General features: G+C 41.1%; 1 protein-coding gene and 1 long non-coding RNA gene across 3 annotated transcripts; one reads left to right on the forward strand and one right to left on the reverse strand.

Annotated features, from left to right (window-relative positions):
• Positions 1–334: 334 nt before the first annotated feature.
• NUDT14 (nudix hydrolase 14) lies at positions 335–59,066 on the reverse strand. Of its 2 annotated transcripts, XM_088058409.1 has the most exons (6): positions 58,813–58,860; positions 31,046–31,089; positions 20,052–20,106; positions 17,082–17,146; positions 12,070–12,307; positions 335–1,577 (listed from the first exon to the last, which is right to left on the reverse strand). In XM_088058409.1, exons 2-6 carry the CDS (start codon positions 31,050–31,052, stop codon positions 1,337–1,339), a joined length of 606 nt encoding a protein of 201 aa, XP_087914535.1. In that variant the 5' UTR covers positions 31,053–31,089; positions 58,813–58,860; the 3' UTR covers positions 335–1,336. The 2 variants fall into 2 exon arrangements, with proteins under 2 accessions (XP_087914535.1, XP_005520126.1); XM_005520069.3 differs by lacking the exon at positions 20,052–20,106 and having other exon boundaries at positions 58,813–59,066.
• LOC148184041 (uncharacterized) lies at positions 58,712–59,882 on the forward strand. Its single transcript, XR_015773024.1, has 3 exons — positions 58,712–58,818; positions 59,360–59,672; positions 59,777–59,882. It is a non-coding gene; the product is annotated as an uncharacterized LOC148184041 (long non-coding RNA).
• Positions 59,883–144,179: the final 84,297 nt, after the last annotated feature.

The raw sequence follows: 144,179 nt of genomic DNA on the forward strand, positions 1-144,179 counted from the left end.
ACCAGCAAGCAGCAATTCTAAAAGCTTTTTTTTTTAAAAAAAAACTTTTTTATTTATACACCTACTGAGATATGCAGTGATTTAAAATCAGCCACTGGACCCCATCAGACACCTCTGCTGCATTTATTTCAGCTGTTAAGTTTGCATATTTGCAGTCCTCTTCTAAACACACTTAGCACCTCAGTACTCCTGGAGGCATGTTGATTAAGTCAGTGAATAACATAACCCAGTGCATAATTAAATTGCCAGACTTGATTCTCTTTCATTCATGCTCTTAACAGTTTCACATGACAAAACAGTTCACATCCAAACTACACTGATAGAACAAGTGCTATATGTTCTAATTAGACCACTTTATTAAATCAAATTGTGTTCCTCAGTACATCTGTGTGGGTTGCACAGGCTTCCATGTAAACTACACAAATCATGATAAAATCACAATAAAGCACTTCCAATCATTAGATTCCAAGAAGTGTTATCTGAGGGGTAAGTCCCATTCCTCCCATTTGGGTGACAAGGAAATTGAGACCACAGAAAACCTCAGAGAAATCACTTGTGTTAGTTACCTCATAGTCAAATTAAAATAATTTGGCCTCTCAGGTCCTGCTCTAGAGGACAAAGTTTGATCTAATTTATCAATATTGCCCATAAAGCAAACAAAGAAGCATGTGTTCCAGCAGAAGCCCCCATCCTTCACCCCTCCATCACCATCACTGCTGCCCAGCATTGTGATGGGAACAAACAGGAGCACATAATCTTACAGCTGCTCCATTGTCACAGTGACACGTTAGCAGAAGGATTTACAGACCTGTTTGCTTATGAAATAAAGGTTTGCAGGTTCAGAAATGCAAACGTCTCCTCTGCACAGGAGCCACACACTGCAGAGAAAGCTGCTCCCTGAATGCTGTGCTGAACTCAGGAACATTGTTAAGGTACCTGGGACTATTAAGGTTTGCTGCTTTCTTCATCAAAAATATCAAAACCAACAATGAATACAATTAACCAGTATGTACAGACATGGTGAGAAGCTCCTGAGGCAGCTCCTGAGAGCTTGGACAGCCTTTCAAAACAGTGCTGTGAAAAAGGAGAACTGGACACATAACCTTTGCACAAAAATCCACATTTACCTCTCCAAGTCAAATCCTGGCCCCAGCGATGCCAGTAAGTATTTTACTAATAATAGAAATTTTGTTTAGATTTTAATTTGGATTTTACTTCCAAATTTATTTAAAGAAATATTTGTCTTGTGAGAAGTTTAGTTGATTGAGGCAGGCAGATTTTCAGCTTTCTGCATGCACAGCACCAGCAGAAAAGCTTTCCTTAAAATCATGGTGCTTTACTTTTTGGGTAGTTTAGGTGCTATGTTGTTGTGGAACCACATGAAGCTGAAGATGACGCCCATTGTCTTCGGGAAAGTCTCATCATAAGCAAACTTCATGGATTCTCCTAAAGGTATTTCCACAACTTCAATCAGCTCTCCTTCTTCAGGCTGGCCACCTCCTCCACTGCTTCTCATCTGGTCGTTTACTTCTGCATAAAACAATGTCTGCCTAGAACCCGTCACACCAACTCCAGACCTGGAAAAAAGCAGAGAGGAAACTGTTTTACATAGAAGGAAAGCAGCAAGGAGCTAGGAATGGAAACCTGGGTCCTTAGAGTGTGAGACAGAAATTGATTGAGACAGAATTACTGAGACAGAAATCAATTCCAACTTTCACACAGAAATAAAAACAGTTTTGAATGCAGTGCCATATAAAATAGATCCATCTTCAAATGTATTCTGGGGAAAATGTGAATTTGGGAGAAAATGAAAAAAGAAAAAAGATTTTATATTGGTGAACTGTTGTTCTACACACACTGATGTCAATAGAAGTCCTTTCAGCTGACCTTAGGGAGAGCTGAACTGCAGGATGACTTACAGAGATGCACAAACAACAGGAAGAAGCTCCCCAGTGTATCTGTGTGCTGTCGTGCTACATTTGTTTGCTTGTTTTTACACAAATATTTAGATTTTTTACTCTTAAGAGGATTATGTCCATTCACAGCTGGAGTCCTCCACTCATGGACTGGATAGGTAAAGAAGGGAAAGGCAATCTGAGACTCGCTCTCTATCCTTCCTGAACTTTAGCCTTGACCCAAATGGACCACTGTAAGCACGCACATGTCCAAAGTAATTCAGTCTCCTTGCTAAATTTGCTTCAGTGGATTTAGTTGAGGATATTTTAGATTATGTAGTCTTTCTTCAGCTAGACCGCTTGCTGTGTATTATACTTCTTATTTCTTAATCCTCTATTTCCTTAGGACTATTTAATTTAGGTATTATTAAATGAGGGATAAGTACATAATCCACTCATTTAGTCCTTCCAAGAAAATATTCACATTGTAATCGCAATTTCTTCATTTCACATGATTACAAGCGACTTTTCACATTAAATCTGGATCCAAAGTTCACTGAAACTATGAATGAGGCATTAGGGCAAGATGAAAAATTAGCTTCCATATTATTAACCATACAGAGGATTCTCAGATTTGTAGCAGTGTTATGATCTTAGAGTGTATATCCAGATTTACCCAACCATTAGTCAACTAAATCTTTCACTTTATCCAGCACACATCACACCCCATAGCAGGAATTAATCATTTGTCTCTCAGTTTTCTGAGAACACTGGCAATTATTTTGTTTGGGGAATTAATAGCGACTACTGAAGTTGGTTTCTAATTGTGGCTATTGAATTTGGTTTCTTACATCAATATACACTTTTTAAAAATACTGAATAGGGAGTGGACCAGTGAATTCTTTTCCTAAAATTGCTTCTGATGCATTCTGTGACTTTGGACAAGATGTGTCACCCCTTCAGGATCATTCCTGTACATCTATGAAAAGAAACTTAACCATCGTTGGCATTTTCAGGAACTCTGAAAGTTGATATTGGACCTCTTTCATTCTGTGCTCATCACTTTATTCCAGTGTTAGGACTGGGGTTTTTGATCCACATTTTAACCAACTGTAAAATCTGCAAGACAAAGAATGCAGTTTGCTGGTCACCACAGGTTCCACAAAAAACACAGGACTGTGTACAATATATTTAATGTCCTGTCACGCCTGACACCTTCCTCTAGGATGCCCCACCTGGAACGAAAATGATCCTAACCTGAGCATTTCCATGTCCACTTGATATTATATAAAAGTTATATACAAAACTAGCAAATTTATATAAGAAGTACTTCTATAAGAACATTCTGGCTTGATTATTTACAGCATAATCTCCTTCTGTAGCACCTGTCACCATTTCCTTATGAAATAGTTACAGCTGTGGAAATAATTCCCTTTCCACACATCTTTTCTATAAAGAAAAGAAAAGCAATTTCCAAGGTGCTACATTGTAAGACTCGGGTTCTGCCACCACAGCTCAATAGCAGGGGGTGATTTCCATATGGTGTAATTTCTTTGTACTTATTCATATGATACTGTCTTGTTATGAACTAAATATATCAAGAGTAGCTTCTACACTTAATATATTTGGAAAGATGAAAGTCCTGGACATCAAGGTCTTTCCTTTGTTATGATGCCCAAAGTTATGGTATTTCTTCACATCTACTGGCATATAATTAACCACAGAAACAAACAAAATTTGTAACAATACATATTCAAAGGAGGACATACTCACATGATCATTCCCTCTTACTTGATTACCTAACTGACTCTGGTGCAACTTTGCCATAAGATATTAGTTACAAAGTAATAAAAACCTCCAAATGAGCTAGAAATAAAATTAAAGAATGCTGGTATAATAATTAATATTCATTACATTCTATTCTACTCTTTCCTCACCAAACCAGCAAAACTGACATTTCTAAGCCTACCTAGAATCCCTTCACTATTTAGATGGTGACTTTGCAGACTGTTGTAGGATGTTATTTATAAACACATTCACTGCTTTAATTTGTTGTCTGATCTCCCTCAAGGGAGTTGGCAGTCCCTCCCAATTTGATGATACTAATCTGGGAGGAGTTGTTGACTCCTTCAAGGGTGGAGAGGACCTGCAGAGAGACCTCAACGAATTAAGAGATGGGCAATCACCAACCATACGGAGTTTAACAAGGGCGAATGCCGGATTCTGTCTTCAACATCCATCCTCACAAGGTGCAGCAGAGGGACAGTCATCTCTTCACTCCTGTGGCCAGCAACAGGACCCAGGGAAACAGCATGAAGCTGAGTCAGGAGAAGTTTAGATGGATATTAGAAAAAAGGTTCTTTGCCCAGAGGGTGTTTGGGCACAGGAACAGCTCCCCAGGACAGCGGTCACAGGCCCAAGCCTGACAGAACTCAAGAAGCCTTTGGACAACGCTCTCAGGCACAGGGTGTGACCCTTGGGGTGTCCTGTGCAGGGTCAGGAGTTGTACTCGATCCTTCTGGGTCCCTTCCAACTCAGTATATTCCATTAATCTCTGATTCTAAAAGACCATTTCAATGGTTTCAGAAAGAAGTTGAAAGATATAGAAATATACTTTAGTTCTTAAAAGAGGCAAATATTGTACCTTTTTCCAATTGGTATTTCATTCTCTAAATGCTGTGGCTTGCACAGCTACCAGTTGATCATTTTTGCATAGATCCATATGGACTGCCCTTTACTAAATTAAATATTCTCCGGTATTGCTTACTGCTGTCTTTCACGACATTTCCAGACTGCTAATGTATCCTGCTTGTCCTTAGAAAATTGCACCAAAATCAATGCTATTCACATTTTGTCTGTCTTAGTACCTTTGGCTTTTATAGAAATCAGAAGTTAGGTTTGTTGCTTTGAAGCTTTTCTGATTGAAGTAATAAAGTGCTTTTCCATATAACCTTGCAAAACATTTACATTTCATATTTCATACATATATTACAGTGATTTTGGGCACTGGAGCAGAGGAGGAAGAGGGCAGAGAAGGAGAAGGTGGGTCTGACTGGTGAATAGGCTACAGAAAATTCTATGTTTGCAGTGTGCTATCAGGTTTACCTGTCACTAGGGATTTCCTCTGCTTTTGCACAATTACTTGCACTTTCTGAGTATGCTGCTTAAGGAATTTTGATGTGCCATTAATCATCTTAATACTCCTCTTTCCGCTACTGTCTTCTTCTAACCCACATCTGTGACATATGCTTTTCCTTATCCCAGTATTTCCCGCTACAAATAAAACACTTTTGCCATGGTGTGAAATGAGTCACCTATTAACAGATTACAGCTATGTTCATTAGCTTTGCATCTGTGGAAATCACAGGGGTCAGCACACCCGGACTGCAAGTGATGAGTTTCAGCCTGGGAAAGCCACCTTCCTGATAAAGGTGCCTTCCTGGGACAAGAGAGGCTTGGCTGGGGGCAGGGTGAGCAGGTCTGAACTCAGCACCAGTCCATGCTGAGACTTCAGGTTTTGGTGTCACTCCAGGGTTTAGCACTGTGCTGCCCAAACCTGGTATGTCATGGCTCACACTGACCCAGACCTACTAAGCCTGGCTTGACCTAGCTGACTGTTCTGGCTGTATTCTCATGTGTCTGCACAGGGCTTGACTTATTTGCAACTGTGGGACAAAGGCAAATGGTCTACACAAAACACAGCTTGGTTTTCCTTGCCTTTTTATCATGAGGATCGGTTTCCTTCAAGGAGTTTATGGTTGTCCCAATTAACAGCTACATGGCTGACAAATACTCCTTGTCAAGTCATTAGGACTTAGGCTCACAAGCCCTGTAATTTCAACAGAGAGATTTTAAACCCCAAAACTCTATTAGCACTAATCTTTCTGCATTGCTTCAGACAGTTAGAAACCTCCATTACCTTTGACAACAGCAAGTCTAGGAATGTAAGCATGTCAAAGTAAGGATACCAAAGTCATATGGTTTTCATCAAAATAGTAACTTCTATATGTTTAACACATCAAAACAAGATTGTGTGCTGCCTTCCCATATTTCATTTTGAATAAAACGCTCAAGGAGTGAGATTAAATCATGCTATGGCTTTTAAAGCCCTGGGCAACACACTTTTAGGCAACGCCACACCAGAGAAGGAGCTTCTGCAGAATGACTGTGAAGCTCTTCTCAGCTCCTGCCCAGGGGTGGGACAGGCTGGCAGAGGCTGTAATTACAGGATTTCCATCTACTTCCTCCTCAGACCAGGGGAAACACAGGAGGGCAGATTGTCACTCCAACCTGGCTTTGAAACACTGCAATAGCAGCTACCAAAAGCCTTTGTTTTAACTCTTCCCTTTTATCAAACGCATGAGGAAATACACAGTACATGAAATCGAGCTCACAAAATGGGACTTTTCACTTCTTCTAAACTCATGAGCATAAAGATACAGTACATACAATTTTTATCAGAAATGGAAACAGTATCTTATGGCTTAAAAAAAAAGGTTTAGTAGTGTCTGAAGCCACAAGTGAGATTGAGTTTGCCTACAGTCAGTGAGTTCTTTCTTCACAATGAGCATGCACACGTGTGCATGTCCACACATTACACTGGTAATCAGGGCAAAATTCAAAGCTTCTGTTTCAGATTAGCTTTGCCTTTTTCTTGTGTCTGGATGCTTGCCTATGCCAACTAATTATCTCATTCGTAATTATCATGTTTGTAAATATTATATTTTTAATTTGAAGAAAAAAGCATGTATGAGAATATAAACAGTATTTTATACTCTACTCCTCTGCTGCAACATGAGGAACAAATAAATTGACTTATCCTTGTGAAGACTTATTACTTTAGATCAGATTTCTGATAGACAGCAATTAAAAGCTAAATTTCTTGTAATGTGTTAATACTTAAAAAATACAAAATCTATAAAAAAATCAACATTCTTATCAACACAGAAATATACCTTTTTTATTATTATTATTTTAATCTCACATAGTTAATGTGCAAATTCCTGAAAGCAATATATTCTTTTATAAGACATAAGCCATCTGGATGCAGAATTTGGGTATAGAGTGAATACATAACTCATGTTTACAAACAAATGTGACACAAATCTCTGTTACTTATGCTTAAATCAAAATCCATTTAGGCATGCAACATGTAAACTGATGATCAGTGACATGCAGCTCCTATTGTCACTTCTTAGGACCTTTGTACAATTCTGACATTATAAGCGGCAGGTGCAGGGAAAAAAGCACAGAAGTAATTAACATAAAATTATATTACATTATGCCATCACCCAACAGGTGTACTAGCAGGTGATCTTTCTAATTATAATGCACTCCAACATTTTCAGGGCTATTATTCCTTCTACATAAAAACCTGTGAATACAAACCATTTTTACCTCATTGCACAGAGGCTAAAAGCCATGGCACAGTAATTGGAACATCCAATATTAATTCTCTGAATGCTCTTCTTGTACACTTTGGGAAAAAAATCAAATGTAGGAAGATTAAAGTAAGTACCTATTTTAATATAGTCAGTCCTTTAAACTAATCCATCTGATTTCTTTGCACTGGGGCTGAGAACCTACAGCTCCTATTGTATTCAGGTCAGAGCCAAGAGTTTTTCACAGCCTCTGGGAGAAAATAAACATGTAATGAAGGGAAAAGGAAGTTGAACCAGAAGCTCTGATTCAACTCTACCCTGATATTCTGAGGTGTTATTGAAGTCCAATTAATTTTATAAATATTCTTCAAGACAACCAACATTTTCAAGAACCAGAATACTTTGCAATAGCAACAACAACATTGGTGACAAAACAAAACTACAACAACTTATTTCCCTGCCCCTGTCTTGTAAGGAAACAAATCTCAAGGCAGATAGCTGGAAGTACTTCAACCTAGGAAACTGACTCACAGCTGAATTTCAGCACATGGGGTTCAATCAGAAAACTGCTGGGATACCATGACAGATAGAAAAATTGTTATATGCGGTTTATGAGTAAGTCCATGGTAAGACGTTCGCTTACAAACTTCTGTATTTGTGAAAAAAACCCTAAACATTAAGGGAAGCTCACAGATTTCTTTTAGAGCTTTTAAAAATTAAATTTAACTGCAACCTTCAACCTTCATTAATCCTCAGTTTATAATTATATGACCACAAGATTACCTTAATTTTGTTATTTTATTATTGAACCAGGTAATTCCTTTACACCCTTCACATCAACCACCTATGTGATTTTTGACTGGTGTCAAACATACAACTGACAAGAACTCAAGACACCAGCAGCCGCCAAAACTTCCTGAAAGTCTCCAAAAGTGAATTAGCTGCTGCCATAATTTAAACCATCCTTTCTGCAATACCAAAATGAAGTTACCGAATGCCAAGCACAAAAGCAGAAATTTGTGCAGCAATGATACTAAACTCACCACACAGGCTGCAAACAATACAGATTCCTTTCAGAATGATTCCTCCTCTGTCTACACAGCAACATGAACCATCTGCATTTCAGTTCACCTCCTGTCTGGCATTTTTCTATAATAGGAACAGATATTTCTGATTTTTGAAGTGTGATTCCTCTGTCCTCCTCCAGTCAAGTTCCTCTAAATATGTTTGTGTTTCTCATTATCTGCCCCCAACCCAGCCTCCTTCACTCACCCACACCATACTGTCCTCCTGCTGCTGGAACAATTTGTTCAAGACTCTTACTCAAATGGTGTAAATTCCCCAACTCCTGGCTTCTTTCCTGATTCCTCATTGACTCCCCAGCTCCTCTGTGGATCATTCAAGGTAATTGATGCCTGAGATCTGCTTAATTCTGACTCCTATGTGCTGAGTATTAAGACACTGGAGCTTTGACAGAGCTTAATAAGGGGGCCTAGTGGGTTACCTGTATGTGTATGAAGTACCTGTGGCAGCACTAGGGTCACACTTTCCAGGTTAGCTGAGAAGCAATAAAAAAAAATAAAAATCCCCCAAAACCACTGCTACAGGCCCTGATAATAATTTAGGAAAATCCCTGCTATCTTCAGATTACCTCCAACCTATACAGTTCCCAGTGCTTGATAACAGAGCAAAGTTGAATACAGTCTAAGTACTTTCCTCATTTTCTTACAGAGAATTCTTCACCACAATGAATGTACTTTCCCCAGGTCCATTTAGTTCTCAGCATATGATTTTTCTCTGCATTGTTCCTTCATCTCTTCTTCCTCTTTTTCCACTCAAGGTTTTCATTTTCAATTTTTCTCCACAGTCTAATTTCTCCCTATGGATTGTCCATGCTCCATCTTTCTTAATCCATTAGGCATAGAACTGTGTTGACCTCCCTAGCCAAAACCATTTCTCCCTTTACATTTGATGTGTCTTTGGCTTTTCACGCCCTTCTGTCAGGTCTAACTCAACTCTTGCTTTTATTCCAGGTATGCAATTTCCTTCTCATGACCATGATTCCAGAAAGGGGTGTCATTAAGAATACAACTCCCTGCTTTCAAAGATCAAAGGCTGTGATAGCACAGAATACAGACAGGAGGTGAATGACAACGCAGAATCATGGAATATTCTGACTTGGAAGGGACCCACAAGTATCATCAGGTTCAGCTCCTAGTTTTGAGATAGGAGAGGCATTGTGGAAGATAAATTATATCAATAACGTAATGCCTCTGCCAAAAAGGCAAACAACAAGCTTCAGTGTATAAAGAATGATCTGTGAGATTAGGGGAGATAATGCTTCCACTCTGTCTAGGAAAGCCCCCACTAAAGTACTGTGCTTCACTTTGGACACTAAATGCTTAAGAAATATGCAGACCAGATGGAGAGAAGGCAGAGGACAGCAGAAGGAATGATCAGATATCTAGAAAACATGATCTGAAGAGAAAGACTAAATCAACTAAAATAGTTTTGCACAGGCAAAAATAAAATAAAGGGAACATGTTTTAACAAATAGATGGAAGGTGCAGAAATACTTCATGTCCACTGGGGACAGAGTAGTAAGTGTCAGTCTTGAAGTAAACAAAGGGAAATTTAGGCAAGACATGAGGGAAAAGTTGCTTGTGGTAGAGACAGATAAGATACTTGAGACAGAATACCAAAACCCTCCAGGAGAGGCCATGGAATGATCAGGTTTGAGAGAAAGTACAGATGTGCATTTATCGCAACTGCTGCCAGTCCAGCTGAGGCTGATCTTTGAGGAGGAGCCATCTAGAGAGAGCCCCCCAAAACTCTGATCTGAGGCACTGGATCAATAAACGATGCATAACTACTATTGCACAGATTGCTGGGATGGGAGGTAAGAGTACAAGTGTAGGATGCATTATAATTGTAATGGCATGCATATGCATTAATGCAATGCTTTACGCCTGTGCTTTGTATTGACAGTCTCAGCATGAACCAGCAGCATAAACCACTTGGAAAAACCTGCTACACTTGGAAAAAGCCCAGGAATTCTTATATGTAGTATAGGCATTACAGAAAAATGCTGTGTCTTACAAGAGACCATAAATGAACTGATTACTTCCTGTCTTTGCATCAAATCGTCAAGGATCAGAAAGATATGCCAATCCTTGGCTGGAGGAAAACAGGACACTCCTAACAGGAATACCAAAACATTTAAAATAAAATCCTAACAATAGATCAAGGGACATCAAACAAAAAAACCTGTAAAATATCATCTTTCAGGCTTCAACCTTTCATATTAATTTAAAAATGTAAAAATTATACAGGCCCTTCTGACTTCAGCATGGATCTCCATGGGCAGAAAGCTGTGTCCACATGGACAATGGAGGATTATGAGCTCTTTGCAAGGGTCTCAACAAAGAAAACCCCAATTGTATAAACTCTTCGCAAGTCAGTGTAATTAAAAAAATTAAAAAGCAACTGAATGAACAACCACCTGTAACATACAAAGACATTTATCAACACCAAAACATAGAGAGTTTTAGGCAGATATAAACCATTAATACTGAGTCAAACTTCTACACTAAATCTACAGCCTTCTACTGGAATTGTATTCTACTTTTCCTCTTTTGCATTTGTATGGACATACATCCATACATATACATATGTATATATCTGCATGCAGCAGCCTGTCAGTGTCACCCAACCTATGAAATTCTATAGACAGCTCTTGCTCATAAATCTGGAAGACACTTTTTCTTTCAGTAGAACAAACCCTTAATCTGGTTTCAATGAGTTGTAAAAGACAGCTCCTGTGATTCACCCCCTCCCCTCAACAGAAGCACTGCCTGTTAATCCAGCAGGAAATAACATTTGCCAGGATTGACAGCTGTGGATTTGTATTCAATTCCCAAATTAAAAACCAATGACAGTGCCTAGTTCAATGGAGATGTCAAGTAAAATAAAGAAAGTAAAAAACCTGCTGCTTTCTCTGTAAAATACAAACATACATACATTTTGGATAACAATACTAAAAGCTGGGAATGAGATATAATAGGATTAAAGCTGTATGCAAAGTTTCTCTTGATGGTTTCTTTTCACCAACAAATCACATTTTTTATTTTTCCACTTACATATTAATTTTTCCCTTTACTCCTAATAAATGTTTTCAAACATGTTAAAAACTATCTCAAAAACTATTTGAAACCCTGCAAAAATACAATGTAACAATTTTCACAGTCAAATCAGAAAAATCTTTGTATATAACATTCATTATTGTCCAGTTTAAAGAACCTTTAATTACAGACCAAATATTATGAAGAGATCTAATGCCACAAGTTCTCTTGCTTCTGCAAAATCATGTTAAAGGTTAATCACAGAGCATCCTGGGCAGTTTCTATTGTTAATCTGAATGATAAGAATCAGAAGAATCAGTGATGCAAAACACTCAGTTTAGTAAAGATGGGCTGTTTTCTAGTGCTGTTACAAACTGCTCTAAAGAGCCCAATGTAACTTTTCTCTGTTCTAATAGTCTTTGGAATATGTCACAATAGTATGACTCTTCCTGGGAATTCAATCCCATAATTATCATATTGATTACATATTTCTAATTCCTTACATTTCTGTAAATACTCCTCTCACTTGCTAAAAATTACACCTTTCTTGTACCTTCAGATGCCCACGTTCCTCCAACACACTGCTGAAACAAGGCAAGAGGGAACAACCAGGCCACTTCAGCAATCTGTGAAACAACGAAATGCAAAGTGTTGTAGCTCACTGCTATTTACCTGTAAGAAGTGATCCTCCTGAGGTCTGCAGTGGAAACACGATAGCCACACTCTTCCAAGATTTCCTCACAAGCGATTTCTTCTAAAGAAAGGCCTGGCTTGTCCACAATGCCAGCACAGAGCTCATAGGTCACTCCAACCACAGCAGGTAAGGGATTCTCCAGGGAAGGGAAGCTCTCCTTGTTCTGATTCTGGAAGACTTCAGGATGATGCCTTTCTACTTCACACATGTAAACAGCTTAAAAAAAACCCAAACGACAAAAGCAAAAGAAACAAGGGGCAGTATGTTAGTCTCTTCATATTAAATATAAAAAAGGGTGGTAGACAAATTTTGCCTGGAAATTAACAACCATGAGCGTACTTGAGAGTAACAAGGAATTCAGCTGTGTTATCTGTTATAAAAATGACACACAAAACTGGAATTTTAAAGAACAAAGGTTCTCTTGCCATGTCCGTGAAATTATTCTTTAAACCCTTATTTGTACTTACATCATCTGAAATGAATTCATGTGCACCTTAAAATAAATAAAAATTGGAAAAGAAAGATAGTTCATCAAGAAATCTAAGTGCCAGAAGTACCATATAGCTTCCATTTGTTGGGCAATGCGGATATTGGGATTTAATTTAAACTATGCAGTTATCTTGCAGGAAAGTTGGGTTGCACATAAAGTACCATGTGCACAATGATGAGTCTTTCAGCCTGTCAGCTCAGCTGTTATTTAGAAAGGGTATGAAAAGCATGTATGTTTGTTTGAAAAAAAAAAAAAATCCTCTTTTGAACATACAGTTCCTTGCACAGATTCCTGTGTGGAGTCTGAAAAAGACTTCTTGAACTAATCTACAAACAGCTGCCACTGTAATGTGCTCCTAAAGAAAGTGCAAATGTCAGATTTTAGTCCTTATTTAAGCAAAATCTCTCACTGATGTCAACAGAAATTTTGCCTGAGTGAGAAGGACTCAGGCAAATTTTGCAGGACTGGATGTCAACACACAAAGAATCCCTACTGACAGACAACTCCAGATCACTGTAACTTTAATATACAGGCACAATTCCACTTGTTTTTTCCTAGAAATTTCCTTATGTCTATCCCTTTGCTTTTCATGAAAGGTTTCCAAAAGAGTGTTATAAACCACCATGAATAAAAATATTTTAAACTTGGAACCAATTTTTTATTCCATTAAAATATTTTACATGCATATTTCACATACACATAACACAGTTTTCAAATTAGTTTCTCTTTTATTTCCCATTCTAAATCTTGCAGAATTTATATATAAGAACTCAGGTTTAATAGACAACTTTTTGTCCTTCCAGGTACTGTAGCTTAGTATTTCTTAAAAAAATGTCTCTAGAGAAATGTTGCTGCTTAACAGTGAAGTAACACAGTGGCTTCTTAAGCACTTGGTCTCTGGGGCAGAGTCTACACCCCAGAAATTTGTGCCTGAGCTCTTTCTGCAATGCTCATTTTCACACCTCAGAAGTGTAGAATAGCAAGATCTGCACTTGAAAGGGAGATGTCCAGATCAGTCCAATATCCAAAATCTAATCTTTCTCCGGAAGTTAAAACTTTCAAAGCTGCTAGTTTTAGGTATATCCAGGTCTTTGAGATTCAAACAGATATGGATCGGAGTTTCCATTTCTTACTTGAGAGACATGACTTAGAGCTCAGTTTTCTTTTTAAAGCACAGCATGAAGCCAGAAAAAAAAAATATTCCCTGCCAGCTCTAAGGGACAGCTCCTTGAAGGGTGTCTATTGTCATTATTCCAAAAACTTCTAAAAGCTAGGGAAATTATCATAAATGACAACCACATCCAAGATTTCTCTGAGACAAGCCAAATCCTCTGAAAGTTTTATTTCGTTTTTAGTACTGACATACCCATATCAGATAATTTAAAAAGGAACAACATATGCATCCCATTAAAGGCTTTGGGCACTAAAACAGGATGCAGGTAAGAGTGTGGGGTACAGAAATATGAAACTGTGACTTAAGAGTGTTAAAAGTCTTCTGTGTCCCTGAAACCTATCCTGTCATTCCATCAGGCACCTGCCATTCTCCTTCTTCCTCAGCACAACTGGGCTCCATGTAGATCAAAACCTACATTCCCAGAAGGACCTAATCCAGCAGTCCTCTTCAGAACAGAGTCCTGTGATATGCCCACACTTCAAGCCCAGGAAAAAGTTTTTCTCTGTAGATAAGGAAGGAGTACCAGCCACTTCTGTAAGAACCCAAATATTAAAGCATTCACCAAGGAGTCTGATTATGAATTTAATATCACCTGGCTTGCAAAGGTTCAAACTAAATTTATCTCTCACAGATATGCAAAGCCTAGAAAGCCAAGCTGCCTGCTAATATCAAGGAAAAGAGAATCTTTCATAACTCTCATGAAGGTGCAAAACTGACTGCACAAGTGATAAAGGACTGTATGGAAAAGCAGTGTGTCACCTACTGGCTAAGGCACACTCTGATTCAGAGGGAAACGTGACCCTCCTCTTCCTCACCACAGGTTGTCATCTTATTGCAAATCCACAAAGAGTTTGGAAAGCAGAAACCAGAAGCCTCAGCACAGTCACCCACAGTCACCCACCCACTTGTCCCATGTCCATTGTTCCCTTGTCTTCTGATGCTTCCTTGGCCAGGAACTGCCAGTGCATCATTGCTGGGCAGCCCCCTCCATCACCAGATGGACATGGCCATGAGCAGCAGCACGGTGAGAATCAACCTGTGCCAGGGGAGCTTCTGGTTGCACATCAGGAAGAATGACAACAAAAGGGCTGTCAGGCTTTGAAAAAGGCTTCCCAAGGAAGTGATGGAATCCGCATCTGGACTAATTACCCTGGAGCCACTCAGCTGTAAGAAAGTTTCCACTCAGAGTGGAAACTCCAGTAGAATTGATGTTCTCACCTTCCTTTCTGTAACATGGGACAAAGGATAGATTGTTCAACCAAACGGAGCAAATAAGATCACTGCTGTTATTAAAAGCAGCCTTTGTAGGTGACACACATAGGGACTTGTTTGCTATCCCAAAACAGAAGAAAACAACAGTAGGGACTAAGGAGCCAGTGGGGTTTGGCCGTCTGGGAAGGTGCTGGCTCCTCTCTAAACTTCTGACTGCACTTGTGTTTTGTACTTCCTGAAACAGAACATGGCTTATGATTCAAATAGTTGATAATGTTTATTTTAAGTCAGTAGAAAAACAAACATCACAATCCATTGAAAGGTCATTATACTTAGAGTGAATAAACTAGAATACATGTTCATAGGTCCCAACCCTAGCAACCTATAATTTTATTATATTTGAAAATGTGTGGTCAATTGCCTACCAAAATAAGCATTGACCAATACCTTTGCAAATTAGTCCTGGGTGAGGAACATATGTGGAGATACGTGTTTATCTTTCTGCTCTCTGCTCCTCCCAAATGTGTGATTTCATGACCATTCAAGATGACCTAAGTCCAGAGCACACTGTTTGCATCACTGGTTGTGTGCTTCTGCCACTCTCAAGTCACCATGAACTCCTTCAGCTCCCTGATCCTCAAAACCTCCTGGCTGCAGCCATTCTGCTGTGGCTGCATAAGGGCTGCTGCTGCCAAACAGAATGGGGTGGGAATGTAGGGCAGGGAGGGATGAGTGCCTTTACAAGCAGCACAGACATCACTGGGAAAGGCTGCTCCTGCCAGCACAGCCCAAGGAAAGGCGAGCACACATGGCACCAGCACAGGGGACGTGCCTGGAGAGCGAGTGGCAGCTGTTCACTCACAGCAACAAGTGATCGCCTTCCTGGTGGGACCCTGGAAGGATCTGGCAATGAGAAAAGCCTCAGCCTTTGTCTTTGCTTTGTGGAACAGGCACCAGGGCAGACAATAACCATGGAATGGAGATATAATTACAAATATAGGGATGTGAATAGTGGCAGGGCATGGTTGTGGTCACTGAACTGCTCTGGGGTGTCTGACTGACTGACTACTGTGCCTAAAGCCAGGTGTCTGAGCAGCTCCAGCCTCTGGAATGGTTTAACTCCAATCATTTGAGGCTGATTTGACACTTTCATGGAGATAATGCAATGAATGTGTATATATATATATATATATATATATATATGCATGCACACATATGAAGGCTTCTCCCTAAGATTGCTTCAAAGAGAGCAAAAGCTATAGGAGCCATTTATTCACTGGCAAATAAAACACAGTGGATTAGTGATGAACAAATAACCAAACACTTTATACAAGTCAATTAGCACTTGTTGAGAAGGATGCACTGTCAGTGTAACACTGCTGCACAGCACTGGAGAGGCTGTGATCACTGTCAGGAAGAAAGGGCAGTGTGACACTACCCTAGAAAGTTTTCTATAAAGTCTACCATGAGCAGTCTTGAAACGGTCTCTTAGCAACAGTCAGTGAAATACCTTATCATTTCTTTCAATTAACATGCAGCGAATACACATTTTGTTTTTAACTTCCAGAAAGTAAATATTGCTTTGAGTTAAAATAACTGATATAAAAACTCAGAAAAAAATGTATATTAACCTAAATTCATAATAACTGGTAAAATTAAGCTGTCCACATACTGATGAAAAAGCATACAGTTCTGAATCTCCCTCATTTTAAATTCCAACTATACAATGCACAATAAGACAGTACAAATAGAAAGAATATTTAAGACAAAATAAAAAGGAAAATACTGTGCTTCTGTACAAGTAGGTCAAGAAGGAACTTCCAATTAAAGTAATTTCTTGCACTATCATTGTAGAGCTGTTTGTAATTTCATCCAAAAGAGGACAATAACCAGCCTAAAAGCAGAATCTAAGACTACCGTGATAATTCATTTCATCTGTAATGGAAATTTCCCTGGTTAGAAATTCTGACTGACTGAAAAGGATGGGCTATCATACAAAGAAACAGAATATAGAACAAAGATTTTATCACCACAGATGCACCAACTTTTAACTGCTAAACCCTTAAAAGCTTGCTTCACTAGAAAGCAAAAGTAAATCTAAAAAAGAGGATTACCTGGGCGGAACTGCTTCACCACAACAAAGCACTGCCGAGAAGTATTAAAGATCAGGATTGACACACTGAGAAGGAAGATAAAAAAACCAAAAGATCAATGCTTTATGAAGAATTAATGCAGAACTATTAAACTTACATCTTGTGAATTTAATTTCAACTACATAAATACAAGTAAGATTTATTACTAAAGCTGCAACACAACAAGGTCTTTGTCCAAAGTCCATCTAGAGGGATAGATAATAGGTCACGTTCCCAAAGCCCTTTTTGCTCAAAATTAGGTCCCTTTTGTCTCCTGGCATGCAAAATAAGCACCAACCAATTCCTTCTTCCCAACAGGAATACCACCACCACTCTCTCTTCCAGTCTAAGAACACTGGTACTAGAAAGCAAAAAATCCTTACAAATAAAAATATTTTTTCCCCTTTATCAGTCTCAAATTAGGATAGTCTAAACTGCAGGCACAGTCTAGTCTCATTCAGAGCCAGTGACTTCTGTATAAGCACAGAGCATCTCCTATCTGTAGCTACTTGCTGAGCTCAGGTTTCAAAACAGACACCATCCAAGTGCAATTCTGTACTAATTTAAACCAGTAGTTTCAACTGCTACATTCAGTGGTTCTTAGGCTGCTTGCAATATGTGTCATGGGCACACCTGACAGGCTGAGTATTTGGACATGCTCTGGATGTGTAGGGTACTGATGCTCTCTGCTTACCTAGTGCACTCTCAGGTTTTACTAGTTTAAGAAAATGCAGACAAAAGTTTTTCTCCTTAGTTGGTAGCTGATTGCCACCTGAAAAAACAAGTGTGTATTTTGCTCATTACCATGGTAGCATTCTCTCATTTGTTCTGCCTCACTGTATGCAATCGAGACGTTAATTCATTATTCTATGAATTCTACAATAGATTAGACTCACAATGGCATATTTGCAGGGCTGAGTCAAACTTTCAACTTTCCTCTTAAAAGAGCTGTATATTTATATTCACTATTTGATTTAATAATGAAGTCTTAAGCTGCCAAAGAAAATGCTATCTGATGATTATTAAAAATAATGTTAATGTTTATTATAATAATATATAAAAACCAAAACAGAAGGGAGAAGTCCAGATGTTAGTATTTATATTCATGCTTGCTATTCTCAAAGACTTGCATATTGATGGCTTCCTGCCCCGGGAGATGCCATTTCCAGGCAATTTTAAAGCAAAGGTTTTAGCCTTCAGAGAGGCCAGAGGAGAACATTCACTCTGTTTACTGGCACTAGGGTTCTTTCTGGAATATCTGGGAGTTTGTGTAGATTGCTGGAAGAAATGAAGTTAAACCACAAGCCATAATACTTTTAAGGTTACTTAAATATTATTCTTTTATCCTTTGACTTTTCTTTCTTTTCATGACTGTTCCTCTCCCCAAAGCAGTACTGTCTGAGGGCAGACACTGCTCTAAATAAAAGGGGAAAAGGAATTACTGCTACTGAACCTTTGTTGTTTTGTCCACGGGCACTGCCTGAAACTGGAGAGAGCAGCAGCCTAAAGCTGCTGATGAAGAGTGGAAGTTTCCTGAAGCAGATGGTTGCCCTTTACCTTTCTTTACATCCACCACCCCAGGCCCAATCTTCCCTTTGGCTTGCCTTCTTCAGCACGTCTCATTAAATAACTCATACCAACTCATTAAAAATGGCTCAGCTATTAGACATTATTTTTTCCTAGGAGTCAATCACTTGAGATTTTTATGGAACAGATGGGAAAATTAAAAACAATCTGTCAGAATTAAGGAACAAGATCAAATTAGCTGGAAAGGAGTAGCAGCAAGTTATTACAATTGTCTGCTTCTCACACCATCTTGAGATGAGAGGGTACAGAAATGGCACAAATCTGTAGAACTTTCTATTTAATTACTTCTAATTTTCTGAGAGACTGACAAACAATTTTGAACAGAAATTTACATTTTTTAACAAACCACAACACACGAGTTCTAATATTTCTTGTCAGAGTTGGAGAGTCATGAAAGAAAAGTTCTGAATTATACCTTCTTAGGAGGGGGGTAACATTGGGAATGCCATTTGCTGTTTCTTTGTTCACAAGAAAGAACATAACATGAAATATTTCCAAAGGTCACCAGGTGTGTAACTTCTGAAAACCCACTGAAGGCTGCATGTAGGACAGTTATTTGAGTATTATACTAAATTAGAGCAAGACAGTTCAACTGAGCTAAGTGGAGGAGCATCACTCCCATTTTCAATGGGTTTCCATATAAAGACCCAAAATATGGGTTCAGATGATTGGTCTGGCCTATAAGGAAAACATTTATCTTCTGCAGTTTTAAACCATCATACAAAGAATTCACTACAAAATTAATTTGAGATTGCTATTTTTACAGATGATACAGGCTACTAAAAAGAACTACTACAAATCCATTAGTAGGTCCCAAAATCTTTCATACTGTGGGGTATTACAGAGGTATTTGGTATATAAAGGCAATTAAATTCCCTTCAAAATATTACAGCCAGACCTATTTTAGGGTATTATATACAGTTTTTAAGTGAGGAGTAAAAAAAAATTAAATAAATTAAAAAAAAAAATAAATGCCCAGCCACATTCCCTACAAGAAGGCAGTAATACTATACAAGAATTTAATCTACAATGGATATCAAAGGTTCTAATGTAGCAACAGGCTTGATGTCTAAGAGGAGCACAAGACCACTTTTCAATTTTATTTTAGAAAAGCAAACAATACCCAGATATAAAAGTATCACAATAAATCCCAAACTTCCATCCATGCCTTAAAACAAGCTGTAACACCTTTGCACTAAGGAAACAATGTCTCAGCTTAGACCTGCTAATCTTTACACTTTGTGTGGCAGATTACTTTTATCATATTCCAGAGGTGTGGATCTCTGCTGGCTGTTCCTCCAGCAGCTGACTCGGAGGGAAATCAGCGGTGTAAAAGGAGAGGTCAGGAATGCAAACACCACTGACCAGCGAAGGGGACTTGGCTCCTCCACACCACATCTGTCGGTGGCTGCATCAGGGACTACAACCAAACAGAAAAAGAACTCACTAAGAGATGACAGGGTGTATATAGTGTCTTCCAGGGCTGGTGAACACCACAGACCTATTTAGCCCTCAGCCCAACCTCGTCCTCAACTTCCCACTGCAGTAGCTCCCACTCACTTTAAACATAAAATAAATCACTACTCTAATTACAGTAGTTTTCCCCAAAGAAAGCATGCATGTAAACAGCTTACTGTGAACGACATTGTTCTTTCTATAAATATGGGAGCAATTAGAGTAGCTTTAAAATATTTTAAGAAAGATATGTACCTAAAATATCACATACAAAGAGCATTTAACCTGTATTTGAGCTGTTACTATACTCAAGTTTGCAGTTGAAGTATGTCTGGTCTTGGCACCTAACATGATGTTTTCTGAAAGGGATCCCAACTATTCAGCCAAGGCTCTCATGTAGCATTTAACCATTAAAACTTAAAAAAAACCCTGAGTAAAATAGGTATTAGGATTCTCTGAAGGATATTTGACTTCCCTAAACTAAGTCAATGTGCAGAAATCAGACAGCTGACCCAAGGACACTGCAAGAGTGCAGAACCTTAATTCCTCCTCCACCTTTAATACTCTTATGAAAAGAGAAAATACCCACCTGAATACAACCTTTACAGCTGAAAACACCTCTGAGAATAGTTTAGAAAATTACTCCATTGTGTGCCATAGAAAACTACTTCCACATCTTCCCTTCCCCCAACATAGTACAGCTCGGTACTTACTGAAATCTCAGTAACTGATGCTTTGTGATATTCCAGCTCAGCAGACATTTAGCTAGAAATACTACAGCTTTACACTCTCAAACCTGAGAAAGGAAGGTGGTGTTTCATGGAGCAATGCAAGACACAGCATTTGACCACAGCAGCTCTGAGGTAGGGGACAGATGAAAACTGACATCCTGTTAAAATGTGCACACACACATATGGACCATGCAAAGATAATTCTTCTGAAATACATCCCAGCAGTTGAGATCAGCAAATGAACTTTACCACTTAAACGTGTACTTCTAGGGCTATAGTTAATCCTCATGCAACTGCTGACACTTACTAATTGCTTTTCATGAGACAACCTTTCAAAATCCTTTAATAAATAAAGATTGATGCAGTCATTCTTTATTCTTAGATGTGGCTTTAATGCTGACTTTACAAATGTGGATTTGTAAAGTTGTACAAATTAAAAATAATTTTAGAAAATCTCCACAGTATAGCAATAGCAAAGACAAGGACAAGACTCCTGTACTTCTGTCAGTGAGCTAAGACCCTCAAGGCTGGAGATGAGAACTTTTAATGACAATATTCTACTAAAAACTAAAATACTAATATATTAGGTAAATGTTGAGGTAACACAGGCAAAGAAATTGACCTTTCTTAAATCCTTTGTAAGAGCAACTCAGGAGCTGCGTGTGTCAAGCATGGGTATGTGTATGAGACACACAAATTGTGATCAGAAATGAATAGTGGAAGATAAAGCACCTAAAAAGCCCCTGACATTAACATTGGAAGCCAGGACTTCTCAGCTATTAACCTCAGTCACTTTCACCTATTTTTAAAGGTTAAAAAGTATCTCAAAATTAGTTTAAAGCCTGTAAGTGCTGCCTACAAACAACAATCTCAGCTCCATGGGGGAGACTTCAGGAACTAATGATGTATGATTTCTCAAAAGCCACAACAAACCAACCAAACCAAACTACCAAAACCCCTCCAATACTATTAATACAGCGCCTGCAGTATTTCAGTTACCATTCTCAAAGAAAAAGGAATGGCAGATTCCAAGAAGACACAAAAACAACATGCAGGAATAAAAGCAAGTAAGTGATTTAATCAGCCCCCTTGACTCTCAACAGATATTTGGTTTTAAAAATCTCTTTGATACAATCAGAAGAAAATAATCAAATGTAGTGTGCAACCACAGAAGTATTTAGAAATGCATTCATCTCTGTTGGAGAGCATGTGAATATAAAACATACATTTCATATTTTTGCCCACATAGCTCATAAAGGAGAAATTGTCAAGATTTACAAATCATACTTGATGAAAAGTTAGTAAGAAATAAATAAATAATTTAGAAGTCCCATAATTATTTTAGCTTTAAAGTATAAATTTGTTTTTCTTCTTGAACTTCTATGAATTTGGCTTTCTTTGGTCATAGAAGGATGACAAATTGATTATTCATAGTTTTCCATGTTAAGCCTATCATTCCATTTAGTCTTTTTAATATACTGTGTTTGAGAAACATCCCAGATCACAAATAAAGTAGGTTCATAAAATGCTGAAGGGGTTGAATGGACCTTAAAGATCCTCTTCTCCCAACCCCCTTTGCCATGGTCATGGACCCCTCCCACCAGTCCAGATTGTTCAAGGTGTCCAACCTGGCTTTAAACACTTCCAGGGCTGGGGAAACCTGTTCCAGTGGCTCATTACCCTCACAGTAAAAATTTTCTTCCTAATATGTAACCTAAATTTCCCCTCTTTGAATCTGTACCTACTACTCCTTGTCCTGTCACTACAGCTCCTATTGGAAAATCTCCCTCTGGCTTCTCTGTGGGCCCCCTTCAAATCCTGCAAGAGGCTGTGAGGTCTCCACACAACCACATTCATGTTTGTGAGCGTGTCCTCTCCTTGTTTGAATCTAAAATGATTGTGCTTTCAATTTGAAAGTGATAATCAAAAACCACCTAAACTTGTTGGAGAGCCAACACTCAAAAGCAATTCTTTGGGAGAAGTCAACTTTCAGCACAGACTACTTCATCTTATTTCAACATCATTTTTGATGTCCATAAGAAAAAATTGTATGTAGCCCCTGTGCCACTTCTGTATGTAAATTAACCATCCATTTCACAACTGGACACATCCTGAAAACCTCTAATACCGTGTCTAAAGCACTGTCCTCTTCCTTTTATCAGCACAGCACCCAGTACCTTAAGCCAGAGGAAACAGCCCCTTCGTTTTCAGAACAGAGATGTAATAAAGCTGTACCCTTTGATTACTCTCCAGTGCAATTCCTTTAGTTTCCCAGAGCTTTCACTATAATGCAGATAGTCCTGAGATTAAATGTGTGTGCTTGCACAATCTTTACTGGTTCATTTAAGTCTTCCTTCAAAGCATTTTGCATCTTTCAAAGGCCAACACGAATCCAATTGGCTGCTTAAAATGTGGCCTATTTTGTCAAGCTATAAGCTCTTGACAAAAACATTCCCCCTTTCATACTAATCACAGATAAAGTGGATTTGGCAATAGATAATTAGAGACATCTAAAAGACTTCTGCATTCTGATGAAATTTGAATGCTTTCCCTGACACAACATAAATATTTAATACTAAATAAGCCCAGAATAAAGTGGTGAGCCACATATGCTTAAGAAAATAAATGTTACTTTGGAGAAAATCAAAAGCAAGATTGGTTTCAGTAAACTGAACTGCAGCAGGAAGTTGTTCATGACACCATAAAGCAGGAAGCTTATGTTTGGTTAATCATCAGACCAGCGTAAAAATGAACTAAGAAGCGGTAACAAACCCATATAAATCCACTTTTAAAACACAATTTTTATCTACTTGTAAAGCAGCAATTTGTATTGCCAACCAGAGAATATGATTAGGACAACTTCATTGGAATAAACAATTCTCTCAGCAACTTATTTTCATAACAAACAAAAAAAAAATAGAAAGAAAATTCAACTGCAAAATAAATGAGACATCAAAGTATGCTGCTCTCAATAACATTCCTCAAGTGTCATATCTTGGCCAGTATCCCAGGATACCCTTAGAAATGACACATTACATCTCAATGGGATTCTTTCAACAAAATATTTTCATAAATAAATTCAGGTTTTATGCTAACTTATTTGATTAAATACAGCTTTATGGGAATTATGTGCAACAGATGTCAGAGCCTGATGGGCTTTTCTTCCAATTCCTAATTATTTGTGAAACTTCCATTTATAAATGCTATCACATAGTAAGGCAAATAAATAATCCACCTAAAAAGACTAAGTATGGCTCAATTCCATTCTGAAATGGCAAAAGTGAAAGATTTAAAACACCATCAGGTTTCAAGGACAGCTCACAAAACAAAAAAGTTCAAGTGCTCTGCACTGAGGTAAGGGAAACCAGCGACTTCATTTATTACCTACCAAAATCCAAGTATGATGTGCATAACACAACCTTTTAGTTATACCTTTTGCCAAGTATAACTGCACAGTCTCAGTACCATCAGTGAGAAACTGGTAGTTGTTCACATTTTCCTCAATTTTCCCATTTCTAGATAAGATTTAAATAATTTCCTCTTTTCCAAAAGATATTTTCAGCTACAATTCTAAAATACAGGCACTCCAATTACAGAACATTTCCTAGCTTTCTTAAGATTATTTTTACCAATCCCAAATGCAGGCCATGATCATGCTACTGTCACTAGACCATGTACAAACTCTTGGCACCCTTCACACAGAACAGGTTTATTTCAAAATCACCTGAAAGCAGAGGGAAGACTCTTTCTGATTTCAGTGATTGTAAGAGAAAAAAAACATATTGATTTATTTTGCATATATTGGAAACACTAAAAAAATTCCCTAGACACTAGTAAACACTAGAAAAAAGTCCCTAAATTTGTAAAAAAAACAAGGTGCTTCTAATCTGGATACCAGAAGCCTGTATTCAGAAATTTATGACCAACCAGCCAAAATTCTTGTGTACCTGCTTAGTTATAAGAATTTTCATGGATTTGATTCTTAAAATTAGGCAAATATTAAACTTCCCATTGAAGCAATGCCTTCAATAAAGATTTTCTTGCCATTTTACTCTGTTTCAGTTATATAGCTCTAGGGTGCTTTCATATCACATGCCTAATAAGATGAAATGAGAATCTGAAAATTTATGATTTCATGTTTCTCTCTGGTAACTTCACGGCATCTCATTTCATGTTTCTCTCATTCCTATGCTTTTATTTAGACTGGATCCCAAGGTAACAACATAGTAACTCATTTTAAAGGACAGTAAATATGCCTGCAGAATTCCTGGCACAAAAGCAGAGAATCTGTCAAGTTTTCACTGTAGAAAACCCCAGAAATGAACAACAAAAAACACAGATTTAAGTGCATTTTATTTGCAAATATCACATGCAAACAAATAGTGTAATTACTTGGGTTGAAGGAAACTAATAGGCTACTGCATTTTTTCCTTCTAATACCAGGAAAATTATCATTACCTTAATAACATCCTTGATAGACAGATATCAAGCCTAGACCTGAGTGTTTTCAATGACAGTGATTATAAAACATGCCTTCCTGGATTATCTTATTGCTTATTGGTAAAAACAGTTTCTTAGTGTTTAATTTTAAAAAATATTTTCCCCACCATACTTCATTTCTCATTCTGTCATTGATCACTATTTTTTTAATAATTAAATGATTCTGGCCTGTTCTGTAATGTTCCTTTACATTTTGTGATAAGTGGTGATTTCTCTCCTCAGTTGTGCAATCCTTTGCATGAACATGCCCAGCCCTCATTCCCTTCTCTCAGCTATTATTTCCCTAAACTTTTCATCACTTTTGTTTGTTGAACTACCTCCAGTTGATTTTAAACAGTGCATTATCTTCCACACTATCTTTGAAGACAATCAAGAAAATTCCACATCATTGACACCCTGGAGGAGACATTACAAAGACAAACAAGGTTTACAGAACAACAGCACATAATTTAAAGTAAAAAGCATATACCACCCAAGACAAACTTTTTTTTTACCTGTAAGGATGTTAAAAAGCTGTATTTTAAAGCTACTGTGATAATTCTTGCACGAAGAATGCATCTGAGTTAAATTTCATGGTGTCTTATAATACACTAAGACATAAACCAGAAAAATACATACAGGATTAAGTTTCCATAAAGCCCAAATGATCTGTCATATGAAATAGGAGAAGGAATTTAATCCACTCCTATAATGTGGTCAGGGCACATGACTTCCACCCTGTCTCCATAGCTGCCTGCTCCAGCCACCGAGCCAGAATAGCAACCGTGGCTCCTGCAGGCCACTGGCCGGCTCTGGTGACCCATCCCTGGCCGGCTCCCGTGGCCAGAGCCGGGATGCAGCCGCCTCCTGGTGCAGCTGTTGGGCCACATTCCTCACTGCCCTGGGCAGCCACTCACCCAGGTAACTGCACAGCACACAGCCTGGGCATCTTCCTCCTTCTGAGTTTGCTCATTTTTAACCTGCCTCGAGAATCCTGCTTGCCCCCAGGACTGGGACCTGCAGCAAAGAACAAGCCGAAGTGGGGACTGCTTTGGTTTCCTTCACCCTGTAAACTCACTCCTGATGGAAAACTACACTTTTCAGTTGTCTCTGTAATAGATAAAAGTGTAAAGTTGTTTCTTCTGAGGAAGCAAATTAGATTAGGAATTAATTTGTTTTAAATGTGAGACAGATTAATCTCTTTACCTGAAAAAAAAAAGAGGCAAATCTTATAAAGCAGGAATATAAGAATAAACTTGTAGTTTTATTAATTAAGAATTTTTTAAGTCAGGAACAGCTGCTGAGTCACTATGACATGTTTTTGAAGGGGTACAGTGCACATGTAGAGTTTCAAGTCTTTTAGTCCAAATGCCTTTTATTCTTCACATGGTATTTTCAGAGTTGAGAGGAACTCACATAACTATTTTGCACACAATTCAGTCTCCTCAAATTTGTTCTCTTTTAAATGCAGTGAACTTTACAGTGAATTTTTCATACTTTCAAATAGAGAGGTAGACATAATTTTGTTCTGTCAACTAGGAAAAGGTACAGTTGTGTCCCTGTTCTCAAGCGTTATTACTCAAAGCACAGAAGGGAGCACATGACTGTACACTGACCTTCATCTGTTCCCAAATTATGCCTTTTAAAAGCCTTGAATCTGTTTAAGGGGAGCTGCTGAAACCTGAAACGAACATGGTCTATTGCTTTATAAAGTAGATGAATGTAGAACTTAAGTATTACATTTCAGGCTCTGTACTAAATATAGCAAAATTAGGATGAGGGAGAATATAACTGTAACCTGAGTCTGGTTTTAGAGAATAATTTTTTGTTACAGGTATTGCTGATTACTCCGTTACATTTAGAATGTTTCCATTTCTAACAGAAAATCACCACAAATTTGCAGAAGGAAAATGCGCTCCTGATAAAGATTTTTATTTTTAAAAGCTGAGTCCTTAAAAAAATTAACAGCTCTTCAGCCCTCAAATCACACCCCCACAAATTGCTAACCAGTTCAGACAGACCCAAGTCTAAAAAAAAATCTTGAAATACACCTTGCATCTCAATTTTCATTGCTTGCACTCTGCTTGATTTTCATCAGGATATGTTTAATAATGACCAAACACATCATCTTGAGTATTAAAGGGAAAATTACACTTAATTAGAAAAGTAAGCAGTGCATAACTGCAGAAAGCATCTTTTGCTGTGTGCCGAACACAACAGGCCAAAATTATGTAACTTTTACAAGCAACACTTCAATAAACTTGTTCAATAATTACAGTGGAGAAGAGGTAATCAAGGATTTTTACTTCATTAATTTTTAGTAAACTTCACTGCTGTTTCTAATGACATAATTAAACCTTCCAAGGAGCTCTGATAATGTTCATCTGCATGTTTCAAAGCAAGATTAACTTAAATCTAACTCCACAGGACAAGAACAATAGTCAGCTCATTATTTTCCAATAGAAAAATGGCTTAGAAATTGACAGATTTCTTCACAAGTTTGCAAATTTTTGACAGTTTTCAGATGGGAACTGTAATACTCATTACCCATTTAACATGCTTGCAAAGTCATAGAAACCTTCAGGATATAAGTGGCTTTTAGAAATCATCTGATCCAATCTCCTGTTAAAAGTCACTCTAAGTTAGGCCTGATTTCACAGAGCCTTGTCCAGTCAAGGTTTGGATTTCTCTAAGAATGGAGATTCCTCAGTTTCTCTGGGCAAAGCATTCCAGGACAAAATTATTGTCCATGGGTGTGTCTGTGTGTCATGGATCTTCCTTCTGTTAGAATTTAAACCTAAATATGATAAGAAATGCTGCTTCTTTTGTCTGTGCTGACATACAGGTGATTTTTGACAGCAGAGGTTCTGAAGGTTTGCCTTAACATTGTTCATTGTGTAATGGGCAATAAATTGTATGTAACTATTTCTGTTTTTAAGTGGCAGGGAGTGATTGGGAATAAACAATTATTTGTTCAACGTAAATTACAGCAGTGCTTTCAGGACTGATGTTTAGTTCTGAATCATCTTGGTCTTAGGAAAGCTCATGAACCACATACTGTAAACTCATGCCCAGATCTGCAATAACTAAAGAGAGAAAATAAAAGGAAAAAAAGGACAACTCATACCAATTCCGCTATTTTAACTTGTGCTAGAGTCACACCACCAGACTGCATATGGTTAAATGATCTGGTCCTACTGCAACGTATAGTGAGGTTTTAAAAGATGATTCACATCTAAGGCAAATGAAGTGACTACTGCAGTTCTTGTGTTTTTGTCTTTCTATAATTTAATCAGCTGTTCATCTGAACAGTTGGAAAGGATACATTTATACCACAATAACTTAATCTCTCCTGGTAAATATTTTCCTGTATCTTCTGATACAAATCTATTAAATATTGGCTTATATTGACCTAATTTGAAATGAGACAGAACACTGGGGTCCCAAAGGAACCCAGCATACAACCTCTTGGTTCACTACCATGCAGCAAGGAAGTCAGTCTTAAGCATGTTTACTCGTGCTGCTGAAAGAGGATGACAAAAAAAGACATGGGTTAGGCATAAGGTTTGCTTTTATATGATTACACAGTTGTTTTTTCAATTCATCATCACTAAATTCATAATACATATAAATTCTTTGTAAATATATAATATATACATGTGTTCTTTACACATCTGGCATTCCAACATGCTCAGTTCAGATAAACAGCCCTATTACAGGCACTTGGAGTATTTAACAGTCCTACAGAACTTCTGTAAGTAGTCACCTATGAATATTTATGAAAAAGTATTAGGAAAAGGGATCTTAATGCTGGAAAGCATCTACAATTTTTTCTAAGCAGACATACACACTAGGAAATCCTGACCAACAGAACATGTGTCCCAGAAACCTCCCTTTTCAATATTTATCCTTCATTAACAGTAATGAACCTGTAAGAGCTCTCTCAGTATGATGTTCTCTATAATCTTCAGGAACTAGTTAACATAACTTTTCCATATAAAAAGCATTACAGCTATTAAAATACAGCAAAATGTAGGGCTTTAAAGTATTATGAGGGATTTTGAATCTGACTAATGTATTGGATAATAACTGCCTTCCTATTCACAAAAAAAAAATAAATTATGTAAACCCATGGATTTCCTATGCAGAAAGTTCACATTACTACCTTTGGTGTCAGAAGTTGCAATGAATTTCCTTGTAAAAGAGTGTTAGACACTGCAGTTCAACAGTAGTCACTAATAAGTTCGGGTGGCAGCTGTTGTACATCTGAAGCTAACAAATGTTATGTGACCAGAGATGACTGGCATGACATGTGGCTGTTGCCTTTTTATAAAGTTATGTTCTCAACTATTTTAAAAATGTCCACAAAAGTCCTTCAGAAATACTGTTCCCAAGAAGTTCATGGAAAACTGATCCTTTAATACTTACCCCACTCAGTTAGTTGCATATATTCACACATTATCACACAGTGATAAACTAAAGTTTAAACAAAAATAAAATAGTCACACAAATTCATCTGGAAGTCATGTTCTCAGCACTGTGACTTGAGGCTGGATTCACTTGCTTGAATGGGCATATATTAAATTTCCAGCAATCAATTATCATTTCAGCCTTTGTATCTGCCATCATAAATTCAGGCACATGCCCATATGGACAGACAAAGTGCAAAGACAGAACTGTCTTCCAGGCAAATTCCAAAAGCAAGTGTGAAGTTCAGTATTGAAATATCACTCCCTTTTCTGTCTTCATTCTCAAGCAGTACAGGCATTTTTAATCTAGCTAATACTTTCCCAGTCTTCCTGAAAATTTTACCTTCATAATCTTTATATAGATAAAAAGTGTTGCTAGAATTTTATATCCCTCCCAGGCACCCACACACATGTAAAAACTCATGTCATAAAAAGACTCATGTAAGGACTGACTTAGATGCTTCCAACAGAGAAGAATTTCCAAAATTCAACTGATTTTAGTTATTTAATGCACATGAAAAACACATCTCTTGATGTGGTTCTGTTTATGTCACAATTATGACCACTAAAATTAGTGTCTTGCTATATTTTTTACATTTAATAGATTAAGAAAAGCTTTTTCTTGGAAAAAGTTGATACCTTGCTTTTTATTTTTATCTTCTAGCAACTGATTTTTCAGTGAACAGATTAAATATTAATACTTTTTTTAATACATATAAATTTATTAGTTTTTAATAACACTGAGAATTGGTCTGTTTTACATACACCTTATTTGGTATAATCTTGTAGGAACTGATCTTTGAAGTCAAGAGTTAATTGCTTTTCTTCCTCGATCAGAGAAATAAGTTTGGAAAGACAGAAGAAACTCCTTCCTTCAGGTAATAAATTCCCACTCAAAAAAGAGGATTTCATACAATCCAAACTTTCAGTTCCATCTTCTATGTAGTCATTAAAATGTACAATAAATTATATAGTAAAACCCTAATATTGGAATAGTCAAACACAGACAAAACTTACTGAAAACATAATAAAACACAAGGAGATTTTTAACTTTCTATTAATTCTACCTTAAACAGTAGAGAACCACCTGCAAGTATTACACAAGAAGTGAGAACTGAATAGGAAATTGGAGGGAAGAGAACATCAGCAACACTTGACCAATAAAAGAGAATACATATGAAATATAACATGAAGACAATGGGAAATAACATGATGTTATTGTTACCTGTCATGTGTCCTCATAAAATCCCAGAACTTCTTAGTGCCATTCTGGGGGAAAAAAAAATTAAAATCAGTCTAACTCCAACTGAAAAACTACTGCAATGAAATTTAACAAAACTTAAGAGGCATTTCTTTGAAAACTTAGTTGGTTTTAATTATGAGGCCAGTATTCTGAATATTGACAGTTAGTATTACAGACACTGAAAACTGTCTTAGGACAGCTCAAAATCTTAGACCCATAATACTATGATGACAGCTAGCATACGTTTATTGCAGTCTTCAGGCCCAGTTTTGGCCACAGCATCAACTTCAGCTGCCCAGTCTAACCATTCATGGTACCAGGAAGCTATAAACAACTATGTTTTAACCAGTAAAATAACCCACAGGTATGTTCTTCCATGTCCAGAAATGTTCTTACCTTGAGAACAGCTCAGCACTTACCTCCTAACTAAACCCATGTGGGATCCAGGAACAAGACATCTTCCACCTAACCCCTTATGAGGACCAAAACAGGAGTTTTATCCACACCTAACATGCGGGGGTCATACTCCACTCCACACTGCTGCTCTTCCTCTGCGCTAGTGGTGGTGCTGCGGGCACTGTCTCACAGCAGGCTTGAAAACACAGCAATCACTCAAGAACTGGGAGACAGAAAATGGCTGATTTTCTCAAGATGGGCCAATTCCTGTCCTCTGCCAGCTTAAAAAGAACAATATCCACTACAGCAGAGCTGACAGTAACCTCTGAAAACAAGTGTTCTTTCACAGTTATAATGAGTGCATATACCTTGCCTACATTTATATTATACCTTCTATAGTTACCTACAGCAATTCATACACGTCAGTTAATGGAGATGCATGTAACTCTTTACTCTGTTTACTGGAAGGGTGATGGTGTTTTTCAGCTCAAATACAACTCCAGAGATTCTACACCCAGGTCAGTTTTAAGTCTGTGTTAGGAATCAGTATGATATCAGAGGAAATTCCCATGGTTGATACCTTTTTCTTATTACCGACGCAAAAACGAGACCTGCTGAAGACCTACCTACCTAAAATATGCTTAATGTGAAAAGCAGCACTTGACTTCTATTATAAAGTATGGTTAAATGGATGATCAAACCCTGAGTAACTGGTTAATGATTTAAAGCAGGTAAATGTGAGCAATGAGAGAAGAATCAAATTCAGTTGGTGGGTAAAGGTGCCAACCAATATAGACAGGCCCTTCAGCTCTATTACAGATGTCATGGCTACCGAGTACACAACAGCTGGTGGGGATTAGATAACAAGCACTCTGGTTCAGAGATTAAGCCCCTGAGCTTTATGAGTTTACCAAGCTTTTTGGAAGAGGGACTGTTTGCTTGCTAGCTGGGTTTTTCTTCATTCCCACAACTCTAATTATAAACAGTTGTTCACCTCAAGAGAAACTCTAATCTGCGCTTCCATTGGTGTCTGCACATACCTTCTGTTAGCACTGACAGGAATCGGACGTGTGCATTACAGGAGGAGCCCTGTCATTGTTCAGATGCAATATAATGTTGAAAGGGAAATAAAGACAGCAAATTCTCAGTGTGAACTGAAATATTAAAGCCATTGCTTCCAAATCTGAATGTATATCCAAGTCATTCCACCTGGTGAGAGACAGAGGAACAACTTTGATAGGACTGTGATATAACACACAGCTGCAACATGGGCTGTGTTGTATGGTAAGATAATCTAAGGTATTAAATGTGCAAGGTCAGCTCAATCTTTCTGTAGGCTTATTTCTACCTGCTCCAGGACAATTTGTTAGCAGACTGCTGAGCAATTTTCCATGTAACACAAATGAACTGGAGAACTTTGTACCAAGGGTAATGTCTTCTGCATGTAACTTCACACTGTTTCTCTAGTCTCAACCTTCTCCTGCCCTCAAATTGTAAGTTGGTGCTACCATCATCCATTCTCCCTTCGCAGTGTTCACTTTGGAGAAGTGCGGGTGTCCAGCTACTGGAGATGTCAAAAAAAGCCTGAATCAAGTTTCTTCTTGCATTAATTTAGGCTGCTAGTCTTGTGATACTGCATTCTAACATACGATCCTACCAAAAATCTTCCTGGCTCTTTCCTCTTACCATCATTTAGCAAATTATAGAACCTGATTGCTTTGGAGCACTTATGAGAGGGTTTCAAATAGCTGAGGAAAATTACACCCTAGAGAATCATCCTCATACAGATGGGATCCATCAGAACTGAGTGACCTCTTTGCAAGGATGAGCTCTATTACCATTAACAGAACCTACCTCACAGACGTGCATATAATTTTTAGCAGAAAGTAAAAGAAGCAACTTAGTACCTAAAAAGAAATTAATAAGAAAATGAAATCTGTATTTTCTATTTTCTAAGCCCAGATGAAGCACTTTTTTCTAGACATGATTTGATTAGTCTAAGACTCAAACTCAAAACCAGCCACGGGCTAGATTAATTTGAGTCAAGACATTGGTTATTATCATATACTCTGACTGGACAATGCTTACTAAGTTATTTTCTGCCTATATTTGAATTAAAAAGTTATTTCATATGATCAAGTTGCACCTGTCCAAATAAATAAATCAATAAACAAGTGAAACATTCCAACATCTTTTTGTTTACAGTGGCAGAAACTCAAATGAGCCTCATTCATACTCTATTGTTGAAGTCAAATGTAATTTGAACCCAACCGAATGGAGCTGAGTTTCTATTGTACCCAATGCATGGCTCTTTCCTAACAGACTGGTAGGAAGGTTGCTAATTATTAATAGCATGTAAACAGTTACCAATGGTTCTTATGCTGCTTTACATACTTTACAGAACATTAATTCCAGACAGCTTCTAACCAACTATATCAAGCTGCATGTAGTATCTCTATCTTATCTTTGAGACAAAAGTATTACTTGCTGAACTGATCAAGATTCATGCTTTTAAAAGCCAAGTGGCTATGATTACTTGTTAAACTGTTCCATTCTATATATCCTGGTCTTTGACAAAGCTCTGCTATCACCACAGTTACAGATAGCTGCAATATTAAAGGTATCAGTGGTCAACATCATTCCTGAAAAAGAGAAGTATCTTTGTGAAACACAAAGGCTCTCCAAACCCCTAACATTTTTCATTTTAATAAGCATGTGTAATAATTGCATTATTAGCAGTAGTCCATTCTCCAATGCCTAGTAAAGAACAATCACATTATCTCTCAATGCAGTGAGAACTGAGTATAACATTGCTAGGAGATCTAAACATTGATGACAGGAAGGAGAAGGGATTATTTTATGACATTTGAGAAAAATTTAAAAAATTATTCATCAAACAGGAGATGTGTCCTGTGATGTTTATAAAGACAAATATGTCAGAACTATTTTACACTAGTTTTAATCAGTTCAGAATAGCACTTCTGATACTGCAGGAATCTTGTGTAACACATAATCGATTTGGTAAATCTTTAATCACAAAGTAATCACACTCTAGTTCTGTGCTCAGTGATCAAGTTCTGTGATGTTGCAACACTCAACTAGTGCATATAGTATGTGTAAATTAATGAAGCTGTATTCCAGGAGAGGCAGCATGTGAGACAATTTCGTTTCACATTACACAGAAGATGGATCACTTACATAAGTACTAGTTGCATAAGAAAGCCATTCCAGGTCAGACGAGATGTCCATCTTGCCTGGCAACCTGTCTCTAAAATTTAAGAACAGAGAAAGCACACAGCAATGCTTCCCCAGAAAACTCTTCCAAGTCTGGCAAAAGGCACTGAAGGGTGGCAAAAGACAAAAAGGCACCCAAATCAAGCACAGTCCTAATTCAACTCTAAAAAGCAAGCACAAATAGCCATTTCTGTACTACCTGAATGTGCAAAGTGTGCCAAAAGACCATACTGTCTGTAAGAGTGACTTGGTAATGGCATTGATAACTTAATCAGAATTAACAGCAGCTCACTCCCAGCTTGACAGTCTGCACAAGGAGACTCAATGCCTTTTGGTTCAAGTGATTCCAGGACAACCAGGCACTTCCAAGTGCTCTCTGCTAGACAGGTGTTGACAGTGGCTCTAAGTTCAGTAGATGTGACTCCTACGTGCACGGATCTGTTTATATCCATACTTGATCTTCACATTCTCTACCCTGCTATCATCCTTGAAATAATTTTCCAAAGACTCTTCCTGCACCAGCTCAGTGCCATAATTACAGGCAGGAGTCTCTTCACATTGTCTGTAAAGGATAAGTTGGACCTGTCTGCAGCCTATCAAAATATCATTCTTTTTGACACATGCCCTCTGGCTAAAATGCCTTAAGAATCACTGTGCCAGGGATATTGCTGTCCTTTGCTTTCCTCTACCACCTGAGGCAATAAAACATCTGAACAACAAGGTCAAATCACTGCCAGAATGCCTAAAGGACAACTCTTGCTTGCTAGAGGAACTTACCTAAGACTTATCCCAGGCAGGCTGATAAAGAAGAGAAAAAGGACTTTCTGTGCTAATGATGTAGAAAGAAACATTCACTGGCACTGACTGTAGGGCCATACTGGGTATGCTCCATATCTGACAGACCCTGGACATGCTCTGACACAGGTCACTGGGAGTTTTCACTCTTCACTTGGGGCAGCTTCAATGCTTTCCACCTCCTTTTCCCTGAGGGCAGTGCCGATGCCACTCTTCTCAGTCTGCCATCTGAGAAGCTCTTGAACCAGCTCTTACATGAGGAAATGTGTCTGCACAGGTACCAATCATCACTGATAGATTGATATCATCCTTTCAAAAAAAAAACCCCAACCCAAACAAACCAAGCCACTCAGTCTGGCTCTGTGTACAGCCCTCCTGAAACTCACAACTTCTCTGCAGATGCAGCTTTTTAAAGCTAGAAGAAATAATTCTTAAACACAATTTTAGAGAGAGGCCTTTCCTCAAGGATCATTCCAAGAATCTCCCCAAAGAATGACATCATTTTTATAAATAATTTAATTGAATTAGAGCTGTGGTTCTCCAGTTATAAGATGATACTGAGTTTCAAGGTGAGGAAGAAAAAGGACAGGGATGCTGTAGTCCATGCCACGCAGCTTATGGTAACCGTGGTACACTGCCACACTAAGGGCTGACACAGCAAAAGTCTGTAAAACCATGAATCACACAGAGATGGTGAATGTGAAAAAAAATATTCACTATTTCTTATAATCTAGAAGCGCTATGTCATATCTGGATACCTGGGAAAAAGGCTGAGGTTTCTGGGCACTGATCTGCCTCATCTCAATGAACCAGCTCTCAAGTCCTGCAGCTGCACAGAGAGGTTTGCCTTGCTTATGCATAAAAGAATTAACTGACAGCTTCTGTAACAGCTACAGACAAACTACATTACATGTATGTTTTAAACACATGCAATTAAAGGCTTATTCTTCTTAGATTTTATTAAAAGTTTTATTTTGAAGAGGAAACTGAAAACATGTTGGTGTAACAAGTGAAAGAACACTCACAAAACCACTCTAAATGCTTCCTTTAACTTCGTGTCATAATTTTTTCACAACATCACACGAGGGTGTATAAAATAAATCCTCCGCACACAGGTTTACAGTAACAGATTTCCTGTAGTTACTCTCTTGGGAGTTTTATTCAACAAAACAAAATTAACATTGGATTGTCACTTATTTAATGCCTCCTTGAAATGAGCTCTGGAAAGACAACACACAAGTGAAAGAGAAATGATCTTTATCCAAAATCTACTTAAATCTCCTATATTATTTGCCTTATACAGGTATTTAATAATTTTAAAAGTGACCAAATTAAAGGCACTACCTTATGTCATCTCCCACATCTATCTACAGAAATCTTCTGCTTGGGCAGAGAAAGTCTAAGTGGCTAAGAACTGTAAAGTTACATCAAAACAACCTCAGTAAAAAGGTTTTGGACCTTGTATTACATAGTTTTGAAGAGAAAGGTAACAGGCCATGCAGGCAGATCACTTACAATGCAGGAGACATATGTACAAAATATGTCCAAAATAAGCAAATTAACATCACACATAGCACTAAAAGAGAAAGAAAATAAATCTGTCCATGACAATGATTAACTTCTTTCTGTTTACATTACAGGAGAGACAACATGAGGTTTGGTGACCCATTGTGAAAGGCACTGAACACACAGAGTGGGAACAGTTCCTGTTCAATGATCTTACAATTCAGTTAGAGCCCAGACAAAAGTCGATGTAAACAAACAGAGGCAGTTAAGAAAAATGACAAATACATTATGATTTAGATAAGCTGCATTCACTAGTGATGAGGGTTAAAATGACAAACAACAGTCATGATCCCCCAGTCTCTACCATCTGGATTGGGTTTAAAGCAGTCACCCAAGAAGTAAATGTTCCATATTTCTGAAAAAATCCAATTAGAGAAGTTGAAGCAATTATAACATAAAAATAACTCTGTCTTCATTGCTCCATTTACTCTGTTTCCACACTCCTAAGACACAAAAGCAGTTAATGTCATTAATGCAAAGGGATAATGAGCATTCTTCATGTAATAAAATAATTATACTATAAGTACAGAAAAACAGATAAGAGAATTAATTGGCAAATAACAGCTTAAACCAGTCAGCTAAGCCAAGCAAGAGTGAGGTCCCTGTTTAATGATTTACATGGACCAAAGCAGTAAAACTCTCTAGAGGAATAATCAAGTTTTTGCTTTAATTTCTGCTCTCAAAAAAATTTTTTTAAAGGTTTGAGGGTCATGCTTTTCTTTCAAAAAGTGTAAAACTTGTTTTTCTGTTGCACATCCAATCTTACACAAATGTATTCACACAGTTTAGTATCAATGTGCAGAGCTATGCCCCTATCTGGAAATTCACTGTGCATTCTCCTGTGGAGGTGTCTACTTGTTGCCCAGACCTTCATAACAAGAGAACACTGAACTTGTCATTTTATTAGATGGGCTTTTGTCAGGTCAATCCACATGAGCAGTGTGCCTGGGGAGTCAAGTAACTGACTCAGGAAGACAAAAATCTGCACCAAGGCAGCCTGCTCCTGCTACCTTTATTTCCTTAAGTGGTCTCAGTTTAATGCTTTTCAGCCATATTCTCCTTTTTATGACCAGTAAAAGCTGCCAAGAGATAAATCTGCAACGAAAGCAACTCAGTAATTCAGAACTTTTTGTTTATAAAACATATGGTCCCACAACAGGAAAGATGTGTGTTAGCTGCTGCTTCTTGAGTCCCAGATCCTGGGTTAAACAGAGTGGACTTCCCCTACAGTAAAGCCATAAAAGTTACGTCCTCATCCCTCTGTAAACGAACCTTTCCCTTCCTTTCTCCACTCACTACTGAAGAAGTGCTGCTATCAGTTGAGGCTTCCTTGTTCCATTTCTTTTTTGGCCTAATGGAACCTCCTGATGTCACATCTGTAGTGGTTTTCAGTGGCAACATATGAGCATTGATAACCTAATGTAAACCATTTCTTGCCAGCTAAATTATTAATGCTTGAACTCTCTGTTCTATAGAATCAATACAAAATATTTTCAGTGCCCACAGTGATGTGCCCACAGAAACCGCACTTCCAGGACAAACCCAGCACTTTATTCTTTTCATTTCACTATCAGAGACAATTAGTCACCAAATTACCTTGCATGGTCTGAACATTTTTCATAGTATTTTCAGTATATGCCACATGCAAAAATTAATATGGATTAAAAAAAACCAAAAAAAAACCCCACCCTCAAAATACAAAGTTTGAATTTTTTTAAAATAAATAAAGCATTGATAGTCATCACAATGCAGTGAGACCTGTATGAAGAACATAAATCAAACTGAGACAGCTAAAGCAAGTTTGGACTCCTCAAGTTTTCCAAATGACAATAAAATACCCATTCAATACCTATTCAATACACTTTAAAAGAATCCTTATGAATATTTTTATTGGATTAATGAGTCAGTGGGGATTTTTGTTTACAGAAGCTAAAGAACTGCCATGCTGTATCTAAAAATCTTCATCCACCAAAAAAAACAAAAAACAGTGCAAATGAACAGTCAAAAATTCAAGGACATTTAATATTCAACTTTTTCATCTAAAAGAAAAACCCTGTCTTGAATAGACTACTTTGCATCTGAAATCTGTTTGAAATAATGACTTATCATAATTTTTTTGTCTACTTGAAAGGTTTGATTTGTAGCAAGCAGCTATGCTGTCTTCTTTTTATGTAATTACAGACTTCATAGAAAGTTCTACATTATCTTTCAAAATGAAAGGAAGTACTTTCAGCTAGCATAAAACCATGCAACTCAGTTTAAAAATATTAAAATCAATGAAATAATTTCAATTTGCATAAGTTGAATGACCTTTTTTTTTCCTTGTGAATGTACACATCAGTATCAGGGAACTGTGTTATGCTGGGCTATCTTACTACATAACTACTAACTCAAATGCAAAGTTGAAGTCGCCCTGTCCTGGGTGCAGTCCCAAAACAGTGTTAAGTCAAACAAAAACCAGGCTGCTCCTTTCCCTATTCCACCTGCACCTTATCCCACCACTGATATTTGTGTGGGCTGGTTCTGGGAACTCACCTAATTAAAAAAAAAATCTTTTTTCTCTAGGAAAAAATAAAACTGATGAAAAAAATATTTAGTAGAATGAAAGTGAAAAATTAATAATGAAATATTATTAATCAACATGAATGCAATACAGATTGCAAGTCTTCAGCAATGACTATTAAACAGAACAGCCTTGGTCCACTCACAACTACTCCATGAGGACAGAGATGTGTCTGACAGGGAGTGTTCTACAGAGAGACACATGCACACAGAAAAGCCTAAATTACCATTTCAGTCCACACCCACTAATCCACTCCATCAGACTGCACACGCTGGAGTAAATGAAGCCTCATCTTCAAAAGCAATTTGCAGAATTACTTGCTGATGTTGAAAAACTACTTCAAAAGAGTTGAAGTGTTATGGAATTTTACTGGGTTTTTTAAACAAGCCACTGTTTAAGCTCAAGAGGAAGGGGGGGAGTGTTTGCTTTTTAAACAAAGCTTGTAGTATTTCATTACTAAACTATCCAGAGTGTTTATTTTAAAAGCATTATGATTACAAATAATGGCATTTTTCAGTTTTTAACTTCCCTATTCAAGTATTTAAGTTGGAAATGACAGAGTTTAGTGCCTTTGTGGAGTATGCAGGCAAAAATGCACAAACTGATGACATTTTAACAGAATTAAAAGTGAACATTCTACTTGAAGCAAAATACTAGTGCTGCTAATTGGCTTTAATTGACAATATTAAAAGTTTCAGAAGAAAGACTGGACTAGTGAAGTCCATGAAGACAAAATATCCTTTACACTAAAGGACACCATGCCAGCCCCAGCTGACACAGCAGTTCTGGACAGGGCAGGATGAAGTTGCTGGGGTCTCATTCAGCTCATTTTAAGGCTTGAACAAGAGACTGGAGTGCTCAGCTCTGTGTGACAGCCAACTCTTTGATGCACGGGCTTCTTATCTGAAATTAGCTGGAAGACATAAAGATACTTCTTGAAGAAACCTTAACATCTACCAGTGGAGACCACACCAAGGATACCTCAAGGGACATAAAACCTAAGGTCAGAGACCGTAATTTTTACAACCCATATCAATTTTCTCTTCAAAGAGAAGGTTATTCTGGTAGGAGTGTGTAATGAAACTGCAAACAGATGGTTATAGCAATAGAGTTTACTGTTCAAAGGTGCAATTTTTTCACACTTTGGGAGGTAAAATAAACAATGGAGAATGCATTAATTTATTCAACTGTTAATGCAATACTGGGCCAAGCCACTTTGTTCATTTTATGTACATCAACTGCCAGAACAATTACAACTAAGATACTGATGTGTAAGTAAACTTTCTCCTATAATCCTCTGGAAGTTTACTTTTCAAGTCACAGTTTGTTTTTTTGTGTGTACTTTTCAACAATGGAGTTGTTTCAGTTTACCTTGGCATTCAGCTATCATTAAGATCGCTTACCTTTGAATGAAATTTGTAAAACACAAGAATTAAGCATCTATAAGTACATTAAATTAAATCAAATCTCCTTTCTCACCTCGTTTTTCTGTTTTTTAATATGCATAATTATCAGGAACAATTGCATGTACAGATCAAACAGCTTTATTCCAAGGCAAATTCACAGCAGTGCACTGAAATCTATACTACAAAGAACATGGACATTAAGAAACACAATATGCACAAAGGTCAAATTTATGACTTTTGACACATCATTCTAGTGCCAAGTCAGCATACAATTTAAGGTTCTAAGATGAGATACAGATGGGGATTTCCTAGTATTAAGTTAAATCCAATTCTGTACAAAGGAACCAATTGCTAACAGGTAGAGTCTTTAGACTTCTCAGTCATTGTATAGAAATGAAAAAATTTAAAGTGAATATTCAACTGTTCTTTTACATAAATTCCTGTTAAATTATTGAATTTTGCTGCATGTATTTCACCATTTTCACTAAACTGTGTTTTCCCTTTGAAGTTTGTAATATTTTCTTATTTTTCAGGGATAAAAGGAATATACACCTTCCATGTTTACAAAATTGCTTTCACTATTTTTTCCAGAACACTATAGGAAAACATAAAACTTGAAACTTTCACTGGATGCAGGTAAAAAAATATACTCCTAATAACAAAAGAAGTTTTAACAGAGATAATATAATTTGGAAACTGCATTCAGCTGATATGACAGCAAAATACTGTAAATAAGTGCTGTACATTCAAACAGATGTATTGCACATCTCACACTTGTACCCATACTTACTGAAAACCTCCCCAGCAAAGGCCTTTTCTCTAATCTTTTACCAATATTTTTCTGTTATTGTTGAAGAAAAAAATCCCACACAATTTGCAATAACTATAATAGGAGGCTGAGAAAACATACGTCCAGGAGGCAGATCTGCTGGCTCCAGCTCAGCATAAAAGCCAGGGAAATACCTCAGCCAAAGGCTGCTGAGAGCTCCTGGGTGTTCTGTGCCTCGGTACTTTTTCTGGAGTTTTCCTTATTTGTATAAATTGTTGCATATTGTTGCAGTTGGAAACAAACAAGCATGGCCTTTGTAGTTCAGTAATAAATTAATCTGGGGAACACAGACATGGGTTCACAGCCCCATTCCCAATTTATAATAATTCATGAATAACTCCAACATATGAGATTTAAAAAAGCACTTTTTAGCATTCAATAACCTTCACCTTTAAGACCTTCACTAGAAAGATGGAAGAATTGAATTTAGACTTTATACTCTGGACCCCTGTAATTTCAGCCAAACACCAGAACCCTCCAGTTGCATCTAAACATCTTTATTGAATAATGTAATTTCTGTTGTGGGACTTAAACTGCAATATTTGTCTAGGATTACAGAATTATTTCTGCTCTACTACCTCATGGTGTGTTAGTGAAATTAAATGAGACTGAGTACTGAAAATTCCTTTGGAAAATGGCACTTAAATTCTAAATTACTAAAGACAACATTTTCCAAACTTCTAAATATTACTGAGACACACATAACTATGAGAAAAGTAAATTTTGTTTAATTTTTTTTGGAGAGACCAAAAGAATTTAAAACATCTCCAGAAAACTTGTTTTCTTCTTTTCTCCACTGGCAGCTGCTTCTTTTGATGAGTTACCAAGATAAAGGGCCTGACTGAAATTTCAGACTAGTGATATTTAATGACAGGCAGGGGCAATAATTCTGTACTCATCATAACATACCTAAATCAATTATGTCTGTCTGTAGTAGCTGTTTCAAGACAGAGTGAAATTCAATATAAAGTACCCATTGCAAGTTTGAGACCCCATGGTTGACGAGAATTCTCACTGAATATTCTTGAGTTCCTTCCTGTACTCATCCTTAAAATAACCTTTCAACCCCTTAGGAAGAGGATTCTCCAAACACTACACACAGGACAAACACTGCTGTGGTCCACATCACATTCCCACAACTCATGATTCCCTGGCCAGTTAGTGGTACAGCACAGCCTCCTGTAGGATCTCTGACTCAGAGAGAGATTCACCCCCTGAATTTGCTGGGATTTAGGGCTCTCACCTCATCTCTGCAGGCACAGCAGGGAGAGAAACAAACACTAGTAGGTAGAAGGAGTAAATGAATCTTAAAATCATCAGTCCCAAGGCAACCACTACGCCTACAAGCATAATTTCTTCTTCTTTGCTACCCTAGGTCATGACCCTCATCCAAGAAAGGAAGGAAAGAAACTGTCCTTTCATCATTAATTTTGCTATGTCATTCAAGAAAACAACACTGACAACACCATAAAACCACAGTTTAAGCTGCCACTGGTGCTTCAGCCAAAAGCTAATCACCACCATCAATTGTCTAATATTTCTCATAACCTCTTTAGTCATTCTAACAATCCACTGCAACTTACATGGGATCTGATTAAAATCTTTTCTGGCTGACAAAGAGCCAGTGGGAAAATAAAACTATCCCTCTTCTACCACAATACTGGGCCACTCCACATTTAAACAGATAATAAATATGCATTCAGAAAACTATGCAGTTGATGAACATTGCTCTAATTTAAAAAAGAAACAACTACTGACTGTGTCACCTGAAGCAAAATGGTGAGAAAAAAAACTCTGTCCATAGACTGCTGTATCATTAAAATTGAATTACAAAAACCCCAAACATCCCAGAAAACAATCCATCATGCATAACTGCCAAGTTACTTTTTTTTACTGGTTTTCCTAATGCACCTGATAATCAATATCACAGATCACAAGTAGGATTTTAAAATATTTTTTAAATATATTTAAGAAAGCTATTCATTTTTATATATAACTTACAGAGGACTAAATACTTCTGATGCAGCATTCAAATCAAATGCAGAAAATACATCTCAATGAACTGTACACCTTGCCTCACACACCAGGCTGGTACCTGGCAACAAAAATCCAGCATTAACAAGCTTGACCAAGGTTAGCAGCACTTGGGACATCCTGAGTCACAACAAAGTTGAGAACAAAGCCAGGTGCAGCACTGCCACATCTCCATGGTGAAGCAGGAGCAGGGGAGGACACATCTTACACATCAAATCTCACAGGAACTCAAGGCTACCACTTCCTCCAAGTATGTTCATAGACAGGGTCCCAGGATTTTGAGCACATCTCCTCAGCACTTCTGAACACTGTGAACATGTTAAAACTATTTCTTGGCTGCTTCTGTTGGCTCCTTCAGTAGAACACCAAGACACTTAAAGCTCTAAGACTTCATTCTGAGCATGCAATGGCATGAACCCAGCATATACAGAAAAGCCTAAATCTTAGACAAAGAATGAAGGTCACAGGTTCACTCCACAGGGTCAGCAGGGCTGGTCTGAGAATGAAAACTTAACATTCACAACTGCTACAGGCAATTACACACCTTCCCTTGCAAGAGCAAGACACACTTTCCCACTAAATGGTATACATAACATAGCACTGCAGAAAGTTGTTTCTTCTCCCTGTCATCCTCTCCCCAAGGCACAACTTGGTTGGGTGTGGTTTATCATCCCACTTAGTGAAGGACTGGAAGGCCTGACACTGCTCTATGCTATGGGCTGCAGAAGAGTGTACAGACAGAGAGGAGGGAAAATACAATGCCAACTGGCATTCATCTTGTTTTTTTTCAGAAATACTTCAAAACCAAATATCCTGACAATTCTTCTGTGTAGTGAAATAGTTTCTTTGGCTTTCTTTAGCCCCTGAGTGTGATTAAATCTCTCACCCCCCCAATGTAATTCTTACACTTAAGTCTTGACATTTATATTATTACTTTAACAAATTAATCTTTCTCAATGGAGTGTCCCATAATGCTCTAGGGAGGCTCCTATGTTCCTGTGAGTCCTGTCAGATTTCTGCCAAGAGGTTTGAACTCCTAGACAGATCAAAGAGAAAGTGATGAGATAAAAAGAAACAGCATTCTCCAGACTGACAGGTCAACCATCTCTCCTTGACAAGAAATAAGGAAGGTTTACAGAAACAATCAGGGAAACATTTGTGTTTCAGATTTGGTGGAACCACCCTGTAAAATACTATAGCAGTAATTTCTGTACTAATGATTAGTGATTGGTTTCACTGAATAGGAGGCCAATACTCACAGAATGATTCGGGCTGGAAGACACCTTCAAGATCATCAATTTCCAGACCCTCTGGCACAGGCTGGGACACCTTCCACCAGACCAGGTTGCTAAAAGCACCATCCAAACTGGCCTTGAATATTTCCAGGGATGGGACATCCACCCACAACTTCCCTGGGCAATCTGTGCTCAGATTGCCTCACCACTCTCACAGCCAAGAGTTAACAGCTAATGTAAATCTATCTTCTTTCAGTTTAATGCTGTTCTCCCTTGTCCTATCACTACATGAAATAATCTCATATTGTTTTTTAATTTATCTGAACAGTACAAATCAGATGAGTTACATACAGATAAAATTTTAGGCTGTACAAACTGCAGTGCTATGGAAATGTCACTCTGAAGAGCAACATAGTTTTCAAAGAGCCAGAAATTGCCTGTGTCCAGTATTTTCAGGTGCCAGAAATGTTACAATGCTGAAAGCAGAGTGCTAAGTGCAGACACACATATGAAATTCTAAGGCAGATTTGCCAAAAGGTTTGATTTTTAGAAGCAAATTTTTCTTCTAATCCTGCTGCTTCAAAAGCTCAACAAGTGGCATAATGATAAAAAAAGCAGGTCTTGAAGCCAAAATGAAACCAAACAAAATCAGCAGTGATAGTTTACTTCAGTAGTTCTGCATAAGAATATATACAAGACCTATACAGCATCAGAGCCTAAATTTGTTTAAAAAATTATTTATAATGTTATCATTAATATACAAATTTACTGTTTTCCCCTATTTTTTCCCCATCTTGACTTCCAGCTCAGTTTGTCAGAATACATAATTTCTGGTTAAAAAGGGCTGAACTCCAATCAGCTTACCTACTAAGTGAAAAAAAAAAGTTACTCAAACTGCTTTTGAATTTGCTCAGACTAAGACTGAACAGAAAGAATGTAATGGATGCCTTGGCCTCATCAATGACAGGAGCTAAAATATAATTTTATTCAGCAAGGTTGGAATTTCACAAAGTTATAAAAATTCATGCCAGGGATCTTAGTATCTGGCCAGACCCACTAACTAGATTAGAGTCTTTTTATGCAGCAACAAAATGCTATATCCATTCTAAATTCACAAATAACCATTATAGCTAATTAAAACATCATCTAAAATGACAAATATCATTGAAAAGAATCCTTAAAACAATAACATCAAGTGACCAATTTCTATGTAGTTGATTGCATAGTTAGTATTCTTACTTCCTATTTAAATGATCTTGTACATAATGAAAAGCTTAGAGATGTCACTCAAATAATGTCATGCTTTTTAATGAAACTTACATTTCAAAACCTCATCATTTGCAGAAAATCCAGTAGTTGCAGTCATCACATATTAGGCTTTTGGTAGCCTACATTTCATAGAATCAGATCTACAGTCAGAATCATGCATAGATGTAGCTGTTTTACTCCAGAAAGAACGTGTGAATTAAAATTGGAACTACAACACTGAATATTTTTGAAATCTGAAGATGGATATTGTGCTTTCTCAGCTTGCTGAGGAATTCTTCTAATCTTTAAAAAGAATTGCTTGTATTTGCTTACTAAATGTGCACCTTGATCATATGCAGCATGAGATCAGAAAAAGTATTTGGTTTTAAAAAATGAGGCTCATCGTTTCAGTGGAAATGCTTTTTTCAATGCCCACTTTTTCATTCACTTTTTTGCATGAGATCTACAACACAACAGTAAAAAACACACTGATTGGGAGGACTGTGGAGGGAACTGACAGTGGGGAGAGGAGGAAAATGAGAGGGCATGTTCTTTTTTCACGAAGAAACATGCAATTACGAGATGATACACGAATGCACTCTGCACACACTGAACACACAGAACAAATATTATGCATTGCAACACAAAGAAAAACAGCTATTTCAGAAACAGATAAGAATTTGAAGCACTAGTTAATTAAAAATACCAGAAAAAGGCATCCCTCAAGACAGACAGAAAATTAAGAAGCACACTAACGACCACCTACCTATTTTTATGCTTTGGTACTTTTCCATCTATACATTATGAAAAAAACCGCAACACTTATGGAAAAAAAACATTTTGCAGATATATAGAGGGTCACAAAAGCTATGAAAGAGAGCAGATGACAAACCATTAAACTTTCACCTTTAGGTAGTTATGATGATCTGATGTCTCTTTTATGATATCGTCCATTTTTTTAATTAAATCTACAATGTGTTTAACAAGCAATTCTTCCATCCATCTTTGATGTTTTTTACTTATAAAGCAATGACAGTTTTCAGTTCAGGCTCCTTAAAGTTCCAGAGAAACCATTTTCCACTCACTTGCTTTGAAAGCCATTAAAACAACTTGATGAAGAACAGCAGCAGGGGGCTAACAGAAACCAAGGCTTAGGAACAGTCTTTAGATTTTTCTCCTAAGACTTTCTCACAAACCCTTCTCACAAAGATCCTCAGGGCTTTTCATCCTCTCCTTTCTCCCCACCCCCTCCCAAAAATCAGTTCAAAGTGACAGATGCAACTAGCTCCAGATTCTGCTCTTTTCCTAATTTCTTTTCTTATATTCTTATATTCTTAATTACTTTTACTTCTCAATTTTGATAGACTCAGCTGAAATCTGATTCCCACAGAGGCAGTCATCATCTTCCCAATGGGAAAAAGTAGTGCACAGAAAGATTCAAGTAACTTGTGAACACCTTCTAATCTGTCATCCATTCTAATAGAGAGCACTCCTAGTGAGAAATGTACCTGTTCCTTAAATACCACATATTACTGGCATTCAGTAAATTGAATTAATTGGTCATTAATTGATTAGTGACTTATACACAGTTCTATGTGTTACTGTGGTATTTCTGAAACTTGCATGACAGTGACCTTGTAACAGTTTCAATACTGGGATATAAAGAACTGTGTAAGCCAACTGTAAATTATCTTTAAAATGGGAATTGCCTATAAGAAATGGTAAATTCCTTGGTTATAGTTTCATGCAAATGCAGAAATCACAGTTTTCTGGAAAACACACCTATTTGGACAGTATTTATGCTAATTAGAATCAGTAGAGTGGATATTTTGTCTCTGTTTTGCTGTGCTCACCACAATATTATTTCTTTGATTATGGCTGACTGAAGGACAAATTTCATTGATAACTAACTTTGTGGAACATCTGTAACTCCCAAGCTGTACCGACTCTTCAGTTGCTGTATTCAAATGATGCCCCTGTGGTCAAGATACCGAACATGGAATGTCTCAAACATGAACAGCTAATTCCATGAAGCAGGGCTAAGGCTACATATTAATCCCAGATTCTATTTACAATCCCTTGTTCTTTTGCAAATGAAAACTACAGTTACAGTACACATGGCTAGGAGCTAACAGGGAGTAAAGAAGGCCAGCCTCATGTCTCCTCAATTTGAGTACAGGAGCAGCACATATGAGGGATTTGAGGTCAGGAAAGACAGATGGTGGGCATTCCCATTACAGCTAAGTCACCTCTTGTCCATAAAACATTGAGCTTTATATTTTCCAGTTGGTGACTCTCACAAGTTTGTGTTTCTACATTATTTTACCAAGCTTGTATTTGTAACTCCAACTGTGAGAACACATTGTGGAATAAATTTCTACATGTCTTGTGAACAAATCTTATTGGTACTTTCTCAAGACATTAACAATTATACTTTCTCCTTGTCTCCCTTCAGCTAAAGTAATACATTATTAAAATGTTAGTGTGAGATGTTTTTAACCAGTTTTTCTTTAAGGAAATTTGGAAAAAATAATCTCATAAGAAATTCAAAGTCAGGAAACTGACATACAGCCCTATAAGCAAACATGCAAAAAGTTTCTGTTGGCTTTCTGACATAACTATACCATAAATATTGGAAAAGGATCCATCAAGAATATAAACTAAGGAAGTCCAAGAAGTAAAAAAACAATACCCTAAGGAACAGGAGCAGTTATGTGTGATTTTCTACAAGCATTCGATCACTTTACAGAATTGAAAAAATGTTAGGGCTGGAAGGACCTCACAAGATCACTCAGTACAAGTCTCTTAACAGTGGCAGGATCAAACATATGTTCTGTGAGTGCTATGTAATACATGCCAGATACAGAATATGCTTCTAAGCATTATCCAGTCAGAGCCTCCATTCCAGGCTGTTCCATCATTCAAACTATTCCACCATTTGTGCAGTCTTATGGCTAAAATAAACACTTTCAAGCCCATATTTGCAACAGCACTCTAAGATTATTAAGCTGGAAATACATGACTTAAGAGTTTATCATGAATGTTCCTTTGGAATAATTTAATTAAAATTATCATTAGAATTACTTCTTTCTATATTTATTTTCAAGAATGTTTACTTCTCCAGAGGGGTAAACATTTATTTTCCCATATTTTCTATTTTCAGAGAAAGAACATCTCTCACCCTCAGGAGTTTAGCCTCATTTCCCTATAATGTATTCATCACCACTCAGCACATCTGTCCCAGCAAATCCCATTTCCTGTTCTATTCATGAGGCCCAGCAACCTGGAGCTTTAGTGATTGCCGCCACACTTTTCCCATGGCCTTCTCACCTCTCACCCCCCCCACGCACCCCGCTCCCATTGTTTATCATCTGTTCTCCCCTGCTGCAAACTGCTGTCAGATGTTCACTTATCCCTAATCTTACTCACTGCCTTTGATATTCTTTCTAATCCAACAACCTGTCAACTGGGGCATCAGCCCATGTCCACACCAGCTGCTCTGTCACAGGCCAAAAGATTCCCTCTCTGCTCCAAGAGGTATTTAAAGGATTTTGACACAGCAACCTCAACGTGAAACAAATAATTAATGCTGTTTTGATCAGTGATCAGGGCTTTAGTGTGACATGAGTTGACCACTAAGAAAAACTGAGCTTTACTTTGTTTAAACTTCAGTAAACTTTAGTGTTACTGTATTAACAAGATTTTGATCAGTGTCTGAAGGACAGTACCAAAAAGCTAAGTTCTTTAACTTTAGTTAAAAATTATGAAGAATAATTAATCTGAGTGCAAGTCAGCGGGGCAGATAACATTCTATGCCTGCTGTGTAAAACATGCTCATTTATGCAGTTTCAACTTGTATAGAGTTTTCAAAGCATGGGAGCTGACCTTTTATGAGTTACAGCTGAAAATACAAATGTATTTTAAATATGTCAGCAGTTGAGATAAAATTATTTAAAATACACTTATTTTCAGGAATAGAGTAGAATAGTTTCATCCCCTATAAAACATCAGACTGTGACATTTTAAAGAATAGTGCCATTTACAGAAAATGTCTAATTACCATGATATTCAGATTTGCTATAAACACTTAAAATTTTACAGTGTTCATCTGCTTTAAAACATATCAAATACACATAATGTCATAGCTGAGACTGTGATTCAGATGACAGATTTTTTGCATGAGGAAAAGTTTCTGCTATTTAAACAAACACGTGAATTTTGATCCAAACTGAAAAACAAATACAGCATTTAGTTGCTGGAAGAACATGAGCACTATTTTGTTTCTCAGATCTAACTGCAATTCCTACAAAAGAGATAGTACCAAACAAGAAAAAAAAAAAAGCCTACTTTGTACCCTACAGTAGTTGTATTTCACACACAAAAGTATAATAAAACTTTAGTGATGATTTTTATAACATGGTTCATTCACTTAAAACTAAACCACTTTTATTCTTAGGGCTTGTCTATACTAGGACATCAAGAAAATTAATCTGAAATAAGTACCTTGATAAACTTGAATTCTGCTACTTAAACTCCATTAAACCCTTGTGTGGACACAGTCATCCAGTTTAGTTTACTGCTCCCTTAGGGCACACACTGGAAAGTTAACATGGATTAAGGTAGGGTATGAATTCAAAGTGCAATTGTACTTTGAAAATGGTTTAACGTAAACAGAACCAGGCTCTTTGTTGTAGAATGAGACATGGAGTTACTCAGGAAAGTCCTGTGCAGACAAGTCCTTGCAGATGAGGCTACTGGAGTGGTATTGCCAGAGCTGATGGTTTTCACCTTCTTCATCTGCAGACCTGGAAACATCTTCCAGGGAAGCTGCAGGCCTAGGTAGCACATTTAGCCTGCTGATAATTGATCTGCTTTTCTTAGTTGCCTCATATGGATGACCTACAAGTATTCCAAGGGCCCTCAGCGAGCTGCGTATCAGAACTTGAGAAGCACGGTTTAAGCTCACTACGACTTTTGTACCTCCTCCTACACTCGGTCTCAACTTCACAGTTACTGCGCACTAACCCAAGTAGTCTGATAGCATTAAATGAGATTTTACTGATCGTTTATGTAAGTGCAGACACATTTCAGCTACAAAAGGTGCTCAACAAGGCCTTATTCTTTCCATTATGTGACACTTGCTGTCACAAGTGTGTTAAATCGTAGTATGACTGACCTAAAAATATGAAGTTTTGTCACTGTCAACTACTTTTCATGCATTTACTTCAAAGCTTACATTCACTTGTCAAAGCATGCTGGATAAAAAATTAAGACTAACAAGAGATAATTTCCCTGAAACAAAAACAAGTACTAGTGTTCAACTACTGCTCTTATTAACTAATGCTTCTCATTTCCCCCTTCAGTAATTCATAAATGTCTTAAACAAAAACAACTTGTACAAATTTTCAGAGTTGAATTCAAAGCATATGGCAGAGCCAGAAGAGAGATGCCTAGATTCCTTAGTTCCTTTTCTTAAATCTGGGTTCTAATTGCTGAGAACACCATTTCTCTCAAAGGAAATTATGTTCCCTCAGTACTTAACTCCCTAATGCTGTCTTTGCAAAAACTTTTCTATATTTTCTTTAACCCATATGAAAGAATTATACTGCACCTCAACTGCACTCACTGTTAACACAGCAGCAGTCAGATCAAAAATCCATCTCATCCAGATCTACCTCTGACAGCAGCCAAGATGCCCAAGGAAGACTCTATTGTTAAAACACTCTCAGACTCCTGCAATTTGCAGCTCAGGGACTCCCCGAGCTGGAAGCAGTATGTTTCCATTTAAGATTAATACTCAACACTGACATAACAGACTTGACAAGCTGAAGAAAATGAGACAAACTTCACAGGGAAAAAATGGCATCTCCTTTCACTGCACTACTGCTTTAAAAAAATGAACTGCAAATACATGTGTTACTTGGTAACATATTTCCTACTACTGGAACCTTTTGAAGATTCAACAGAAGACTTACTTGTTTGAACAGGTAACTTAAAAATCTGTTTACTCCCTCAACAGCATAATTTTTAACTGTCAAAACAGAAAAGAATGTTTCATGTTTATAAAAAAGCAGACGGAAGTTCCAGAGAATATTTCAGGCAGCTGGGCACATTCACGTTGCTATTACCATATACAAAAATTCCTAAATGCAAAATAAGATTGTTAATATTATTGTTACACTGCCCTATTTGCTTTTTCATCTTCAAAGTTTTCATGGCATTAATGATACAGGCCTCACTTCTTTCTCCATGTATACACATATTTTAATCTTGATGACATCTCCAAGATGTCAAATTGTTAATTGATGTTAAAATTGTAAGACACAATGGTTGCTCATGGTCACAAAAGAAAGCAGTAGCAAACTCAGATCAGAAGAAATTCTTCACTGATGAACTGCGCCCTGCTCATGAAGCACATTTTCTACCCACTACAAAGTTCATGAGGTGTTAAAATCTTGAAAATTGCTTTAGAATGGCTGCAAAACTCAAAGATATAATAATTTAATTCCCTTAACAGTGAATGAGAAACATCATACATTAAAATGAACTTGAAGGGAGCATTTTTCATGTTTAACTTTAAAATGAATTATTCTAAGTATTAAATCAATAGAGGAAATGTGATGCTAAGGCATTGACCTATTCTGAAGTGTGGAAGGAATGTGAAGCTCAGAAAAGAGCAAATAGTTCCAATTTACCACTACTGACTGCATGGTTCAGTCGATATGCATGCAGTTTTTGAGGTTTATCCCACCCACATCATTGAAACAGATGCCCATTCACCATTCCACAGATTCAAAACACAAACTCTCTCACATACAAACACTCTGGGAAAATTACTGACAGTTGGTTCTAGTCTGGTGGCAAACTTCTAAAAGTTCCTGGGCAGAACGCACATATATGTTTATACAATGCAAGGAAACAGTGGCAAGAGCTCCCCTGCCAGAACAACTTTCAAAAACAAAGGTATAGGAGTCTGGGCGAGATCCACAAAGGCTTTGATGTGTGAGCTCTGGACAAAAGTTTCTGTAACAGCTCAAGGTATTATTCCCCCAGCTCGATGATTCCCCCCAGCTGATAGATGCTCTGCCTCCCCTTTGAAGGGTGCTGTCCCTAGCAAGAGGTCACCAAAAATAATATGCAAAGGCAATTCACTTATTTCTGTGTAAATCTCAGTGATTTGGCTTAAAGGGCTGATGACAGTGGGTTTGAATTGGAACAACAGAGCAAGAGCTGGAGCAAAGCCACCTTCTTTTGATTCCCAGAGGTTAAGAACCATTAGCACAGGGAAAAACATGCAGTAACTTCTTAAATTGCTACTGCAAGATCCACCATAGCTCTGTTAAAAGCCTGTGTAAGGGTCCAAATCCAGCATGCAGAACCACTGAAATCCCTCCATGCTCAGGTGCTGATTAAGAAGACTTCATTATATCAAAATCCTATTTGGATACTTAATGCTGCTCAAAATCCTAACGACTCTCCTTAACTGCTGCTACTCAAGCGTCGACTTCATGACTTGGAGTCTCAGCAGAGTTCTTAAATTTGGCTTTTTTTTTTTTTTTTGTCCAATATATAGGGTAGTGCCTGCCGAGCATACACAAAAGAGAGCTGAAGATTTACACACAAATGTGTTTCCCAGCAGTGAGCACACTCTCCTGTGATGTGGGAAGCAATATTAATTGAAGTGAGATCTTGCAGCCTGACTCTACCACATCCCAGGGAAATGCCCTAGCCCTTGGGCATTGAGTTAATCTCTCATTAGCCATCCCTCTGGTCTCTTGAATAAATTATTTATGAAAAGCAGAAGAACTTCAATAGGAAAAAGTGAAAAGAGATTTACCATGGAGTTCTTGGTAAAGAAGCCAATTCTTCAGGAGGTGATGTATGTTTAAAAAAAAAAGCCAATTTAGATAACAAGTCAATTTGCACTTTTTGGGGGCAAGTACACATTAAAGCTAGACAGATGCTATCCTCTATGTGAGAAAAATCAATTTTCTTCACTCAGTACCAAGCAGAACCAAAATATATAGGAACACAGGGTTCCTACTGACAAAATGAAGAGAATGTTCCACAGGCTGAGTGAGATACCTTGTCCATCTCTCAACCCCCAGGCTAATCACTTCAAACATGGTTGATTTGATGAAGGGTCCCACCTGGAGCAGGGCTGACAGCTGAAAATCCCAAATAAAGCTGAGGTCCCTTTTGAAGGTCTGTCAAACAGCTATTTTGAAGACTATAATCTTAATCTGTACTTTACCCCTCTATACTGGCCCTCACCAAAATCTGATTGCAGTTTGCTGAATTCCACAACTCCTTGGCTGCACTTCCATTTCTACCTTTACACTACACAAAGACAGAACTAATCATTTAAATGAGTGACTGGTACAGTGATCTGTCCAGCAAGCCAGGCTGTTTTCCACAACTTGGATACCCAACACAAAGCTGCAAGGTGCCTGAATCTGCAAGGTTTGAAACCTGGAAGTCTTTCAGAAGGGTAAACACCTACTTTTATGCTCTACAGGAAAAATTCAGAGCTCATTGATTTCATTTAAAATACAGATGGGCATAAGGAGAGGATGATGAAACACTTCATATGAAAAGCTCTCAGGACCTTCTATGGGAAGAACAGAATCCACCACAGGCATAAATTGCTATAACTTCAGGAACTGCCATGATTTCTTACAATCCTCACTTCAGTGAAAGAGCCAGAAACTGACATTTTTCTCACGGTCTTTCAGAAGAGTATTTCTATATGTAACCAAATACGGTCTAAAGGAAGACTCAAGCTCTTAAAACACAGGGGAACTTGGGACTCAAGCACAAACCTACAAAGACACTGCTGAGGTTCTCTCTACCGTGACAGTAATTGCCTGATTGGATTCTACGTACACACAACTCTGTCCTTGAGTTTGTCCATAGCTCCCAATCTGAGCATCTGTATGTCCAAGGAAAATACTCAGCTGGCCAAAACATTAATGCAATCCTTGGGCCTGCAACTGTAAATGTGTAAAATGCCTCTGAGAGCAGGTAGACAATGATCTGAGCCTGTGGCTCCACTCTTCATCAGGTGTGACCGCAGCCTCCTTCAGATGTGTAACCTGTGTGGGTTTACAAAAGTGTTTCCAGAATCACAGAATATTCTGAGTTGGAAGGGACCCACAAGGATCACTGATCCAGCTCGAGTGAATGGCCCACGCAGGGACTGAGCCTGTGACCTTGGTGTTATTAGCACCGTGCTTTGACCAACTGAGCTAATTTACTCTGCATTTTGTTTAGATTTCAGCCCCCAAATGGATCCTCTTCTGATGTCTTACAGATTTTGAGTGGTCTGTCAGCTGCTAGAACAGTAGTTTACAACTCAGTGGAATGTAGGTTGAATGGATAAAATCAGACTAGCAGGGTACACTAAAATGTAAATAATCTATCTAAATTTATCTTTAAAATAATAAAGTTTATGTTTAAGACCTTGCTGTATTAGATATAGTAGTAGGATTCAAATTATCTCCACACAAGTAGCATAATTTTGATATGAAATGTCTAGAAATCAACGCTGTTGCTTAAGCATTCATGAACGCTTAGAAATAATCAAAATCCTACACTGTATGTAAAAATTCTTTCAATTACCTATTTGTACAGAAAACCAGTAGTTGTGAAAGAAAACAAATGAATAAAAAAACCTCTCACTCTCTGAATGCCCTTTGACAGAAGATATATGTTAAACATCAATGACTATTTTAGGAATATACCTCTTTGAAAATAGGTTTCAAATTCTCAGTCTTCAAGGCCCCAATTATTCTTCATTAATATTATATAAACACCAAAAAATGCATTAATAAATCTTCTTCAGACTACAATGAATTATAGGGGATGTGTCACAGCTTCACAAAATGTACCTGTAAGACCACCCCAAGCCTCCCAATTACAGCATAATGCCACATATTGCATAATTTAAGTATCCATACTAATTTTGGTTTCCACCGTGCAACAAATGCCATTATTCAAGTTTTCCCCATTAGATTATTCTGTTATCCAGAAAGACTTTTTTGTTAGATTTGGGTCAAGTTCAGCAAGCAAGTGCAGGGAATTCATGGAAGGGGGAAATGAATCTTACTTTAAGACACAACAATTAGGAACTGGGAAAAAGACAAGTTTCTTTTCTTTTTCCAGCTAGTGAATTAAAATAGTTGGACAAGGGAAGACCTACTCAGCATAAAAGCGTTAAGATCAAGGGCTAGATTTTGGAAACAATTGTCAGTTTTAGAGGAGTGGTGGAATTTTCAAGAATTCTTAAGCAGAACAGGCATGTAACTCTCTTGGATTTTAGACACTTGAGTGTTTAATGGGGTTTTCAGCAGACCTAAATGCTTTTGAAACAATTAGTCAAATGACTGAAAATATTTAGTATTTCCTCTGGTTAGTAAGTAATTTTTAAATGCAAAATATGTTTCGATAAACATAGGGCCTGTTTCTCAGATCAGGTACACAGTTGTGCTCACACTCAGCTCATGCTCTCAGTAGGTTGGACCCAAGCCAGCCTCTGTACAGATGTCATAGAAACTACATTTTCAAGTTCATTTTAAGACAGTGCTGCAGCCAAGAGAAACAATCTCTGCCCTCAGCAGGCCCCAAACACTCATCCCTAACTACCACATTACCACCTCCCCTCTGCCAGCATAATGAACTGAATCACTGATCTTGTTTAGCTTAAAATTGACTTCTTTTTTTTTGGCTAGATTAGGTTTGACCCTGGTCCAGCTCACTCAGTTGCTGCACAGACACTACTTGTGCAAGGAGTGGAAGTAGCAAGGGCAAGTCTACTTGATTTAGTGGCAATGCTGGTCTCTGTCAATTCACAGCACATAACCAAACATATCCTTATTTCTTCTTTACAATACTCATCACATCTAAGGCACATCTATTCAATTAAATGTAATTTTGCAATACTGTTTCAAACATTTTAATTAAATCCCGTTTTTCATGTAAATAGAGCATGACTCAGAAATGAAAATGAAATTAAGTAGTAAGACCTATCACTTGTAAGTGAAGCCAGCAAAAATTCAGAACATGAAAGAATGTTTTTCAGGTTTACCTCTGATACCTAAAACACATAATTCAGTGTAAAGCTGTCAGCTGTTCATGAATCAAAATGGTTTATTTATCCCAACCAATGAGCAAAGAGCTTTTTTTAGGAAAATCATGTATAAAATATATTTGTTAAAATCTTAAAAAATCAGCTCATCTGCTTTGATGAAACCCATTTGAACCCTTGCTTTTAATTTTCTGTACTTTATCTCACTGTTGGACTCAATACATTCCTCTCCTGCCTTTCCAACTGATGTGTTTAGAAGCAAAGCAAAGAAGGAATGAGAGATGTGTTTTCAACCACGCATTTCTGGGGCTGTCCAAACTCTCCATTTCCCCTTCCACCACTCTGCTTGGGTAAAAGCTCACCCTGGACCAGCCAACAACCAGGACCACGGAAAGCTTCCAAGGAACATGCAAGGCTTTGTGCTGTGAGAAGAAGTGACTTGCCTTTCAAAGCTTGCATTCCTTCCAATGTTGGAGGTACCAGTTCTCAGTGATCTTGTGAAAGGTGATGCATGTTGATATAAACATGATAAGGGACAGGATTTCCTTCCCTGCTTTCCACCTGCAGGCATTGATGCTATTCACAGAATCACAGAATAGACAGGGTGGTCCAAAACCCCTCTCAATGCAGGGTCACCTGGAGCAGGTAACAGAGAAGTCAGTCCAGATGGATCTGGAATGTCTCCAGAGAGGGAGACTCCATGACCTCCCTGGGCAGCCTGCTCCTCAATGTAAAGTTTTTCCTTATGTTAAAGTGAAACTTGTGTTTATGGCTCCTCATCCTGTCACTGGGCATCACTGAAAAGGGTCTGGGACCATCCTCTTGGCACCCACCTTTGAGATGTTTATATGCATTACTGAGAGCTCCTCTCAGTTTCCTCTTCCCTAGACTGAGCAGTACAGCTCCCAGTGTCTGTTCTGAGATGTCCCAGACCCCTAAACATTCGTGAATGAAAGTGACGGCCTGCCGAGGTCTGGTCAACAAAGGGTTCGAGATGTGAACAATCCACACCAAAGCAAGGCCCGCATCGAGAGGTGAACCCAAACACCAGCAGGGAGTGAAAGTGACAGCCCCAGCCCCGCAGCGGGGGCAGGCACAGGGGACACCCATGGCGACAGGCAGCGGCCCCAGGCACCGACCCCACGGTCTGTCGGGCCACCTGTGCTGCCGTCCCCGAGCCCCTCCTCAGGGCGGGCCGAGGGACGCGGCGGGCAGCGCGGCCGCCCCGGGGTGCTGCGGGCGGAGCGGGGCGGGCGGCGCCATGAGGTGGCAGCGGCGCTGCTCCAAAATGGCGCAGGCGGGGGCTGAGGGGCCCCGCGGGGACGGGCACGGCGGGCGGGCCGGCGGCGCCACTCACCTGCCGGTAAGAGAGGCGGAAAGGCCGCAGGTAGAGGGAGGAGGTGCAGGGCTGGACCGCCAGCTCCTCGATGGCCTCCATCCCTGCCGGGGGGGCAGCGGCCGCGGCAGGAGGAGGAGGAGGAGGAAGGGGAGAGGCGCGCGCAGCCGCTGGCGGACGGGCCGGGAGCGGCACCGGAGCTGACGGGACGCGGCTGCGGCGCTCTCCGGCCTCTGCCCTCCTCCCTCTCACCGAAAGCTGAGTTTCACCCCCAAAACCGGGACACAGGAGCCTCGCTGCCTTTATCCACAGAATCACCAATGTTGGAAGAGACCTGTAAGATCATCCGGTTCAGGTGTCCACCTAGCACTGCCCCTGTAACCCTTAAACCGGTAAAGCACGTCGCCCAGTGCCAGATCCAGGCAGCTCTTGAACTGGTGACTCCACCATCTCCATGGCAGCCCGTTGCAATGTCTGACCATTATAACAGTGAAAAAAATGTCTCTACTATCTATTCTGAATCTCCTCTCTCATCTTAAGGCCATTTGTTCTTTTTCTGTCGCTGCAGGAAGGGAAGAGGAGACTGGCCCCCACCCACCTCCGTCATGGAGTAGAATAATTCTCCAGAAACACCTATTTGCAATCCTGTTTTCTCAGGAGCTTGGCGGATTTTGTCAGAGGGTCAGTTATTCCCACACTTTACACCAAAATTTGTGGGGTATGCTGGCACTGAACTGAAGCCCACCCGCCTCCTCCAAAGCCTTGATGAGATGCACGAGCTCCCAGGTTATCCCATTCCTGGGCATCATCAGGCTTTGCAGAATGAGCACCTTGCTGTGGAAAGCACAGTCCCTTCTGCCTGCATGTATGGTGCTTTCATGGTAAGTGGAGATTGGATGAATGGTGTGGAAAATGCAGGTACAAATACCGATTCATGGATAACCTGCAATCCCTCCTTTGATGCATCTCCAACTTTCCTTTTCAGGGTCAGCTTCCAGTAGTGGCCATGCACCCAGTCCACGTAAGAAAAATAAATGCAGATCGGTTAGAATCCCTTGGCTGTTTTCAAGTTATAAAATAGTTATCCCTTCTCCTTTTGTGTCATTATTTTTTAAGCAAAACACTATTAGATTTAGCAATTTCCTGGTTTTTGTAGAAGTTTGATCACAGTTATGCAACATTAGGTTACATTACTCTGAGTGCTTTAATATTCCTAATAATTAATTTCTAATAATTAGGTTCATGAGCAACAGAGCTCACAATTTACGGTGGTTGTTATATCTCTGATTTGTGATAATTTTCCTTGCAGATGTGCCTGTGTACAGCAATTTAGGTGCCACATAAATCAAAATATTTTGTCAATGTATTTGGCCGCACTGAGAAAAATCTGAAGTTTCTTATATCTTTTCATTTTTTTGTCTTCCACTGCATCACTAAGAAAGTTTATTGTCTTGTCATGTGGTAATAAGAATTTCAGCAGTCTATCTAAAAGGAATAGATCCAGCAATTACAAAACTCACTAAGAAGTAAATGAGGCAGCACTTCCATTGCAGAATGCTTACGATCCGTTCTGATAACGCAAGTGGCAAAAAAAATGCTTGGTGGGGCTGAAAAGTGTGGTTTTAAAAGTATGTTTGCAAAGCTATCATAAAAAAATAGGCAAGGATATGTATTTTATTAGCTGACTTCGAAAATATTTGTGTAACTCCGTTTGCATCACTGTATATGTCTACATATTTCTGTTTTTTTCAGAATGATCTCAAGGTCAGTCAGAGCTCCTGGGAACTTAAGCTATATTTTTCTAGTAAGTTATTTCAGTCTTCCAAGTCCAATTTAAGTATAAACACAGTTTCCATGCACAGCAGGTTTACAGTATCTCTGTTTGCTTATGTTAAAAGTTACCGGCTACCCAGGTCGGTTCAGCCAGTCAGATTGCCCTCTTCAATAAACATTCTGACACCACTTTCAGGTTTTGAGTGTGTGTGTGTTTTGGGGAACGTGTCACACTGTGTGATGGATTGCTTATTCCATTCCTAGGCTTAGGTGGGAAACTTTTGGGGTTGTGATGTGTCACAGACCTCATCTCGTTAATGTACCTGGAACAGTTGAGCACAATGTCACAGGAAAATGCATTTTGGGATGCTCTGGTGTTGCAATTGCAATGGAAAGCTGTCGATTCCTTTGTTGGAAAATCTTCTTTGTGAGTATGGCAGCTGAATTGAGGATTTAACAGGCTGAGATTGAGGAGCTGCCTTAGTGTTCCTGTTTTACAGGTGAAATCTGAGCAAGAAAAGAAATAGGAAAAATATGTTCTGTATAGTGGAACTATCATTCAGCACCTGGACCTGATTTTCATTACAGTTCTTTATTAAGGCTTAAATACCCGCTGCAGAAAGTGACATTGCATTTGCTAGTCCAGGAACAATCCCAAGAAGGAAATTTCTCTCAGGTACCATTTATTCAGAGGGACAATAACAAAGGGGAGCAACTTACTTTTGTACGGGTGAGACACACTCCTGCTTTCCTGTTCCCTTTCACTGCTTTTGTGGCTGACTGGCACAGTCACACCAGCCAGGCTCTAAGTGCACTGAATACACAGCAAGGATTAGGAGATCATACCATGCAGAGATGCTGCTCAGCCCATCAGCTCAGAGGTCAGAAGATCTCAGTTCCCATCTCAGTTCCAAAGGACATTGCGTGTTTGCTCAGTAAACTTCCCCAACTACTCCATTGTGTGTTCCTTGATATCCCTGTGTGTTTGCTCCTTTTTAAAGCAGAAATACTAGTGGTGGTATGTGTCCAGAAACTTGGGAAAACAGACATCCAGAATTCCAAGGTGTTAAAGGACTGTGCTCATGCCTATTACCTTCAATGCAATATTTCCAATACTTAAATTTAAGCCCATGATTAACTGCTCGCAGAATCTTTTGGGTTTGATTAGCATTATTCCAGGATCATTTACATTTCTATGATCCTCTCCCTTGTTCATCAGTTCCCAAACTTCTTACATCCTGGATTACTCTTGGCTCTCACAGTTTCTTTACAGGGCGCTATCCAAGTTTATAATTGCACTTCTAATCAAAATAGCTACCTCTGATATCCTTCCACAAACCAAGTGCCTTATGCCATCAAATCTTCCTTGCCAAGTATGACTGTTAACTTGACTTCCAGAAAACCAAGAATGTGTCAGAATGACAGGTTGCCTTTCACTACATTGAATACATTCCTTTTTCTCCCTTAGCAGTGGCTTCTGGATTGTTTCCTTGTTATTTAAAATGAAAACAAAACAAAACCAGATACAAGGTTGTGAATGCTGTCATAGGTGTTTGCTCATGGGTTCTTCAGTCTCCTGGAGCTGCTGATCTCCTGCTGTAAAATAGTAAAATCTAGATGTTTGTCCGTAGGCTGTAATAGCTCTGAGAATGGTTTGTGTAACAGTGTGATAAGCAGCCTAATGAAGAAAAGCAGAAAGTGTGAATAAAAATGTGTTTCTTTCCTGGAAAGGAGAGTACATCGGCAGACAGAAGGAAAAAAAAGAGAAGTGTCCTGTCTGGAGTGAAGAGTCTTAAGGGAAGATTCACTGGGATTTCTTACAAAAAATGAAATGTTAACATTAGTGTTAAAAAGGAGATCTTTCTGCAGAGTTAAGTTCTTTGTTTAACAGACTTCTTGTTCCTTCAAAGCACTGTTTGCTCTTTGTTACTTCGTGAGTAACTTTTATTACCAGCAAAGTACCCAAACATTTTTTTTTGGTTGCTCTTTTAAAAAAATCGCCTTGAGCTTGGAGTTTCTCCGGACACAGTCCCTCCCTTCCCCTACAGCCCCGCAGTCCTCGGGCACGCACTCTGCAGAGGGTCAGGTTGCATCCTCATTAGCAGTTTGTTTTATTGCTGTTTGCTGTGGGACACAACCGGGAATGTTTCCGGCCAAGCTCGGTGCTGCTGCCCTTCCTCTCGCCGTGGCTCTGGGAGCCAAGCACAGCCTCTCACCTCTGCCCAGGCTTACAGCGAGTGGACACCCAGGAATGTCCCTTGCAGTTCTTCCCTCTTCCCAATGGAGCTTTGCAAGGTGCCTGAGCTGTTGGGTTCACTCATGCAGAGTTAGGCAGCACATTTTCCATAGTGATTTCTGTGTGTACATGTCTGCGTGTACTTTTAATCTCTGTAAATCCCTACCAGGCTCACTTTGTTCTTTGACATGCCATGGCGCATGAACAAAAATCATCAGATCCTGAGCCTTTCATCTCCAGAGGACTCCTTAATATATTGCAGAGTATCATTACTTTTGATACTTGGTGAGTACAGTAGCTACTAAGATAATACAAGTATGAAAGCCTCGACAACTAGAGGCATATTGATTTGCAGTTCTCAAATTTCATTTATAAAAAATATTTCTAGCCCTCATGGTTGCAGGGGAAAAAGATGGGAAATGCAAATGATGGAAATGTAAATGATGGAAATGTAAATGATGGAAATGTAAATGATGGCAAACATAATGGTTTGTGAGCTGCTAAACTGAGGTGATGCCACATGTTTGATAGAAAGGCTTTGCTGTTGGGGTGACAGATAACCTGAATCCCCAGCTCTGGGCAGAAGAATGTCCGCAGAGGATGCTGAAGCCAAGAGGCACTGGATCACATCAGCCCCATCCAGCTGGGATACCATCAAAGTTGTTGTCTTCTGCCTAGAAACTTCTCCCAGAACTTCCTCCTCCTCTGCTTCAGCTCCCTGGGACGAGTACAGTTTTTGTTAAGGTCACATAGGGGTATTCGGAGAGTTGAACACCTTTACTGTACAGGCACAGCGAGAAAGATGGATGAAAGTGTCCCAAATGAAATCTATTTTGTAAACTCATGTTGGGAATCCTTATGGTTGGCAGCATGAAACCGTATCCTCTCTTCATGTGGGCCACGCTTGCATCGCCACAGAGATGTTAGTTTTGAGTGCCTTTCTGGGGATCAGATGCATGTTCTTTCTGTAATGAAGTGGCTGTTGTGAAGTTTGCCTTCTAAAGCTTACCCCTTGGGCTCCTGGGGAAAAACAAGCCTGAAGCTGCCAATATCTAACTTTTAATTATTATTCAGTTCTGGGGCATAACCACCCTGGTTACATTCATGAGAGTCAGGAATCGTGCTTATGCAATTCTTTTGGCATTGTAAATAGAGCCCCAGAGAAATTTGTTTTGATTTTAGTAGTAACTTTTCTGAGAGGCGACTTTTATTTTTAATAAATTATTTACATTTCAATTACAAAATATAAAATTAGAGGTATAAAATATAAAATTAAATAACTCACCTGTGTTTAGTTAGAATAGTATTATTTCCCAGAAGATCTGAAATTTACCCATCTGCCTTGTAAAATGAAGGTCTGATAAATAGCTCTTTTTTTTCTGCCTATCATCAGTAAAAGCCTTGAACTAAATATGGTAAGAAAAAAAAATGAAACATATTCAGTATAAATATAGATACGAATATCATGACATGTAAAATTGGTCTCTAAAAATAGTGAAGGAAAAAGGCTCAGCAACATGAATGTGTAACTAATATGTCAAATAGTTCTTAAGTTATTCACAATATAATATGACAAGTTGCAATATGGTATAAAGTAGAGGAGGGGAGGTGAGAACATGGGAAGTAAATTCTCATTTTTAGCTTTTCAGCTGGGGGAAGAACACAGTCTGTGAAAAAATAAGAAACAATATGCATGCAAAATTTAGATACTTTTATATTATATTAATTACTATCCAACAAATGTTGCCTACAGCTAACAGAGTGAAAATGATTAGATGGAAGGCTTTGATTTTTCAATAAACTTCTCTCTAAGGAGGGAAAAAAGAAAATGATAACACCGTGTTGTTTGTATTACAGAACCATATACAACTAATATCTGGATCTCATTATGCTGGGAACTGTTCAAATGCAGGTAGAAAAATGGTGTCTTTCACAAAAAAGCAGCAAAATAATTTGCACAAAAGAACAAAGATGAATGTACAGTAATAAGGAACAGCTGAAGGAGAGCAAAAGATCACAAAGAATCTTCTTTTGTTTGCCACATATGTATGCAATAGAGCTGGAAGGAGAAAAGTATTTTGATTTCTCAGGGAACCTTGATGTTCCAAGAGTTTGAAATTGCCTGTAAAAAAGGACTGGAGCTGGAGTTGTTGGATACTGGAGCTCTGGCCATGGCTGTAGCCATGACCCTGGTATCTCTGAGCTCCCCAGTCACCATGACTGTGCTGTGCCTGGTACTCTGCTCTGGACTGGGGACATTATAAGCCCAAGGGTCCTTAATCTTCAGGCAATTTATCTAGCAAGATTTGTTGAAACTGTGGGAGCTGGAAGCCTTGGTCCTCAGGAGACTACCAGCTGGGCTGCTCAGAAGCTGGGGCTGGCATAGCTCCAGCGGAAGCTTGCCTGTTTTTCAAAGGAATTTAATTGAATACTTGTCTGGATGAAATGTTTCTGTTTGGTAAATTGAGACATTCCAAAATAAAAATATAGTCAGAAAGGGTTTTTTCACCAGATGTAGGGAGCAGGTACATGGTTCTATTTCAACATATTTAAATATAAATATATGTATATGTGTTGTATGTGATAGAAAAGTAGAGAGACACAGCTGGCCATTTTCCTGCCTCCTCTTCATTAGGCATATTATATTATTTTCCTGTCTATTTCTATTTTGCCAGTGCTTAGGAGCCGAGAGCTTTATTGTGCTCATCGGTGTCGGATTGCAGAACAAAACAGCCTAAATCTCTAGTGAGATTCTTGTGGTTGGAAGCAAGCTGGAGAAGAGCTCAGAGGAAGGACAGGGTAAGTGCCCCACAACTTAGTTCAAGGAGTTGTGAAAAACACGTGGTTGAAGGACAGCACAGACAGTGATTCTGGGAGTGCTGTGGCAGTGTGGGATGTGTGCTGGAGACATGGAGCAGCAGGATTTCATTATCAGAGACTTGGAGTCAGGAAGCAATATAAGGGTTGGACTGAGTGAATTGAAATGATTTAGCAAGTAACCTGCAGGTAGTTGAGCTGATTTGTTGTTGAGGGGTAGCTGGAAAGTCAGAATTTGGGTTTTTAAAAGATTGGGTCTGGAAGGGATTGGATCTCCATAAAAATCAGGTTCTGAAAAACAAAATTCAAGGCGTTTTATATGGGACTCTCAAAACTGTTGGCACTGACATTTCCTAACTTATGAAAGTGCCTGACTTTGAAACCTTGACAATTTTTTTTTTTAAATTTTCTACATACTTTTCCATTCTTTAGTTATAGTTCAGAAAAATAATAATAACCACAAAAATCAACCCTTCCTCCTCTTTCCTATTTGTGATCTATCTTGATGGAATTATTATTTTGCATTGTGTTCTTGGAGGCTGCAGAGGAGGTTTACAGAGTATTTCAATTGGAGATGTGGGCATTAGTATGCTCACAGTAAAACTGAGCCCAGGGATATCCAGTCCTAATCTCTGTTGATCTCCCAGAGCAGCCTATTTTCATTTTACTTTTGCAGTGCTCCCTCTCTTAATGCCTCTTCCTTGCCTGCAGCCACTTCATTAGAAAGCCTGCGGAGCAGGAGAGACGGATGTGTTTAATGTTGTTGACAGGTGTCAAGACCAAAGGAAAGGCACTGTTTTTTTGGCTCCCTGCTCGTGTGTGAGGAGTTTGCACCTCAGCTGAACACGATGGACAAGGCATGGGGTGTTAGGGTATGAAGTTGGCTTGTGCTGTGCAGGGGATATCATCATCTGGTGGGGATCTACTCACCACATTGCCTTTCTGCTGAGACTAGATTTGAGATTCTCATAACAAAGCAACCTGTAGGAAGAAACTGCCCTCATTCATCAAGATCAGGAATTATATATTGTTTTAACCAAAGTGCTCCCTAACAAATACTACAGGTTTCTGCTCATATTCTAAAGATATGCAGTCCATGTATGCTAATATATCTGCATGAGAAATTGTCAGGACTTAGAGCCAGTCTTTGGCAGAGACCATAGAACAGGCTCACAAACAGGTGGTTTTCATCACTGGATGCATAATGCTGTGAGTATGTTTTAGCCCCTTGCCTGATGCCCTGATGCTGTAGAGGAGGCAGTTCTCTCTGGACATAACTCGAGATGCATTTGCTGGAGAGGGTAACAAAGTGCTTCCTTCACCGAGGCATCCTCCCTGGTACCTGTGTAAATACCTCTAGGCAAGCAGGTAAAGCAGCAGCACATAATCTGTCATTGCTAAGGACAACATTGCTGCTCTGTGTACACAAGAAAGGAAAATATGTTTAGAATGAGTGTGGATGTTCTGTTTTTCATTCATGTGTGACTGAATTCTAATCTCTTTTAGTGTGCTGTAAATCCAGAATAACACACTGAAGTCAGTGCAGTTCCTGGGGATTTGTGCTACTGTAAATGAGAACAGAATAAAGAATTTTTTTCCTCTTCTGTCTTGTAATGGTGAGAAGAAAAGCTGGATTGTCAGCCTGGCTATGCTTCTTTGCTTTGCTGACTTTGTCATAAAATGGACATCATTTAAACATTATTTTTTTTTTTATATTTAGAATATAGCAGAAGGAGAGCCTTGATGGTTTTTTATTTTACAGAAATATAAACATTAAAGTCATTTTTCTTTTACACGTGACTTAGAAAGCATAATTTACTTTAAAGGACCCTATTATATACTCTGTCCTATATTTGTTTATCTAATTGAATAGAAGAGCATTTACTGCAGTTTCAAAGTTAAGCCAATAAACATTTGTCTTTGTATTGTAGCAGTGATGTTTGACAATTGGGTTGGGCAACACCCATTTTAACTTGGGTTTATTTTATAGTATTGACAAAGCAAAACTCCAAGTACATTTTCACCCCCTTGCTTTCAGTGTTGCCACAAGTTGGGTACTTGGCAAAAGATTCTGAAAGCCTTTCTTACAAACTGCCTGTGTTATTTACATCATCCTTGTTCCCTTCACCATATAAGTCATCTCACAACTTTACATTTTATTTCACATATCCCTGGATATCCTTGATCCTTGGTGTGTGAAAGAAGATGTAGAGATATGAGCAAAGGGATTTTAAATGGACCTACCTTTATATTTCCAGTTAAAATCAAGAGGAAAGCAGCAAACCCCAAACTGAATCCTTTTCTCTTACGTACCATGCTCACACCAAAACATCTGCCCATCCACTCTACCTGCTTCAAATCCAGGAGCACCATGGTTACAGGGGTGTTTAATGCTTGTTTTCACTGTCAGTTAGAAGATGCCACTGGCATATGTAGATATAAAAATACTTAAAGATTGCTGTATTATTTTATTTTTGCTCTTTAAATGACATTCTGGGTTATGCTGCCTGTATCAAATAGCTCCTAGAACATCCCTCCTAATCAGTGCCTTTTGGGAGCAGGATCGGCGGGCTCATTCTGAAGCTGTGCCAGTGCCAGCAGTGCATGGGGACTACAGATGAGAGCTTTGTTACAGAAGCATGAGATCAATTCACCATTCCAGGCCGTGTAGTAAATGCATTCCTGACTGGATGTTACATCATTTTTATGTTCCTGGGACAGCACTGTACTGTGTCTCCTCACTGAAAGAGCCATGTTCATTAGATACAGGAAGTCCTGCTAATCATCCATAACGCAACATTAACAGCTGCTGGTAGATCTTTGTATGCCCACTGATCAGGGGAGACCTCACAGGAGATTTGGTGCTTCTTTGCTGGGATTGTTCTCCTCAGCATGCTTCAGAATCTGAAGTTCTGTAAAAGAAAAAAAAAGAAAGGGTAGTTAATCCTTAAGGTTGTGAGGGAAACTTTTAAAACATGCACCAGATGGAAATCAATGTGGTGGTGTCTGCAGGCAGACATAGGCTGAGAAGCAGTCTGAAGGCTGACACTATTTGGATTAAAGGCAAAAGAGCTGCAAAGCAGTCGCACAATTTAGATATCATCAATACAGTACAGGGGCTCTGCAGTTCTGCAGTGGGCCCTGTCTTGTTTCACATGGTTGATAGCTTTGTTTTTGCCAGTGGCTCAAGATAAACCAAATTTTCTCGCCTGTTGATTTGTGGTCCCTTTCTTTTGTATAGACAACTTCCATTACTTCCGTTAGCATTGTACACAGATAGCTGACTCAGGAATGGAGCTGACCGGAAAAAAAAATAAATTCCAATCTATGAACAATAAATTTATATTTCTCCACTTGTTTTCTGCCCATTTTCTCACAACACAAAAAAAAATAAAAAAAAAGAGAAAATAGCATAACTGATGAATGGTGAGATGTTAGGTTTGAACTGTTTTGATCTAAATGATGGAGTTGATTAGCCTAGTGGCTGCTTTGTGTGTAATAAAGTCTTTAGGAATCTGTCCTGGGTGCCAGCAGTTATTCCTTAGCCCTAGCTTGGGATCTCTGACACCTCTCTGTGGGTGAGATATAGCAGGATTTCTACAGATTATTCTCCAGAACAATCCATTGTTCATGAAGGAGTCCTGCATATCTGGTTCCCATTCAGTTAATGGGACAAACTCTCTGTTGACAGTGTTGCTGGTTTTGGTAGAGAAAATACTAATCCAACATCCTCCTGGTAAGACTAAAATAAATGATAAATCCCAAGGTGGTTTACAGTGTCTGGGAGGAAAAGTGCATAGCAAATCATGTCTTGTGCCCTGGAATCCAAGTGGTTCCCCAATATCACCCATGAACAGGGGATGTGGTTTCAGGGAGCTGGATATTCCATGTGACACAGAGGTGATATGGGCCAAAAGCACATGAAAGCACCTTCATTCCTGGTCCTTCCAACACAGGAAAATGCCTATAAACCATAACAACCTACTCAGGAGTGAGAGCTCTGCCAAATGAATAGCACAGAGCTGGTAGCAGCTGCTGGCTAAAACAGGAAGGCAGCTGGTGTCTATGGATAGTGCCCATGGGGGAAACTGCCCTAAGAGATGGCAAAGGTAAAGCAGGGCAATAATCAAAGAAATGCCCATCCTCTGGGTGGAGGTGTTTGTATGCAGCACCTTGCTACACACCTAAGTGATGGGCAGCTTGAGGTTGTTGATACTCTGCAAGACCATACATGGTACCATTTGCTTTAATAGTAGCAATTAGTGGACCAGTAGAATAAACAATGATTTTATGAAAATGAAGACTGGTCCATTCATGGATAGATCTGGGACAAAGATTGAATCCCATGCTTGTCCTCAGTCAATGTGCCCCTTGAGGTGTTAATTGTTCAGCCAGATATCACTGCAATATCCATACAATAGATCATTTATTTTTGTACATCTACTGCATTGCACAGTACCCTGGGGCTCCAGAGCAGCTCTTTGCTGTCAGTAATGCCTGCTGTATGCTCTAGTTCAGACAGGCAGAAAAGCAGGTCCCAGAATCTGTTCACAAAATTAAAAAACCAAAGAAACCAGTATAATGGTGTACCTCAGTTCTGCCCAATTCACCCTTGCAGGGAAATGCTCTATGCCATTGTAATAGTGAGGATTTACAGTAAGAAGCTGCATTATGGCAAGTTTAAATGAAAATTAAGAACTGTGTTTCCAACAGTGGGCATCACTCACTAGGTGAGCACAAATGCCAAGAGAAACCACCCCATGACTGATAATTAGTATGGTGTTTTTTGGTAATTTATAGACAAGTTGACAGATAACAGCAAGTTTCATCTGCTACAGACTGTGGGCAAGGCACATAGGGATTTGTTTGGTGAGAAGTGCATGGCAGAAAATGCATTGGTTCCAGTCCTCCACCACCTCCTGTCTCTTCTTACCTGGTGTCCCTCCTGTCTTCCCAGCAGCAAGCCTCAAGGGGACAAACTGCAGGGCTGGCACCTTTTGTGCCTGCAGCTCTGTGACAACAGGGCTGCTTCCTTGGTATTCAAGGTGATGTAAGTGAAAGTGGACTTAGGTTTCATGTTTCTGTATCTTCACCCTTCTTTTTGTCCTTCCCTCCCTTGAATTTGGGAGTTCAGTGCTGCTGTGAGAAAAGGGTGAGAGATCTGGCTTTGAAGGAGATGAATCCTAGAATAGAACAGGAGTTTACAGGCTCCAGTTATTTCTACCTGGTCACAGAGAATAAGTTTCTGCTGTTACTGGATGCTATGTCCAGGTAGGACAAGATGCTTGAAGCCCTCAATTGTTATCTGCTGTCAGCCAACAGCATAAAAAATGTAGCACTTGAGTTCTAAATCCTGAGAATTGGCCATGAGGATGCACAATAAATAAGCATTTAAATTTCCTTGCACTAGGAATCTTTAATGATTTTGTGTTTTTCTCCACAAATGTGGAGGCTTGAAATGAATTATTTAGGTGAAAGATGGCTTTTTCTTATGATTATGATTTCTTGTCTTTGTCTATTTAGACACCCGGTACTGTAGGTTAAAGAAACACATCAGGTTTGCTTTGATATCCTTAAACCTGGAAACAATGGATTCATACCAGAGACTGAGACTGTTGTGAAACTGAAGATGAAGTCTTGGCTTTAGCTGCAGAAATAATTTTAACAGGCATCCACATGTGTCTAATAAAATTGGATTTCCACCTTTCCAACTGGAGCTTTAGTCACAGCAGCATATTTTGCAGTTCCCACTCAAGCCCAGCAGTGTGTGATAGTAACGGCACTGTTGCTGGAGCAGGGAAAGTGGAATAGAACAGCTCACACTTCTGAGCCAGCAAACTGAGCAGGAAAGTGTTAAATCTTCTCCAGCAATGCTGTATGGGAGCCTGCCAGTCATCTTTGCCTTTATTTGCAGCTCAAGCAAAGTAGATCCTCCAAATTAGGTCATCTGTTTGCTTCATTCTGAAAGATTTTTATTAAAATTAAAAGTGTTGTCTGTTTCTTCTCCCAGAGGGAAAACAAACATTGGCATCTAAAGTGGTGGAAGACAAACACTTGGTGCTGGGCAACTTGATTAAAGTATATTCCTTGTAATGAGTGGTGCCTCCCTTATCCTGCCATTGTGTTCAGACAAGAAAAAAAAAAAGGAGGGCCTGCCCTTTCCCATTGTACAGTCACATTTTCCAAGTGCAGTGAAAATGGGTTTTATAAAAAGCTCTAAAAAATAAAAAAAAAAAAAAGAAAGAAAGATGAACTAGTTTTTTTAGTAAACCACTGAAGCAACTCTTCAACGAAGGCAACCTTGTGCACTTTGTATGTAGGAAAACTGTTGAAATTGGTGCTCTATCTAACCTACCAGAGAAGGAGAGTAGCAGTAATAAAAATGGTCTGGGATAAATGTTATCTGAGCTTTGCTTAAAAGTTTACTACTAGAATCAAAGCTGATTTTTACTTGGGAAAGGTAATAAAGGAAAAAGTGATTTGCAGCAGAAGACTGTGTTTGTACTGTTATATTTTTATCACTGCCACCACCAATACTAACATCTGCATTTATCTACCAGTGTACATTAACCAGCAGTCCACTAATACATTAACAGACATTATTAGCTGTAATAGCCCAGTTCAGTCAGATGTAGTGAGAGAATCACAGAGTCTCTCCATCATGTTTGCCCTTATCCAGAGTTGCTCATGGGCATTCACCTGTGTGCAAACTGGGCAGAAAAAATGAAAACTGTGCATTGTATGCTTACATTTTGGAAACATTATAAAGAAGCTGTAGTCAGTAGAAATATATACCTATCCTCAAAAATAAAAACCCCAACAAAGAAAACTTGAGACTTAGGCTGAGCCATGTCTTCAGCTATGTTTTGTGGCACTTCTATTTGTTTTAAAGATTCAGCATGGATTTTCCTTGGTGTTTTTGTGTGCTGAGTTTTACTGTACTGGTTCCACCACCAGCAGACTCAGTAAACAAGGATGTGCCCAGGGAAAAACAGACATGGTTAAAAAGATCTGTGTTGCCAGCCAAAATCTGGTGAGGTTAGTTTGGGCTTCTAGCAGCCAAAATAAAACTGTTGTGCAGGGCCAAGAATTTTGAGATAGAGAGGGCTGGAGGAATTCTAAATATGCTACAGAAGTGGAAGCAACAGGACTTGGCAAAATCCTTGGTCAAGGTAGAGAAACAACATGTCTCACTAGCCAAACAAACTAGGGTGGTGTTGAGAGAGTGAGATGGCAAAACCCTTGGGCAGAGAGAGGATATCCAGGAAGGAGTGTTTGAAACTTGCGCCTGGATGGAGATTAAAAGTTAGCTCTAATGAAACACCCATTTGATCGGATACTTGGTTCACTGTAAATATAAATTCTTGACCTAAAATTCTTCTTTAGTATGATCAAGGGATCTGAGCTGACCAAGTAGTTCTGAGATCCAACAAAAACACAGTACTCTTGAAGTATACTTAAATAAATATAATATATATAGCTCCATCCATACTTAAAAATATGTGTGTTAAATAGACATGGTTTTATAATAATAATTATATGGACATGGTTTTATAATAATAGTTGAAATAATAGAGAGAAATATTTCATACTAGAATAGTATTAAACAATTACAGTAAAAATTCTAATTTCCTTGTGCTTAACTTTACTTCTGTATCGACACATTTGCCTTTAGGTTTTCTTCTTTTCCTTCCTAATTTTAGGGGTAATTACATTCCCTGTAGCTGCTTCACTAATAGAAAGAAATTTACCTATGGAGCCTGCATCAGAGAAGCTTAACACATAAATGCTTGTACCTGTTTGGCAAGAGAATTAGCAAAGGATGCTAATTGACACTGAACACCTTGAGGGGGGATATTTTTATAGTTAACCAATTACACACTAATGTGTATTGATTGAGAGGCAGGCAGTGAGCACATCAATTCCTCAGCACAAAGGAAAAATGCACTCAGCCAGCATGGCATGATTTTCTTTGTTTTTAGCACCAAGTCCAATATAAAAGGCAGGTACTTTCAGTTAATTAAAATTACACATTTTATCCAGGAACACATCAATAGATAGGCGTGTAAAAGGTAGAGATGTTATCTCACTCAAAGGGAACATGGGTTTGGTTCACTCTTACTCTTTGAATTTGTGTTTGTGGCTTATTACCATTGTAATCAACAAAATATAAATCTCCTTGCAAGCGCCTGCTTTAGCCTGACAGCTCCAAGGGAGCATTTTACAGCAGGACCCTTCCCTCCAGACCCCTGCACTGCTCAGGGTCTTTTTTAATTCTTGTGTTGGAGCTGTCAGAGCTCACAGATGTAGTGTTGGGGTTAGTCAGCAAAAACCAGCCCCGTGTTGCTCTGCTGGTGTCTGGCATCCAGAGCCTGGGCTGCAGGAGCAGAAGGGATGCACGTGCCCTGCAGGGCCTGGAACCCGCCGAGGGCGGAGACACAGCTCGTGCCAAAATATGCAAAGAATTGAAATGAAGATTCTCCTAACCCCATACAACATGCATTTTCAAAAAAAAAAAATTGCCTAGATCTCTCATCAAAGTAAAATATAATTAGGGATATTACTGCATGCCTTCTTAATTGGAACAGCTTGTGACAGAGAAGTATTTGTGAGGATAACAAAGCGCAGACGTTGTGTGTGCGCGGCTCTGATGGAAACGCTGCCCAGCACATCCGTGTCCATGCAGAGGAGATGAGTGGTGAGGGTCAGTGGGACTGCCCACGTGCCCAGAGTGCTTCATGTGCAGAAAGGTTGGCTCAGAGCTTATGCTGTAAGCACAGTAAGACACTGTTAAGATTCCTCTGGGCTAAGCAGGAGTGTGTCACTCCCTGTGAGCAGTAGGGAGTACTTTAACAAGTCATGTGTGACTGTGACACCTTTTTTCCAGAAGTATGAAGGAATTACCAACCTTGTGCCCTGTCTTGAAGTTACTGTCCCAAATACAAAACCAATGGTGTCAACAAAAGGGCAAACAATTGTGCAGTCAGTTCAGAAAACTATTCCTGTGAAACCCAGCCATGACAGTGAGACAGCAGCAAATGGATGGGAATAATTCCCATAGACAGGGTAGTGGGGAGAGACCATAGATGGGCAGAGTTAGGGAGGGGTTGACACCGGGGAGTGAAAGATGCCTTCATTCTTCTCGTGTGGTTGTCTCTGCACTGCCATGGCCAGAGGGACAATACCCCAAGGGATCGCTCTCCCAGACACTCTGGCCATGGGCCAGGTATTAATTTCTCTGGGTTCCCGTGTGGAAGCAGGAAAAGTGAAGAAAAGTGTTAGAAATGAAAATAAGAATATTAACAATGTTTGCAATGGGGTGTCTTCTTAGGCAGTGTGCTGCTTGCACGCCCCCAGAGTAAATGTGGAAACAAGCTGGTTATTTTCACATGATTAATAAGGTAATTTTTTTTGTTTAATACATTTATTGGTGGAAGGGAAGTCTTAGCTGGAAAGATTTATTTTAATGTGGTGCATTGAGAAGAGCTGTTGCCTGATATTCAATAGTTAAGTTGAAGTATCGGACACTGGAGTAATAAAAACCTACTTGCTTTGATCTTGTAGTTAAAAAATGATTAAAGTATAGAGTTGCATGTGCTGACATTAGACCTCCACCCACAGAGAGATTTAAAACTGTCGGGGGAAAAAGGAAAGTTGAAAGACAGCTTAAATATAATAATTCAGAAATTGAGCTGCTTTGTTATTTCAAAGATGGTCAGAGCAAAGGGGATTTTTCATACCCTATTTGTTATATTAGATCTAAGAACCTTATCCCAGGACATTTCCTCTTGCGTACAACCAAAAAGATGAAAATTGCTAAGAAGAGGTAGCATGGGAGAGACCTATATTTCTATATTTTCAGCTGAACTGAACTCAATGAATTTACAGCCTTGGGGATTCCCTTTTCCTCTCCTGGTACCTCCACCCTGTGCAGAGTGACCTCTGCCCTCCCTTCTCCTGCATGCTGCAATTAGAAAAGATTGCAGAATTCAGAAATACAGTTTGCAGGGATGAAAAGCCTTCTTCTTTTAATTGTATGCATACTGTCATCTCCCAGGCACATGAAATTACCTTGTGGAATTGCAATTATGAACTTATTACTGGTTTAGCTAATTGTTAAAGAATACAGAATTTGGTTTCTGGCCTCTGACATCTAAACTGCTCCAGCAAAGGCACACCCTTACACCCACACACAATCCTGATTTAAGTCAGCAGGAAGCCTCTGGTTTTGCATAAGCATTTTGTAGCCAGTATAGAGACTTACAAAAATGTATTGGCTGATGCTTTCATGATTACATCTCCCCAGCCAGGTTTCTTAATTCTTTTGTAGCAATAGCTTTGCTTATGCAAAGCCAATATTTGATCTTGCAGTGGCCTTGATTATACAGATACTTTTGATTCTCTGGCAAATTACAGACCCTTAGCATTTGGTCAAACATTCTTCAGTAGAAGGACTTTTGTGATAAAAAAACACTGTAGCACTCATTGCAAATGACCCTGGAGATCAGACAGAACATTAGATCAGTGAGCTGAGTTTCACTAAAACTGCTTCATTCATATTAACATGATGATCCTGATCAGAAATTGGAGTGTGGCTGAGGTTAGTGTTGCTGTTCTCTGAGAAGAACCACCCAGAAAATCACACCATGTCATTTCTGAGATATGAGATATGCTAGGACAAGAAGATTCCAAGACAGCTTTCTGGAATCAGCTTCATTCACACAGGATGCAATATTTTTGCTTTTGAATTGCGTGCCGTGTTGGCAATGCCCTGTTGTTCTTCTACTGTATTCTTTACCAGATGTTCATTGCTGAAGGACACACTTCAGAAAACATGTTGGTTTTTGGGATCAGTAAGATTCTTGCATCTCACTGGTTTGATATGCATTGCCCTTCTCAATATCAAAATTTAAATACTGTGTGTCTGGCTGCTGGGGTGGACAAGAAGTTAATTTTGTTCTTCCAAGCAACAAGAATCCAATTGCCACTTGAAGAGGTCCAGGACTCCTGCAGGACAAAATCCTGAGGTACAAGAATTGTCTTTTCAGAAAGCCATTCTCATCATGCCTGTGTGGACAAGGCAACCTTCCAACCAGGTAGAGATTCCTGTGTTGTTTGCTGAAAGGATCATTCCTTTCCTGATCATCCACAAAGCACAGTGAAATCCACAACAAGATATCTCTTCAGGTGAGAAAAATAGTGTTAAACTCTCAGATTCTTCTGTCTGAAGGTTTGTTTCCTGGTTAATTTTGAATTTTCATTGCTCCGTGAGATGGAAGGACAACAACCTGGCATGATGAGGCAGGGCTTGCCTCTTGGAAGTGCAGGTGTGTTCTCCAGAATCTCAGTCCCTTGGGGGCACTGGGGAACTGGTTTGGTATCTTGCTTATCCTTAGGTTAGTCTTAACAACAATTGGAAGCAGAATTTTAAGACCATGATGTAATAGGGGATGTAGTAGCAGTACATTAAATAGATTAGGTATAAATGGGAAGAATAAGAAAGTTCCACAGAAAATCATAGCAAAGTGGATCTCCATGTTGGGCCAACTTCATCTGCACTGACTCTGGCTATAAGGAAATGTCCACTGGGAAATGGGCTCTCTTAGGCAGAGCTGTCAAAGAGAAGCACCCAGTGAGACTTGCAGAGAACAGGACATCATGTACCTTTGGGCTCCTCTGAAAATGGAAAGAATGAGGTGTTTACAGATAATTCCAGACAACAAAGGTTTGTCTTGGGGTTTTACTACAGCATGGTGGAAATGGACATATTTTAAACGGCCACATCCTCTATGCAAAATGCAAATAAATAACGCTTTCATGTTAAAATAGCAAAGAACATCTTGAAGCTTGTATCTGTGGAAATAGACCTTCCAAACTAATAGTAAACGACTATTTATAATCGCTGTTGGGATGCCTGACATCAGATGGTTGTACTACTGACATGAGAACGGTATCTGACAGGTTGGGAAAAACACATGGCAGGAGATGGGAATATTGATTTGTAGGCAAAATTTGGAGGGAGGGGGAGGGAAACAACAGCCAAGAATGTGCTTTACTTTTTAAGAAAGTGACATTCCTACCACCAAAACAAAAACCTGAGAAAGAAAGCACATTCCAAAATGATATCATCACATTCCTTCTATACAGACAAACATGCGGCACTGTAGCTGCTGTTTCCTGCATTTGTGATTTCCCTCAAAGAGTGTTTCAGTAAGAGAAATTTTCAAATAGGAAAAGAAATTCAGTTTCAATGTCCTTAAGAGCCTCTTAGCAAAGTTAGACTGTCTCTCTGAGGCCAAGACTGGCTTAAACAACAGATCTGGGTTGGCTGATACATCAAATTGTAAGTTTGTGATGGAGGTAGAAAGTAGGTTTTCCTGTCTTCAGAAACACTTTTTAGAGAATATCCACATATTCTGGTGGATGCTTTAGGCTGAATAGTAGACCCAACATGAGATTTTAATTTGTCCTGTACAGAAACAGAATCTGCAAATTGCCTTGATTTCCAGGTTTGCAAGTGGGTTGGAATCCTGTGAGGCTTGAGAGGATTTGTGTTAAATTGACTCACTGAATGTAACAAACCACAGTAATACCTGACCAGGGATGTGGTGGTTCTCCATCATCAGGAGACTGGAGCAAGCCATATTTTTTTTAAACCACCAGCAACCACAAATTGAGACCACAGGGTTGAGCAGGAGCTTCTGCAAGAATTTCTTCACCTTGGGTTACTCCAAAGGTCAGGCTGAATGATCATGAGATCATGAGTTGTAAGTGCATGGGCTGCCACAGCCCGAGATCAGCGTGGGCCTTTGCCTGTGCTGTCCCATTTGAGGTGGGGAGAAAGGGACAAGGAGATTCAGGCTCCCATAGTTTACAGGCTGGCAAATGTCTTAGAGCAGCAAAGCAGGCAGTCTCACTGCAGCTGCACGGCAGGAGACTTGCTGTTGATCTGCTCTCTTCTGAGTTCCATTCTGGTTTAACTCAGTGGCTTCCCAAAAAGTAAACCCAAATGTAACTGAAGGGAGAACAAATCCATGATCAATTAAAAAAATAAAAGTCTGAGATTCCTGTGCTTTTTGGAGCACAGACTGCAAAACCATGACTCTATGTATTTTATTGTTCAGTGTGTAATTCTGAATTCTGCTATTATGAATAACACAGAGTATTATTCAGAAACCCTGAATTTCATCATCAACTATGAATTCCTGGGGGATTTCTGTAACTGTTTACCCATACTCCTACCTTCTATCATTAGCATCCTAAAATCAGCATTCACACACGGACACTGTCCTCTTGTGTGATTTATGACAACCTAATCCTTCCCTTTCCATTTCTGCTATCTTTGCCATACAACATCTCTCTCACTGATTTCAAATGCAAGTGTTGAGGGGCAGAGTCTGCCTCTGTAAGTATGAAGAGGTCTTGTTCTCATTCGGGGTTGCAGTACAAACCTGCAATATTATTATAAATAGTATTATAAGAAATAATTTTTATTTTTGAAAGGACAAACATTTGCCCAATCCTTGACTCAGGTCAGTAGCTCAATCCTTATCCCAAATAGGCGCATTTTGCACAAGTGATGCCAAATTACAGTGTCTTCACAAACACCAGGCTCATTGTAAAATCCCTCTTGGCTTCAAGATTACTTTTTTGGGTGATGAAGCACCTATCACAGCAGAAGCCTGATGGTCCAGCAAAGAGAACTGACATGACAAAATTGTGCCCATCGCAGCCTTTTCCAATCCATTCCCCTGGCGATTGCAGTTTCTCTCCAAATGCTATTCTGCTTTTCTAGAGTGTGTGCTGCCCCCAGAATGGCAGCTGCTCCTTCTATCCTTGAAGCACTGAGGGAAAGCTGTGACTGGCATGTAGCTCTTCCTCCCCTCCAAGTAAATGTAGAGGTTATATGGCAGATCCATTTCCTTTGTTATCTTTTTGTTTGAAGAAACAGGGGTTGAGCCTGAGTAGGTCTGCAGAGGCATTCAATTAAACAAAGACATTTTATTTTAGCCTCTGTTTAATGAAGAGGAAACCAATAGGCAATCTTCTCTTCTTCTGGGTGAGGAAGCCATTGACAAGTGCTATATTTAGTTGTGAACTAATGCAACCTGCAAAAGGATTTTATCCAACTTACCAGGAAATGAATCCCCCTCATTTCTAACAGCTTGAACTCCAGAGAATGTGTGCAGCTCACACTACACTGGAAACTCATGTTCCTAAATGCATTTGAGTTTTAAAACAAAGCAAAGAAAAATCCAAATCAAAAGTAGGTGACAAAAGCAGCATTTTTAGGCAAGCAATTCCTCTGTCTTGGTCACAATTTGGGATACACTTGCTGGCACTGGAAGGCAAGGTAACTTTTTTTCTTGTTCCTCTCAGTGCTGATAGCCTAGGGGAAGGGATGTCTGAAGTGGATTGGGTGAGGAACTGTGGGCATGGCAGGGCACTGGAGCTCCAGGGATAAGCATTGGCCTTGGTTATGCCAGACAGCAGTCCTGAGTTACAGGACTTTGATGTATTTATTGCTGCTGATGATGATTCATAAGACACTTGAGAAGACAACTAGTTCCTCATATCCCAAAACAAGTTTCCAAGTCTGGGTAGCTGTAAGCTGAGCTAATTAAAGATAATTTTTTGTATATGACAGGAAAATGCTGATAACATCAAACCCTAATGGAGGGAGACAGAAGAATTTCCCTGAGCTACGTGCTTTGCTGCTGAGAAAGTAGAGCTTGGCAGATGGAGGAAGATGGAACTGATTTCCAATTTAGCCTTCTATTAATGTTTTATGAATTTAAATTTAGCATAGTAATTCACTCTTCTGTAATCTTTGCAGGGCTCCTATTTCCTTTCTATGGACTGTTAAAATGAATTCTGTAAAAATATCTGTGTGTACACATATCAGAAGTCTCTCCTGTCCAAAGGAGGAACAGGAGAGTCTCAGTACAAATTCCACAGCAACTGCCCTTCCTACCATATGAGGTTCAGCATCCTCATTCTGTCAAAACTTCCTCTGCACACTGTGGCTTTGATCCAGGTTTGTCTGGGTCCAGCTTCTCAGGTGTAGATGGGTAAGAGTGAGCAGAGGACACACATTGTTTCTATTCTCTTAATCTCTCTGAGCAATTAGGCTTTGGCAGAGAAGAGGTGAGAGATGCAGTGAGAGTCCTTTCCTCTCCACCCTGCGTGGGCTTGAGCTGCAGGCTGTACAATTTTATCTAGTGCATTCCTATGGCACTTGGGGAGTGCTCTGGCAGCAGGCCATCAAGGCATACTGATGGCATCCCAGGAAATCTCTTTAGAGAAATGGAGGAGAGTAAAATGCATATCCACCCACCCTGGGCACTAGGGACTATCTGAGAGACGGATGCTGATTCATTCTGCCAAAAAAAAACAAAAAAAAAGGTAGATGGAATGCCCAGCATGAATTGCTTTCTGCCTTTCTTTTCATTGATTATAATTTAATCATGCAGTGAGCTGGCTTGGACTCAGCAACCTGAGATTTAGGCAGATGAAACTGAACAAAAAGCATTCTGCTCCATGGACCAAAATGGAAACAAAAAGTTATTTCTCTCAGGGCATGTTTCACCCCATGATTGATAAACGTGTCAGTGTCTCAGGCTTAATCCCTGGGAGCATCCCCATGGCTTTCTTACTGCCAGGCCCTATGCAGGCTGAGGGGCCAGTGGGTGAAGGACCAGCACAAACTGGCAAGTTAATTGGGGTTTTGGTTATACTGGCATGAATCTCTGGTATGAATCTAGAGCAGCTCTCCCAAAGCTAACAGCAGCTGCTCTCTGTGCCACTGACACACGGAAACCAGAGAGCAAAATGCTGTGAATTTGGGAGCTTCAATCAGCAGTTCCAGAAACGATGGAATCCTATGAGGTAGTGCATCAGCTGAAGGCAAGCAGAAGGATTCCCAAAATGTAAGCATGATTATGTAGAAAATCAGTAAGAAAAACAGAATGGGGAGGGAATTTTGCCCAGCGGGGTCTCCCCAGCAGGAAGGGAACCTTTATTTGGAGAAACATGACTTTATTGTGTCGATTGTAGCACTTTTTCTTATCATGTGCTGTTGCACAAAGAGAAAAGAGGCGTCTGCAAGAAGGCCTAATATGCTGATGCTGATTTAAGTGTGACTGGATGTAAAAACACAGTCATTTCAGAGCTAGGGTAGCTACTGCTGGCCATTTAGCACTGCATATCTCAGGGTCTGTCTGCTCTGACCGGCTTCCTGCCACTATCCACCATTATGTATCAGCAGGAAATTACACTTTTATGAGTGATTTACCTTTAAACAAACACTACTACACAAACAATATGGTATTGAATTTGGTGGTTTGCCTTTTAAGTATTACAGTGAAAGACTGTAACAGCTGTCTAAGCTGATAACTACTACCTAGGGTAAGAATAATGTTGACTGAGTTATTAGTCAATTGTTTAACTAAATCTAGCTGCATCTCTCTCTTTTAACTGTGTGGCATTTACAGTTTCTTTAAACAATATAGTCCCTTGAAACATGTAACTGGTTCCTTGGGTGGGAACTTTATGGATAAAGAATTGTTTTGGAAATCAGATCACATTTTTAATTTAAATTTTTGTATTTCTGTGTTTATTCCTTTATTTTTCATAACCAATGCCTGGAGGGAATAGTCTCCAAGAAGTGAAATTCCATGTGGCTTGCTAAATTTAGCAGATGAGTTGCAACCACAACTTGCGGCTAAAGGTGACTAGGCTGCCCAGCTGGATGAATTTTGGCAGAGATGGATTAAGACAACGTAATGAAACCACTGCATATCCACTGCAGTGGCTTCTGTGTGGTTTATCCTAAGATGGGGAATAATTTTATAAGGTGCTGAATGCCTGCAGCCTTCAAGAGGACTCTCAAGCCATTGCGAAATAGGGCACAGCATGTGTGGAGGAGGTTGACCCAAGCAAAATCCTTATTCCCTTTTTGAACAATCAGGGTTAATGTCAAGCCCAGCTGAGACTTCCAGACTTTGAGGCTCCACAGTTTGGACCAGATCCAAGGTCCAGTTAAGTCACCTGGAGATTTTCCACTGACTTCACTATGCTTTGGACTAGGCACTTTGAAAGGCTATTCCCATGAATTCAAATGCCTAAAGTCAAACATGGCTTTACACAATTGAAAATCACCTGCTTTGTATGTTTTCAAAGGCAGTTCCACCACTCCAACAATGTAGAATTGGGTTGAAAGGGTGAAAGTAGAGGTGGATGTGAAGTGACTCTTCAAAAAAAGTCCATGGCAATGGTCCAGCTCTGCCACACTGAAAATGAGAAGTTTTAATGCAGACTTTTTATGGTCATTCCTGAACCAGATTTAAAGGGAAAAAAATCTTGTCGCTATTGCAGAACAAGCACTCTCCTCCTGTTTTATAGATTTGAACAATCCTCACTGCATTCTTTGAAAAGAGAAATACTTCAATGCTTCAAGGCATTCCTTTTGTTGTAGCACTTCTACTACCATTTTAAAGCAAATTTTTTGATACGAGCTCTGGTGATACTCTGGAGTTGGTCTCTACCAACAGCCCATTTTCATCAAGTCACACCTGGAGTCGTTTGCCCATTGCAGGAAGAATCAGTGCTACGCCTCAGAGACAAACTGTGCTCTGCAGCTTTGCACCTGGCAACAGCCTAGATCCAAAGAGCCAGCCTCACCCCTGAATTCATGTACAATCTACAAATAAAGGCAATCTCGTGTCTTTTGTCCCACCATTAGTTTTTTAATAGTACAGTTCCCCTTTGCCTATAAGTGCTTTTTGTAACAAAAATCCCAGCTTTTTAAGTCAAGCTTATATCACTGTCTTTATGCTTTTTGTCTTTCAAACAAGGTTAGTTTTGAAAATTCTTGTACATATGTGCACCAATTATGTGGGTTCTGATGTAAGTGCCCAAAAGTTTAGAGGACTAGGCCCTTCTTTGTGTTATTATATGGATGAAAAGGAAGAAAAGAAAGGTCACAGCGGATTTATAAAGCCTCATGATCTACTTCTATTGCTTATTTTCTGCCCATATCTAAGTTTTTAAAGGATCCTTTCTTCATTAGAGGGCTAATTATTTTGTCTAGTGAGCCAAAGCCTAGATGAATATTGGATTAACAATGCCCACTAACTCTTCCTCAGCAGGTGGAAGTGATCTGCTTGGTGGTGGTGTAAAGGAAGAGTCATGACCTGGAACCAAATGGATATGGAAGGGTACAAAGGAGGATGAGATCAGAAGGAATTTCTATTACTATCTGGGCAGCTCCCTACTGATGTAGCCATCCTTGAAAGAATAATAAACTCTTACACTTGACTTTTCAGGTCCTTGTGTATTTTGGGGCACAAGAGCTATTGGACACAGAGAAAATAAATTATCTATTTTCAAGCTATTTTCCCTTTTTTGTTGTTGCTTTGTTTTGGTTTTTTTTCTGTCCATACCAAACTGGGAAGAACTGCAGGTGATGATGAGTGTGAGGTTCTTAAATGCACGAAAATGGCAGAACAGCCTTGAACACAAATAAAAAGGGGAACTTCTCTGTAAAACAAGTTGTCAAAAGCACTGCCTCTTAATGCAGAACAATAAAATAATCTTTTCAAACAGTTTAATGGCCAGGATGAATGAAAGAATCTGTGTATGCTTTACAAATGACCTGATTACTGCCAGCTCACATGCTTGCTCTGCAGTTGTAGTACATTAGAATTTGAAGTAGGATGTTGTTAGCAACTCTTTGCGTGGGGTGGAATTTGAATCAAAAGCTATAAATGACCTGTGACAGCAAAAATGAAAGTGCAATTGCTTTCTCACATGACCTGTTTCTTTTAGTGTCATTAAACTCAATCAATGATTAACCTTTGGTTTAACAGTGCTTGTCATTTCATAGCAAATCAAGTAGAAAAAATGTTGTCGACCTGAATAATTCCCTAGAAAATGTCTCTGAGGTACATTAATAGTTTGAGAGGTGAGAGGCTGGCCTAAATTTGAAGTGCAAAATCACTGAGTGCAATTGAGGGAATGAGAAACATCTGACTATCCATTTGGCTTGCAGAAATCCTGCATGCAAACCCAGACTATAGGAAGACCTGGTATCTTCTTGCACGGACAGGACAATGTTTGACTCACAAATAACACATAAGAAATAGCATTGAATGATTTCACAGAGCCTTCATCTCACTAAGATTGTTTTTTGCATAATAACTTCATGCAGTAAATATATACAAACAATGTGTTGTAATCCAAGATTGTCTGGATATGGTTGTGTTTTTTTGATCTTCATTGAGATCAAATGAATTATGTTACTTTACACTGAATTAAGTTCTGGTTGGAATGAATTTCCTTTTGGCAACCAATTAGGATGTTTAAAGAATTTACTTTTATTTCTCGATCTCAAAAGTATTTGTGGACAGTTCACATGGATGATGTATTACTGTGCCTAACTGCTATCAGCCAGTATAATTATGTCATTTGCATATGCTAACAAGGTACAATATAGGTATGGTGTTTTCACATGCCTTTTATCCAATTAGCTCATTGTGCCCAGCAGTCTTGTGTTCTGCCCCTCTGTCACCAAATTATTAAGAGTTGTGAATTGAAAATGGTTCCATTCATATGGTGTGTCTGTGCAGGCAGACCTTACTCAGAAGAAACGTGGCTTCTGCTGTTCACAATCCTGATTTATTCATTACACGTGAGGGGAGTGTCTGCAGGGCCCCCAGATAAGCTGGGGAGCTTGATGTGGGAGATGAGAATTGATTGAGAATTTCACAAGAAGTTATGCTCTAAAAAATACAGAATTCCCAGGATGACTTCTTGTGCTCATCAAGCACCTTTCATCTGAAGGCACACAGAATAATTAACCTTTGCTTGCTTTCATTCATTTTGTTCTCAATAAGAAAAGTTGCACACAGTGAGATCTCTTTCCTCTTTTTTCCTATATTCAAGCGTTCCAATGCACTTTGTGTAGCATTTTTAGTTCAATCCCATTGAAGTGGGATTCATTCAGCCGTGCTCATGTGCCTTCATGTGCAGAATCATACCCAGCTACATTTCTTTTAAAAGAGGATTTGTATGCAGATTTGAACCAGGGGGATAAAAATTTTCTACAAATTTCCTTCCTAAAATTTTGGCACAGAATATGTATGATGCACAAAGATCCTGGTGAAATCATCATCCTGTTAATAGTGTTGCAGCACCATAGAAGTGTCATCATGGTCACTGAAGTCAGAGCAGTGTTGGGAAAGTATAAGGGACAAGAAGGTTTAGTTTGTTATCCCCAGTGCTCTTTTCTATCTTATCCATTTATAAATTTGGAATATTAAAAAAAAAAAACTTCAGTGTCAGTTTAGGAACATCTTCTATTTTATTGTCATATGATTAAAACCTCATTGACTCAATGACAGCCTAATTAATGGAAAAATGAAAAGGAGAGAAAAATTGGGGCAACAATTTTCAAGCAGTATGCAGGCAAGAGGGAAATGGGTTAAAAGAATTGTGGAGAATTCTCCTTTTCCCTTCTTTCTCTCCCATCCATGCCACTCCAAGAAAAGCAGCTGGCATCTGTAGCCTGTTGTGCAGATGGGTTGAGAGGAGCACATATTCTACGATGTGTCTGGCACACTTCAAAAGTAGCTGGTGACTGATTGTGTATTTGCCAGCAGCCAGTGATTAGGGAGATTTGCTGTAGCCATGGATGTCTGGCAGCACACGGAGTCCAAGAGACTGAGGGCATAAGGAAACATCACATTAATGTCTCTCAAAGCGCTGGCCACATATGCAGCCACTTGGTAGACACAGCCTGCAGGGTGAGCATGTCCCTTATCCAACTTGTCAGTTTCACAGGAATCCTAAGTTTTCCTTTTTATTCCTAGATGTACGGAATATGCACTGGGATATGTTGTTGTGTGTACACCTTGAGAGAAATGAGCCTTGACCTGAACAACTTGCAGTTTAAATAGGCAGGAGCAGCAAAGGGCTGGAGACAGATTTCCCCATTCCATAGGAAAGGAACTGAAACACGGAGAAATAACATTGTTGGGTGACATGTGGGAGTTGTGACAGGGGTGAGAACTAAATCCCATTATTACAAGCCTTTGCTAAGGGTTTGAGCTTCAAAATTATTTTTTGCCTGTGTGTACAAGGCACGCCTTTGACTTGAAGCCTCCTGACTCTTTCCTCCAGCAAGGCAGGGCTCTGCTAACCTTGAGCACGGTCAGATGCCAGCCTTACCAGGGTTCTGTGGCTCTCCTCAATTTCCACTGTGGCCACCCTGCCATCACCACTCTGCAGCACATCTGGGACACAGTTCTTGCTTTTTGGAGGAGGCCAGCAGCCACTAATCCCTTTCACTGTCTCCTCCCTGCCCACCCAGCCTGGTGTTGGACCAGGAAAGGAAACAAGGCACAGGCAGGCAGATGGCAAATGACACTGAGGGGATGCTGACATGGCTGGAGCAACATTCCTGCAAAGAGCCAGCCACTGGCAGGCAGCTTTGTCACAGACTTTGCCATGCAGGCAGGACATGGCATGGCTCAGGAACTCTCTGGAGCCTCTCACTCATTTTTCTGGAATGGTACCAGCATAAAGCTGCAGCAACACGCTGGTGATTCAGGCCCAGCATGAATGGCAGGGCTGGACTGGTAACTTTGCCGCATGCCAAGAGGGACTGTGCCAGAAAATTCACCGCCAGCAGCATACTTACACCACATTCAGCTTTACAGACACCTTTCCAAAACAAATATATCTGCTTAGAATGAGATTCAGTTCTTTGTGAAGCTGTCAGGCTCTGCTGATTGGGGTTGTTTATGGAAAGTCACCAGCTCTCCAGTGGTGAGTTCTCCAGCATCAAATCCAATCTCTGCATTTCTCATTGCAAAATTAAGAGCCCTCTTCCAGCCTAGACTCAGGATTCAAACTTGTGGTGATCTTCAGGAGAGGCTAAGGCAGAATATCTTCCTCCTTTCACCCCATGATTGGGTGATCATTCTTGTAATAAGACTTATGCACTTCCAGTGCTGTGCTCCTGGTGAACTGGTCTGTTTGTTGGTCACTGAACCCACCTCCAGCCTCAGTTTCCCCATGAGATCATCCCAATGGAACCTCCTGCCCAACCATTTGGCTGTGATAGAAGACCCATGGGCTCTGGCAGGACCTCAGCCATCATCCAGTCACTGAAAACCAAAAAAAACCCTTTATTGTGACCCCCTCTCACGCCTCTTCTGCACTGATACTCTCCCAGATGACCCAGACACTGAAGGAGGATTGGGACACCACTTACAAATGCGTGTCCATGCTCCTCATCCAGAAGTGTCCAGGTGGCAAGGAATGGCTCTCTGCCTCTGCCCAGGGCACAGACAAGGACACTGCTGTGGCAGCACACCCTCCTGAGCAAGAGCCAGAACCAACCTCTTTCAAATACATATATGAACAGAAATTAAACAGGTGACAGAGAACTGGGAGGATCAGGACTGCTGATCGGTGCAGATCACCTTTCTCTGCAGTGGGAACACCTCTGCATTGGACAAAGGGCCTCAATCTTTGGCCAGTCTTTATACATTATTCATTGTTATAAATTGTTATTGTATACCCTGATATTGCAACCTGTGTTGGCTGACACTGGCATGCCCAGTGATTTCATCAGGTATAAGGGCTACCACCAGCCTGAGGCCTGGAAAACTAGGATATTCACCAGGGCCTTTTAGGAGAGAAAGCTTCCCACAGACAAAGCTTGAGCTAGTGTATGAGGAAAGAAGAGGAAATGCAAAGCTGGCATAGCCTCAGCTTGGAAAAACTGACAGTCAGGCAGCAGACAGGGAAAGTATCCTAATTTGGGAGAGCAGAAGGAATAGCTGTGGATTGTTTGGAGTGGGATTGGGAATGTAGCAAGGCCAGTTCCATGGCCATGGTGGGAGCAGGCCCCTGGCTGGGGAAGGACAGGCAGTGCAGGGCCAGGGGCTGCACATGGCCATTGGATGTGGCCTGTGGGGCTTGGTGTCCTGGGAGAGCCACTCTGGTTGATCCAAGCAGTAACACAGAGCGATGCAGTGTGGAGGATTTGCCTCAGATTTGCTTTCTCCCTCTCAGAGTAAACTATTCAACCCTCTGCACTCCAGCCCCTCAGGGGACTTGCCACCCAGTTCGAGAGCAGGCATATTAATAAACCAACAATATCTGTGTCTGCATCTAGATCTAATCTGTGGCTGCTAAGTGAGATTTGCTGCTTCCCACCCCCAGAAGCATCTTGTCAGTAGTTCTGGAGCTCAGTTCTCCACCTGCAGTTAGAACATCCCATAGAGTTGTTTTAATTTAGAGCCCTCCACTGTTCTGTTCACCAGCATTAGGGAAGTCCAGGTGATGTCCATCTCTTCAGGGAAGTGATGCCTTTCCTGCTTTCAGTGTTTGGTTCAGCACATGATTCTGGATAGACAAGTCCTTGCTGGATTTTGTCAGCTGAGCTGCAGCCCTTACCTGCTCCACTGGAAGCTCTCCAATGGCCATTAATTTGGCATCAGTGTTTCCACCTGAGGTTGCAGTCAGGTTTGTCATGGTCTCACAGTCTGATCTCTGCAGAATCTTCCAGAAAGATCTTGATGGCACGCAGGGCTGAGCAAAGTCTCTGCTTCGCCAAGTTGCCTTCCCTCCACCTCTCTTCCTCTGTTTCGTCTGAGCTCCAGCTTCACACAACAGTGTTTAGTACCTTCAAATTCATTATTTAGCTACATTTTGGGCAAAACACTCTAAATATTAATGCAAACAAGGCCTGTTTCTTTTAACTGTTTCCCTCTGCTTGCTGATAGAAACAAGAGGAGAGCTATTCCCTGGGGACAGCCTGCCCATCTGGAGTATTCAGGCTTTTAGGGTCTGCTTTTCATCCTCCTCCCTGGCACTTGCTTCCTGCAGGGCTGGGCTGCACATTCCCAGGTATATGACATTACTGCTAATACTGCACCAAGCTGGCATTCATCAAGCATCTGGGATGAAAGCAGTCTTTAAAAAGGCAGGTAGGGGCCTGTGCCATGGGAAAAATGACCAGGTTTTCTAATCACTCATATGGAGTTATCTGGACACATGGCTACCTTTCATCACTTATGCTGACGCCAAAAAAAAGGGATTATAAAGCCAACATGCCTGTTGAAATGTCTGTGTGTACTAAGCTGTCATGGACTTGTTTTGGGTCAAAATAACACGTGTACTTGATTTCTTTGTTTTTAATTTGTCTTTTTTTTTTTTTTTTTTTAACTGTCCTGATTTTCTTGTGAGAATGTGAATAAAGAAGACAAAACTTACCCACAGAAAATACAAGTAATAGTGCCATTAACCAACATTAATTCTTGAAAGCCATGCATAACCCAAAGCATACTGTAATGGTAGAAGTAAATACAAATATCCAAGTAATTTTTCTCTTAAAAACTAAACACCTCAGTAAATGTGTTTGAGCAACCTGGTCTAGTGGGAGGTGTCCCTGCACATGGCAGGGTGGTTGGAACAAGATGATCCTTAAGGTCCTGTCCAGCCCAAGACCATTCTCTGATTCCATGAGCTACAGCTTCCTTATCACCAGTGGCTGTACCACAAACATAAAACAGGAGAGCAGCTGGACCAGGTCACATCAAGGTCCATCTTGACTGGCATCCAGCTTTGGACTGAAATCATAAACAGATGTCTTGGGAAGAGGAAGAAAGTGGAAAACCTGTAAAATACATTCCCTTTCCAGCATCAGCTGTTCTCAGGTCAGGGTCTCCCTGAGCAGGGTGTAGTTTGTCTATTTAGTAACCTCAGTGCATTTCTCTGCTGTGAACTTGTACAGTCACTGGTTGGACCCTCACAAACTTTTATCATCCACAACATCCTTCAGCAAGCAATTGTGTTTATCTACTCTCTATTGAATGCAAAACTACAACTTCTTGTTTGGAACCCACTTCTTGTTTGGAAGCCAGTTCATGCACAGCAAAAAACAATTGACAGCCCATCTCTATCCAACTTTTCTGTGATGATGTTGAGCAGCCATGCAAATTAACAGCAATGGCATTATTAAGATTTGGCTTTACATCATACATGAAGTTGTGCTGATGTATTGCAGACTAGCAAATGCTCATCTTCTACAGAACTTGCTTGGAAAAGGCACAAACCCCCTAATAGCTAATAAAAGAATGCTTTCAAAAGATTTTGTGGCCTATACAAACAACAGAACAATTTGTACAATCTGTAGGGGTTGGTTTTCCATCCCATGGCAGTAATGGTATAATACTTGGAGAAACTGTGCATAAAGCTCTATGGGTTGGAAAGGAAGTAATTTCCATTAAAATCCCATGAAGAAATAAAAGGATTATGGTGCAGCACTGGACAATGTAGTTCTCAAAAATATGCTGCAAGAGACAGAAAAAAAAGAATATATTCATTTTAAAAATGTCATTGTTCAAAGGTATAAAGTTAGTCCTTCCAGGTTTTCCTGATGGCAGTGGGTGATAGGGCTCTGCTTTGCTCCCCAGTGAGTCAGTGGTGTGTACCACCCCACAGCAGTTATGGCTTTTCATTTATCATTGTTCAGCATTTTGTCCCCATTCTTGTGTGTTTTCTTTCCTCTGCCACTGCCATTTGTGTCATTCCAATGGAGGCAATTTTAAAATGGGATGTCAATAAGCAGCAGCAAAGCACTGAGGCCCTCTGAGGAGGGAGCCAGCACCTCTGGTGTCTCCAAGGAGAGATCTGCAAGGAATGGCAAGGAGGATGCCAAGCCAGATAGTCACTCCAAGCCAGAGCTGGGAGAGTCACTGTGGCAAGGGAGGAACAAGAAAGGGAGGAGAAGGGGAGGGAGCTTGCCACCTTTCCCTGAAGGACTCATGCAAAGTACTGATAATGTGTGTTTTATTCATTCTTTGCCTTTGTTCTCTAACCATCTCTTGAGAGACATTTCAAAGAAAGGGAGATGAGGAATAGACTAAAAGTCTCCTTTTAGACTGAGGAATGCAGGCTCCACCCTTGCTCCCAGCTCCATCCTTTTTGTGCTGCTGCAGCTGGGGAGTCTCCCTTGAGGCTCTAACTTAAACCTGGGCTTGGTCCTAAGCCAAATGGTCCAAGGATCAGGGGAGCCATTTTCTTCCCTGAGCTCAGTGCTGGCCTTTCATTACAGTGCTGGGAGGTCAAAGATCCTTTGGGAAGAGACTCCATCCCTTGCACCACAGGGGAGCTGGAGAGATGTAGGGGTGACAGTGAGCAACCAGGTGAATGTCATCTCCTCGTGTGATGCTGCTGTGCAGAATCTCCTGAACATGCACAGGAGGAGCCACAACCTGGTTTAATTTCTGTGCACAACAGCATGGGGCAACCATGGGAACGCTCTGTCCCATTTTCAAGTCCACACTTCAAAAGAGATGCTGACAGGTTGGAAAGGCATCAGAGAAAGGTACATGAGCAGCCTGAGGTCTGGAAAACTTTATGGTAGGAGACTGAGAACTCAGTGGAATTCTTCTGTTTGAAGGAAGGCTGATGGGTGACTTGCTTGTTGTCTACAAGTATGAGCATGGGGAAAATACAACAGATGTTCCAAGCAGAAAATAAACCCATAATAAAATCTAGTGGTTGGTTGTTGATGCTAGATACATCCAGAACAGAAGGCAAGTAAAAAATTGAAGGTAATTAGCCACTACTTACTAGAGTAAAGTTGGACTCTCAGTTTCTCTTTTAAATCTAGACTGGATGACTTCCTGAAATCTCTTCTGCAACATCTGAAGATGGAGAAGAGCTCATGGGAGATGATTTTGTCAAGGTTATACAGCAGTTCAGATGACCACCATGAAAGCTCCCATGGCAAATCTGATTGTACAGCAGAGTTGACCTTCCATGCCAAGTGTGTTTAGTCCTTACTCCCACAGCTCTTGTGTGACCTTGGGTGCACTGGGAAATCCATAGGGTCCATAGTCACAGTGTGTTTATATACCCCAGAGAGATGAATGGGAGAAATGTTTCCATTCTGGGTAATCAGGATTAAATCTCACTGAGATTACAGACAGCATTCAATGTCAGCGTCTCCAAAACTGAGATAAAGAACAAGTGAAAAAAAACCAGCCCCCTTTTCTTTCACACAATAGATCTGCTATCAACAGTAGCCAATCTGCTAGCAATGATATTGAAATGTATTGCTGTGTTCAGAAAATGTACCGGTTTTGAGTACAGTGGGTGCTCTCACCTAAAACCAGTGATCTGGCCAGCTAGGAGAGGAACTAGAAGTGAGTGTTGGAAAAATGTTGTGTCTGGTCACTTGAGCTTGGGGAGAGCCACTGAGCTACCTGGAGGCTTTGGCAGTGTTTGGATTCGGATCTCCACAAGACTAAATTTTATTTTTTTTAAAAAAATACCTAATGCTTGTGGGTTATCACGTGCATGCCTGGGGATAGAGAAACTCGTTTTTAGGCATTTGTCTTGAAATGGGTCCCGGGTGAGTGTTCACACTCCCATTCTGCAGTGACCTCTGCTGGCAAGGGCAGGAGCCGGGCTCTCCCTCCCACTCTGCAAACGGGTTTTTTTATTAGCACCTTCATCTGGAGGTGTTCAATTACCCTCCGTGTCAGTGCGGGCCAACACGGCTAAGGTGATGGAGCTGTCATACAAAGGTAAAAAAATGCCATGGGGCGTATGAAGGTGGTAGTTAAACAGAGATAGTCAAATCTGATTAACAGCAATGATAGAGGAGTGTCAACATACACCAGTCTCGGTGATTAAAAGAGAAAGTAGCTGGAAATTAGCAATTGTTATAGGTAGCTTAAGGATATTGTTATTTTTTTCACCTTTTGAAACTTCCCTTCAGGCATGTGTCTGCCAGTGAACTCATTGAGATACTTTTCCAGTGTGTAAGGAGTTGCTGTCATTCAGCGACTCATCAAGGATGCCCCTTGCTCTTCTGGAGGGATCTGTGCTTTTAGTGGCAGAGTCTCTGTTGCTGTAAATCACATTAGTGCAATTTACTTCCTTGCTTTCTTACCCTGACAGAGAATCTGGCTCCAAATCTTTACATTACAGCTATCCAAGAGCACCTATGAACACTGGGTTAGTTCTTGGCCCCTGAACAAGTCCCCAGTGTTCACTGTTGCAACTTGCCTTCTAATGGCTGACTTTTTTCTTTTCCTTTTTTTTTTTTTTTTTTCTTTTATGTAACTTATTTTTCTTTCTGTGAACACCATTTGTTTGCCAGTTCAGGCACACTGTGTTTGCACCCCTGTGATGAATAAAGTCATATTCCCATGCAGAATGCAGAGAGGGGCAGTGTTTCTAGGTAATATTCTCTACTCAGTGCAGGTGGAAATGCTCGAGTCCCGGCTGCCTGTCCTGAGCTCTGCCCTCCTGACCGTCACTGTCTAAATATGCACGGCTACTTCTGACTGTGAGCAGCAGCTCGGAGCCAGAGCACGAACACAGCCAAGAGAGCAAAATCAGCTTACAAATTAACATGCAATGTGTAACCTGAGTTTTGGCTGTGTGCTGGGGCTCTCAGAGAGCAGCCAGGGGTGGGTGGCTGAGGAAGAGGATAACAGCAGGGCAGCACAGAGCAGATAGTCCCCAGCCTGCTCCGCCAGCCACCAGTGACTAATCTGAGCCAGGTGCTGCAACTGGTAATGTATAAGGTGTTGATGAAAAATTACCCATTTCCCATCATCTGTCTCTATAATGCTCCAGCTCTTGGAGATATCCTGATCTAGAAGCAAGAGGCTACAAGAGTCTGTCTTCAGAGGGCTTCCCCTCCCTGGGCCAGTTTGTCCCCATCTCCTTGGGGTTGCAGTGGCAAATGGAAGGACATATTCCCTCCCATGCAGGGAAAGAGGCTCATGAATACTTGTGTTCCCTGAGGAAACTGCCCAGGGGCAAGTGCTGTAAGGCAAAGTAAAAGGAGAGGGAAGCTTTATGACTCCAGCATGGCCAGAATGGTTGTAAGCACCAGCAGGCAACTAAGTTCATGTCTGCTGAAATTCTTCTCATGGTGAAGCCCTTCAGGAAAACTCCCTTTTACCCCTCCATGGCAGAACACCCTGCCACCTCCAAGCTGCTCCTTGAGGGCTGCCAGGAAGAAGTGGTGCCTGAGCACCACAATTTCTTCACATGCCCCCTGTTAGACAATTCTCTGAACATTCTGGTCAGGGCCAAACCACCACACCCCCTGTACTGGGAACACACCACCAGCCTGGCAGCACTGCTGCCTTCTACCCCTCCTAGCTGACTCCCAGTATTTTATCTGGATCACTGACAGTCCTGGTTAGTCAATGTGGCTCTTCAGGAGCTTGCAGAAGACTCACAGCTCTTCAAGTCTCTTGCTGTGAACTTCTAGGATTTGATGAACTTTGTTTCAGCCAAGGTGCAGGGGAATCTCATAAATCTCCTCCTGCCCTATTGTATGTTGTTTAGTGCATCTTATCACATTCGACATCTCTAGTTATAGTAATCACTTTAAAAAATGTACTTCTGCGATGTCAGTAATTAATCAAATGCCTTTGTTTCATTAGCCATAATATTACCTTTGGTTTCATGTTCTTAGGTGTTCCTCTTTATAAACCCCTCCTGATGAGTGTCTCCTCCTTAGCTCCCTGTCAGCCCAGATGCTTTAACATTGCTGATAAGGTGTTTAATGGAAAGACTATGAAAATTTCTTTTCTCATATCAGACTGGGATCTAAAAGGGTTGGGATCAGCATCAGGTCTGCTTTGCAGCTGCAAATACTGGCTCTGCTCTTTGATCCCTGTATCTTCTGACTGACTCCACAGAGCTTCCCTGCAGCTCCCAGCTCAGCCCCTGGCCCTGGCCCACCCCTCCTGCAAGGTCTCGTGCTGTCTTGAGAAGAATAGGATCAGTCCCTAGAGGTAAGGTAAACTCCTGACAGTCCACAGAGGAAAAGGTTATGAGTGAAAAGTGTGGATTTTGGTAGAAGTGAAATAAAATGAAAAGGATGTCCAAACCCAGCATTGTAATGGTATTGATTAGAGAGTTATAAAGATGAAGTCACTTCATATGTCCCCTGCTGAGAGCTGGTGTGTGGGGACCTCACCTGTCACAGCAATGTGCACTGAAGCAGTGCACACCAAGCTGACTGGTGAAGCCTGGTTATTCAGTATCTCTAACTTTGAAATTTGTGCCACTGCAGTACACTTCAAGTGGTGCTGTATAACAAGAACTTCATTCTCTTCTCATTTTCTTTTTTTCCTCTGGGATCATTCTTTCTTTTTTTTTTTCTCTCTTTTAGTTTTTAAATCAAGGAAAAAAAAAATAATTCTGGCATACTTCTGGGAGTAAAATAATTGTATAAAGTCACTGGCAAACAATCTTTGCCCAAACACGCATGCAGAAAGTGAGTTCTCACAATTATGGTTAATGCAAAATGAAGTCAGATTATAGAGGCCTCCAGCATGATTTCTAGCATGATAATGATGAGAAGAGATTAGGCTTATCAGAGACAAAGCTTGTGTGCTGAGATTTTTAGTAATTCAAAAACAGGCGCCCTGCTACAATGCACTTAAACTACTTATCTGCAGCATGGTGTTCACAAACGCTGTAGCTTTGCAAAGTGAGGCAAAGGAGGGATTTTCTGCACTGTTTTACACCCCAATACTGCAAAATGCTGAAGTGCAGCATCACCTCCATCTCCAGCACGTGGAGCAGCTCTGTGAGCTCGGCTGGGAAGCGCCGTGTGCCTTGAGGTGCACAGGTGCTGCTCATTACCTGGGTGCTCATGTGGTTTGGTTTTTTTGGTGGGTTTTTGTGTTTTGGTTTTTTGGCTTTTTTTTTTTTTTTAATTTTGGAGTGAGGCCTTATCTGAACCTCCTGCAGCTCTGTGCATCTGCTATGGGAAGGCTGGGAAGTCTCGGAGAGCCTGGTGTGAGCCTGGAGCAAAGCTCGCCCCCTCTTTTGTTTAGTGAGGAACTCCAGCGCAAAACCCAGAGCTGTTATACCCTGGTGGAACACAAAGTCGGCAGAAACTGTTTAAGTGCTGGGCATGGCATGGATCCAAAATTCCTTACATGTCCATATTCCCACTCCATATGGCACTGGTTTGTGATGGGGACTGTCTCAGAAGAAATGAGTCTGAGTGCAGTCTCCTACACCCCTATGGGTCCTGCCAGAGTGCTGGTCAGGCAATGGCAGGCCTGTTTTAGCTCTTTGTCACTGCTTTTCTTTTGCAGCTCCATCAGGACCCTTGACTTCATAGCACCAAATTTCTCAGCTCTGATTGCTGTGTCTGAAAACCCGTGTCCCTTTGCCTTGATCCCAGTGAGGGTGGAAGAGAAAATCCTGTGTTCTGGATAACCCGAATCACACAAGACAGAAGGACAAGAAGAAATGCAGCCTCTGAGCAGCCATCATGTGAATTAGCCCAGCTGGAAAGGAGCCAGGCTGCAGGAAGGGCAGTGCTGAGTCAGGCTGAAGGGTCACCTAGACTGCATCCTGTCTCTGACCAGCCTGTAGTGAATGCTCAGCAAAAGAGCACAGGAGCAGGACAAGTAGAGAGATATTTCCTCCACTTCATCCTTCCACCTTCTGGCAGTCTGGAGTTTTAGGCACTTCCTGATCCAGAGCTGTGTCTTCATCTCTGCAGTCTAGGGGCCTTTGATGGATTTTTCTTTCAAGAACTTTCTAATTGTGTTTGGAATCCATCTATACCTTTGGCCTCCACGACTCCTTTATACTCTTTGGCCTCCATCCTGTGGCACTGGGTGTCACAAAGTGCTTATGTGTTGGGTGTGTTTGCTTTAAAGCTGGCACCTAATCATGTAAAGTCTCCCCAGTCCTCACACTATGGGAAACACATTTTTATCACATTCTCCAGGCCATTCCTGATTTCACACACCTCTCTCATCTGCTGCCCCAGTGGTCTCTTCTCCAGCTGAGCAGTCCCAACCCAGATGATGCTTCTTTATTTTGAAGACTTTCCATGGCTTTGATCATCCCTGTTGATCTCCTGTGAACATTTCTGGCCCTGCTGATTTTCCTGGGCACAGAGAGCAGCCCTGCCTGCAGGGGTACACACCATCAATGTACACAGCAACACAGGGATGAATAGTTTCTGATGCTCAGTTTTGCTTTCTGACTGCTGCTAGACTATGAATTATGTACTTACAAGCACTATCCACACTGATTGCAGAGTCTTTCCTGACAGGAAGTAACTAATATAATGTCCATTACTGTATTGACATTAGAGTGTGTTTTTTGCCCTGTAGGAGTCAGTTTGCATTTCTTATCATGAAATTTTTATTTGCTATTTCATCTTTTGCTGATGTCAGATCACAGTCACTGGTAGAGGGGGATTTTCTGTGACTCTTCACAACCAGCATTAGCTGTTTGACTGTTCAAAGTCAGTATTCACTTTTTAGCAACTGGGAAAGATTAATGCAGGGGTAATAATTAGGGTCTCATCCTTAAGGCAAGTACTGGATAAAACCACCAAGCTTTGGGGTTTGTGCCTATAGGATGCTCTTCACAGGACCAAAGATGTGTTGGACGTCTCAGAAGTAGAGATGACACTAACACCTTATTTCTTTAATTACAGACACCAGTTCTTGCCTCATCCTGCTCCAGGGAGTACAGAGTTGAAATGCCTGATTAGTGAGCTGGGTGTAATGCAGATGCTTTGGGGCTATTCCAGGCACTGGAGTTAATCCAGGCTGTGGGGTACAGCGATGTGCCCAGAGCTATGCAGGCTGCAGATTAGATTCCACTTTGAAATTAAGTTATTGATTGTCTTTATGAAGCTTTAAATATCCCAGGACATTTATGTTTCAAAGGCTTGACTCTTCTGAATCTGGTCTTTGACACTGGCAAAAAATGTGTGGCTTGAATCCCTCAGGTCACTTGTTGGCTCTGTCCATTCCATGAGCTGGGGTTTTCTTTCCTCTATAGAATTTGGCTCTGTAAATCCTAGGGGAGCTGAAGAGGAGCCATTGAGCGACTGCTGCCTTGGGAAAGAGTGAGACTGGGGATGATTTTTGAGGCTTACATTTGATCCTAATTGGCTGTTGCAGGGTGGGAAGAAGCTGGCTGTCCTTGTGACAGATGCTGGGGAGGCACAGCCAGGATAGGTCGTTTCCGATGGGAGCTCACGGCATGAAATAAATAAGGGGAATGTGAGAGTGAAAGACACATTGTGTAAGATGTGCAACTGGCAAGGTGCCAGCATAAATATTCATTGAGTATGTTAATTAGCAACTATTGCTGTTACTCATTAACTAATTTATTCAACAAATAGCATTCAGGCCACTCTAGAACACTGCATACTGTTACTGCTAAAAGGGGTATCAGTTTCCCTGGCTGTCACCTGGAGACATTGATACTCCCCCATCTTTGCAAGTACTTTGATGTGTGGAGAGGAAAACTGCTGCAGGGGGCAGATGCAGCACAGTGTGTCACTTATGGAGTAGGAGAAGTCCAGTCCCATTCCCAGCAACCTGCTAAGAGATTTAATTCATTCATTCAACCTCAACTGGAGAAGAATGGCAAATCCACATCAAGACTTCTGTTTGGACAGCAGCAATAGCATGTAGGTAGGAGAGAGTCTGCAAAGAAATGGATGGGCTCCTCTGTGAACTGATTTTTTTTTAAAAAAGAACAATTAAAGGTGTCTTAAAGAGTCAGATTTGGTTGTTTCCACCAAATATGGTAGGTCCTGCCTGTCAAAACTACTGCTGACAGCAAAGAATTGCAGAAGAGTTTGGCTTTACTGAGTAGCTGGATGATAAAACAGAAATGGAATTCAGTGTTGGAAAGTGCAAAGTAATGCACTGCAGAGAAAAACCATCTGAATATTACATAGGTAATGAGGACTTCTAATATACTAATTGCCAATCAGGAAAGGGAAACTGAGGTCACTGGGGACAGTCCTGTGAGATTATCAGACCACCACTGAGTGCTCAGTAGTGATCAGAAAGGCAAATGGGATGTTGGTATTTGCAGGAAAGAGCATACAGGAAGAAAAATAAAATATATTATTAAGCCATTACTACAATCCAGGTACATTCAAATAGTCTGGTCCCCTCATTTCAAAAGCACAGAGCAGAACTATATTGCATCTGTAACTGTGACAGAATATGGTGTGATATTTATGGAGAAATAACTTCGATGCAAAGACTGAACAAGTAGAAAGGAATCTACCTTATGGGAAGTGACGATGAAAGGCAACATCTGAGAAAAAAATGTTTTCCATCCCAAGTGGCGCAGAAAAAGTAAATAAAGACAGCTGTTCTTACAATAGAAGAACTGAGACACATGCAAAGAAATGATCAAGCAGCAAACTCAAATAAGAAGTACTGCTTCATATCACATCTAATGGGTTGGTGGAACTCCTTGCCCAGGGTGTTACGGAGGCCAAGACTATAACTGGTTTCAGAAAAGGAACAGAAACATTCATGATGAAAAATTCCTTTAGAGTGTACTAATGCAGAAGTTGAGGGAGCTGTTGATTGCCAGAAGTTGTGAGGAGGCCATGCCCACAGGAGGATTACTGCATCGTGCCCTGCTTTGGTCTCCACAGACCTGCTGCAGGTCATTGTCAGAGAGAAGGTCCTGGGGCACCTGGACTCAGGGGTGGCCTTGGGTAAGTGTTTTATGTCAGTGCTCTGCAGTGAGGACTGAGATCCCTTTGAGGTCCCTTCCACATCATCTTCTCTAACTGGACTTAGGAGAAGAGCCAGAGGATGAGGAATCCTAATCTATCAATCTATCTAGCTATCTCCATACCCACCTACCTATGCACCCAGATCATGTGTCACTTAGCAGTGGCTTAAGCTTCATGGTGTATCTTACAGCACCTGAGACAAATACACCTTCAAATGAAGTTGAGACACCAGTGGTGTGCTGTAAGACCCAGTAGATGTGCTTTGCACCACAATACTCAGATAAAGTGAGTTGGTCCTCATGGGCTGCTCCCACGGCATGGGCTTGGTAGCACGAGACTCAGGCAGCAGCACTTGTAAATTTAGGTATGGCAGTAGCATCCCCAGGTGCTGTGCTAGCAGACTTCTAGTGCATCCTGGCATGAATTTCATGGAATCCTAGAACCTTAGAGTAGGTTGGGTTGGAAGGGACCTTAAATATCTTCTCATTCCAACCCCCTTGCCATGAGCAGAAGCACCTTTCACCAGACCAGGTTGCTCAAAACTCCATCCAGCCTGGCCTTGAACACTCCCAGGGATGGGGCATCCCTGACTTCTCAGGGCATTTGCCCATTCTAACTCTGTTCTCAGGCACAGCACTAGACCAGTCCAGGGTCCATTTGCAGTAAATGGTTGCCATGTGAACAGCTTTAACCAGGCAGCTCACTAGCACAGGCACTGCCTTTTCCAACTGGCTACAGTGCCCGGGAGCGCTGCTGCCCACGTTTAATTTACCACTGTACATGTAGGTTCTGTGTCTGGATCCAATTACAGGATTAGATCCACAAGGACAGGAGAGATGAATTTGTGAATCAAAGCAGTGCAAATTTATTTCCTGTGAAGGGCAACATTTTCATGTGAGGCCAAAGGTAGACCAGCTCCTCAAAGAAAACCCCAGCGATCCTTATCTCAGCTGTGAGGAATGTACGCATTTTGGAACTACACCATGAATGATAGTAGGATCCTGAGCTGGAAAGTAAAGACACTGGAACAGAGGTTTGAGGACTCTGAACCTCAAGAAGGCATGGCCTGGAGGAAAATCCTAACTTAAGAAAAAAAAAGAAGGAAATAAAGGAGCATATGAATGAAAACATAGCTGACATTTAGGCAGTACCTGAGACAGTCACCTTCTATTAGAACTTCTTAGAACTGGTGTATTTTAAATGAAATATAAAGTGAAGTAGCAATTAACTAAAAAGGCAATCCAAGTCCAGCCCCTACAACAAGTTGCAATACGTAGAGAAATATGTATGAAATTCTTTGATGGGGGTTTAAAGTGTGAGATAAAAGTGGTGTTGAGAAAACAGTATTCTCTCTATCCTATCTGGTCCATCATCACCAGTGACTGTAGGTCGGTCGTGGTAACTGCCTAGCATTTGGTACTGCTGCTTTTTAGGGTGGTTGAGACTGCAGGAAAAAAATGTAGATGCACGCTGTTCCCAAAGTGTTGGATGCATTTTATTAAAGCATGAGAAATATCAGTGACATTGCTTATGTTCAAGCTGACAAAAAGCACTGCAAAAAAGTTAATAAACAGCTGGCCCTCTCCCTTCAGTAGCAGTTTGTGATGAAACAGTCTTTCAGAGGAGTGTGGAGCTGTTCTTCCTGATCCGTGCTATGCTCTAACTTTGGAGTAGGGTAAATCCACAACAAGATTTATGCATAGAACCACATTTCCTGGTGTGAGGGCAATGGGATGGATCTGGCACACCAGTTCATGTGGCAAAGGAGTCCCTGCATGATGGGGAAGAGCCAGGAGATGTGGGAGGACTCTACAGCATGGGAGTAGGAGTGGAGGGGCAGGAGCTGGGCCAGCAATGCTCAGGCTTTGCCCTAAGAGATTCTTGTGGATGCACTTCAGGAAAGCTCTCTCTTGCTTTCCTATTTTAATATGCTCACAGAGTGTTTTCTCACACCATACAGGCTTATTATTATTATTATTATTATTATTATTGCCAATATTTTCCAGGTTTATTTTTAATTTGGTGCAATGGCTCTTACCCAGAAGGGCTTTTTTTAATCAAATGAGGAATCTCTTATCTTTAGATAAAGTCTTCATGGGAGAAGAAGGTTTTAAAGCAGCCCAGAGAGGGAGGGGGAAAAAAAAAGGCAATTGTTTTCTTTTAAGGAAGAGCAACATGTATCTACGAATCAAACAGATTTATGCAGCCTACGCTTAAAAACCCTGGAGAGTCCCTTGCAGGAAGGATATCACCTCAGGGAAAGCCCATCCTCCCTCCTTCCAACCCCCCCACATGCTGGCTCTGGGTGCAAATGAAGTTACCCTTGTGTTGGAATAGCTGCAAGCCCTGGCTCCAAACCCAGCCAGCCTCTCTCCCCTCCTGTGGGAAGCTGGACAGAACAATCCACACAGGCTGGACACCACATGCCTCCTTCTGCTCCCCAGCAGGCATGGAGATGTGCTGGGGCTCCAGACTTCCCTAGATAAGCTTTGGAAGGCTGTCTGGGGTCAGACCCACTCGGCCCATCCAACCTGACATCCCTCAGGAGCACCAGCTGCAGGCAGTGTCTTCACCAAGGTCCAGAAGGAAAGAGCTGAGCAGTGTGGGATCACATTTACTGCTCCTCCCTTGGGAAGGTCCCTTCAAGGCATTGTTTTGGATCAACCCAGGCCAAATAATTCCATAACTGTGTTTGCAGCAGAGGTGAAGGAAGTGAACGGTCCTGAGGGAAATGTATTTCAAATACTGGCAAATACTGTAATTTCTAGGTGATGTCTAACTCTACTGCACATTCTTCCTTTGTGTAATTAGCAAAATAAAGAGTATTCTTTAGTAGCTGGTTATAAAAAGCAGAGCCAAAAAAAAGCTGATTTTTCACTCAGAGCAAGGAGAGTGCTGTGGGTGTTTTGTCTAGTGTCATGCATAAAGACTTTTTAACGTCCCCCAAGGAACATCTCTTGAAAGCAGCCTGTCAGCTTTACACTTTAATCCATTAGGCTACAAAATACAGATAAATGAACAGAAAAATACCTATCTTTAAGCTACTGTTGCTTAATCTGCTTCAGTATTTACATATTTAGCAGCAGACAAATAATGGGCTTGCTCATTAGCAAGAGTTTGTTTTGTGCCACTTTTATTTTCTTAGCAGCTTTGTTGGAACCTGATTACCCAACCAACAATACACTGGGGGAGATAATGTCATTTCATATGATTTAGCTGCAAGGCACATCTTGGATTTCCAAATGCTTGCATGCATTGTTCCATTCACAGTATATGTTGTCCCACTCCCTTTTGAATAAGGACAAATATTTTTACATATGCAGGTCATCAGCCAGCTCAGGCCCATTCTGTTTTGACTGGGTGCTGAAGGACTGCACTCAGAAACCAGTCACATGGATTCCCGCTCCTGCCTCATTGTCCACACTTCCCGACAATCAGTCAGTTGTCCTTCTTGGCTTTTTTTGCCTGGAGCAGCTGAGTAAAGCCACATGCTCTCTGGATAATCAAACAGCTGATCCTCGGGGCGTGCGTTGCCAATCGTGACTCAGTAGATATGGAGACAGTCGCTAGCTGGCCTTATGATTTGCCCCTCGTGGCTCCTGAATAGGCAATAGCACAAAGGGATGAGGGCAGACATTCAGGTCACATGCACAACCAAAACCATGGCATGGCAAAGCTCATCTTTGTTTGTAAAGCCTTCATGCAGGCCTTCATTTGCTGCACCTGGATGTCACACCCTTGAATACAGTAGCTTTGCACCTACCCATCGCACCCACAGATCCAGCTCTTCCCCATCCTCTCTTTCAAATGCTTATCTTGTGCAGAGGAAACTTGCTGGGGATCCATTGCCCAGTCTAAGGACAGAACACATGCACAGAGACCCCATTCTTCCCTTTAATGAGATGCCATCTCCATTTAACTACTTTCTGGCAGAATTTTCAAGCGTTGCAGATCTCACATTCCGATTACATCAGTCGGTATTTTGCTCCTTGGCAAAGGCCACCGGCTTCAGCAGCTTGCTGCATTCACCACCAGTAGCAGTGATTACCTACAAAACAGGGCGACAGGCCTAAATAAGCAAGTTACACGCAGGGAGCCAGATACTTGGCCCAGCTGGGGCCGCTTTGCCCAGCTCCGGCAGCACAAAGCTGTCACCAAGCCAGCCCAAACAGCTGTTGGAGGATTCCCTTGGCGCAAAAGAATTCCTGAATGGCAAAGAGCCACTAAAGCAACTCCTACACAATCTCACTCACTGGTCCCCAGAAATCCCTGACAGCTGGGACGGCACAATGGGGCCAGAAGCACCTGTTACCATTCAGAGCGGCCTAAAGGCTGCTCTATAGGGCAATGAATGGCAAAAGGAGCACCCAGTATCTTTGGGAGCGCTTTTGGGAGCGCACAGAGACATGCCTTCATCACCTCGCATCCACAGCCGGAGGTGCAGCGTGGGAATGTTTGTTGGAGGCGCTGCCACGGCAGAGTCAGGAACTCAAGGCGCTCCGTGTGTGGCTGCGCTTTCTGACCTTTGTGTGTGTGGAGATGTGGAGAGAGGGAAGAAGGAGGCCTGGAGGCCTGCAGGGGGAAGGATCCTGGAAGCAGAGAGGGGTTTCTCAGCCCTCTCAGTATGGGCCCACTGGACCCACCTCTGGTGTGACCCTCCTTCTGGAAATTTGTAGCCATCTATTATGAAAGCAAATATTGTAGCTCGGTACCTTATTTAATCTGGTGTTTTGGGTAAAACCCAGAATTTTCTCTCAGGCAGGAATACCAGAACCTTCTCTTTCATCTTGCTTGCTCTCACAGTCAGTTCACCCTTGCCAATTCCTTGTTGTCACTGGCCCCCAAGTGTCATCTTGCTCCCAGCTCTTCTCTTAGACCAACACAACCCTCTCTTATTTAGTGCCTGTCTCCCAGTGTTCCTCCTGTCACAGTCATGGAATGGTTTGAGTTGGAAAATCATCTAGTCCCAACCTGACTGCCATGGGAGGTTGCTATTCACTGCATCACTGATGCCCTCAGATATTCTGTCCTACTGAGGTTTGGGGTCTGATGTCCGAGCTTCACTAATCCTTTAGCACATGAGAACTGAGGAGTCCCTTGGAAACACAGAGTTGTCCCAGGAGAGGATGCTTGTTTCTCCAAATGACCATAAAATTCTCTGTTGTGTGTTCTATGTTTCTAGAGAAGTTGTAACTCAGAATAAGGCCCCGGATTATGCTCAGGTTCAGGGGCTAAAGATCAGGCCAATTTTTATTCTTTTTTACCCAGGATCAATTTGTGTCTGAATTTCTAAAATCTATATGAATTATGCATATTGAAAAACAAAGAAAGCAGTTGTTACTTTTACTCTATTATACACACACACACCAAATTCCAAGTAAATAAATAAAATATGTCCAGCTCTGTTAATAATCTTTTCCTAGTGCTTATGATGGGATTCTTCCCAGCCCTAGACAGATTTCACTCAAGTGAGTATCAGCATCAAGATTCCATGCAGCATCTGAATGGAGCATTGTCTCTGTGCTGTGCTCTTAACACGCTCTTGCTCTTATTAATTGGGTACTTAATAAGAATTTGTGAGGAATCCACCTTTCATACACTGCCAATGTGAAAGGGATTAATATAGAAGAGGTCTAACAAAGGAAACAAAGACAAGCCCTGACCCAGAGACCTCCTAATCAAGGATTTAGACAGTACACAACAGGTGAATACCCTGGTAGGATAAATGGAAACAGGAAGGAGGAATGGAAGAAAAGTGCATTTGCTTAAGCTAATAATCACAGTGATCTCAAGAGTCACAGGTGGTCACTAGCTGAACCCATGACTCAACAGCTAAAAAGTTTAGTGCAAAAGCTCACAAGATGAATGTGTTCTATGTGAGCACATCTCAGAGCATTTAAAAGCCACTGGAAAGACTCCCATTAATGAGGGCTGAAATATTTACCTCTTGGCTTTAATCATTATTGGATGCAAAATTTGTGGATGCAATAAAGACAGTGGTTTTATGGCATGTTCTAATCCATCAGTAACTATTCTCAGCAAATACCTCTGCGTTCCTGAGGTGATGAATTACCTGTCTCTTTCCCTCTGAACCACACAGGCTAATGCCCTTTGGGACTGCACTTTTAGTAGCAGTCCCTTCTGACACCACCAAGCCACAGGCACCAGCTACCTTTCATCTCAAGTGATATCTCTTCCTGCTATTAAGAGATTTCAAAGCAACACTTTGCAACCTCTACCCATTTTTGAAGATTGGAACTTTCTGAAATTCAGTGGTTAATTCAGTCCTTAAAAACTTGTCTAACCCTTCCAAGCACAGTAGGTGGTCTAAGAAAAGCTGCTCCTTCTCCTGACAAATTTTGACATTCCGAGCTATTCGCTGGGAAAAGCATAGATTTTTGCCTTTTCTGGAAAAATTGTTGCAAATGCAAAGCAAGCTTAGCATTTTAATTCATCAAGTCAATGATGTTCCATTGCAGCTCAGAATAATGCAGGTGAGATCAGGTAAGCATGCAATGAGGGAGAGATTCAAATTGCTGTAAGGATATGTCACCAAGCATCTTTGGTTCCATACAAGCTATATACACTCCCTCAATATATGCCAGAGGAGCATTTTTGCCACAGAGTAAAACTCTGAGAACCAAGTCCTCAGCAGTTCTGTGTAATACTCTGCTAGATATGGCAAGAGTAACCCACAGAAGCAGCCAAATTCAAAGCCAGTAGGAACAGGCTCTCAGCTCGTCTGTGCTGCCGTGTCACTGGTGTAGCCACACCAGGCAGTGCACAGAGACACCCCTTCCTCACACAGGTCTTTACAGACAAAACCCCTCGATTTACTGTTCTGGGATAACACATTTGCCCCTGGGCTGCGGGTGGAGGTGAAACAAATCACACTGCCAAAAGCGCAGCTCCCCTGATATGAGCTACATTCACAATAAGGCATTTGCTGGTGGAGAATACTGTTAGAGCTGTATTGGCAGAGTAGAGGGATGTGGACCTGATCCGAGAGAAGCTGGCACGTTTGCATACTGTGTATTATTCCTTTCCAACCTTCTCTTCTGAATAAAAAATGGTGTGGAGTCTAATTTCCTCTCTGAATAAAACATGAATATAGATAAGACAAAGTAAGGACCCAAAGACCACAGCAGCATACTTTCTTGTTCTCCTTACTATTCAACATCATGGCAGCTCACATATAGAGCAGCTCTAGAAACCATCTGTCATTGAGCAGTTCTTTATTCAAATGAAATCAACTGTGAAGTAATCATGGTTCTCATTTTTATTATCTCTCCTTACAGTGAACTTGATTAAAATCCAGCGCACGGTATGCAAACAGGCTGTTGTAAATTTGTACTCTGACAAAAGGGGAAAGTAAGTGATCTGCCCACATGCCTAGAACTTTGTCATTATACATGGGGACAAAAAAAGGAAGGGGCATACTGGGTTGCATAAACAAGTTTGTCCGGACACAAACTGTCCTAGCCCTATACAAAGGCCACGTCTGCTGCATGACACCATCAGAGGGGCCGAGGAGAAGCTAATTTTACTAGCACATATAAAAGGCTGGGGCATGTTCTGAATAAACCAGATAGGCTGGCTTCAGCAGCACGTGCTTTAAAGTGTTTTGCCCAGGAGGATGATCTGAGCTTCTGAGGAATGAACCCAAAACAGACGTGATTCTCCTTTCACTTCTGGCGGTGTAAATGGGGAGTGATTCCATTGTATGGCTGGTATGAATGAGACTGGGAAACAGTCCCAATCAGTCAATCATTCCCTGCTTTGTCTATTCATTAAACCCCTCTTCTCCTCTGCACAGATGGCCAATGTACTATTGTACTCTAAGAACTGGCCAAGTTAAAAAAACAACAAAAAGGAATATGCCTGACAAGTCAGCAATAAATGTTTGTTTCTCAAAAAAAAAAAAAAAAAGGGGGGGGACACATTAGCCTGCTCTACAGATAAAGCTTAACCTGTGCATGTACACATATGTGTAAGTTGATACAGATCCATCTATATGTAGATATGCAGAACCTCTATAACATGCATGTACACACTATGAGTGTATGTGTATATATACCTCTCCCCAACGCCCACGGATTTCCCAGCACAAGGCAAACGGTGCTATGTTTTAAAATCATAGTAGCTGGTGCTGTGTTAACAAACCTTTCTTTGTGCTTTGGAAGCGGCATGGCCAGAGAGTGAGGCTGCAAGAGACATTAGTTTGGTGCAGCAGTGTTTTGCAGCCCCCTAAAAGCAGGAGCATGTCCAGGAGTGCAGCCATGAGGAATGGAAGCTGTGCCCAGCTCCTGGAACTGCCAACTGCAGGCAGCAAGCACTGGGCTGGGAAGGTGGAGGATGGAGGAGAAGGATGAGGGGAAGGGCAGGCAGGGGATGCCCTGTCATTCCTGCCAGACTCCTGGGGTATAACCAGAGAAGAGGCGATGCCATTCAGCAGACCCCAGCACACCTTTAGAACCAGTGAGTCAGGGTCTGTGGAAGACTGGACATTTTGGTCAGCTCTCCTTAGCCCCAGAGTGCTCAAGTATGAAATATCTGTACCTTGTTTTAGCAAAATCCTATAGAATACCTACCTTGGATTAATACTTACACAGGTCTCAGTTCTCCCCAAGGTTTTAGGAATTATAGGAAGGATGCCTTTTCCACATGCCCCTAGGAGATACTACAAAATTAATACCTACTAAAATCTTAGAGCTCTGGTTAGTCACAGAGATTCACAACAAATTTGGTGGCTGTAACATTCACACAGTGCACACTTGTATTTGCAAAGTGTTTTATGGGGTTTCCATCATAGCACACTGCTGAAAGGGTGAGCCAAGTCATCCTGAGTGCCCTGGTCTGGGAAAATGCACCCACCACCTGCACCCAGCCAGTGGCTCCTCATTAGCTGGCATGCAGAGATTAATCAGCAAACTTGGATAGATTGAGTCATGCCAATGGTGGGCACAAGCCCATGAGGGGATGGACTACACTGTGGCTGTGCAGGAGTCACTGGCCACAAAGATGGATCTGAATTTTTTAAAGCACTCTTTAAGGGACACAACTTGCTTGTGATAATAGCAGGGTTTGTTGCTCAAGTAAATCTCTCCAGTTGATGGTGTTTTGTGTTGAGCCTTATTCAAGCCAGCTTTGGCACCCAGGAACAGATTCTCTCTCTGTAATGCCCTCAAGTCATTTAATTTGCCTTTGCCAGGACTGAGCATGTCTGTGTCTAGGACATGAACAGCCTTCCTAGACTGAGTGTTCCTTGCCTTGGCACCCAAGGACTGATAGTCACAAGTTAGGCACAAATCACGTGTCAGTTGAGATGCTGCTTCTCAACCCATACTGAAGAGACCATGTTCTTAAAGATTTGGAGTCTGTGGAGGGGTCAAAAAGGTGTTCTCCATCAGCTGATTCTTTGCAGAAAACGTGCTGAAGCTGGTGCATCACTGGGACATGTAATAGATGTACACAGGGAATGGTTTGTGCTGCTGACTGCTCTCCTCAGGCAGGGCACCTGGGACTGGTGTCACTGCCTAAATCATGAGCTGAGAGTTACAGGAAACTTTCATCTCTCCCTACAGGGACTTTGATACCCTGCAGACATAATTCACTGAGAATGGATTTCATAGGATTATACTCAGACAAATATCAGGCCTGATAAGACTGGACAGCTTCATGTAAACTAATGAGTTTTCAAGCCATTTTGGTCTGAAAATTTGGAAGTATTCTTAGTGAAAAATAATCTTAGGGAGCATTGCTTAAAGATAATAGGATGTTCATGGTAGCCATGGTATATGCCATTGTTTCCTGCGCAAAAAATATGTTGCTGTAGTTCTCCAGTGAAGGAAATTATGCCAAAAAAGAGAAAATAAGGAAAAATCTGAGAGGGCACAGGGCACTTCTGAGTATACAGAGTGCAGCTGCAAGAACAAAATGCCTGTTTTGTCTGTGATAGGTAGGAACTCAAATATGCAGCACCCAAGAAATAAAGGGTTTTACCCAGGCAATAAACAAAAGATGATTACTTTGGAGCTGCACATAAACGCTGAAATTCCTTGGCAATGATTTCATACCTTTTCCTGAGGCACACTCTGCTGGTACGTAAAACCTGTATCTTCCCATGTCCCACAGGGATTTATGTTTTTGTTACTCACTCGAGGTGGGACTGTGGGCAGGGTCAAGCAATCCACCTAGAGGTGAAAATGTGGGAGCAGCTCACCCTCCAGCTTCTTCTCTGGGGGGTTCATTTGCTGCGTTTTTAATAATGAAAACCAAACCAAAACAAGAACGCAGCATCTGAAGTGTTTAGAAAACACAGGGCCCCGCTTAGATGAAAGCAAACTGCGCTCCCTCATCAGGTGTATGGAAGTCTGCACCCTCCTGCATTTATCTGCTCCCTGCTAACCTCAATTCACCTTCATGGCATCCAGGGAATCTTTGCTACAGGGCTCAAGTATCAAAGTCTTCAGCTTCTGAGCGTCTCGTTGCACCGTGCTTCATCAGATTAGGGCGTTGCACATCCTTCCATTGATCCGCTGGCCTTTGGATGTGGGTCCTTTGTGCCTTTTCCAAGCAGCACATCTCAACCTTTCTCAGAATGCCTGCCTTATTTTGGACATATGGAGCCCACCCCTCATATAACCTTGGATCCTTTAAAAATACCAACACTTGGAAACAAGGCCCAAGAGGCCTCCCATGAACCTGTAGAGATAAACTTCACCCCCAGTTGATCCCCACAGAATGAGAGGCAGCAAAAGAGGGGTGCTGAGCTGCATGGAATGAGGGGAAGAGAAGCTTTGGGGGTCTCATCAAAGTCTAAGTGAATAATTTATTCTGCTGCTGAATGGCAGGGACTTTTTCACAAATAATCTAGAGGGTAATCTAAGGGCAAACTATGGGAGGTTTGGATCTGTCTGAACTACAAACCTGCCCTGACTGGGTCAGACAGCCCTCTGAATTCAGGATACACTCAGCTGCCACACAGCACTGGGGAGATGTCTTCATGTTGAACAGTTGAGGAAATAAGACATCTTTAAAAAAAAAAAACAAGATATAAAGTCTGGCATCTTGCATTAAGTGTATATAATCTGGATGCATTTATTACTTGTGTAAAGGAGTGACTCACGGGGCTGACATGAGGCAAGTGCGTCTCTCAGGAGCTCTTTGAAGGCCATCACTGGTAGCAAAGAAGTTCTTAGTTCTGATCTGAAATGTCCTCTGCTGTCCAAGACAATATTCTCTTCACCAGACACCACCACTTCCAGTGAACTGAACTGTAGTTTTGCAGTCTGTGCAAACTGGAGTCTCCCAAGGAAATGAAAATTAAAATTACTTTTGAAAATAAATTAAAAATCCAACTTGCAGAATTTCTCTTTATATTGTATTTTATTTAAAAACAAATTTCCTTTTTCATCAGTCTGTATATCTCCTTAATGCACATTTTAAAGCCTTATCTCTCATTCTTCATTTTCTCAAGTAATTATATGCATAGACTCACCATCTCTCCATAGTTTAGCAGTGCAATAATTATGATTATTTAGAAGATCAACTGAAGATGACCTGACATGAAAAAAAGCAGACCTGAAAAGTCTTACATTCCCCAAACCTTATCTTTGTTTTTCCACCGTTATCAGCTGTCGTAATAAAGAGACGTTATCTCACCTTCCAAACAACTGCCTTGTTTATGTCCTTAGATCATCATTACTTTAGCAACTCTCACATCTTGTCTTCACCCTTGGAAAGAGAGATATTACTCGTGTTGCTGGCTACAGGTTCTGTGCTAAAGCCTTGTCAGTGTCTTGCTTTGTGCCACCCTGGCTGCACAGGGAGCTAATTTGAGCAGCTTTAGAGAGAATCTCAGAACATCTTAGAGTGGCAGGGACCTCTCAGTGTCACCTGCTCACACGCCCACTCACAGCACAGCCAACTTCAAAGCCAAATGCAACTTCAAAGTCAGATCAGGTTGCTCAGGGTCATACCTGGCTGAGACTGGAGTGCCTCTCAGGATGGAGACTCCACAGCAGTTGCTCTCTGGAGCACTCATTGCTCTCTTGATGCTGTGGGGTACCTGAATACATCCCACCATGCAGCTATTCAGCAGTGAGCTAGCAGGAGTTTGTACTCTGGTCCTTCAGAGGATTTGCATTCCTTCTTGTTCCTCATGAAAAAACAGCTACCTCAGAGACAGAGTGATTAGTAAAGTGATGCTGGTGCTTTCATCTTCATCTTTGCTCCTCTTGGTTTCAGAAAATATTTCCTGCCATTTTGTCTGAGCATTTATCCTATTTTGATATTCTTTTTACCCAGGAAAAAGAAAAAAGAACCCCCCAAATTCCAATAAACCCTCAAACACTGGAGCTATAATTAAAAAAAATAAAAACTTATAAACTTCAAAATGAACCCGAGGCAAGAAATCATAGAGCAAAAAACCCATGTGCTTAATCCAAAAACTGTTTGCCTGCCTTTGCTTGCCTCCAATTTTACCTGATTGACCTTTATCTTCATTGACCTAAAAAAAGTTTTCAGTTATTTTGCTGTCTTGCTGCACAGTTCTATTTAGAGCATTATCTGTGGTCTTGTGGACTCAGAGCTTTTTTGACTCATCCACAGTGGCTTGGTTTTGGTTTGAGACACCACTAGGACATTCGTAACCTATGGACACTGTGGAATGAGTGGATAAGAAGCAGAAATAGTGAAAGTGATCAGAAGTTATGTAGTCAGTTTTGGCCAGGGGAAGGACTTTAGGCATGATTTATAGGGGGAAAAGTGTGAAGCATTGCAGGGTGTGTCCTGTTCTAGGACAACACTATTAAAGCAAATCCATATTTGTAAATGGAAGTAATCAGATACATATAAAAGAGCACAGTTTGCTCTTTCTAACATTAATGCCACTAATAGTAAAATGAAAGCATATGTATTGTTGGTGATGCTTGCCAGTATTTCAATGTGTTGATTTAGGACTGCACAATATATTTCAGTGATAAGAAATCCAAAAAGTCTGCATCAAGTCAGGTTAAGAAATCTTCTGACATTTCTGATAGATTGTTGATTTCAGCTAAATTAATTTGTATTTTGCCGCAACAATTTATCTGCTAAAACCTTCCAGGTTTTAAGGACAGCAGCCCATATTTTCACATGAAGCACTGATATTTTCCACTGAACATTGTGTTAAAAGCAATTTCTTTTCCACTTTTGTCCAGCACTTCCAACAATATATTGCCAGTTTTCTGCTGACTTTGCAAGAACCAAAGGCCATTATAAGGCATTTGGGTAAGAGTCCAAAACACTTGCAATTGCTTCACTCCCTCTCAGCTGTCCTAATTCCTCTAGTCCAGATTTCTGGCCCTTCCTGATGAGTTCCTTCTTGACCTACCCAGCTGTTCTTATATCATTTCCCTCTGATAGGTCAGAGACAATCAAATAATTTATTTCAACCTTTCCAAAATGAAGAGAAAACAGCGTTTTTACAGGACGACATATGATGAGTAAGGATTCAATTATGTTGTCTCATACACGTATTTGTTATCCTGGATCCTGAGTAGGACTCAGTTAGTTGATGTTGATTGGTAATATTTGTAGCTATTTGGATACCAGAATATCAGAATAAGCATGACATATCTTGCTGATTTGTAAGGTCAAGGAAAAATTCCTCTCTGTAATAATGCACCAGAGCTTGGTGTAATACAGGGACTTTTCATTTTCCTTTGAAAGACTGATTAGCAGCCACATCTAAAAACAAGTAACTGGCCCTAGTGGGCCAAAGGTCTAGGTTTTTACTGCAGTGTCTGTATATATCACTACAGAAATATCAATATAGCTTAAGGCCAGCCATTCAGGTTTCTATCTGCCTGCAGATTCTTGTCACGTTCTCTTTTTGCCAGGTCTCTCAGAGGAATTTGTTATGGTAGGCATCAGCCTTGTCTTGGGTGAAACAGCACGAAGTGAAGATAACAGGATGGGAGAGGTAAGCTGGGCAGGAAAGAAGGATTAATGAGGGGAATGGAAACAAACTGGAAAGAGGAGATGATTTCTTTCAATAGGTTGGCCAAGGCAGGCAACATTTTTTTTTCTGTTTTTCTGTGGCTCGATGTCAAAAACTCCATTATCTCTGAGCAGACAGGAGAAGAAACAATTTGCAAAACGTGAACACCTCAGCTTTATGTTTTTGGCATAGACCTTCCTGATTTTTTTTTCCATCTATGTTATTTTCCTCTACAATAATATAAGAACAACCTAATGAAAGAGAATCCAAGACAGCAAGATCAGTGTGTTGTATCCACCAGCCCTTCCTCTCAAAGCAGAAACTTCTGCTTAGTCCTGGCACTCAAGTTATACCTAGAAAAAATAAAAGACAGGCCTTGCTCATATGTGAAGTCGAGCAGGAGGCCAGCTCTTGCTTGCCTTACTCTCATGAAAAAGCCAGCTGAAATTGCATATTTGGGGTGAACTTAAAGTGAGTGAAGCTCTGGAATGTACTCCTGATTTGCAAAGGGAAGTCAATCCCCAAAAGGAATTTCACTTGGATCCAGGTGTCCCTTGTGTGAAAATACAGATGCAAAGTGGTGGTGGTAAGCAAGTCTCTTCTATTGTGTAAATTAGCGAGTTCTGAGGTGGGGATTTAAGGGGAACTTTGTCCTGCAATGGATAAAAGTGAGGGAACTCTTCGGTACAGAAAAGGAGCCAAGGGAAGAATGTGCAGCTAATCCAGATGAAAGAGCTACAGGCAGTCTTTAAAAACATGTCAGTACAACTGCCTGGGAGGTTTCCAAATGGGCGCCACATCTTGAACATCTTTCACAGCTTTATATCTGCCTTCAGTATGGAAATGAGAGAAGGGAAATGCTGATAGGAGGGCTGAGAGGAATCAGTGAGGTTATTTGAAATGCAGTTGTTGTTCTCTGGTGTTCATTCCCTCCTCCCCTTAAGCCCCCCACAACAGTTTCTCATTTTTACAGAGACGAATCTGCCCTGCCAATTGTCTGGCTCCGAAGGGCAGGACTCGTGACAGGTTTGCAGCCCTAGATCTCTTTTGAGATGGGAGTTCTCAGCATCAAGGTCAAAAGCAGGGGTCATGATCCCTCGCCTGCCTGTCTTTCACAGTGCTCCTGGCTACATGTACTTCTTTTTAGACATGGCAGATGGTGAAATGCTGAAAGAACAAAGGATTACCCAAACCTATTCAATAGCTGAACTATTTGTGTATTATTGTTATTTTGGAGCGGGGGCGGCCTCGGGACACCCTCACTGTGTCTTTCACTTTAAGCTGCCCTTAGACATGTGAGTTTGGAAGGCTAATGGGAAAAATAGTGTTCTTTGCCCTGTTTCAAAAGACTGCAAAGCACCCCCCAAATGCCTTTTCTTCAAATTTTCTGCAAATTTTCACATAAAGTCTATAATTGTTCATCACAACAAGAATATTACTGCTAATTTGAAATGAGCTGTGGCTGTCCAGGTCATTATTAATAATTTAGCAACCTGTGTTTTCTTTAGGCCAAAACTCTGAAATCTGAATGAGTCCCTAAAACTACCTGAGACTAAAATTTTAGTGGAGTTCTTCACAAACTAGAATTGCTCAAAATATGCAGCTTTCCTGTTGTGCATCACATGTTAGCAGAGGAGATTAGAAAGTGGAAGGAGAAGGCTGCCTGCCTCATTCTGTCAGAATGCTGATAATTTTTTTCTCTACTTTAACATTTCTCAGTGATACCCAAACATCGAGTTTGTTGCTGAATTCTGACTTTGAGAACGCAAAAGTTTTTTGAATCAAACCAGAAAATGCCTTTACTAATTTCATGCATTTTCTAGAAGCCTTTAACAATTACAGCAGGACACAGACTGAGCTGCTGCTGTGTTGATACAATTTGTGATGGAGAAAGGTTCTGAGACTTCTAAATCTTTCCAAACCACTCACAAGAGTCAACATATTCTCCATTTCCTTCAGAACTGCCAAAGCTGAGGGAGGTGTGTGCATGAGGACATGGCAAGACAAGGCCACATTCATCCTGTCATTAAAAGAAAAGAAAAAGATGGGGGAAAAGGATTTGGGCTAAAATTTTATGGTGTGTCAGCCATTATGCTCACAGACTGTCATGCCTTCCAAAGGAAAAGGACATAAAGGACACCAGAAAAATGAAGGAGTGTCTCAGCAGCCACGTGAGGAGGAAGCCACTGCTCACAGGTGTGCTGGAGCTCAGCACAGCATTCAGTTTTCTGGCTGACAAAGAGTTGTCAGCTGATGTAAAGCTGATGTAAAGGGAGGGAACCCTTGGAAAACCCACAGCCAAACCTGGTTCTCACAGACCCCAGGGCGGATCTGACATGGTTCCACTGCTGAGTGAAAGTTTGACAGGGTGGATAGTTCTCTGTTAGCAACCAGCCAGTGCAAGGATGTACCTTGAGCAATATCCAGCACCTAAACACAGGCAAATCTGAGAGGGTTTTGCTTCTTTTTTTTCTGCCACATGATCAGAAAGCTTCTGACTAGCATCACTGCTGTTCCACAAAATGACAATAACACCAGCAAGGTGAAAGGAGGAAATTTTGGGGGCAATGGAGGTGTCACCAGGAGTATATTGTTTTGTGGATAATTATTCCAAGGTACAGACCACACAAAAGGCTCTGGGGCTACCTTCAGTTGTCAAATTATCTTTGCTGTTAGCAGAAAGCTGCAGCAAATCTAAGACCATAATTTTGTGCTCGTGTGACGTTGTGAAGGCCCTCACCTGGGCAATCAAAAATTTCCTCCTGAACACCCACAGTATTATGCAATGCAGGCAACTTTTGGCATTCAAAGCCAGGCATATTCAGCTGAATTCTATGGTGTTCCACCTTAGGGGAATAAACAGGGCTTGTTCTGTCAAACTCAACAGGAGACACTGAAGATACTCGTCCCATCCTGCAGCTTCTTGGGATTTTGCCTCCATCATACAGAATATGAGAGAACTGAATCCCCTCAGACCAGTGTTTTCCAAACCACAGTCTTATCCACGTACACAGTCTAAGCTGCATTGCCTGAATGCAAACCATGTATCCATGCACAAATTCTAGAACCACAATCAGGCCCAAATGTATTTAAATAACCTTGGCTTTAACTTAAAGGTCAAATGAAAAATGAGTAATGAACTAATTCTTAAACAATGCAAAATTGAGAAATGTTTCTGGTGTGCAATGTATGTGGCTGTTACCCTCCTTGTGCCACTAGAGTTCATAAATACAATGTAAAGGAAATGTCCTTTCATCTAATATTAACAATCAGAATATGAAAAAAAGACCATTGACCTTAACATGAACAGAATTCAAGTGAGTAATAATTTCCTCCTATTTTAAAAAAGCTTTCAATAAATTTATTGTTTTTAGTTTTCATAGGGCTTGGCTGGTGTGCTGGGAACACTGCTATTTGCTTATCAAGCTTCTGCCCATATATATTCTGAATTAATAAAAAGCTCTCTAGCCTGGTGCTGGCTGTGATAGGGCTATGCTCATACATGCTCTGCTGAAGGGTAGGTGGAATATTCTGTATTTTCTCATGGACTATATTTCATTGTGGATTTTTTCTGTGTGGGTGAGGGGGGAAGTGGATTACAAAATTAGGACTTTATTTTAGTTGCAGTGTAATTGCTTCAGCCTCCTTTAGATGTTTTGAATAACTTGAGGAGTAACAATGCACAAAAGCACAGGAAGCAATATGAGAAGCAAGCCCTTACTCAGCCTAGTTAAAATGCTCTGGCCACAGTTTACAGAGCTGGGTGCACATTAAGCACCAATACTTGCACTTGGTTCCCGAGAGAGGCTCCCTCCCCACCCGCAGGCAGATTCTCAGGGGTGCCCCCAGAGGCCTGAACTCAGAAAAAGAGGTGTTCCATGGGGTTGCCTTCTGTCACACCTGTCTGGCACATGCTCATGGACTGATGTGTCTGGGTCTGGCCACTGCTGCTGCCCAGGTGTCCCCTGGCAGCCCTGGACTGCTCCTCCAGGTGAGCAGAAACCATTCCAGCCTAGCTCATGACTTGCCTCAGGCAAAACAGCACCAGAGATTTCCCCATCGTGAGAGGGAAGCAGGGCCTCTGATTTATCCCTTTCCTTCGAGGAAATGATTTCAAGGGCAGAAATTGTATATCCGTGGGCACAAAACAAATCTCACTCTTGTTCTTTCCGGGGCTGTGGGCAAGTCACTGCCTATCCCAGGGACAGGGTTTTGTTCTGGTTTAACCTCACTAATTGACTCACTGGTGTGCTGTGGAGAGGCTTTGCATAACTTATGAATTTGGGTTATTTTAATGAAATTGCTGCATTACTGAATGTTATGTTTGAGCCTGTTGCAGCCTGGAAGTATCCTTGAGTTATTTCCACTCTTCCCATCCGTATCACTGCAAAATGCAATACAGCAAGGAAAAGAGGTTCTCATTCCAGGCTCTTCTTGAGTGCCAGAGATTCAGAGGATGAATCTGGCCTGGGATCTGAAACTCTGCAGCCTGAAGAGAAAGGGAGAATAGTCCAATAGGGAAAAAAAGAAACCAGGATGTTCTCGCTTTAAGCAAATGTAAAGGGGGAGAAGAAACTGGGGCAGAAGAGAGAAACAGAAGGGTAAGCTTTTACAGCAAAGGAGCTGTTCTCACAGCAGAGGATCAGAGAAACTGGCTGCATGGGCTGGAGAAACTGAGATCCCCTGATCCAAGGGAAAAGCCAGCAGCTGCAGTGAGGGCCTCCTTGGGACACTGACCAAAACCTACAGAAGTCTCAAGAGTGGTGAACTTCAGCAAGGAGCTCCATGCTGCTCTTCTACCACTTCACCTCAATCTTCATACTTCTTTCACTGGTCAGGATGAAGGATCACTGCTTTTAGCACACTTTGTAAAGTCTGGACTAACTTTGTCACTTCCCTGAAGGAATAAGTCGAAGCCCATAGTACCTGCAAGGCTGGAGGTAGGGAAGTGTTGGATCAGGCAGCTGCACATCTGTGGGGCTGCACACAGCAGGGACAGGGCAGCTGAACTGCAATGCCCCGTTTATGGGAAGGAGTTAAGTACCAAAAAACACGTGGTAGAGGAATAGCTTGGGAATGATCAGGTCACTTCAATTTAACAGTTTTTGGAATTAAAGAAAAAAAAAACCCAAAAACCCCAAAAAACCAACAAACCAGGAGCCTCTTTCATGGGGAGCCATGAGAGTTTTATGACCCTTGCTTGGTGTAATTGTGATGGACTCTGACATGCAGGGCAGACTGCACAAGGTCTGGGTTCCACACATGGGAACACCCAGCTGAACCCTGCTGTATTTATTTGTGCTGTAGCGGCACCTAAAGGCAGCCGAGAGCTGAACCACGCTGTGATGGGCACCAGCACCTACCTGAAGATAAAATCCCTTGGCTATAGATGAAGTATAAAATGCTATTGTGGGGAAAAGTGGTGGCTGAGCTGAGCGAGCTGACCCCTGGGAAGTGGAAATGTATGTTTATTTACTTACTTCAGTAATTAGAGATTTTTCTGTCTTGCACTTTTTGCACTTGTACTCCTTCCAAAGCTGGCCATGGGTACCCAGCTCCTTTGGTTTGTTTTGCAGACTATGAATCAGGTGCTACTTGGGAACTAACACAGAAAATAATAATTTTCCTGTCATGAAATGATTAACTAGGTGATCCAACCTTCCAGAGGATGCACCAGGCCAGCATCATCTCTGGGTGATTAAAAGATGCCAACAGAACAGCAGACATTTACTGCACAGATTCCAATGAGGTTGGAAAGCGAGCTCGTCTCTGACCTATGGGAAACATCCAGATGGAAAATAAAATGTTTTCCCACCACCTTCTGTTACTGTCACCTGTTCTTTCCACAAGAGATATGTAAGCTGGGACTAATTCTGATGTACTCAGTGCAGTTCCCCAAAGCCCAGTTGAATGGCTTTGATTAGCACCAGCCAAATATCTGGGCCACAGACTTTCAGGGGAGCCTTCTTGTCTCAGAGCTATTGTTAATGCTTCCTGTTTATTGCAGTTCAGCACAAAGCCTTAGAGCCTGTCCACAGGGCAAAACAGCCAGAGTAGCTGAAACACTCTTTAGTAAAGGTCTCTTGCCAGCTTTCGCATGTTTCTCATATCAAAGACAAGTGAAACCTCTGCAATGTGCCCAGTGCCAGTGTCCCCTCCTTCCAGGTATTTAAGTGTTAGTTTTGTCACTTCACAGAGGGATTTTGGAGTAACCATATCTCTCTGGATAGGCTTTTTTTACCATGCAGATTAGATGTGGGGACTTGACTATTTTACTTGCTAAAGGCAGGTCTAGGATAGTGTGTTAATTTTTCAAAGCACTATACAAGGAAATCCAGAGGGCTTGAGGTAGGAAAGATGCTTGTTCCCCAAAGGACAGAGCCACAGCCAGGAGCAGAGTCAGGCACAAACCTGGAGAAGAGAAGGAACAAGTAAAGCCAGAGGAGTGAGAAGAACAAAGTGCAGGGAATAGGGCTCTGATGGACAGGCAGACTTAATAATACTTGAATTAGTGATGTGTCAGGCTCCACAGGGAGCATTCTCCCTTCCTCCCCCATGTTGCTATTAGTGAGGCATTTCCAAAGGTACAAAGTGCCTGGTGTCCATGATTACTTAGCAGGAACTACCATTAAAACTGCCTTTAATGGCACTGAATGTCATTTTGGCCTGACAAGAAATACAGTCGAAGACCTGATTCCAGTTTGTGGTGAGAATTGCTTTTGCTCATGGGCCAAAATCAAATTGAACTGGTGCTCAAGGCAGAAAATGGAGTGAAAAACCATTATTAGGGCTAGAGTGCAGTGGTGCTGGCAGCAATGGGTGAATAAGGCATGTCATGAATTGTACCATAGTTCCCCTCAGTCTCTTGGCACAGCTGTAGAATATCCTGAATTTTGAGCTGTGGGAATTGAGCAAGGCACACAGAGATTGAATTACCTGGCCAGGATGTATCTCCAGCCCTAATACTGGACCTGTGGACATGGGCAGAAAGTACACAGACTGAACAAAATGCAACACAAATCTCTTAGATGGGGAACTACACAAAGAAGGGGAGCAGACCCTGCCTGTTCACTCAGTCTTCTAATCCAGGAGCTTGGGATGGCATATGAGGATGGCAGGGAAAGGCTCTGAACAAATGAGAAGAGACACACTACAGATGGTGTAGATGAACTTCTTGGTGTGGGATGTTACTGATGGAAAAGCTTTAAATGCCCCAAGAGGAAGCTGCACAAGGTCATGCAAGAAAAATCTGTTGAAGGTTACTAAATAGGTAAAGACTACTCCAATTTAGAATATTGCTGGAGCAGGAATGGCTGAGAGGGCGACAATTAGTCAGGGAATCTCATAGTTCCTTGACATGTTCCTATAGTCCTCCTTAGGCATTCACTGTTGGTTGCTGATGGCAACAGTATGTTGGACAATATGGGTAAATTAATCTAATCCAGTATGGCCATTCTTATAGTTAAATGCAATTAAAAATTGTATTATGTAACAAAGATCAGTGTCTCTAGTGTGATACTAAAAAGCTGTGACCTCTCTGGGCACCTTCAGATTCTAGGCAGCATCAGCAAGGAAACTGAGGGAATACGGAGGTAATTAATTTTGTCATTCCGACAACTTAATACTCAGGGGTGTCATAGCACTTTCTCTTAGTACCTGAGGTATATGGGGATTGTCATGTTTTGACATATTTGATGTGCTTTGGGTTTGATGAGCTCTATTCTTTGGACAGTTTACCTACAGTGGACACATGCAGAGGAGACAGATTTGGGTATGAACCCACTTGGCAAAAAGAAAGATGCAAGACTAAGAGATCATCCCACACAGACACACACACAGACCCAAAAGCTGTAGCAGTGGCTCGCAACAGAGCCATCTACTGACCCACACTGATACTGCCTGTCCCTGCTCCTGGGAAGGGTCCTCAGGACCAGGCTGCATCCTGCCTGTGCTCCCCATCGGGATAATGATTCACTGCAGAAAGCAGGCTTTTAATAGCAAAGTGCCTGAGAGTAACACAGTCATGGGAATGGAAGCAGAGATGATTCCTTGGCCTGGAACAGCAGGCTGGCTATCGTGGAGACCAGATAGTGTGATAGCTCTGAACACTAGACGAAGAGCACGGCCACGAGAATGGTGCTATTTGATGAGAGCTTGGAGCAGATGGGCAGTGTGGTTAATTAAAGGGCTAGGGATAATGTTTCCTAAATTAAAAAAAAATAATAATAATAAAAAAAAAGTAGTTGGAAAGCATTTTAAGAAACCATAATCTGCATGTACAGGATGTCTCAGAAAGGAAAAATTGAGGTAGGGGAAATTTATAAAATAAAATTTAAAAAAACTTAGTTTGTTTGAAGTATTGGAACATTCTCACAAATGAGATAAGTGCTCTTAAAACAGACTGTGTTGGTGATTGGATGGCAAGGTTAGCACTAATGGCAAGGGAATGGAATAAGTAATCTAGAAGGTTTGATTATTCCTACGTGCCTAATCTCCATTAATGTGAAGAAAGCTGATCCACACAACACCACTACGGATCTGGTCTGGGGAATTTGCTATCTGAGAGATCTGAAGAGAGTATTGAAGATCTATGCAGACTCTGAAAAGGGCAACAGAGCACATCTGATCTGGAATTTTTGCTGCTGAGCATCCACACTGCGGTGGTCCCCAGGGGTTTCGGTGGCTCAGAAGTGCTCAGTGTTGTGCTAACATCTCTCCTGCTTGTTCCTACTGCTGCAGCTTAATTTGCTCCTCAGTCAGATAAAGGGTGCAAGCAGAGGTGGAGAGAATGTTTGCTAAGGGAGCTTCTTTGATGCCATATTTTTATATGTGCAACCTGTGATTCAGATAACTCATATCTATCCTTTTTAAAGTGTCATATCTTAAAGATTAATTTTCCCTCAGATACTTCTAGGCTGACTCACTCTCTCCTTCACGGGGTGGTTGCATAGCCCACAGATTGCCCAGGTAGTGGTGGAAACTACCTGCTGGGGGAGTCTGGGGTGGAGAACAGGTCATACATGGGTAATGTTGGGATAACAGGAGACAAGTTCATGTGAAAAGCGGAGGCTGGTGGGATGTCAAGGAAGAAATCTCTAGGTTAAATTTCCTCTTGTAGTATTCACTACTTAACCCTCACTGTTCCTGAAATGATTATGGTTTTGGCAGCTAAAACCCAGATTTTACATGTGAAAACATTGCAGATTAAAGCAAAACAAAGCAGGCAAAAAGAAATACCAGAGACTTAGTTTTCCAATGTGTAAGATGAAGAGAATATCTATCCGACTATGAAAAGAGCTAAAAATTAATATTGTCCACAAACTTTTCGGTAATAGTTAGGATAAAATGAATTATATCGATGTAGGGCTGCCTTTGAACAAAAGCATTGCAAAGAGTGTTTAAGAGATCTGAAGACTAACAACAGATTAATGGAGTTGTTAGAAGAAATGGAAAATAAATTTAAGTACGAGTAATGCAAACAAATTTCTATGAAATGTCCATTCTTTGCCCACTTTGGCAGTTAATATGACAATTATGCTTTCCATGTAGACAGTCAACTTTTTTTTTTTTTTTAATTAGCACAGAAGGTATTTTATAAGCAAAATTTCATTTGATCAGAAGTTTCAGGTTGGTAAAAATAGCTTTTATGTACTGTAGGATTGGCCTGTGGTACTTAATGTACCAGATGTTCTTCAATCAGGAACTTGGCACCATTAGGGCAATCAGTCGTGTTTGAGTTAGAGAGCGGCCCAGGTTATATAAGACACTTAGACTGGACCATAAATAAATGAAAAAAATTTTGGTTAAAATGATAGTTTTGTTATAAGGATCAAAGCATCAGATTTTTTTAACTGGAATTTTGGCTCCATTGACAGTGATTGGGGTTTTGCATTTCACTTATGGCCCATGTGCCTAATTAGACTCCATCCAAGGCCTTCTATTGGCCTAAAATTTGGGAGTTAAAACTGTTCATATGGCATTATTTATGTGATCTTTCAAATCTTCATTTTAACAGGTCTTGGAAGAATAATCTGTGATAATTTCTGAGCTATAATGATGGTTAATTTAAAATTTGATAAGTCTGACTTGGCCCATTGGGAAGTGCTTTATACCTTTCTAATTCACGGGAATGATATGACATTTCTTTGTCTCATTAAACCACAAATTTAATTGTACATCACTGAGCTCTTGGAGAAAAATTAACTTACATACCCCAGCAGAAATTACTTCTTATTATGCCAGCTGCAGCTGCAGTAGATAGCAAAGCCATTATCAGGATGTAGCTGTCTTGCATTCTTCCTTAGTCTTTAGGACAAACACCAAGAAATGGTGTAGCTATGGAGAAAAACTAAATTGCAAATTGCAAAGAGTGTAAAGAATCTTTCCAGAAGAAACAGAAGTCTGGAGATCCCAACAAGGTTCTGCAATGAACTCTGTCCCACAAAGTGAATACAAACCATTTTAAAATCATGTATTTTTTTGTTTTCCCTGAAATGGGAAATTAAAAGAGATAAAGTTCAGCTTTAAGCACAAAGACCAATTGAGAAAGGAGATTTTTAATAGCTTTATTCTCATGTGTTGGGAGTTTACTGACTTCTACAAGTTTACACAACTTTGGAGTAACTGGCTTCTCATCCTGTAACCCAGAGCAAGAAACTTGAAGTGATAGGAGATCTATCACTGCTTGACTCCTGATATAAACATGAAACAAATATCAGATTCTCCAGCAGTCCTTATTTTGGCTGCCACCCAGAAGGTGTTGTTCTTTTTGGAATTTATGAAAAATGATAGGCTGACCCATGGAGGCAAATCATACACTCTGTAGTAAAATAATGAAGTGTATTTTGTGTGCACATCGTAAGTGGAGATGGGTCAAGTGGTCTCCCTGTAATGTGAGCATTGGCAATCTCAGCCTGGGGCAAGAATGAGAATAATGTGTCTTAGAGCACTTCACGTCATTCATTTCAGCAGGGAGATCAAATGTGCAGCCAACAGAGGCTTCTCCCTGCTCTAAATCCTTATCTGCATAAACACACACACACCAGCTACAGCTGTGTGAGCACTGGCACCTATGCTAATGCAAAAAAATCCTCATTTTACAAGGACCAGTTCAGCATGTTTCTACAGAGCTCAAGAAGGTGGCTTACTTAATTATAGGAGTGAGAGAACACTATAAAAAGCACCCATGAAGACTTCTCCCAGACTTGAGATCCATTTAACTAAAAGAAACATAATATTGCAAACATAACCCAAAAAAAGCAGTCTCTAAAGACTCCTGTCACTATCAGCCAAAGCAGACTCAGTAACTACCAACACTAGCTGAGGATTTACTGGGGTTCTAATTCATACAGCATCCCTTGCAAGGATAAGAAGAGAAAAACATCTCAAAACATTCTTCCCCATGGAACTGCATAATCACCCACCTCTCCTTCTTTCCTTCTGGCTCAGTGAGAGCCATATCTGACAAGTCACACAAATATTTGTTTATCTTGAGGTATGTAAATGGTACAAATGAAGTGAATGGGATTACTCACATGCTGAGAGATAAATATGTGCTTTGCTGGATCAGAGCCACAGATCTCAGCAACTTGGGCTGAGCTGTAAATATGGGCTGCAGAAAGATCTCAATTCTTTGACCAGATATTGCACTACTGGAGTAAATGTGTCTGGCTGCTAATTTCTGTGTATTATTTCACCTTGTGATTGAGAGTTTTGCTCTGTTACCTGTGGCAGGTAAGACCAAGTTATCTCCTAACATGCATAAAATGATACACCTTCAGAAGAAAAGATAATAAAAATAATTTTAAAGAGTATTTCACTGTATTTTTAACCTCTCTGCCTGCTCTTTCACAACCTTAGCAAATAAGTGAAGGTCCCTGACAGTTGAGTCCTATCACAAAGAAGCTACTTCTGGCTCAGGAGCTTCCTGAGCCATCACAAGCAAGAGGGTGGATAAGAGAATCTCTAGGGAAGGATCTCTGTATGTTTGAGATATCATTCAGATCAGCCTGGAGTATATCTAGCTCAGGCAGAGAAACTCAGCTTGAGAAAATTACCTGTGGAACATCTCTAGCTTCCTGTTTCCTGACCCATTCTGAGGCTAGAGCATAATTCAGGGTTCACACATTTTGTTCATGGCTGTCATGACCTGAACTGTCATGAATGAAGAAGTGAGGGAACAGAAAGCAGATTAACAGTCAAAGAAGTGAAAGCTGGAAGACAGCATGGGGCTGCTGTGAAGGGAAGGGATCAGCAGGAATGTCTGGTAGGTGGAGGGGATGGTTAGGTGTAAAAGGTGAGTAACAGATGGAGAAAAGGATTTAAGGGGTGTGGATAACCTGAATTTGTCTCATTTCTGGTTTTGCTGGGGTGTATAAACCCTCTTATGTGGGACCCATGTGGGTTGCTGTGTGGTCTCTTACACCTTCAACACTATGAACAAATGTGTGGAGTACTTTCCCCATGGACATGGCACACATCCTTGGAAGGGATGTCCTCCAGCCCTCTTCCCCCTCACCAGAGGTGGTTCTGTTTGAATGCTTTAGAGAAAGCTCTCTGTGACTGAAAACATCCTGCTCCGACACTGGTGGCTCCAGCCAGAGGCCTGCTGGTGAATCCTCGCCTTCTTTCCAGGGCTGATGTCCCAGCAGGAGCTCAGGGTCCCCATGGGGGATGATCTGACAGCCCTGGGGGAAGGAGAGGGTGTGCAGAGCAGGGGCTGTCAGGGGGTACTGCCATGGTGCACCACAGCCACCCAGCCAGGGCTGCATCCCCTGCCAGTAACGAGGCCTCAGCAGGTAACAAAGGCACTGGAGTTATTCCTTCTCCTTTGCATAAGCATGTGAAATTAAGGGCAATTATCTGTGGCATACGGCACAGGAGGCAATGTTTAATTAATGTCTAAGGGAAGCACATGCTGCTTCTGGAGACAAGCAGCCCTCCCTCCTGTCACGTCATCAGGGCTGTTCTCCTGGAGACACCCAGGCCTTCCTCCCCTCAGGTCACCAGGGCTGTTCTCCCTCACCTCTCAGTGCACAGGTGGGCATGGTGCCATGGGATGGTCCTGCAGAGAAGGGGGTTTGGCATCAAGGATGACATCCTGTGATGACACACTGAAAGACCTGGGTGTCCTCTCACACTCAGGGAGTTTAGTGCTGTCAGCATGAGGTGGCCACTTCGTGGGGTCTTTGGTTTTTTGTGGTTTGTTTTTTCTTCCAAGTGGCACTTCCTGACATCATCACCAAACTCTGCCCAGGAGCTTGTGCAGTGTTTGTCCCAGAGGGCAGGGCAGGAGGGGCTGCAGAGGTCAGGAGAAGCAGTATCAGGAATGGTGGACAGGCAGGAGTAGAGACACTGGCTGTGCTCAGACAGAGGCAGAAGCTTCCAACAGCAGTCCTGGCCATGAGTGCTGAGCAAAACTGAGAAATGCTGTCCCTTCTCTCCTGCAGACTTCCTGGACAGCACTTCTGCTCTGAAAGACAGCACTGACTCACCAGCTGCAGTGAGGGCTGGGCACTCGAGGTACCAATAGCATCCTGATGTGTCTCCCAGCACGTCCATTTCTCCTGGCAGCTGACTGCTCACTGCAGGACAGCCTCACACACCAGCCTGTCCTGGCCTGGTCCTGCATGCTTTTGTGAGCTTTTTTGCATTCCAGGCTTCCAATGAATTTTGCAAGGAGGGACATATTCCCCCACTGCTCTGCTTGATCCTTCCCAGGGCTGTCAGGGCTGTGTGCAGCTCGACAGGACCTGGGCTCTCAGGGGTTTGATCTCCTCACCTGGCAAACCCCACAAAGCTCTTCCTGGGATGGGCACTCCTGTCACACAAACTTGGATACTGTGCTAAGTAAGGATCCATCACATACGGGTTTGCTCTCAGAAATGTGGTACTGAGTGACAGTTCTCTTTATTCTTAATGCTTTTCTTCACCAAATGGTTGATGGAGTATGTAACAGAGAAATAGCAGGGCACTTTATAAGAAGAAAATATCATAAATATATGTAAAGCATGTTGAAAATGGATGCTCTGATTGCAGAGACTTTTAGGCTCTGGTGTAATATGACAATGTTGAGCAATTGGCAATTGGCCTGTTAATAAGCTGCTGGCAGCATTGCTGCAGATGCTGGCAGGCCCTAACATCAACCTACACTGAAAAACGTTTCCAAATGCGAAACAGAGACAGCTGGTTTTGAGTTGTGTTACAGCCACACTTAGTAGCTAAAAAATGGACCTTCCATCCTCTCCTGAGGTGTGTGGTTGGGGGTGCATGTATCAGCACTGCAGCCTTGGCAGCTCCTCTCCATTTGGAATAATTAACTGAAAAAAAACATGACAGAAAATCAATACTACTGAGGATTAATGAGCCAGAGCATGCACTTGAAGTGAAAATGTTTGCTGTTTTTCTTTAACACAAAGCCTCATGTAAGATAATGACCAAAGGGATGAGTGGCAGAAAGAAATTCATTCTGTGCTATCCCCACTGTCAGAGCCAAAGGTGACACAGGCTGGTGTGTGAGGGTCTGCTGCAAACCAGCCAGCTCAGACACTGCCTGGTGAAGTTGATGTTAGAGATATGAACTGAGTTGGGCTTATTCCCTTCCCTTCCCTTCCCTTCCCTTCCCTTCCCTTCCCTTCCCTTCCCTTCCCTTCCCTTCCCTTCCCTTCCCTTCCCTTCCCTTCCCTTCCCTTCCCTTCCCTTCCCTTCCCTTCCCTTCCCTTCCCTTCCCTTCCCTTCCCGCACCTTCCCGCACCTTCCCGCACCTTCCCTTCCCTTCCCGCACCTTCCCGCACCTTCCCGCACCTTCCCTTCCCTTCCCTTCCCTTCCCTTCCCTTCCCTTCCCTTCCCTTCCCTTCCCTTCCCTTCCCTTCCCTTCCCTTCCCTTCCCTTCCCTTCCCTTCCCTTCCCTTGCTCCCTTCCCTTCCCTTCCCTTCCCTTCCCTTCCCCTTCCCTTCCCTTCCCTTCCCTTCCCTTCCCTTCCCTTCCCTTCCCTTCCCTTCCCTTCCCGCACCTTCCCTTCCCTTCCCGCACCTTCCCTTCCCGCACCTTCCCGCACCTTCCCGCACCTTCCCGCACCTTCCCGCACCTTCCCTTCCCGCACCTTCCCGCACCTTCCCGCACCTTCCCTTCCCGCACCTTCCCTTCCCTTCCCGCACCTTCCCGCACCTTCCCTTCCCTTCCCGCACCTTCCCTTCCCGCACCTTCCCTTCCCGCACCTTCCCGCACCTTCCCGCACCTTCCCGCACCTTCCCTTTGTTTTTCCCCCCCTTGCAGAGGTTGTGTGTATTTTGCTGTTATTTCTCTGCTGATTTCATTCCGCACATGATACAGATTATTCCAGCTGTTAGCCGAGGCCAGCTGCAAGAGTCCCTCTGTCCCCTCTGGATTCCTCCTGGGACAGCTGCACATCCAGCTGCGCTTCCAGGTGAGAGTGGGGACCTGCTGCCCTGCTTTGGTCCAAAACCAGCGGGTTCTTTGTGGCGTACGGAGTCCTGCCTGGGCCTGGCAGCGCGGATCCCGCTCCCGAGCTGCCGGCAATGCTGTGAAGGGACAGACGATGGCACTCCAGCATCGCCTTTCCTCTCCTGCTGCCACGGCCGTATCTGCAGGCGCGGCTCACTCCCAGAGCTCTGACCCCCTGATTTCCAGCTTCACTTTACTACGGGTTTTGCACCCGCTCTCCCTTGCATTGGCGTGAACCTAAACAGGTCCCGTCCCTCGCTGGCGTGGGTCATGTACAGACAGAGCCGGTTCCCGTCACTGCAGCAGGCTGTGCGAGGGAAAATGCTCAGAGCCCCGCTTTAGAGCGCCTTCCTCCCCCTCCATCGCTGCATCTTCCCCGGCGCGGTTCATCTGTCTTCATCAGGGTCTGTTGCATACCACGGGGGTGACGTTTTACTGTCAGCTTGTACAACAGTCAGGGTCCCTCCTGACACCTCTTAAGACCACATTTTCTTTTTGCACAGCTACATCACATTGGCAGCATGTAATCATCCCATAATAACCTCATATGCACAGGTCTTTATCTGCTTCACTCAATTCTAGCAGATGAGTTCACAGCTTATAGAGAAAAGGTTTTGTCATCAGTTCCTCTTTGCGAGACCCTGAACATTGTACTGTGAATTATGTACTGTGTATTATGTGAATGATGTGAACTTCATAGCATTTGTATTAATACTTCAGTTCCTTAAACTCACTCAGTTTTTCTCATACTACGTCCCTAACTCCTTTCTCCAGGGATGATGTCTCCTACCTTTGTGTCATCAAAAGATACCATTAATAATGTCCTTAATATTTATTTCAGCTCACTAATGCAAATATTACTCATTATCACCTCTGATGATCTCCATTAACAGCTGTTCTCTGACATTTTCTCACCTTAACATCAGCCATTGCCACATCCCCTTAGCCAACTCCTTCTCCATCATACACTTTCCATAACAGCAGTTTCTTGTGGCTTGCTCCCAAGGGAAATGAAACCCAAACAGAGGTGAATTTCCACCCGGCTTTTGGCACTGTCAGGTGAATTGGGCACAACACAGCAAATCCAGCCTCCACTTTAGTGTCTGATCATTATCCATTTTGTTGCACAGAGCAGAACTCTGAAGGCTGTGCCAGAGAAGTGGTGGTGGATTGCTCAGCCCTTCCTTTGCAGCTCCCTCCTGCTCTCCAGAGAACCAGGGAATGCTGCACCCAGTGACTTGTGTGCTGGGTCCTGCACTGCCCTTGCTGGCAGAGAAACCTCTTTGCTCTTAGAGCAGCCAGCTCACGCTCAGAGCTCCAGGAGTGATCATGGAATTGTGCTCAGCTAACAGCGTTCAATCCTGCTTTGGCCGCAGGAAAGGGCGACACGAGGTGTGGTGACTTGCTGGGGGTCACCACACAAAGCTAAAGCCAACTCTCCCCACGGGAAGGGTGGGAATGGCATCACTTCCCTCTTCATCATCTTCCCACTGCACCGTGAGGCCACCCAAGGGCTGCTGCTGGCTGCTGGCTGGGCTGGCTGCAGCTGAGAGCTGGGCTCTGATGCACACACACATCCTCATGGCTTGCAGGCGTGCACAGAAAGGGCTTGGCTTACATTTTAAACTGTTGCTGGTATTTTAGACCAGCGTGCTTGAATCAAACTGGCAGGCTCCACTGAGAGCTTTTCCAGACAGTAGGGAGCACACTTCCTTTATTTTTCATCAGCTCAGCTGGAGCCACCCAAAAAAATCCTCTGCATTTCAAAAGAGACTATAAATGAAATGCTTGTGATGTGGCTGCACCAGCTAGACAGGGAGCTCACTATGTGGAAAAAACTTTATAGCTGGACTGCTGATGGGGACTGGCTTGTGTGGGTTAGTGGCAAACCCTGCTCCATGGCCCAGGGACATGATTCTGCTCCCCACACTCTGGGGCCACTACTTAATTAAATATTGCACAGCTTAAAATCTTTATAGGATTTCATTTTTAGAATATGTAGAAATTTCTAGCCTAATGTACTTATGATTCAAATATATGCAGTTAATTGATGTTTCCTGTGGCTTCCAGATGGTCTAAAAGGAACATTTTATATTGCCCTGATTAGCAGCACAAGAAAAGGATTTTAGGAAGGAAATGGAGCACTTCAACCTGAGACAAGTATTTGCAGTACAGCAAACAGGGAGGTCACAGAGAAAAGGAAAGGACTATCTGGGTGTTCTCCTCTGCCATCACAATGTCATTCTTACTTTGGTCTCATTCTTGAATGATTTTCAGTATAGGGATATATAACTAATTTTATGTGTTCTTACCTGACAGAAGAGAAAAACAACTGCTGCAATGACTGAACTGCCTACATGGAAATTATGGGCAACTTGGGCATCCATTTGTCCCTAAAGGAAAGGAATGTGGTGGGTGTGGCATTGTTCCTGCTGGTGCCTCTCACAGAGACAGCCAGAGCCTGGTCCACGCATCTTGAATACGGTGTGATCAGCAGGAAGTGAAGAACCTACTCAGGAGCATCTCTGGAAACCCAGAATTTTGTTCCATGGGCTGATACAGGTCGGGCCACTCGGTTCCTCCCCAGACTGAATGTCTCCAGGGTGCTGTGCTGCATTTTCAGGGCAGTGCAGTTGGTACAGATGGGTGGTTGCATGTGAGTTTAGGGGTATTTTTCTCAGTCATTGTGGCCCTGGGCTTGCCCCTAGTGTTTTTTAGGATGGGGTACTCTTACTCCACAATCCTTGCTGTGTCCTTTCCTATTACAGGTGGCAGGAAGCAGAGGTGTCACTTATGCAGAAGCCATAGCAAAGAGGGCAGTCACACACTAAGCAAACCTTTTCTTTATTTTCTTCACATCAAAGCCTGAAATTATCAGTGACACAAAAAGCCCTCAGTGGACAGATACCAGCCCCCATCACCAGCATCTTGTCCCACTTACATCCAGCCTACTTTTCTCCTCTTGTTTTCTGAGATAGTATGATGGCAGTGAAATATCTTTCTTCTCATGCATATTCCCCCACCCCACCCCTTCCCCACACATTCTTCTTTCTTTCTAAGGTCCATGATGGGCCATGTGGTTTGTCCTAAGGTAAGAGTACCAGGTGGGTATTGCAGGAGGAGGTGTTTGGATGCTCATATAATTAATGAATTCCAGAGGAGGGGAAGCAGAGCTGTTTGTGATTGACTTGGGTGCATACTGGCCTGCAAAAGGGGATAAAATGCTGCTGGAGACTGGGTCAACAGAGCAAACTGGTCTGGCAAAGTTGCAGGCAGATTTGGTGTGGGTCCCCTCCCTCTCACCTCTTCCCCCACCCCATATACAGCTGAGTAAAAGCACAAAGATGTGGTCAAACACAGAGATAAAATCCTAAAGTAGCTCCATTGGTGCTTTGTAAGTGCGAATTCTGCAAGGCCAAAGGCTGCAAATGTGTGTTTTTTCTTGCCAAACCTGCTTATATTATAACCCTTTAGACATGGACTGTTGGCCAAATGTGATACCAAGGGCACCAAGCTGCACTGACACTCCTCTGGGAAGTTCAGAGAGCAAGGAGGTCTCACTGAAGAGCCTGATTCAGCAGGAAACACCATGAGCTGATTATATGACAATCCATTGCAATAGATGATAGAGTTGTTATTTAGACACTGTATTGACAATAAATCTAATCATAATCGTCCACATAATCACTGTGTTCTGGTTCTCACAACTGGATGAGGTCCTTCCCTCAACTACTCTGCTACAGGTATTGTTTTTTCCTCCTTCCAGCCAGCCTGTGAGCCCCTGGGCAGACTCCATAGCCTCAACCAAAGGGGTAAAGCACCAGTAACTCCTAGACTTCTGTTAACTCTTTATGGACAACACACAGTGTGGGGACAGACCCTCTCAAACTGATGTATGCATCACTCACAGGCATTGCCTTACATGGCTGGCTGTATTAACCTGTTTTTCTCCAACCTCTGATAACCTTTTCCAGATCAGCTTTGTGAAAAGCAGGACCTCAGAAATATCTTCCTTTCCGTGGTAATTTTTTGCCTTGTTCTATTTTTCTTCAAATTTGCTCCTTTCTGTTTTCCTTTCCCCTCCCTCACTGGTAATTCCTACCCATGCTCAGTTCTTCAGACAAGTTTTAAAATCAGCTCTAAAGTGCACACAGTTCCCTTGGAAAGGGTCTTGTTGCCATGCTCAGAAGAGGACGGAGAAGCTAACTCAGGAACTCGTGCCAGTAAGATCAAAATTGTGTCCTGAAAATCCTTCCTTCTTTCTACTGTTCTCTGGAAGTATCTGTTGTATTAAAATCAAACACTGTTGGGTTTGACACTAAGATTTCAGAGGTGCTTAAAGCTCATTCTTATGGCATACTCAGAGGCACCTCAGCCTTGACAAGACTAGTATTGCTATCTACCCCTTACCTGCACCTTCTGTTTTTAAACTGAAGTGATAACAATTAGAGTTCACTGATACATTGACTTAGTGATCAAATAATCATTGACTCTTTAAGTAATGAAATTACTGACTTTAGCTCTGAGTGAATGCAGCAGATTTGGTGCAAGCTCTGTCAGAGAAGAAGTACAGTCAACCCAGTTTGAAATCACTTCTCAAGACACACAAAGGGAAAGATTTTAATAGTCTCAAAAAGTTATTTGAAAATTCATTCACATGAATGAATGCTCTAGTTGTTGCCCAGAGAAGTGTGGCTGCCCCATCCCTAGGAGTGTTCAAAGCCAGGTTGGATGGGGCTGTGAGCAATGTGGTCTGGTGGGAGGTGTCCCTGCCTGTGGCAGAGGGATGTAATGAGATGACCTTAAAAGCCCCTTCCAAGCCAAACCATTTTATGGTTCCATTATTCTATGTACTCCATGTCCTAGAAGTACTTGATTGCGTAGCTGAGGAACAGAAATATCTCTACCTGACCTATCTTCCCTTTTAAGCACTTCAGTTTAAAGGTTGGGGTGTTAGGCAGTGTCACAGTACACACACTTCCAAAAGGTAAAAATGTGTTTGGGAAACAGGGTCATGAAGCATAATTCAACCCTGGGAAATGCCATCTAGATCAGAGGCTTTCTGTCACAGCTGCCCTGAGACAGAAAGAAGCCCAGTTCCTTCCCAGCCAAGCAGTTTGCTGTGAATATTTCACACTGAGCTGTGCACAATGAATCACACAGCTCCTACACTCATCTGCACCCCGGGTCACCCAGTGGGGATTCCTCTGCTGCTGCCATTCAAGCCAAGATGCTATAATAAACCTTACTAATAATACTGCAACTTTCTCTGCAAGCACTGTGCAGAGTAAAAGGAAGCCATTTGTCTGGAAAAGGGTGAAAAAAAGTTTAGACAACACAGCTTCTTCAGCTCTTGCTCGCCTTTGCTTGCTATCAAACCACCTTAAGCTGTTTAGTGTTTGTTTTGTTCTTTTGGGGGGTTTTTTGGGGTTTTTTTGTGTTTGGTTGGTTGGTTGGTTGGTTGGTTTTTGGTTTTAGTACTAGGGCCTAATAAGGTCTTTTGGAAAACACACATGAATATATTCAAAGGGCAAAAATAACCCATTTCTCCAAGGCATCCTCATCTTGACTGGAGTATTTCTGTAAAGCTTTAAACAGTGAAAAATGTACACTCTCCAAAGCTTGCAAACATGTGTGTATTCTCTTCTGATGAATGCAGGGGCAGGAGAAGTTAGCAGCTTAAAGCAGGGGCATTTTTGCTGCTTTATCTGTCAGAACTCATCATCTCCTGATATTTCAATTAGTTCTGTTATTAAGGACAGAGTAGAATTGGGGTTAGAAGGTCTGCCAGGTCAGAGCAAAGGTTTGCCATCTCTCCAGATGAGTTATTAAACCTGCCCTTTTTTTTCTATTTATTTTCTGCTTTTGCCTGGACAACTGCAGGGGACCAGGGTGAAGACCCCTGACTTGTAATGTGGCAGCAAGTCCTGTATGTCCTTTAGTCCTGCCTGGCTGAGTGGGAGCTATGAAACAAGTCTCCATTAAGGTGTTCCTAATTGAATTTGTCTTTAAGAGGAAGGCAACTCCTTCACTGAAGCCTTTGGCCTCAGTCCCATTTGCTCCTTGCCCTCCATTCCCCAGCTCCCTGATCAGGAAAAGAGAGGCAGAGCACAGGGTCAAGAGCTGCCCATGAAGTCCTTGCCCTGCTGCCCTGCACTCCCCCATCCCTGCAGCTCCTGACAGGAACAGCTCACAGCTACAGAGAGGAGGGATGCTGGCAGAGCAGCTGAAGGGGACAAGACAAGGGGGTGTTTTCTCCACTGATGTTCATACACTGCTCAAGATGCAGCATCTGCCCAGCTGGGCAGAGCTGTGTGGAGCCATGTCCTTGGCCCCAGCATTGGCATGGGATTTTTTTTTCACTGAGGTGCTCAGATTAAATTGTCTAAAATGCTCAGATTAAATTGTGGAGCACCTTGCAGTGCTTTCCCTTTGTTTTTACCCAGAAGCATGTCATGCCATTGTGAACCTGGAGCCAGTTTTTTGGCTTCAAAGGAACAGGGTTGCCTGAAAGCAGAACCAGGCCTCACCACAGACCATTAAAAATTTGGGATGTGTGAGGTTTCCTGCACATTTAAAAGTTGCATCATACAGGCTGGTCCAGATTATCTGTCCTTTCTTTCCAGCTCCAGGGGAAATAGGGAATAGCTTGATCCTCTAGGGCTGATAAATCCCCTCAGCACGAGGCTGACCACAGAGACTGAGAAGTGGGTATAGCCAGCTATTGTGGCAGGCCCCAAAATAGCATCTGAGAGCAGAACATGTGGCCAAGCACTGCTGAGCACTGTCTGGGCTGGGCTGAGAGGGCAGCAGCCTCTTGCTTTGGCCCAGAATAGAGCAAACAAAATGGGGCTGCTTGGGAAGGAGAAATGCTTTTCTTCCTGGCCTTACCTGGGAAAGGGGGACACTGTGGGTACAGCTTTGTGTTTACAGAAAGGATGACAAAGCTCAGAGTCCAACAGAGATTAACCAGCCAAAAGTTATGAAACTGTATACAACAGGGGCCTCTCCTACTGGAAAGGAACCTTTATTGTTCTCATGGTTATAATGAAGCATTAATTTCACTAGGTACCAGCCTGTCATCCCTCCCAGCACCAAACTGGGTGCTTTACTGAGCAGCTGGAAGCCACATGGTCCTGTGTGCTTGTTTTAGCAAAACACTTTAATATTTTACCTCTGGATCCTTCCTAGGCAGGTGGTATCACTGATGGGGGTCAGTCAGCTGCACCATGCCTCATTTGCCTCCTTCAATAAATAGCACTTTCCTTCCTCTTCAGTGCTTTTTTTTGTTTTGTTTTTTTTTTGTAAAGAAAAGCACGAAGAGACTCAAACATGCCCTGGGCTGCCTGGTCTAGGACACAGCACATCCTTGTGTTTTCTTATAGAAGCCTATCACCCCTTCCCCTTGTTCTGTCTTGTCTTTATCCTTAGCCCTTTTTCATGTAAGATCACTTTGTCTGTGAGGCTGCATTTGTGCTTAGACTAATGCAATATTATTGTTATCACACTAATTTTTCTTCTTTTCTAGAAGTGTGGTGCGGTGTGGCACTGATCTCTGATCCTCTCTGCACACACCATTTTAAAAATCAAATTAGAATGGACTTCCCCAGCAGCCACATGACTGAGGTGAACTGCTTCAAAAAACAATCCTAGTGTTGGGCAACTTTTCCAAAGAAGCTCTTTCTGGCTTGAAACAGATGTGCAGTTGAACTTGGTCCAATCAAGGCAGTCACAACCCTATGGGTTCAGCTTGGCTTGTACAAGCAGATCCCAGCTGGAATTTGGGTCCTTGCATATCACAGCAGCAGCTGCTGCTGGTCTCCAGCACCTCATCCCACTGCTTGCCATGGAGACTGTGTTCCCACTGGCAAACCTTGCTGCACAAGGTCAAGCATGGTCTCTCTGGTGGAACAGGGAAGAGCAGGGGTTGCTATTGCCTTGTCTCTGGATTCTGGAAGTGGGAGCTGCTGGTATGTGATGAGACAAAGGCCTGGAGAGTGAACACAAGAATGGTTTGGGATGAAATCCATCTCTTTCTGTGAGCTGGATGGGATTCTCACTCCTGTTACTGAGTATCAGCAAATGGCATGCATTTCTTCAGCAATATATGCTAATTGAAGCTTTTAAGTCATTAGCATCTCAGTTTTATTACAGCTAGACATGGTGGGCAGCGAACTGACTGTCTGACTCTGCAAGTCGGTCCCAGCCATGACGACTCTGCATATCAAGCACTGCATGGCTGCAGCTGAAAGCTCTTTGGTGGGTTTTTTTTTTTTTGGTTTGTTTGTTTTAGGGGTTTTTTGTTTCGTTTTATTTTTTTATTCCTATTTAAATGAGTTAGGGCTGTGACGACAGCATTGTTATTTAGTCCTGGTTATTAGTCTCTAAAGTTTTACTTAATTAAAGCCAGATCCTGATGCTGTTACTTTTGTTGAATCGAACCCAAACTCAGAGGAGGGACACAGGGAGTAAAGAGTGATACAGCTTGAATCTGCCTGTGTAGATTATGAATTCCTTTGGTGTTGAGATGCTCATATCATTTGCCTATGAAGTGCTGTGGTGCTGTGTAAGCAATAAATAAATAAATATAATTTTTTATCATCCCTTTTAATGTTCATCGTCTTACAGACTTGGATAAGTCTGTGTTGTAAGAGGAGGAATGTCCTGGACTCTCAAGGAGTTACACAGGCAATATTATGCACCTGACTTAGTTAATTAACAAAGGAGAAGCCACGTTGTGAATGCTGCGTTTGCTTCCCACTGGCTTCTTCCATGCTGTGCCTATCAAAAGAGAACAGCAAACATGTGTAGAGAAATGAAAGGAGCCTCTTTGATTGTGTGGACTTCCTAATAAGTGGCACTTTGCATTTTGTAGATCAAGGTCTGGAAATAACACTGGCAGTAATTATGCACATGTGGCATGTCACCTTGATGCACTGGTGTGGAATTGAAGGGGAGAACAAATTTACATAACTAATCACTGACAAACAAGATAAAGTGATTGCTATTAGCAAGTTAACTTTTCTCTACAATTACCACCCTGTGCTATGTGAGATACCCCACCTAGTTATCTCTGTGAAGAACAAGGAGGGCCTGCTGTGCTTCAGATATCAGCACACTGCCTTTTTTTGTGGCAAATCATAGAATATCCTGTTAATTTACTTTTCATCCTTGGCTGTGAAACTTAGAATCATCCCCTGGGAAGAAGAGAGAACAAGGCTCTTTCCCTCTGGCATATAAATAGAGATTGTGCACAAATATAAGTTGCAAAACTTGTCAATGGTCTTTCAAACTGGGCTCATTCAGAACACATGGGGGGCCCCAAACAACAGGTTTTACATGGGGTTTGAAACTGGATTATTTAATTCTTTTCAGGTTTCGAGAGGACACATTTCCATGCTTCTCTTTTCTGCTACTAAGCCTGGAAATATTGTCTTTAGCTCTGAGATTTTTCAGCCAGTGACTGGGATCCCAGATGTTGAGGTGTTGGCATTAAATACTGTGGATCTCATCATTAAAACAGGGACTCCTTGCAGGATGTGCTTCGCTTTCTCAACTGGATGATTCCTGTCTCTGGCAAACACATATTTTTCTTTGAAAAGGTGACAGATGTTGCTTTGGCTGGATGTGGATGTGTGCAGCTCCTTAGATCATGGATGGGATTGCTGAGATGTTGTTCTTCTGTCAACACTGACCTTCCTTTCCGCTTCCAGATGCTCCTTTGTGTCCCTGACTTTTCACATTTACACTGTGAAGGTAAATGCTTCTGCCTGCCAACCAGCTTCTCCACTTAATGCATCCTACTTCTCTCTCCCTGTGGTTCCCCTCCTTGGTTTTGCATGTAGGACCCAGATGTGGCTATTCAGCAGACCAAGAGCTCAGAAAAGTTTATTTTCAGGTCAGTGGCACCCTCATCTCTGGGTCACCAAATGATCAATGAAGTTGTTCAGTAGAGTGAGTGGAGCTGGGATGAGTGCAAGGTGCTGCCCAGGTGGCTCCATGGCAAGTTCTGGAGAGGTGTCTCTAGTTCAAGGGCTTTCCTGGTCTGCAGAGCTGGGACTGGGACATTTTGGTCTGTCTCATAAGTGTTAGAGGAGAAGTGGGTGCAAAGATCTTCATGGAGTCTTGGAACGTAATGAAGTCTTTCTGAGTCTTTTTATTATTATTATTATTATTGTTTTTCTGGTTTTATTTTTAGCTCTGCTTAGAGAAACAGAACTTTCAGTCCCATTCTTTGAGAATAAAGAGAGTCGGGCCAAAAATATTTCATTAACTACACCATCATTTTTCTTCCTTCTATCTGGAATTGCCGTCAAAGAAAGGGAAACCAACTGTGGACAATTAGCACAGACTATGCCAGATAATTTAAAAAAAATTAAAAAAATAAAAAGGAGTAAAAGAATAAATAGCAGAGACAAAGAAAAGGAACTTCTTGCTCCATAAAGACACAGAAACCAGAGGATAAGGCTAAGATAGCAAAGACCTGCTGTGGCTTCAACTGGCAACCTTGCAGCTCCTTTTTTCTGCTGATTTCAGGGATGGGAGAGCTCTGGAGAGTTAACAAAAGATCATTAACTTTTGATGAGTTTTGATGATCATTGCTGTGGGAAAAGCTTTATTTGTCTGTGGTAAGAAAAGAATGGCTTGGGTTTATATCAAGTTTATGTCAGGAGGCATTTTGTCTTTATTGCACATGGAGGAGAAGAAATGGGGTCTATATGGAGGACATACACTGACAGTGATTTAAGTGATTCTTTCTGGAAATCACCCCACCCCCAGACTCTTGAATGAGCCACTTCCCAAAGCAGAAAAGAAGGCAGCAAAGAGATAAGAGAATAGAAAGTCAGTGTGACATCTGTCTTGCATGTATGCTTATGTTTCGCTTGCTGATCTGTGAGTTTTTCAGGCACAAAATGACTAAATTTCAACAAGTTCAAATCATGCCTCGGATCTCCTATACAACGAGTTGTTTACCCACTATATTACAGGCAAGTAATTTCAATATTGACAGATTGGCTAAAGCCCAAATTTGATATGCTGCTATTAGCATATTTTTACTGTTTCTGTGCTTACAAAGGCACCAGAATGTTCCCTGGCAGTCAAGGCTAATAAGTATGCAAATCATGATCTGTGCTTATAGGCACGCTCTTTTTTTGGTACATGAATCAGTATGCCAATTTGGCACTCCCCTTTCTGATCAGAGATAAACAGAGCTGCAGGGATTAGGGTGACAGATAATTTCTCCTGAAAACCGTCTGGGTTTTAAAAGATGCAGAACTGTGTTTAATCCTCCTTGCTCTGCACAGTGGATTTGCTAGAGGAGAAGCTATGGACTTCAGGGCCAGCACATGGTCTCTGTGCCAAAATATGTGAACCCATGAGGCATTCTACTCTCTTCAGGTCACTTTTAAGTTTATATCTTCAACAGCTAAGAAGCAGCTTTATGTCCAATGATTTTAGGGTCTGAAAGGAGGTTTTGCAGTATTAAGGGACCTTTATGAACCAGGAGCATGTGAAACAAGATCTTAGATCTTAGCACAGCCAGGGGTCGTGCATTTATTTCTCAAGCTCATATATTCCGTATCTGTGCTCTCTGTCGATTCATCATCATCTCACTATGGTGAAGAAATGAAGAGAAACTTTCCTGGTAAATCCTACCTCTTGAGTATCCCCTACAAACCACTCTTCCTTTTATTGCCAGGCTCTGTCACAGGAACCTGTGTGATTTGAGCATCTCCGTGTCTTCTAAGGGAAATGAAATCACCTTTCCTGTTCCTTTCCAGTGCTGCTTTTTAACCGTGGGACTACTTCTCCCCTCCTTCAAAACAGTGCTTTGAGAGTGGACCTCAGAAAACCATCCAGGCTTGTAGACATTACAGCAGTGGAAGTCGCTGGAGTAAATGAACAGACAAAATTATACTGAAGGTTACTAAAGAAGATCAAAAGGAAAACTTAGGTCTCCTTTCATGTTGCAGGTATTTCTTTCTCTCAGCCTCAGCCAGCCCATGGTCTCTTCAGCCCCTTATTATCTGCCCCGTTCTGCTCTCTACTTACAGTAATAGCTGCTGTTTAAGTCCCAGGGTATAACTCTTTCATCTCAACTAACACTCCTTTGAGAGCATCAGCAAAAGGGCTGCTAAGTGTCATCCCTGTTGAATGTAAATGGGAGTCTCTCCTGTGTTTGAATATCAATGTGTTTGATCTTGAGTCAGACCACGTAGCTGATGGTTTGGGAGCTTCTCGGTGTGTGCTGTTGCTGATAATTCCTTTTATAATTCTAGTCATTGTCTTCTCACTTGGAGAGCTTGAATGTGCACTTTGCTTTTCTGTTGCCCATTTTTGCATAGAGAAATAAAATTTCATTATTTTCGTTCTTTTTTTTTATTTTTTCTGGTATAAAATGGGTTTATTTTATTCTTTTTTTTTTATTTTTTCACAGTCTTTTTGGGCCAGATGCAAGCTTTTTTTTTGACAGGTTTGGAAGCCCTGTGAACTCACGGTGTAAAGCAACCTGGACTGCAGTACATGAAGAAAGGCAAAAATAACCAGGAAGCCCTGAAATGCCTGCACCCTTGGGGAATACCAGCTCAGAAAATGCATCTTTAAAAGCCCAAGATGTGTTTCCAGCTGCGAGATTCTTGCTGAACATCTGGCAAGGCCATGTGCCATACCAGGACTACGTGGGAACTCACAGGATCTTAATTGTCAGATGTGATTTGTTCAACTGGTAGGAGTCTAATCTTGGATTTAGAAGCCCTGATCTCAGTTTTCTGCTGTGTGACAGATGTAGTGGGGCTAATAATTTAATCTCTGTGGGCTCCATTTCTCTTCTTCAGAAGGGGTGAATTTTGTACTTGATGTGAGAATAGGTAAAGAAATTAAAGCACTTGGAGATGACCTAAGGCAAAAAAAAAGGTACTTTATGCTGGAAAATGTTTTAAGGAAAAAATTGAAACCTGAGAGAAATGGGAAATTAGAGTTGTTAGAGAAGGTACAGAAGAGCTCATTGAGATATATAAGGAAAAAAAGAAGACTTTTTGGAAATGCAAAATATGTAAAGAGTCCCCACTGCTGCAGGGGAGGGGGGAAAAAGAAAAGAAGAATGGTTTCCATACTTCCTGAAGATTCCTAACTTATTAAACAGACAGCACTCATGAGGCCATTGGTTTTCCAAGTGATAATTCAAATCCTGAGGTAAGTGCCAAGGCTTCTGATGAGAAATTGTATTTGATACTTAGGGTGTTAAGCACATGGTGACTAACTTTCTGTCAAAGTGGAGCTTCTATTTCTGCCAAAGATGCAACTGTACAGAACAACACATGGGGTCCATACCCATAACAAAACAACCCCTCTCCAGATAAAGGCTGGATGAAAAGGCCCTCTTGCCCTGGTTTTACGTAACATTTGAAATGTCAGTAGCTAACATCTGAGACTCCTGTGCAGAAAGCCACAGTGTAATGGAGATGTTCTCAATTTTCCTGTGGGATCTTGCAGTATCTTCCCAAGGAGAGCAGTAATGGAGTAGGATGCATTATTTTATATTACACAGAGAGAGCACAGCTGATTATAAGAAAATGTCTTTTTATAAAGATGTGGCTGGCACAGCAGTGCAGCTAAAATACTCTTGTTTCATGGGAGTGTGGTAAGGTCACTAAGCTTTGCACAAAACCCACCCTAGGTCTTCCACTTGCCCACATTCCTGATGGAGGATACATGAGAGCTACATTTTTTTGTAGCCAGAGAGACCATTTTGATGATCCAAGCTGACCACCTTCCTGAGAGAGGTGAAAGAACCAATCTCATAATCCGTCCCTTGGAAGTTCATCTCTGTTATGTGTGTTATGTGTTTGAAAGACATACAATTTAGGCTTCAATATATCAAATACACGAGGATCTATGATATCTCTAGATATGTTATTTAGACAGTTAATTAGCCTTACAGGTCTTGTGTCTCATTATGAGAGTGACATTTTCACTCAGCTTCATTTTCTAAGAACTGGCTCCCAACATGAGCTCCCAAAGGCTGTCTGGCACTTCCCTGGGCAAACCTTTGCATGATCAAGAAAACTTTTAACTTCAGATAGAGGTTAATTAAATATATCTTGAGGCTCTTGGATGAGTGAGATGTATTACACTGGGAGATGTTTCTAACCCTGGAGATCTTTTCTGCCCCTTTTAAATTTTTCAACTTTGTGAAATGTGGAAAACAGGATGGACTTAACTGTTCCAAAAAGGGCCTTGTGAGACCCATTTGAAGAATTGAAGTTGTCTCCTTACTCTTATAGCATATGGTATTGCTTATGCCTACCATATATTTACTTAAATGGCTCTAGCATTGCACTTGGAGCACCTTAAGTGTTTGTCACTGCTCCTAAATTGGTGTAAGGCAATCTACTTATGAGCTGCAGCCAGCAGAGTGAATTGGAAGGCAGGCAGAAACATCATACCAGCTTGATTGTAGTAATTTCTAATTTCATGTTATTACCAGGTAGCACGTGTTGTTAGTTTGTAGATGGTTTGTTGTTGTTGT

This window comes from Pseudopodoces humilis, chromosome 7, assembly GCF_049639895.1.
Source record: "Pseudopodoces humilis isolate 2021_Gansu_Grassland_sample_001 chromosome 7, ASM4963989v1, whole genome shotgun sequence".
Taxonomy (NCBI): domain Eukaryota; kingdom Metazoa; phylum Chordata; class Aves; order Passeriformes; family Paridae; genus Pseudopodoces; species Pseudopodoces humilis.

Coding starts and splice junctions, on each gene's coding strand:
- NUDT14 (XM_005520069.3), bottom strand. CDS start 58,893: ATGGAGGCCATCGAGGAGCTGGCGGTCCAGCCCTGCACCTCCTCCCTC. Junction 17,147..31,045: donor TTTATGAGGACACATGACAG/GTAACAATAACA, acceptor CTTCCTTCTCAG/TGTGTCAATCCTGATCTTTA. Junction 12,308..17,081: donor GGTGAAGCAGTTCCGCCCAG/GTAATCCTCTTT, acceptor GTTTTTTTTAAG/CTGTTTACATGTGTGAAGTA.